Source organism: Balaenoptera acutorostrata, chromosome 19 (assembly GCF_949987535.1).
Source record: "Balaenoptera acutorostrata chromosome 19, mBalAcu1.1, whole genome shotgun sequence".
Classification (NCBI taxonomy): Eukaryota; Metazoa; Chordata; class Mammalia; order Artiodactyla; family Balaenopteridae; genus Balaenoptera; species Balaenoptera acutorostrata.
This window is the reverse complement of record NC_080082.1, coordinates 49,127,747-49,232,131: the sequence shown is the minus strand read 5'-3', so window position 1 is coordinate 49,232,131 and position 104,385 is coordinate 49,127,747. Positions and strand designations below refer to the sequence as shown.

At 43.7% G+C, this 104,385-nt stretch overlaps 2 protein-coding genes and 2 pseudogenes across 6 annotated transcripts; 1 reads left to right on the top strand and 3 right to left on the bottom strand.

Annotated features, from left to right (window-relative positions):
- Positions 1-31,172: 31,172 nt before the first annotated feature.
- On the bottom strand, positions 31,173-33,475 carry LOC103000023 (beclin-1-like; annotated as a pseudogene).
- A 5,118-nt stretch (positions 33,476-38,593) lies between these two features.
- Positions 38,594-62,996, bottom strand: WTIP (WT1 interacting protein). Of its 5 annotated transcripts, none has more exons than XM_057534664.1 (8): positions 62,065-62,993; positions 56,876-56,977; positions 44,811-44,878; positions 44,589-44,651; positions 44,292-44,438; positions 43,438-43,489; positions 42,672-42,740; positions 38,594-39,780 (listed from the first exon to the last, which is right to left on the bottom strand). In XM_057534664.1, exons 1-8 carry the CDS (start codon positions 62,738-62,740, stop codon positions 39,341-39,343), a joined length of 1,617 nt encoding a protein of 538 aa, XP_057390647.1. In that variant the 5' UTR covers positions 62,741-62,993; the 3' UTR covers positions 38,594-39,340. The 5 variants fall into 5 exon arrangements, with proteins under 5 accessions (XP_057390647.1, XP_057390648.1, XP_057390649.1 ...); XM_057534665.1 differs by having other exon boundaries at positions 39,497-39,780; positions 44,292-44,422; positions 62,065-62,990; XM_057534666.1 differs by lacking the exon at positions 43,438-43,489 and having other exon boundaries at positions 39,497-39,780; positions 62,065-62,996.
- A 1,947-nt stretch (positions 62,997-64,943) lies between these two features.
- Positions 64,944-65,286, top strand: LOC114236963 (60S ribosomal protein L30-like; annotated as a pseudogene).
- A 5,830-nt stretch (positions 65,287-71,116) lies between these two features.
- On the bottom strand, positions 71,117-102,581 carry UBA2 (ubiquitin like modifier activating enzyme 2). The gene is made up of 17 exons (XM_007165088.3): positions 102,388-102,581; positions 100,446-100,529; positions 99,478-99,548; positions 98,214-98,278; positions 96,728-96,828; positions 95,043-95,164; positions 89,530-89,597; positions 88,958-89,079; positions 85,309-85,408; positions 84,254-84,420; positions 82,417-82,510; positions 82,208-82,320; positions 79,610-79,765; positions 78,091-78,187; positions 75,221-75,326; positions 73,511-73,647; positions 71,117-71,989 (listed from the first exon to the last, which is right to left on the bottom strand). The coding sequence occupies exons 1-17, from the start codon at positions 102,523-102,525 to the stop codon at positions 71,808-71,810; spliced, it is 1,923 nt and encodes a 640-aa protein (XP_007165150.1). The 5' UTR covers positions 102,526-102,581; the 3' UTR covers positions 71,117-71,807.
- Between the last annotated feature and the right edge of the window lie 1,804 nt (positions 102,582-104,385).

The following is a 104,385-nucleotide window of genomic DNA, read 5'->3' as shown; positions in this document are numbered from 1 at the left end:
CCGGAAAAGATACCCCACATCCAAAGACAAAGGAGAATCCACAATGAGATGGTAGGAGGGGCACAATCACAATAAAATCAAAACCCATAACTGCTGGGTGGGTGACTCACAAACTGGAGAAAACAAACTGGAGAACACTTATACCACTTATACCACAGAAGTCCACCCACTGAAGTGAAGGTTCTGAGCCCCACGTCAGGCTTCCCAACCTGGGGGTCCAGCAACAGGAGGAGGAATTCCTAGAGAATCAGACTTTGAAGGCTAGCGGGATTTGATTGCAGGAATTCGACAGGACTGGGGGAAACAGAGACTCCACTCTTGGAGGGCACACACAAAGTAGTGTATGCATCGGCACCCAGGGGGAAGGGGCAGTGACCCCATAGGAGACCGAACCAGACCTTCCTGCTAGTGTTGGAGGGTGTCCTGCAGAGGCGGGGGGTGGTTGTGGCTCACCATGAGGACAAGGACACTGGCAGCAGAAGTTCTGGGAAGTACTCCTTGGTGTAAGCCCTCCCAGAGTCCACCATTAGCCCCAACAAAGAGCCCGAGTAGGCTCCAGTGTTGGGTCACCTCAGGCCAAACAACCAACAGGGAGGGAACCCAGCCCCACCCATCAGCAGACAAGCAGATTAAAGTTTTACTGAGCTCTGCCCACCAGAGCAACACCCAGCTCTACCCACCACCAGTCCCTCCCATCAGGAAACTTGCACAAGCCTCTTAGATAGCCTCATCCACTAGAGGGCAGGCAGCAGAAGCAAGAAGAACTACAATTTTGCAGTCTGTGGGGCAAAAACAACATTCACAGAAAGACAGACAAGATGAAAAGGCAGAGGGCTATGTACCAGATGAAGGAACAAGATAAAACCCCAGAAAAACAACTAAATGAAGTGGAGATAGGCAACCTTCCAGAAAAAGAATTCAGAATAATGATAGTGAAGATGATCCAGGACCTCGGAAAGAGAATGGAGGCAAAGATCGAGAAGATGCAAGAAATGTTTAACAAAGACCTACAAGAATTAAAGAACAAACAAACAGAGATGAACAATACAATAACTGAAATGAAAAATACACTAGAAGGGGGGAGATTAACCAAGATGGCGGAGTAGAAGGACGTGCTCTCACTCCCTCTTGCGAGAGCACCAGAATCACAACTGGCTGCTGGACAATCATTGACAGGAAGACCCTGGACTTCACCAAGGAGGACACCCCACGTCCAAGGACAGAGGAGAAGCCACAGTGAGACGGTAGGAGGGGCGCAATCAGAGTAAAATCAAATCCCATAACTGCTGGGTGGGTGACTCACAGACTGGCGAACACTTATACCACAGAAGTCCACCCACTGGAGTGAAGGTTCTGAGCCCCACCTCAGGCTTCCCAACCTGGGGGTCCGGCAAAGGGAGGAGGAATTCCTAGAGAATCAGACTTTGAAGTCTAGTGGGAATTGATTGCAGGACTGTGACAGGACTGGGGGAAACAGAGACCCCACTCTTGGAGGGCACACACAAAGTAATGTGTGCATCGGGACCCAGGGGAAGGAGCAGTGACCCTGGGGGAGACTGAACCAGACGTACCTGCTGGTGTTGGGGGGTCTCCTGCAGAGGCGAGTGGTGGCTCTGTTTCACCGTGGGGATAAGGACACTGGCAGCAGAGGTCCTGGGAAGTTCTCCTTGGCGTGAGCCCTCCCAGAGTCTGCCATTAACCCCACCAAAGAGCACGGGTAGGCTCCAGTGTTGGGTTGCCTCAGGCAAAACAACCAACAGGGAGGGAACCCAGCCCCACCCATCAACAGTCAAGTGGATTAAGGTTTTACTGGGCTCTGATCGCCACAGCAACAGGGAGGGAACCCAGCCCCACCCATCAACAGTCAAGTGGATTAAGGTTTTACTGAGCTCTGACCGCCACAGCAACAGTCATCTCTACCCACCACCAGAGCCTCCCATCAAGCCTCTTAGATAGCCTCAACCATCAGAGGGCAGACAACAGAAGCAAGAAAAACTACAATCCTGCAGCCTGTGGACCAAAAACCACAGTTACAGAAAGACAGAGAAGATGAAAAGGCAGAGGGCTATGTACCAGATGAAGGAACAAGAAAAAACCCCAGAAAAACAACTAAATGAAGTGGAGATAGGCAACCTTCCAGAAAAAGAATTCAGAATAATGATAGTGAAGATGATCCAGGACCTCGGAATAAGAATGGAGGCAAAGATTGAGAAGATGCAAGAAATGATTAACAAAGACCTAGAAGAATTAAAGAACAAACAAACAGAGATGACCAATACAATAACTGAAATGAAAACTACACTAGAAGGAATCAATAGCAGAATAACTGAGGCAGAAGAACGGATAAGTGACCTGGAAGACAGAATGGTGGAATTCACTGCTGCGGAACAGACTAAAGAAAAAAGAATAAAAAGAAATGAAGACAGCCTAAGAGACCTCTGGGACAACATTAAACGCAACAACATTCGCATTATAGGGGTCCCAGAAGGAGAAGAGAGAGAGAAAGGACCAGAGAAAATATTTGAAGAGATTATAATCGAAAACTTCCCTAACATGGGAAAGGAAATAGCCACCCAAGTCCAGGAAGCGCAGAGAGTCCCATACAGAATAAACCCAAGGAGAAACACGCCGAGACACATAGTAATCAAAGTGGCAAAAATTAAAGACAAAGGAAAATTATTGAAAGCAGCAAGGGAAAAACGACAGATAACATACAAGGGAACCCCCATAAGGTTAACAGCTGATTTCTCAGCAGAAACTCTGCAAGCCAGAAGGGAGTGGCATGAAATACTTAAAGTGATGAAAGGGAAGAACCTACAACCAAGATTACTCTACCCAGCAAGGATCTCATTTAGATTTGATGGAGAAATCAAAAGCTTTACAGACAAGCAAAAGCTAAGAGAATTCAGCACCACCAAACCAGCTCTACAACAAATGCTAAAGGAACTTCTCTAAGTGGGAAACACAAGAGAAGAAAAGGACCTACAAAAACAAACCCAAAACAATTAAGAAAATGGTCATAGGAACATACATATCGATAATTACCTTAAACGTGAATGGATTAAATGCCCCAACCAAAAGACATAGACTGGCTGAATGGATACAAAAACAAGACCCATATATATGCTGTCTACAAGAGACCCACTTCAGACCTAGGGACACATACAGACTGAAAGTGAGGGGATGGAAAAAGATATTCCATGCAAATGGAAATCAAAAGAAAGCTGGAGTAGCTATACTCATATCAGATAAAATAGACTTTAAAATAAAGAATGTTACAAGAGACAAGGAAGGACACTACATAATGATCCAGGGATCAATCCAAGAAGAAGATATAACAATTATAAATATATATGCACCCAACATAGGAGCACCTCAATACATAAGGCAACTGCTAACAGCTATAAAAGAGGAAATCGACAGTAACACAATAATAGTGGGGGACTTTAACACCTCACTTACACCAATGGACAGATCATCCAAAATGAAAATAAATAAGGAAACAGAAGCTTTAAATGACACAATAGACCAGATAGATTTAATTGATATATATAGGACATTCCATCCAAAAACGGCAGATTACACGTTCTTCTCAAGTGCACACGGAACATTCTCCAGGATAGATCACATCTTGGGTCACAAATCAAGCCTCAGTAAATTTAAGAAAATTGAAATCATATCAAGCATCTTTTCTGACCACAACGCTATGAGATTAGAAATGAATTACAGGGAAAAAAACGTAAAAAAGACAAACACATGGAGGCTAAACAATACGTTACTAAATAACCAAGAGATCACTGAAGAAATCAAACAGGAAATAAAAAAATACCTAGAGACAAATGACAATGAAAACACGACGACCCAAAACCTATGGGATGCAGCAAAAGCGGTTCTAAGAGGGAAGTTTATAGCTATACAAGCCTACCTAAAGAAACAAGAAAAATCTCAAGTAAACAATCTAACTTTACACCTAAAGAAACTAGAGAAAGAAGAACAAACAAAACCCAAAGTTAGCAGAAGGAAAGAAATCATAAAGATCAGAGCAGAAATAAATGAAATAGAAACAAAGAAAACAATAGCAAAGATCAATAAAACTAAAAGTTGGTTCTTTGAGAAGATAAACAAAATTGATAAGCCATTAGCCAGACTCATCAAGAAAAAGAGGGAGAGGACTCAAATCAATAAAATCAGAAATGAAAAAGGAGAAGTTACAACAGACACCGCAGAAATACAAAACATCCTAAGAGACTACTACAAGCAACTTTATGCCAATAAAATGGACAACCTGGAAGAAATGGACAAATTCTTAGAAAGGTATAACCTTCCAAGACTGAACCAGGAAGAAACAGAAAATATCAACAGACCAATCACAAGTAATGAAATTGAAACTGTGATTAAAAATCTTCCAACAAACAAAAGTCCAGGACCAGATGGCTTCACAGGTGAATTCTATCAAACATTTAGAGAAGAGCTAACACCCATCCTTCTCAAACTCTTCCAAAAAATTGCAGAGGAAGGAACTCTCCCAAACTCATTCTATGAGGCCACCATCACCCTGATACCAAAACCAGACAAAGACACTACAAAAAAAGAAAATTACAGACCAATATCACTGATGAATATAGATGCAAAAATCCTCAACAAAATACTAGCAAACAGAATCCAACAACACATTAAAAGGATCATACACCACGATCAAGTGGGATTTATCCCAGGGATGCAAGGATTCTTCAATATACGCAAATCAATCAATGTGATACACCATATTAACAAATTGAAGAATAAAAACCATATGATCATCTCAATAGATGCAGAAAAAGCTTTTGACAAAATTCAACACCCATTTATGATAAAAACTCTCCAGAAAGTGGGCATAGAGGGAACCTACCTCAACATAATAAAGGCCATATATGACAAACCCACAGCAAACATCATTCTCAATGGTGAAAAACTGAAAGCATTTCCTCTAAGATCAGGAACGAGACAAGGATGTCCACTCTCACCACTATTATTCAACATAGTTCTGGAAGTCCTAGCCACGGCAATCAGAGAAGAAAAAGAAATAAAAGGAATACAAATTGGAAAAGAAGAAGTAAAACTGTCACTGTTTGCGGATGACATGATACTATACATAGAGAATCCTAAAACTGCCACCAGAAAACTGCTAGAGCTAATTAATGAATATGGTAAAGTTGCAGGTTACAAAATTAATGCACAGAAATCTCTTGCATTCCTATACACTAATGATGAAAAATCTGAAAGAGAAATTATGGAAACACTCCCATTTACCATTGCAACAAAAAGAATAAAATACCTAGGAATAAACCTACCTAGGGAGACAAAAGACCTGTATGCAGAAAACTATAAGACACTGATGAAAGAAATTAAAGATGATACCAACAGATGGAGAGATATACCATGTTCTTGGATTGGAAGAATCAACATTGTGAAAATGAGTATACTACCCAAAGCAATCTACAGATTCAATGCAATCCCTATCAAATTACCAAGGGCATTTTTTACGGAGCTAGAACAAATCATCTTAAAATTTGTATGGAGACACAAAAGACCCCGAATAGCCAAAGCAGTCTTGAGGCAAAAAAATGGAGCTGGAGGAATCAGACTCCCTGACTTCAGACTATACTACAAAGCTACAGTAATCAAGACAATATGGTACTGGCACAAAAACAGAAACATAGATCAATGGAACAAGATAGAAAGCCCAGAGATTAACCCACGCACCTATGGTCAACTAATCTATGACAAAGGAGGCAAAGATATACAATGGAGAAAAGACAGTCTCTTCAATAAGTGGTGCTGGGAAAACTGGACAGCCACATGTAAAAGAATGAAATTAGAATACTCCCTAACACCATACACAAAAATAAACTCAAAATGGATTAGAGACCTAAATATAAGACTGGACACTATAAAACTCTTAGAGGAAAACATAGGAAGAACACTCTTTGACATAAATCACAGCAAGATCTTTTTCGATCCACCTCCTAGAGTAATGGAAATAAAAACAAAAATAAACAAGTGGGACCTAATGAAACTTCAAAGCTTTTGCACAGCAAAGGAAACCATAAACAAGACCAAAAGACAACCCTCAGAATGGGAGAAAATATTTGCAAATGAATCAACGGACAAAGGATTAATCTCCAAAATATATAAACAGCTCATTCAGCTCAATATCAAAGAAACAAACACCCCAATCCAAAAATGGGCAGAAGACCTAAATAGACATTTCTCCAAAGAAGACATACAGACGGCCACGAAGCACATGAAAAGATGCTCAACATCACTAATTATTAGAGAAATGCAAATCAAAACTACAATGAGGTATCACCTCACTCCTGTTAGAATGGGCATCATCAGAAAATCTACAAACAACAAATGCTGGAGAGGGTGTGGAGAAAAGGGAACCCTCTTGCACTGTTGGTGGGAATGTAAATTGATACAGCCACTATGGAGAACAATATGGAGGTTCCTTAAAAAACTAAAAATAGAATTACCATATGACCCAGCAATCCCACTACTGGGCACATACCCAGAGAAAACCGTAATTCAAAAAGACACGTGCACCCGAATGTTCATTGCAGCACTATTTACAATAGCCAGGTCATGGAAGCAACCTAAATGCCCATCAACAGACGAATGGATAAAGAAGTTGTGGTACATATATACGATGGAATATTATTCAGCCATAAAAAGGAACGAAATTGAGTCATTTGTTGAGAAGTGGATGGATCTAGAGACTGTCATACAGAGTGAAGTAAGTCAGAAAGAGAAAAACAAATATCGTATGTTAATGCATGTATGTGGAACGTAGAAAAACGGTACAGATGAGCCAGTTTGCAGGGCAGAAGTTGAGACACAGATGTAGAGAATGGACATATGGACACCAAGGGGGGAAAACTGCGATGAGGTGGGGATGGTGATGTGCTGAATTGGGCGATTGGGATTGACATGTATACACGGATGTGTATAAAACTGATGCCTAATAAGAACCTGCAGTATAAAAAAACAAACAAAACAACTAATACTAAACTTTCATTGGGTTATTTGTATGGAAATATGTTAATATAAATGTTTCAGACATTACATGAAATTTCTAAAAATCTTATATTTGTATTTGTATGGAAATATGTATGGAAATATGTTAATATAAATGTTTCAGACAGTACATGAAATTTCTAAAAATCTTATATTTGTATTTGTATGGAAATATGTATGGAAATATGTTAATATAAATGTTTCAGACATTACATGAAATTTCTAAAAATCTTATATTTGTATTTGTATGGAAATATGTATGGAAATATGTTAATATAAATGTTTCAGACATTACATGAAATTTCTAAAAATCTTATATTTGTATTTGTATGGAAATATGTATGGAAATATGTTAATATAAATGTTTCAGACATTACATGAAATTCCTAAAAATCTTATATTTGTATTTGTATGGAAATATGTATGGAAATATGTTAATATAAATGTTTCAGACATTACAGGAAACGTCTAAAAATCTTATATGTTCTGGTATAATGTTATAAGTAATAATCCTAGTTATTACTTTAAAATGTATATCTCAGAAATAACTAATTTTCTTGTCAACTGCATTATTATGAACTTTCATCAAATCTTTAACCATGGTCATTTTTAAGTCTTTTGTCATTTACAGACAGTTCTGGGTGTACTCTGATGATTTTGCAAATATGTTCCTATAAAAGAGTTTCATCTTCAAGAAATTCATGGAAAAGACTCTGACAAGTACAGGTTTCTGGTAACTGACTGTACTGCTGAACTGAATGAATAAGCATTTTCAGAACTCTAATGAAAAACTGATGAACTCATAAAAGTGCTAACAAAAGATCAAGATGAAAAAAAAGAAATTAATTACATGGGACTGAGTGAACTGATGAGGATGAGTATAATTTTTGTGACTTTCTGTCTGAATTAAAAAAAAAAAAAATCCCACAAGGACTCAGAGGAAAAGAATATACAAATCAATTTTCACTGCAAAGTAAAGGAGCTGTTACAGTGGAGGATTACTGGACTGAATGTCAATGTTATGACATAGTATAAGTGTGTTTCATGTTTGGTAATTGCAATCATTGTTGCTTTTGTTGTGGTCATCCATGTACAATGCTTGGTGTCAGTCTATCTATCTCTTGTAAAAATAAAATACAGTGTGTGTGTGTGGAAAAAAAAAAATACACTAGAAGGAATCAATAGCAGAAGACAGCCTAAGAGACCTCTGGGACAACATTAAATGCAACAACATTCGCATTATAGGGGTCTCAGAAGGAGAAGAGACAGGGAAAGGACCCGAGAAAATATTTGAAGAGATTATAGTCGAAAATTTCACTAACATGGGAAAGGAAATAGCCACCCAAGTCCAGGAAGCGCAGAGAGTCCGAGGCAGGATAAACCCAAGGAGAAACACACCGAGGCACACGGTTATCAAATTGACAAAAATTAAAGACAAAGAAAAATTATTGAAAGCAACGAGGAAAAAACGACAAATAACATACAAGGGAACTCCCATAAGGTTAACAGCTGATTTCTCAGCAGAAACTCTACAAGCCAGAAGGGAGTGGCATGACATATTTGAAATGATGCAAGGGAAGAACCTACAACCAAGATTACTCTACCCGGCAAGGATCTCATTCAGATTCGATGGAGAAATCAAAAGCTTTACAGACAAGCAAAAGCTAAGAGAATTCAGCATCACCAAACCAGCTCTACAACAAATGCTAAAGGAACTTCTCTAGGTGGGAAACACAACAGAAGAAAAGGACCTATGAAAACAAACCCATAAAAATTAAGAAAATGGTAATAGGAACATATATATCGATAATTATCTTAAACGTGAATGGATTAAATGCTCCAACCAAAAGACACAGGCTTGCTGAATGGATACAAAAACAAGACCCATATATATGCTGTCTACAAGAGACCCACTTCAGACCTAGGGACACATACAGACTGAAAGTGAAGGGATGGAAAAAGATATTCCATGCAAATGGAAATCAAAAGAAAGCTGGAGTAGCAATACTCGTATCAGATAAAATAGACTTTAAAATAAAGAATGTTACAAGAGACAAGGAAGGACACTACATAATGATCAAGGGATCAATCCAAGAAGAAGATATAACAATTATAAAAATATATGCGCCCAACATAGGAGCACCTCAATACATAAGGCAACTGCTAAGAGCTGTTAAAAAGAGAAAATCGACAGTAACACAATAATAGTGGGAGACTTTAACACCTCACTTACACCAATGGACAGATCATCCAAACAGAAAATTAATAAGGAAACACAAGCTTTAAATGACACAATAGACCAGATGGATTTAATTGATATTTATAGGACATTCCATCTAAAAACAAGAGATTACACTTTCTTCTCAAGTGCACATGGAACATTCTCCAGGAGAGATCACATCTTGGGTCACAAATCAAGCCTCGGTAAATTTAAGAAAATTGAAATCATATCAAGCACCTTTTCCGACCACCACACTATGAGATTAGAAATAAATTACAGGAAAAAAGTGTAAAAAATACAAATGCATGGAGGCTAAACAGTGCACTACTAAATAACCAAGAGATCACTGAAGAAATCAAAGTAGAAATTTAAAAAATACATAGAAGCAAATGACAACAAAAGCACAATGACCCAAAACCTATGGGACACAGCAAAAGCAGTTCTACGAGGGAAGTTTATAGCAATTCAATCTCACCTCAAGAAACAAGAAAAATCTCAAATAAACAATCTAACCTTACACCTAAAGCAACTAGAGAAAGAAGAACAAACAAAACCCAAAGTTAGTAGAAGGAAAGAAATCATAAAGATCAGAGCAGAAATAAATGAAATAGAAACAAAGAAAACAGTAGCAAAGATCAATAAAACTAAAAGCTGATTCTTTGAGAAGATAAACAAAATTGATAAACCATTAGCCAGACTCATCAAGAAAAAGAGGGAGAGGACTCAAATCAATAAAATTAGAAATGAAAAAGAAGTTACAACGGACACTGCAGAAATACAAAGCATCATAAGAGGCCACTACAAGCAACTCTATGCCAATAAAATGGACCATCTGGGAGAAATGGACAAATTCTTAGAAAGGTATAACCTTCCAAGACTGAACCAGGAAGAAATAGAAAATGTGAACAGACCAGTTGCAAGTAATGAAATTGAAACTGTGATTAAAGATCTTCCAACAAACAAAAGTCCAGGACCAGATGGCTTCACAGGTGAATTCTATCAAACATTTAGAGAGGAGCTAACACCCATCCTTCTCAAACTCTTCCAAAAAATTGCAGAGGAAGGAACACTCCCAAACTCATTCTATGAGGCCACCATCACCCCGATACCAAAACCAGACAAAGATACTACAAAAAAAGAAAATTACAGACCAATATCACTGATGAATATAGATGTAAAAATCCTCAACAAAATACTAGCAAACAGAATCCAACAACACATTAAAAGGATCATATACCACAATCAAGTGGGATTTATCCCAGGGATGCAAGGATTCTTCAATATACGCAAATCAATCAATGTGATACACCATATTAACAAATTGAAGAATAAAAACCATATGATCATCTCAATAGATGCAGAAAAAGCTTTTGAGAAAATTCAACACCCATTTATGATAAAAACACTCCAGAAAGTGGGCATAGAGGGAACCTACCTCAACATAATAAAGGCCATATACGACAAACCCACAGCAAACATCATTCTCAACGGGGAAAAACTGAAAGCATTTCCTCTAAGATCATGAACAAGACAAGGATGTCCACTCTCACCACTATTATTCAACATAGTTTTGGAAGTCCTAGCCACAGCAATCAGAGAAGATACAAATTGGAAAAGAAGAAGTAAAACTGTCACTGTTTGCAGATGACATGATACTATACATAGAGAATCCTAAAGTTGCCACCAGAAAACTACTAGAGCTAATCAATGAATTTGGTAAAGTAGCAGGATACAAAATTAATGCACAGAAATCTCTTGCATTCCTATACACTAATGATGAAAAATCTGAAAGAGAAATTAAGGAAACACTCCCATTTACCATTGCAACAAAAAGAATAAAATACCTAGGAATAAACCTACTGAGGGAGACAAAAGACCTGTATGCAGAAAACTATAAGACACTGATGAAAGAAATTAAAGATAATACAAACAGATGGAGAGATATACCATGTTCTTCGATTGGAAGAATCAATATTGTGAAAATAACTATACTACCCAAAGCAATCTACAGATTCAATGCAATCCCTACCAAATTACCAATGGCATTTTTTACAGAACTAGAAAAAAAAATCTTAAAATTTGTATGGAGACACAAAAGACCCCGAATAGCCAAAGCAGTCTTGAGGGAAAAGAACGGAGCTGGAGGAATCAGGCTCCTTGACTTCAGACTATACGGCAAAGCTACAGTAATCAAGACAGTATGGTACTGGCACAAAAACAGAAATATAGATCAATGGAACAGAATAGAAAGCCCAGAGTTAAACCCACGCACATATGGTCACCTAATTTATGACAAAGGAGGCAAGAACATACAATGGAGAAAAGACAGCCTCTTCAATAAGTAGTGCTGGGAAAACTGGACAGCTACATGTAAAAGAATGAAATTAGAACACTTCCTAACACCATACACAAAAATAAACTCCAAATGGATTAAAGACCTAACTGTAAGACCAGACACTATAAAACTCTTAGAGGAAAACATAGGAAAAACACTCTTTGACATAAATCACAGCAAGATCTTTTTTGATCCACCTCCTAGAGTAATGGAAATAAAAACAAAAATAAACAAATGGGACCTAATGAAACTTAAAAGCTTTTGCAAATCAAAGGAAACTACAGACAAGACAAAAAGACAACCCTCAGAATGGGAGAAAATATTTGCAAACGAATCAATGGACAAAGGCTTAATCTCCAAAATATAGAAACAGCTCATGCCGCTCAGTATTAAAAAAACAAACAGGGCTTCCCTGGTGGCGCAGTGGTTGAGAATCTGCCTGCCAATGCAGGGGACACAGGTTCGAGCCCTGGTTTGGGAGGATCCCACATGCCGCGGAGCAACTAGGCTCACGAGCCACAATTACTGAGCCTGCACGTCTGGAGCCTGTGCTCCGCAACAAGAGAGGCCGCGATAGTGAGAGGCCCACGCACGGCGATGAAGAGTGGCCCCCGCTTGCTGCAACTAGATAAAGCCCTCACACAGAAACGAAGACCCAACACAGCCATAAGTAAATAAATAAATAAATAAAATTAAAAAAAAAAATAAGGGGAAAAAATACAATTAGAAACAACTTAATAGACACATAGAATGCAGCATGTAATAGTTAATATGCCCTGTTTTCAAGCATATGTAGGATAGTATAAAAATTGACCATGTATTAAGGATATAAAGTAAGCCTCAAATTTCAAAGTATTTTAAAATCATCCAGAGCATATAATCATCCAGAGCAATGCAATGATGATAGAAATCAATAGCAAAAAATGTTGAGAAAATCCTCATATCTATGGAAATTAATGATTAGAGTGGATTGCTTTTACTGTGTAACAAATAACCCCAAAGTTCAATGGATTAAAATGTGAATCACTTATGATCACTTGTGGGCTGTAATTTGGCTGGAATTTCAGCTGATACAAGCTGGGCTTGGCTAGACCATACCCATTCAACGTATGGGTCTCACAGAACTTGGCTCCTCCTGCAGGTTGGGCTTGAGTCTGATCTACACCTGCTCATTCCAGGGCTCAAGCTAAAGAACCAGCATATACCAGGGGAAAGATAGTCTCGTAGTGATGACAGAGATGTGAGAAGAAAGAACAACTGTACAATCATATTGAAGCAATTGATTGCCTATTATCTGCTCACATCCCATTGTTCAAATCACATGACATAGCTGAGCCTAATATCAATGGAGTGAGGAGGTATACGGCTGCAATGTAGCTGCGGAGACAAAGTAAATGTTTTTAAGCAATAATTTAATCTACCACAAACTGACAAAACTGTGGGGATGGGGACATTTAAAAGGCACAAATAAGCAATATTATTCATTTAAAAGGAGACTTCACTAAAGACCCTTTAGTCATCAAAATAAGTAGATATTATGAAAACTTTATAACAATTTTTTAAATTTAGATAAAACGTGCAAATTCCAAGAAAGACATCCCAAAAACTGACATGAGAAGAAAGAGAAACCCCAAATAGTTCTTATGGGCAAAGTGCTAGCTGTCCTAGGATCTTTCCATAGAACCAGTCCTGGGAAGATGATACTGGTTTTACCTTCCTTCAGCACTGGCTCCCTAAAATATGCCTAGATAAATGAGAAATGTTGTGTCTGAGATATTATTTATTGGGAAATCTTTTATTTGGGGACTGTACCTGAACAGGGAGAGCTATGACTGGTATATAGATACTGAATGACTGTATGATTAGGATGATATAAAGGCTGTTGGAAAGCTAGGCAATGACTTCCTTGAACTAAAGTGGGCAATTGATATATATCTTACAAATGATTGTACCCCATGCAGTGAAAGCACACAGGAGCTGTCCTCCTATTTTGTTAGATGTTCTGGATCAGCATAATACTGTTGCAATATGCTCAGGTGAACCACATGCACTTTGGCTTTAACTCCCAAACAGATATCATCCTGTGCAGTGGTATGGAACTTTAGACCACTGCTGGACCCCAGAATAAAACTGAAAATACTGGGCATGTAGTATGTCCTTTTATCCTTTCATAAATGTAAGTAAATTTAGTGTCAGATGAATGCCTATTGTGTCTGTGAGTTTTATTGCCAATCAGAATCTGAGACCATTGCTGAGGATTGTGCAGTCCTCTTTTTATAAAATTGAATTAAATTTTTAAAAATTCTCACAAGAAAATCCCAGATGCAGACGGCTCTTCTGGTAAGTTCCAGCAAACACTCAATGAGGAAATAACTCCAGTATTGTACAAATGCTTCCAAAGAATAGACAAGTAGGGTATCAGTCGGTATCCCTGCAGAAAACAAATGACACTTGCACAGGATTCATGGAGAGTTTAATGAATGGCCTATTGCTGTGATATGAGCAGAGCCAAGGGAAACCAATTTAAACACAAAAACAAAAACAAAAACACTCATGGCCAGCAACAGCAAAATGCCTAAAGAAAGGCAAGGAAAAGAAGCTGCTAACTAAAATCCAGTGAGACCTGTAGTTGAAGAAAAGGACCTTTGGCCTCCAGGAGAGGAATGCAGCCACTGCCAACTGCAGCCCTGAAGGAAAGCAGCTGAAAAATAAATAACCCAATCTCACCTTCCTCTTGCCTTCCAATGTCCTGCCATATCTCCCACCTTCCAACCCACCAAAAACCAAAAGACAAAGTAACCCAGTGACACAATCCAAAAAAGGCCATATCCTGGGGTACAGAGCAGACTGGGGAAAGGGGGAAACTAGATCTCTTGGAACAAATGGAAAACATCACTAAATACCCCAATTAATGTAATGAGGCTAGTGTCATGACATCAAAATCCAACTACTCAAGGTCATAGACAAAAAAATTTTAACCAAATATTAACAAGTATATGAAATTACATATCAAAAAGATACTATATGTTGGGACTTCCCTGGTGGCACAGTGGATAAGACTTTGCACTCCCAATGCAGGGGGCCTGGGTTTGATCCCTGGTCAGGCAACTAGATCCCACATGCATGCCGCAACTAAGAGTTCACATGCCACAACTAAGAAGGCTGCCTGCCGCAACTAAGACCTGGTGCAACCAAATAAATAAATAAATAAATATTTTTTAGAAAACATTAAGACTAAAAATAAGGATACTGTATGTTGATTAACGAGGATTTATACAAGAAATGCAAGGTAAGTTTAATATTAGAAAAACCTTTGATGTAACTTATCACAACAGAACTAAGGGAAAAAAGTATATGTTTATTTCAATAAATGCAGAAAAGATGTGTTATAAAATTCATCATCTTTTCCTGAATTACAAAAACTCTTAGAGAGACTTCCTTGGCGGTCCAGTGGTTAGACTCCATGCTTCCAATGCAGGGGGCGCGGGTTCGATCCCTGGTCGGGGAACTGAGATCTCACATGCCGCGTGGTACCGCCAAAAAAATAAATAAATAAAAGAATTAAAAATTTAAAACTCTTAGAAAGTAGAAATAAAAGAATATATCCTTAATCTAATAACAAGTGTCTACCAGAAAAAATTCCCACAGTAAACTTCCTATTTAATGGTGAAATACCAAAAGCTATCCTCTTGAATCTGGATAAAGGGTAGCCAGAAATACTTTATAATATTTTTGTAACTTTCTTGTAAGCCTGAAATTATGCCAAAACAAACAATAATAATATAAGATAAAAAGCTGTCAAAAACAAAATAAAACAAAGCAAAAACCTTCCCCTTGGGTTTAGATAGAAGATAAGGATGCCTACTTTTACCATTTCTATTCAACATTGTACTAGAGATCCTACAAATGCAATAAAGCAAGAGAAGAATAATCTATGTAGATTGAAAAGGAAGAAATGAACAGGTATTAGATACAGTTATATAAGTCCAAAAGAATCTACAGATAAAATATTAGAGAGTCTTTTAAATGCCGCATGTAAGTCAGTATAGAATAATTAAAATGTTCTATATGGCAGCACAAACATCTAGAAAATTATATTTTAAAAGGAGATAACATTCACAACAGCATTAAAAATAACAGATGCCTAGGATAAATGAACTAATAAATGAATAAGAGATCTAGATATAGATATCGAGAGATAGATATAGAGAGATATAGATATATAAAACTTTATTGAGAGAAAATAATGAAGACAAATAAATGGAGACATGTACCATCTTCATAGAGAGGAATACTAAATATCTTAAATTTTTTAAAATTATCTCCAAATCGATCTACAGATTTAATGTGTGGTTAGGTCAAACTCAACAAGCTGGTTCTAAATTTACATGGAAGTGCAGAGGGCCCAAAACAGCAGACACTCTGGAACAAGGCCAAAACGGAAGAACTCTCTCTACCAGAGTCAAGAACTAAAGCTTTAGTTTGTACTTAACACTGTATGGTATTGGCATTGAGACAGACAAATACAACAGTGGAATAAAATAAAACACACGTAAGTAAATCTCTATTCCTACACGAGGCACTTTCCTTTTTTGACAAAGGTGGCACTGAAAAGCAGTGGGAAAGGGATGAAATTTTCCTATGGCTACCAGGACAATAAGGTGTCTACATGAAAAAGTAACTGGACTCCTACCTCACAACAACACACAAAATTTAATACTATATGGATTATAGACCTCAATGGGAAAGGCAAATCAAAGCCTTTAGAAAGGATACAAGAGAATATATTTATGACCTTGGGAACAGCAAGATTTTTTATACAAAACACACACACACGTACACACACATACACAAACCCTGACCTTAAAGAGTAGCAATGATAAATTCAGTTATATTAAATTTTAAACTTCCATTTATTAAAATACCATTAAGAGAGTTAAAAGGTAATTCACTGTGTTGGGGAAGATATTTTCAACAAATAATCAATGAAAGGCTCTTATCCAGAATATAGAAAGAAGTGCTACAAGTCAATTAGAGGGGGGAAAATAAAAAGAAAAGAAAATGCAATAGATAAATGGGGAAAATACTTCCACTGGCATTTCATCAAATTACCAATAAATGTACGAAGAAGTGCTCAACACATCAGTAAAAGCAAACTGAAAGCACAGTGAGATACCACTGCATACCTCCCTACCAGTGGCTAATATTAGAACGTCCTATAATACCAGCTACTGGTGCTGCAGAGCAGCAGGAATGAATATACTGCCACTAGGGATGTACACTGATGCAACCACGTTTTTGTTTTAATGTTAAAAATATTTTTTTTCTAGAAGATCACACAAAAGTTGGGAAGGGAAGGAAGGAAGTCAACTAGGCTACTACAAAATCTAGACTGCGGAGGGTCAAAGAGCTGCTTACGGAAACTGACAGCTGGAGCAAACGGCAGAGGTCAAGGTGGCACCTGGCCAGTGGACCAGCAGCCTGGGTCGGCCACCTTTATGAGCACCAGCGGGCTGCAGCAGGGACAACAAAGGTGCTGGCCCCAGTCAGCGCTCCTTTTCTGGAAGGGAGAAGCAGAAGCTCACTCTAACAGGTTCCTGGTGGTCTACGCTCCTTCATGCCTTCTCTCAATCGCTGCCACTGAATTCCTCAATGACCACACTCAGCCTGGTACCCTCATCCCGGCAGGGTTTGAGCCGGGCGTGTAAAAGCTCTGGACACCACCTCTCTTACGGAAGGCGTGCTTTGTGCGTGTTGAACGTGTATGTGTATGCGATTACCCTCTCGGCTCCCTTCAGGAGCTTAAAGCAAGAAGCTGGAACAACAAAGTGCCTATTGCGCTTCTTCTTGCAAATGCTGCAGGTGCAGTCAAAGATTGCCAAGTCTGCTGAGGCCCAAACTTCCAAACGAACTGCTCCCAGTGGCAGCCTCCTCGGGGTTTCGCCAGGGTCCACACCCATCCCGCCCCCTCCGGGGGGCCCCTGTGCTATTGTGCTCACTCCCTGGTCAGCAGGCTCCAATCTCAAGACTGAGGTCTCTGCCTGACAGCCCCTATCCGACTCCTGCCCCAGAATCCTTAGGTCAGCCCCTCAGTGTCCATACGACTCCCCGCCCCCCAGGCCACAGAAAGGCAAAGGAAGTAAGCTGTGTGAAGAATGCATTGTTTGGGGCCGGGGCTCTTCTCCACAGCCCAGCCTGGCCACAGGGGCCAACAATCCCTGGCTGAAAAATCACACAGCTCCGTAAATGGAGGGCATTCAGTCCCATGACCAGATTCACGCAGAAGCCAGTCTGGCCGGGCAGGCAGGAAGCCTGGCCGAGGGAGCCCAGAAATACCCATCAGCACTGTTGGCTCAGCTGGAAGACCATCCAGTTCCCAGAATGACCTGGGCTTAGAGGCAGGGAAGTCAATGCCACACCTCCCCCTGGACTCCAGCGCCAGCTGCCGCTCTCAGCCCCGAGGAGATCAGGGCTCTGCAGTCATCACAAGGAAGTGGGTGACTCAAGGCCATGGACGCGGGGGCATGGCTGAGGGGCCCAACACCAGTCAGTTTGCCCCATGATTTCCTCTGACCCCCGCAGCCCTTCTTCTCTGCTACAGTTGAGTGGAACCACGTGCTGCTCTGATGTGTTTCATTGTGTCATGTCCTGTTGTGTTATATCGTGTTGTGAAAATTCCCTATCCAGGTCCCTCTGGGGCCTCACCTATGAGAAGCCCCCAGCCCCTTCTTGGCCCTCAGGAAAGGCCTGTTTCCCCTATGCCTCTGTTCCCCGGCTCACCCTGCTTGGTTCTCACACTGACCCCTCGGCCCCTCACCTACCACTGATCACCCCCACTCTGAAACTAGCCCACAGTGGGAGCCATCTCCCCAAGTGTCCCCTCCCCTCCATCCCGCAGCACACACATGTCTGACAGCAAGCAAGTGCTGGGTTAACTCCTGATTCAACCCGCCCCCAGGCCTCAGGGCCACCTTCCGCTCAGACACTTGGCACAGAGAATGGTTCACACTTGCGCTTGAGTATCCTCGCTTGGTGGCCCCTTTGCTACAGCACAGGTTGCCCCTCTGGCCCTGGGTCTGCTCTGGACACCTCTCTTTGTTGTTGGGCACAGGCAGGAATAAAAACTTGCCATCCTTCCCCTACAATCTCAGCTCTGACATCAGCAATGGTGGTGCAGGAAAGGCCAAGCTTTGCTTCTTTCCCCGGCACCCGCGTTCCCCACCATACTCCTTTACCTGGAGAAAGCTGGAGGGAATTATATCATAAAAAAAAACTTACTCCGTTACCTGGCTGCAGAGAGCCACATCCCAAGAAGTGTTGGTATGCCTCTCCTAGCCCATACTCATCACCACATTCCTGGTTGTCCTCCCTCATCCTAGAGACCTTCAGGGCTGACCCACTGTGGTTCGGTCTCCTAACCTCAGTCTCCACCTGAGTTCTCATTGCCAGTCTGACCCCACCCTTTCCAGACCCCTCAAAGCCCATTTTCTGTTTCTTTGGAACTCCGATTGCCATCAGCAAACTGTCCTCTAGCCTCTTCTCAGAATGTTCCCCTCACTCACTTTTTATAACTGAACTTGCCCTATTGAGACAAGTATGTTCACGCAAAGATGTGCATAATCAAAACAAGGAATACTAATAACTATTACAGTCTTTATTTCTGCAACTGCTCATGTGATCATAGCTAATATTTATATTTCTAACTACATTTCCACTGTCCCACTCCATATGCCTTTCGTTCTCAGCAAACACCTCAGCTGGTCATGCTTTCTTCCCTAGTGGAGTGACACAGACTTTCATTCCTGAAGGGTCTGGGCCATTAGCAGTTCTGTCTGTAGTGGGGAGTTGTAATTTTCCATTAATTTTACCATATATACAAGGTATACTAATACAATAATATACTTATACAATATAAGGGAGCACCAAGAGATCTCCACAGGAGATCTCCTGTATTCCAGACATACTTCTCCTCACTCTCATTATGTAATAGGAACCTACTTTTCCCTCTGTAATCAAGACCAATCACCCCCATAAGCACAATAACTTCTTCTTTGCCTGGTCACTAGGATAGGAGACCAAAGTGGCCAAGAAGTAGAATCAACTTAGAACCAGTGCTGTGTCCGCTAGTGAAAGTATTCCTCTCTTGAGAACTAAAACTTCTTTTTTTTTAAGATTTTTTTTTTATGTGGACCATTTTTTTAAAAGTCTTTATTGAATTTGTTACAATATTGCTTCTGTTTTATGTTTTGTTTTTTTGACCCCAAGGCATGTGGGACCTTAGCTCCCCAACCGGGGATCGAACCCACAACCCCTGCAGTGGAAGGCGAAGTCTTAACCACTGGACTGCCAGGGAAGTCCCTGAGAACTAAAACTTCTAAATCCCAAAGTTGCAGGGACAGAAAGCAAAAAAAAAAAGTTGCTATTGGATCACTTGGGGTAATAGTGAGAGCAGCCAATCCTTAATTGTCAGACTCTTGAATCCAGGCTATGTGGAAAAGAAACCCACAAGAAGACCGCAAGAAGTGTTGACGTTCCTCCCCCAGTCAGTAGATTGGTTATTCATATATTGATTGCTGATTTAGAGCATACACTGCATCCTGGCAGACACTGTACCAGCCCCACAAGGTGTTACTACCGCGCTAGCATCATGTATATCTGACTCTTCAAAAGGCCATGCAATCTACTATCAAACCAACTGCTTCTGGTTGAGGGGAAACATGGTAAGACCAGTAACTTCAATAAGCATGAGACAACTGGCACACTACATTTGTTGTAAAATGAGTCCTTGGTCAGGGGCGATGCTGGCTGGAATACTATTGATGCCACGCAAAGCATTTCTTAATCTAGAGATGGTCTAAACTTTCATGAAACTGGTAGTCTCAGCAGCGGCCAGAGTAACAGGTGAGGTTGACATGATTCAAAGTGGTGCACAAGAGATGTTTGGTATCTACCCTCTTCTCTTTCCTCTTTCTCTCCCCATATCATCTCATGGATATTATTAAGTTAAAACACCGTCTTTATGGTATTAACTCTCAAGTTTGTATCTTCAGTCCATATCTATGAGTTCCAAACTCATAACTAACAGCCTATTTGAAATCTCCTATTGGATGTTCTCGGATACTTCTGATCTAGCGTGTCCAAAGTCCAAAATGTAATTCCTAATTTCCCCACAAATAACCTGCGTCCTTCTAACCATGAGGAAGTCTTTCCCATCTCAATAAATGGTACCCTAGAACCTAGATTTCCCCTCTTCCCTCATCATTCATATCAAATCCACCAGATTTCCTATAAAATCTATATCTAAAACATATCTTGTCTCTATTGTCTTCTCTCAGTGGAGTCACCATGACCTTCGTGGAGAAATCTCTCTCCGGAGGCGGACAAGGCAATGTCCATCTGGTAACTCAAGGTCAGCAGTGACCTCCCCGAGAACCACTTCAGTGCAGATGTGGGAATGAAAGCCAAGTGGTGAAGCTTGAGGACAGAGGGGGAGATGTGGAAGTGGAGACAGCGAGACTAGTCAGGTCTTAAAGGGAGTTTTGCTGCGAAGGGAAACAGGGTCAGTGCAACTGCCACCCTTCCCGGGGGGGTGTCAGGGTCCCACTCTGCTCTCAGGGTCACTGAAACTGTTCCCAGTGAGAGTTAGCCCTTGGCCCCATTGTCCCCACGTAAGATGCCCCAACACCCTCAATCACACCATCTCCCCCCAGCCGAGGCAACCCTTCTCCCCAGGGTCAGTGTGACTCTTCCACCCCAGGACCAGAGAACAGGCAAAGAAGTGGATGGTGTGAGGGCGGAGCTGAACAGAGCAGGGTCACAGAGAAGAAGCTGTGAGCCGAGGGATGAGAGTATTGTTTCTGAATTGGCAATTTCCACGCCCTGGTCCAGCCTCAGGGATAACGGTCCCTGGCTGAGACCCAGACAGCTCAGGAATAAGGCCAACACTCAGGCCCCACATCCAGGCTCAGACTGCGAATGGGACTGGGTCAAGTGAGGTAGGAAGGCGGACTGGGAGTGCGGGAAGTCTTAATCACTCTCTTGGCTCAACTCAGAGGTCACCAAGTTCATGGGATAAAAGGCAGGTAAGGCAAATGTCTCAAGCAGGGTGACGTCCCTAGCCTCCAGCCACCGCCACCCCTGCAGTGTCCTCACGGCTGAAGGTACAAACCTTCCCCGGGCCCAGGCACTGTCATAGAAAAGTGTGTTACCTGGCTGCGTCATGCAAGTGAAGCTACCTGGGTGGCAGTCAACTTCAGGCGAGCATGGCGGGGTTCGTGAGGCCATCACGGAACCAGTCGCATGGCAGGTGTGTGATGGATGCGTGAGACACGGGAGGTACAGCCCCTGCACGGCACTCGTGGACAAGCATGTGTATTGGGTGATGGAGTGACAGGTGAGTGGCTGGACACACACAGGTGAGTGTGTGACAGGTACACAAACACCATCGCTGAGCACTTCCCTCCAAGTAGCCAAAGTATGTCAGGAACACAATCCCCCCAGCTGGGCAGCCCGGAGGGGCCTAATGTCCTCAGGGAGCGCCCCCGCCAGCCCTCTGTGCCCTGCAGAGTGACCCTCCTGTCTCTAGAGGGCCCTCCAGATGTCACCGCCCTCTCAGCTTAGGGATGGCAGCACAGCAGAACTCTCAGGGCCAGAGAAGGAAGGAGGGCGCAAGGGGAAGCGCAGAGGTCCAGCTCCCTGGGCCCCCTCGCAGTCCTCCCTGGTCCCACATCTATCAGCTGCCATCATCCTTGTGTCTCTGTCTCTAGGATGAAACTCTCTAAATGAGTGCTCTGCCCTCAGATCTCCCCTCAGACCTTGGTCTGTTACCCCAGCAGTGTGTTTGCGGTGCATTTCCGCCCCACGCCCCCATACCAGGTCTCTCTCTCAGACACACACACAGCAGAGTCAGCCCGACACACCCCATCACAACCCCACAATCACATTCATATAATCACATGCACCCTATTGTACACACATGGTCTCGCACACACTTCTAGACACACACAAACACATATTCTGAGACAGATGGGCTGCTGCAATCACACGGTCACACACACTGCAAGTCTCATGTGCCCCCCCAAACACACACTCACACACTCCCAGCAGAGCATTCAACTCACACACACACAATTAAATTTTCACACACCGCACACACCAAGCCTTATGCCCGTCATACAAAACGAGACCCACACACTCTCCTAGCCAGAAGCCCTACTGCAGGCAGAACACACACACACACTAACACGTGCAGAGACACACACTCCAACCTAACGTCCCTTCATTCACTAGTGCTCCCCCAGACGCTCAGGGCATCCATCTGCAATGCCCTCCCTCCTCCCACACTTAGTGGCCTGAATTCCTGCCCCACAGGAGAGGTCGGAGGCGTGGGGAGAGGAATCCCTGAGGGTGGCCATCAGGAGCCCCTGAACCCACACGTCAGGCCCAGTGCCCCCCGTGGGTAGCTCAAGTCGTGTTCCCAGCCAGGCCCCAAAGACCGAGAGTTTAAGGAACACACCACCCACAGGCAAGAGGTGTCCGCAGGTCTTCAGCTGGACCCCGCCACCTGCAGCCCTGCGGGGAGGGGGCACACCCGGCTGCCATGCTCCCCCCTCCCCTCAGAGTCAATCTAAAACTCTCACCAACTCATGGATGACAGGAACAAGTTTCTCACCAAGGGCAAGGACACCTGCACGTAGCCTGCTGGTGGAAACAGCCCACGGAGCTGGAAGTCAGCACAGCCTCACAACTCCAGGACTGTGTGGCCAGCACCACAAAGACCCACGAGGCACAGGCCATGGTGCAGCCAGGGCTGAGGACAGCAGGGTCTGGGGCCATGCACACGCTCTCTTGTTCATTGCCCTTGACCTCCTTCGACAGCACAAACCATTTTCCCTGAAAACCTCTGTTTAACACAAACAACCACCCATCTCTCATCAAGAAATCTCAGGGCAGATGGGCAGCTGCCCAGGATGGTGACCTTGGGGTGCTGGGCCTCGGTCCTCTGATGCTTAGCCTTCCCTCTCTGGTACCCCCATATTCCTTGCTTTCCTTCCCAGAAGACCCCTGCCTTCAGCTTCCTCCCCACAGGAACACATCAGTGACGTGGGCTCTGTGACGCAGAGCTCTGACTAGAGCCACGGCCGCTGCCCAGGCTCCCTGTGCGGACTGGCAAGTGCCTGCACTGACCCTCGGGCAGCCCCAGTCCCTCTCCGGCAACTGCTCTGCCGCTGCTGCTTCCGTCCTGTCGGCTGTGCCGACTCAGAGCCGGACCCAGTGAGGCACTGCCCCCACCCCAAGACCTGTACCTCAGCAGGGCAAGGCTGTCTGACATTACATGCCATTCACCAAGCTGTGGCTTGTGTTTTTAGCTAAAGGGGGAAGTGGTGGGTACTGACCTCAGAAGGGAAGTCGGGAGGAGCCAGCCTACTGTCAAGACAGGCACGTGGCAGCCTAATCTGCTGCCCCTGACCCCCCCCACCCTCCTTCCCTGCCTCGACCTTCTCTACCCATCTTCTACATTGCCCCGACATCTGGAACGGACAGAAGCCCACAGCAGGACTTCCCTGGTGGTCCAGCGGTTAAGACTCCACACTTCCACTGCAGGGGGTAAGGGTTCGATTCCTGGTTAGAGAACTAAGAGCCCACATGCCGCATGGCATGGCCAAAAAAAAAAAAAAGCCACAGCAGTGCAACTACAGGAAGTTAGGGAGAACCAGCAAGCAAGGCACAAACCCTTGAGTCCTGTCCCTATAAGAGCAAGGGTCATGACCCAGGTCCCTGAGCCACCCAAGACCAAGGATACCCTTGCCTCTCTGTAAGTCACTATACTATTTTTGCAACAATCAACATTTCAGAAAAAGCATATTTAAATTAAATGTAATGTTTTCCCATAATTTTTATAAGTTGTCCTGAAATCATATGCATACCAGGACTCTACCTTCACACATTTATGCAGTTCTTTTCAAATACAGGTAAATGCCAAACACAATGCGTAAAACATTCTTGAATTTGGAATAGATTTCTTCTTATCTTATTTGCTTATCAAAGTGCAATTCCTGGGTTCATCATGAAATCAACAGCCAAAACCAGACTGACAGTGAAGACGGAACTGGACCTGTCTCCATGGCCTTTCCACGAAAGCCAGGAGAAAAGAAAACACACCATCACCCCACAATTGTTTATCGTCAGTCTGAAGTTCTGACCAATGAAGCAGTGCCAGAGAAAGAAATGAAGCACAGGGACTTCCCTGGTGGTCCAGTGGTTAGGGTTCCACGCTTCCACTGCAGGGGGCACGGGTTTGACCCCTGATGAGGGAACTAAGATCCTGCGTGCCACGCAGTACGGCCAAAAAAATAAAGAAAAAAATAAATGAAGCACGGTAAGATCCTAATCCATAAAGCATTACTGATACCAAATAGCTTTCATAAATGGAAAACATGAACTGCATTCTAGAAGGGATTACTCAGTATTAAAAGGGTATCAACTATGCCCAAAGTAATCTAAAATTGGAAAGCATTTCAAATCAAAATTCTAACACATATTTTTTCTCTTCTGTAATGTGATGAACTGATTCTGAAAGTTCTTCAAGAGTAAAGGTTTAAGAACATTCAAACTCGAAACTAGAAAACTTGAAAATGGCCGTTAATAGGAAAATCACAAAAAATAAAGGCATATGACCATCACGTAGAAAAGATGTTCAGTCTCACAAACAATCAAAAAATGCACACACAATAAAACATTTTCAACAAAATAGAACAGCTTTTTTTTAACTGGCAATACCCAGGGATAAGTGAGGACGTCAGAAAAAAAAGGTATTTTCATATTGTTGAAGGGAATGACAGTAGGCACAAATGATCTGGTGGGTAAGGTGGCAGTGTGCATCAGAATCATTACAAATCTGAAAACCCTTCATACTACCATTTCCACCTTTAGGACTTTATCCTAGGTATGCAATTAAGACCAGAAATAAAACTTGGCTACTATATTATTTATCACTACTGATTTACAAAACAATGTCTTAAATGTCCAGTAGGAAAGCAGACAATGTTTTACAAGAAGTAAACTATTTAAATTGTCCTAATGGGCTAACATATATACACATTGCTTTGCAAAAAGACAATTTTAAAGTGAGACTTCTATTTAATTGTTTTAAAAAGAATGCCAAGGTCCTTACTTGGAAAAAGTTGGGGAACCACTGCCAGAGTGTTGATTTTGTAGAAGCATCTCTCTAGATAATACCCCACTGTAGACTTGGAGTACAAGGGTATGTCCTGGGGCAGTAAATACACCCTGTTCAAAAAAAAAAAAAAATACACCCTGTTCCATCCAGACCTCCAGGACCCCCAGGAACTGCTAGTCCTGGAAGGCATGGGGCAGAGGCAGACATCACTTACTGCTTCCCAGGCTGAGTTTCTTGTCTCCACTGTGCCAGGCAACAACTTCTCAGAGTCAGCCATCCTGGATGCATCTGCGGGGTCCTGGCCACACCAAGCCAACGGGAAGGCAGCCCAAAATGGGAACATGTCCATGCAAGGAAACCCATGGCAGCATGTCAACACACCACTAAAAGTAAAATCATATAGACTTCCAGTTACAGATGATGGGCTGAACCCCTTCACTCGTGTTCTCTCCCACCAGTGAACAAACCGGAGGATAAAGAAATGTGAAAATTGGGACTTCCGTAATGGTGCAGTGGTTAAGAATCCCCTGCCAATGCAGGAGACATGGGTTCGAGCCCTGGTCTGGGAAGATTCCCACATGCCACGGAGCAACTGAGCCCATGAGCCACAACTACTGAGCCTGAGCTCTAGAGCCCGTGAGCCACAACTACTGAGCCCACGTGCCTAGAGCCCGTGCTCCGCAACAAGAGAGGCCACCGCAATGAGAAGCCCGTGCACCACAACGAAGAGTAGCCCCCGCTCGCCACAACTAGAGAAAGCCCGCGCGCAGCAACGAAGACCCAACACAGTCAAAAATTAATTAATTAATTAATTAATTATTTTTTAAAAAGAAATGTGAAAATTGATCACCTCACAATACCAAAGACAGTGGGAAGGGGTTCGTTACAGGATTTGAGATTTCAACAAAACAGCGAAGAACAGGGGGAGGAGGATATTGAAGGGAGAGCATAGCAGGACCCAGAAAAGATAAAGTGCTCCAAAGGTGGGTAAGGACAGGGCCATGGCTGGGTTTGCCCCCACAGATGGCCAAGGGGGCTGGGGTGCTGTAAATGGGGAGTAAGTCCCCCTTGTGGGGTCTTTAAGGGTCATTCCAACATGGCTGCGAAAATGACGCTCAAAGAGGCATACGAAATTAAAGGGTTTATTATACTCTTAGGTCCCAGAGAAAGAGGCACGGCACACCTCACAGGGGGCCATGTGGGAGGAGCACCAAGGGAACAGGCTCCACCAAACACGGCTGAGGACCCGTGGGCAAGCGCCATAACGGGGGGGTAGGGAAGAGTACACAAGCAAAAGGTTTGAGCAGATTTCACTGGTGCATTTGAAGGTCACTAGGTTACAGTCATGGAACGGCAAGAAGGGGAACTTGTGGAGTGGACCAGCCTTATCATACTTTATCTGTTTGTGACGATGTTGAGGCATCAGGAAAATATGAAATTTTAAAATATTATAACACCATAAACCCTGTTATGCCTCAGCATCAACCATATTAATTGGATGGATTAAAGTTGTCACCTGGGTTGTAGAGATATTAGAGGTGAGTGGGACACCTTGACTTAACCACCAAAGGAAGGAAGGAAGGGTAGCCCCCGCTCTCCACAACTAGAGAAAGCCCGCGTGCAGCAACGAAGACTCAATGCAGCCAAAGATAAATAAATAAATTTATAAAAATTAAAAATAAAATTATAAAAATTTTTTAAAAAAGAGTTAACACTAATCCTTCTCAAGTTCTTCCCAAGAACTGTAGAGGAGGGAACACTTCCAAAATCATTTTACAAGGCCAGCATTACTTAAGCCAGATCAGGACACTACAGGAAAACTACAAGCCAATATCACTGACAAATATAGATGCAAAATTCTCAATAAAATATAAACAAATGAGATTCAACAGCACATTAAGTGAATCATATGCCATGATCAAGTGGTATTTATCCCTGGGATGCAAGGATGGTTCAATATATGCAAATAAATAAATGTGATTCCCCATATTAATAAAATGAAAGATTAAAAATCGTATCATCTCAACAGATGCAGAAAAAGCATTTGATGAAATTCAACATCCTTTCATGATAAAAACTCTCAACAAATTAAGTACAGAGAAAAGGTACCTCACCAAAATGAAAGCCATATGTGACAAGCCCACAGCTAACATCAACTCAATGGTGAAAAAAATGAAAGCTTTTCCACTAAGATCAGGAACAAGACAAGGTGCTCACTCTTACCACTTCTATTCAACACAGTACTGGAAGTTAATAAAAGACATCCAAATTAAAAAGGAAGATGTAAAATTGATGATATGATCTTATATATAGAAAATTCTAAAGACTCCACCAAAAAACTAATCAATTCAGTAAAGTTGCAGGGTACAAGATCAACACACAGAAATCAGTTGCATTTCTAAATACTAACAATGAGCTACCTGAAAAGGATAGCACACAATCCCATTTATAATAGCAACAAAAACAAAATAATTAGGAATAAAATCTAACCAATGAGGTGAAATACCTGCACACTGAAAACTATGACATCGATGAAATAAATTGAAGAAGATACAAATAAATGGATACAAATATTCTGTGTTCATGGATCAGAAGGATTAATATTGTTAAAATGTCCATACTACCCAAAGCTACCTATAAATTCAATCCCAATCCCTATCAATATTCCAATGGCATTTTTCACAAAAATAGAAAAAGCAATCCTAAAATTCATATGAAGCCACAAAAGACCCTGAAGAGCCAAAGCAATCTTGAGAAAGAAGAACAAAGTTGGAGGCATCACAGTTCCTGATTTCAAACTATACTACAAAGCTGTGGCCATCAAAAAACTATGGTACTGGCATTGGGACTTCCCTGGCGGTCCAGTGGTTAAGATTTTGCCTTCCAGTGCAGAGGGTGCAGGTTCAATCCCTGGTCAGGGAGCTAAGATTCCACATACCTTGGGGCCAAAAAACCAAAACATAAAGCAGAAGCAATATTGTAACAAATTCTCATTGAATTTTAAAATGATCCACATCAAAAAAAAAATCTTAAAAAAAAAAAAACAACAACTATGGTACTGGCATAGAAGCAGACACATAGACCAATGGAACAGAATCAAGAGCCCAGAAATAAACTTATGCATATAAGAGCAACTAATATTTGGCAAAGAAGTCAAGAATACTCAATGGGGAAAGGATAGTTACTTCAATAATAGATGGTTTTGGAAAAACTGCATATTTATGTGCAAAAGAATGAAACTAGACGCCTATCTTACACTGCTCACAAAAATTAACTCAGAATGGGTTAAAGACTTAAATGTAAGACCTGAAATCGTAAAACTTCTAGAAGAAAACATAGATATTACAGAACACTTGATTTGTAGCAAAGAAGAGAGAAGAGGTTAAGTAAAAATGCTGTAGGGGCTTCCCTGGTGGCGCAGTGGTTGAGAATCCGCCTGCCAATGCAGGGGACACGGGTTCGAGCCCTGGTCCGGGAGGATCCCACATGCCGCGGAGCAGCTAAGCCCGTGAGCCACAACTACTGAGCCTGCGCGTCTGGAGCCTGTGCGCCGCAACAAGAGAGGCCGCGATAGTGAGAGGCCCGCGCACCGCGATGAAGAGTGGCCCCCACTTGCCGCAGCTAGAGAAAGCCCTCGCACAGAAACGAAGACCCAACACAGCCATAAATAAAAATTAATTAATTAATTAATTTAAAAAAAAAATGCTGTAGTCCTGAATTTGAAGGATCAGTATAAACTCCTTAAAAATATGTGATATAGGGGAAAAAAGAAAAAAGAAAAATATGTGGTATAGGTGAATGTATATATAATATGGATTAGATGTAATATAGTAGAGGTAAAGTAGAAGAAAATAAGTAAAAATTCTGTAATCTTGAATTTGAATTGGATGTAAATTATTACAACCACTTTGAAAAATGATTTTACAATATCTAGAAAAGTGAAACATCATATATACCCTTTGATTCATTGGTATATATCCTAGAGAAACTCTTGAATATGTGAACCAAGATAAGAACGTATAAGAACATGCATAGATATGCTCTCTAAAAGCTATAAAATAGAAACAACTCCAAATAGCTATCAACGGTACGATGGCTAAATCACTTATGGTGTCTTTATCAATGGACCCAGTAATCAAAATGAATGACTATACCAACACATAAACATGGATGAATCGCTAAAATGTAAGGGTGAGCAGAGGAAGTAAACACAGAAGAAAACATTTAGGATAATTCAATCAATATAAAACCCCAAAGCACTCAATAGCAAACAACAAATTGTTTAAGCATACATGAATAGGTGGTAAAACAATAGAGAAGTAAAGGAGTGATTGACACATGATTCAGCATGAGAGCTCCACCTGAGAGGGTAACCAAGGGAGACGTGTTCAGAGCAGGGCACGTGGAGGGTGCTGGATATGTTCTACTTCTCCAGCTAGGAAGTATCAATAGATCCACCGGCATGTGTTCTTCTTTCCTTCACACTGAACCTGTGTTTTCTAGCCTCACTGGCCATAATATATTTCTCAATACAAAATTTTAAAAAGGAGGGCAAGAGAGGAAGAGGAAAGGGCTCTGGGTCTAGGGAGCATCTTTAGGGTGGGAACAGCTTGAAAATGCTTTCGAGTCACTCTCCCTGTGCGCATGGCAAGGAGGAGGCCAGGGCTGCTGCAGGCCAATGAGTTTCTGTTGGAGAAGGAGAAAGAGGAACCGAGCCCACACTTCCTCTTGATGAAGGATGAGGGAGGGTCGTGGCCCAGCCCTGAGCAGAGCGGGAAGGGAGGCGACCGGGACCAGGCAAAGAAGGTTCAGAGCAGCACCAAGGGGTGAGATGAGGCTCCCGAAGCAGACAAAGGAGGGGAAGAGACGCAGAACGGCCACGTGACCCAGGGTGGGACTTGCAGAGAGGGCTGGTCAGAGGGCCCTGGTCCTGAACGTCCACCTCCAACGTGGACGTGGCCCTGGGGCAATGCGCAGAGGGTCTGCAGTTGGCTCAGTGGCCCCTTCTCAGGAGGGAGCTGACCTGAGTCAGGGATGCTGCTGTGACCTCAAAACCGGACTAGCTGGGGCCACAGAAGCAGAAGCCTGGCGGTCCTCACACACCACGTCTGGTCTCTGAGTCACATGTCCCCCTAGCCTTACAGTGGCAGGTCTCACAGACATAGGATGTACGTGCAGAGTCATACACACCATTGCTGAAGTGACACAGACACTGTCCCACACAGGGACTCGTGTACAAACTGCAGAAATGCCTTACTCTATACTGACTCATCTTAGTGATAACAGTAACTCACTTTTGTTTTTCAGACTACAGCAAATCTTTTATTACACATAACAGTATGTATCCAAACAGTACCCAACACCATTTCATATCTCTAACACAGGGCACAGTGGGCATTCAGTGCTAGAACCGAGAGAGGCGTGTTAAATTTCAAGCTTCTGACCACATCATATGGTGGCCAGGCAAAGCTTATATGTCATTTTCTCAGGTTATCCAACATGTGGCTCATACATTTCATCATCTCGATGGAGACAAAAATTTCCATTTCATATTTTGAGTGCAGGAAGTTGAGAGAGATAAAATCCAGTGAAAACATATTGGTTTCAATTCAACTGAGGTTTAAAAAAAAAGCACACTTAATCATTTTGAAGGGAAAGAGGAAAGGAAGGCATGGGGTTAAGACTCAAAACTATGAAAAGGGCTGGTCCCTATACAGGGGCTGCTGTAGCTCTGGAAACTATCTATCAAAGGATATTTTAAAATAAAGTGGCTTCTCTGCATTTTGTCTTTTTTGGTATTGTAAACATGTGCTGTTTGCTATCACCTGAATCTAATTTAAAACATTTTTTTTTTTGCAAACAAAACAAAAAATTTAAGTCTTTCAGGCAAGTATCTTCCTAAGGAAAAAAAGGAGTTCATTATTATAAAACTGTGAAGATACCCAAGCACGGCCCCACCTAAGATTCAACAGCATGAACTTGAGAGCTTTTGTCCGCTGTTCCTCAGAGCTGAACTGGGTTTCAGTAGAATAGGAGCCACCGCTGCCTCCTGTGTCTTCCTTCTTGCCTTTCTCCACATCCACCCTGTAAGGAAGACATAAATGGATGTCTCATCTTTTTCAGCCCCTTCTTTGAACGGCTGTACGCAGCCCAGGAAAGCCCCACTGCATAGTCAAACCTGCTGTTCCAGAAAAAACGGAGCACCCAGACCAGTACGACAGCAGTTCCTTAGATACGTCTGAGACTCCAGACTCCACAGGGAATACGCCGAAACCTCTAAAGCTTCAAACCCACCCTCCTGGCCAGGGCACGGGTACCCATACCGTCCAGCCCCCAGCAGCATTCACCTTGTTCCACTCCCCAGGAATATAACGCATCTGGTTTTCTACATCCTTCCAGCTGCTGTTGTTTAAATTCACTGTATTCCCTCTGATACTGAGCTGCCTCTGGATCCAGTCTCAGCCTCAGCCTGGGCATCCTTAAGATCTTCTGTCACTGTCTCACGGTTCTTTTCTTCCAGCTCCTGGTCAGCCTCTCCTCCCCCAGTGCCAGCTCCTTTAGTCCCTCTGCAGCTGCTCACTGCCACCCTCCTTCGTTCGCTCTGAGATCTCCAAACATCGTTTGCGGCTCTGACACTCATCTTCAGTGACGCTGAGCTGAGTATCCAGCTGGCCTGAAAGAGAGTCTGTGCCTCCCGCACCCAGCGGTGAGCCGCGCCTGTCTGGCCCGACAGGATGTCAGAAAGGCCTCCAGGGACTTTCACGCTCCAGCTAATGTTCTCCCCAGGGCTGCGTCAGATGCCTCCCGATCAGAGGGAAGCTGTTGGCACTTTCTGCAGACATCATCCAGGCTGGGGGGGTGAATGTGTGAGAGACACCGTCCTGATGGGGTTGGATAAGGCTCCTTTCCTGAGTTAGCCCCTTCCTCCTGCATCTCTCCTGGTTTCACCTGGGCTGGGGGTAGTAATGGAGCTGTGGGCTCCTGGATGGTGACACGGTCCAGTGTCGGGGGCTAGCTGCAGTACTGGCACACGAAGCTGACCTGCATGATGCCGCTGGGCATCTCCAACCCCTCCATCCCTCGGCACCTGGAGCCGCCGGCCTGGTCCAGTCTACAGCCGGGCACTGTGGCTTCCCGTCGGCCCCGGAGCAAGGCCTCCTGAACTGCCGTCACCTCGTCTTCAGCTACTTCCTGGTCTGCAGCTAACAGTAACTCATTTTTACTGAGCATTTATTATGCACCTGTGAGTGTTCTAAGCGCTTTAGAGTATTGACCCCTTCACTCAACCACTTAACCAACATTCACCAGCGCCGGAGGAGCCGGACGCTGGGCTCCTAGTGGACACAGCTGTGACCACTGCACTCACAGACACCCCCGTCCCCATGCGGACCAGGGTCTGGTGGGGAAGACAACCCTGGAAATGCCCACGTGGAGTGTACAGGCTCTTTCGGACATGGGCAGGGAGCCTCAGACAGGCCTCGGCGTCCTGAAAGAACCCACCCTGGCCCCAGCCCCTCCAGCTGCTGCACCTCCGCCCGATACACTTCAAAGAGCTGGCTGCTCCTGAGGCCTCTTCTTCCTTCCCTCCCCTCCTCTCTATGAGCTCCGATCTATCCTTCCCCCACTGCTGCTCTGAAACAGCTTTGTTCAAGGTCCGAACCCCCCGCGGCAGTCCCTGTCCTCTCTCAGCCCTTTTCCCCCACGGCTTCTCGGATGCCACCTTAATCCAGCCCCTCCCCCTGCCCGCCCGCCTCACAGGTGCCCCTGCTCCATCCCCCTCGCTGAGGGATACATGCGGGAACACCCCAGGGCTCAGGCCTGGGCCTCTTCTCTTTCCCGATCTCATCCTCCTTCCACATGATCTCATCCATGACCTCAAATACCTCTATAAACACATGGCTCCAAAATGTGCATGTCCTGCCCTGGCTTCTCCCCTGAGCTCCAAACTCATACGCTCCACACAGCAGGCATCTCCAAAGGGCAAAGCAGAATTTTCTATTTATGCACCCACGTGAACCTGCCCTACCCTCCAGGAAAATGGAAAACATCCACCCAGGTGCTCAGGCCCAAAACCAATGAGGTATTCTTTTTTTCCAATCAGACCAAGTATAACAAAGTCTTTAAATATAGATACATATTTTTTTAAAGAAGAGAGGGTGGGAGGGAGAGTCAGTCCATATCAGAGCTAAATGCAGTCTTCCCCACTGGCCCCTCGCCGTGAGACACCCCCAGGCTGGGCTCCTGTGACCTTCCCTTAGACTCTGTGACCCCCTCACCCACACGCGCGGCTCCTGACCCCACACAACACACGGTGAGCAGCCTCTCTGCCTCCCGGGCTGCAGGGTACAGGGCTGCTCAGTTTGACCTCCTCCATCATGGACACAGCCCTCTGCCTCTCTGAAGACACACCTCTCTGGCAGTGGGACTCCCTCCACCCCCATGAGAACTTGTTCCCACGCTGGAGGGAGCCCCTCTCCCCAGAGTCAGTGATTCCCCCATCCCCAGGGTCACAGCTGGCCCAGGTGTCGTGGGAGACCGGAGCGGGGTGTGTGAAAGGAGAGAGCTGAACCAAGCTGAGCTGGGCAACGGGAAGGGCTGGTTCGGGACAGGCTGAGACTCAAAAGGCCCCATCTGGCTGGGAGGACAGCAGCTCCTGGCTGAGACCCACACAGCTCAGGAACGTGGCCACACCAGGCCACGGACCAGGCAGAGGGCCCAGCTGAAGAGGCCTGGACATCCTCACTAGCACTGCTGCTCAGGTGGAAGAGGGAGTTCCCAAAGCAATCTGGGGTTGAAGGAGGCTGAGTAAACATCGGGCGGTGAAATGCCTCTCCCTGAGCTTGAGCTCCACCCTCAGTGTCTGCAAGACCAACCGTGGACAGGGCACTGATGGCCAAGGCAGAGAAGGGAGTAAGCCAGCTGGGTCACACAGGTGCCTGTGACTGGTGTGTGGCAGGTAACTTCAGAGAGGTAAGGTGGATTCTGTGGGACAGTCATGTAACCAGTGGCAGGTGTATGTGACACAGGCAGGCACACCTGCACAGCACAGGTGGAGGAGGGTGTGCACTGGTATGGGATGATGGGAGTGACAGGTGAGCAGTTAGGGACAGACAGGTGAATATGTGACAGGCACACCAATACCACTGCTGAGCGCTTCCCACCCAAGTGCCAGATGTTCCAGGGCCATAGTCCCCTCAGCCCAGGGACACTTGAGGGCCCTGATGTCCTTGGAGAGCCTCCCAGGTCCTCTCTGCCCTCCAGGGTGACCCTCCCTGCAGGACAGTAAAGGGCCCACCTGTGACACAAATGCCTGGACTTAGGGAGGGCAGCCCAGCAGGGTCCTCAGGGCCAGAGCAGGAAGATGGGAGCGGTGAGGCACCCTCCACTCCAGCTGTGTTCCCCCGGTTCTCCAGGCTCCTAGACACTTCCTGGACTCTCTGTCTCCAGGAACCAGGGGCCTGGTGAGTGCTTGTAGCCTCAGACTAGTCTGCTACCCCAGGAGACAGTGCCACACAGAATTCCTCCCGGGATGACTGAAGAAGAGCCTCCCTGTCTCCATCCCAGGTCATGGGGCCCCTTCCATCTCAGACCCCCCAACCCAGGCCTGCTCCCAGTGGTCACTGAGTCCCCAGAGCATGTGCACACACACCCCTCTCCCAGCCAGGTACCCACCACACCCACTCCGGGTGCATGCAGATCCCATGCCCACACACCATGCAGGGGCAGGTCCTCCAGAACTGCTGGGTGGAAGGTCACCAGCAACCTGGGCGCTGCCCCCACACCCAGACCTGTCCTCAGATCCCAACCCAAGGCCCTCCTGGATCCCCTGCAGGCTGAGCCTACTCATAGCCCTTTGCCCTCCTCCCAGGGGGCATCTGCTAACTACAAGACCAGCCTCAGGGATGGGAGTGAAGCTGGGAGATGGTGGTGAGCACAGCCCCACACATCACCGCACTCAACCGCTGATGGCTCCCAGGATTGGCCCACCTTGCTCTCCAGGCACCTGTGGTGTGGATTCCTATGCCCAGCCCCTCCCATAAATCACGGCCCCAACTGCCCATCCCCTTCTAGCCCCTCCAGAGCAAGCTCACAGAGGCACTCAAGGGTATCTTCAGTTCAGCAAGCTCCCATCTGTGTGTCCTGGCCAAAGAGGGGTAGGAAGCACGGACCAGGAGGGGTCGGTACTGACCAGGAGGGGTCAGTACCAACTCCTCCTACCCTATGACTATGCAGGCACCCCGTGTTCAAGACCCACCTCCAAGAGCCCACCATCCCAGCCTAACATCATACACGTGCACACACACCACAGCCTTTGTCACTTACAAGAGGTGAACCTTTCCTGTTTGTGGACCAGGCCATCCAAATATTTCCAAATCACCTGGCCCTGGGGGCCCCCTGACTTGTAGGAAAAGGACCCTAGGTTCTGTTGGCCTCACTCAGTTAATCTTTCTCTCTCTCCCTCTTGTTCATTCCATCTCTCAATTTCTTTCTCAATCTTTCTCTCCACCATTCTCTCAGCCTCCCTCTCAATCTCTCTTACAATGTCTCTCTCACCATCTCTCCCTCTCCCAGTCTCTCCTGATCAATCCCCCACCATCTCTGTCAAACATTCATTCTCTTTCACACACAATGTCTTTCTCAAAATCTCTCGTTAACCCTCACAATATCTAGCTCTCTCAAAGTCTCTCGCAATCTCATGCCCCTTCTCATCTCCCTCCCAATCTCCATCTCTCCTCTCCCTCCCTTTCTCCCTTTTTCTCACCCATCTCAAACAACCTCCCTATCTCTCCCTCTCTCTCCCTCTCTCTCATACACACACACACGAGCACGCACGGCAGGGAACCCAATACTCAAGGGTATCCACAAAGGCACACCTGTGTGTGTACTACCTGGGGCACACACTCGATGTGCAGCACATATAGTATTTGTGTAAACCCATTCTTGGGCCTTTATCCTACCTGTGGCTCCTTCATTGGGCAACTGAGGCTGTACTTGGACTTGCAAACCAGTGAGGGAGAGGGGTCCTAAGTTGAGACTCTAAAGGCCAGGGCAGGGTCTGCCTCAGGTTACAGTACCAACCATAGGCCAGGCACTGTGGAGACAAGAGTGAACAACCCAGACAGACCCTGGCCTGGAGTGCCCACCCTCTAGTGAGGAGATGGACATGAAGAGAACTCTTCTTCTCTCAGTACATGGAAGTACAGCAGTTAACAAAAGCACAGTTAGAGGTGTCACCAGGTGTCAACATCAGGGGAGACATCCTAGGGGCAGGTGGGTTTGGCACCCAGCAGTGGAGGCTCATGGGTAATCTACCTGGCTTGAGGTCTGGCTCTCACTCTCTCTCTCTCAGTCTCAACAACCATCACGTCAGCATAATTCCTGACAATGGACTGGAAGATGCTGCTTTTGGAAAAGAGCTTAGAGATCGGGGCCCCAAATTCTGGGTGTTCGGTGAAGTGTAATAACTAGGAGCCTGGCTTATTCGTGTAGCTGAGATCGGAAAGATCTGATCAGGAATTAAAGCATCGGGCAGGGGGTGGGTCCAGGCAGAGCGAACTGCATGTGCAAAGGCTCTAGGGTTAGACGGATGGTGGCGGTCACCAGCCCTGGGAGAAGGCAATAGAGGGTCATGGAGCCAAAGAGAAAGGGCAAAGTGTGGCCAGAGATAAAGCCACTGCCCCCCAGGGTCATGCATTCCCTTGGCTCTGACTTTTGATAAAGTTGGGCACATGAATTCAAAGGAGGCTCCATGCTGTGATGACTCAGTCCAGCTGGATGGGGGAGCATGGTAACCAGGATGGAGCAGGTGTGGAGAGTGACGGTGGTCCCCATGGCAGGAAGATCAGGGACCACCTCCACAGCAGACACAAAGAAAGAGAAAAAAGTAGAGCTGAATTTGCAACAAGGAGAAACCAAGGCCAAAGCAGGCTTCGACATTGGAAGCAATCAGAAGAAAGCTTTGCAATGTAATTGGCTAGAAAGCAAAGCAGCCCAGCTCAAGAGGAAGAGAAAGCCAGAAAGAACCTCCCATTCCTGGAACTTACTGTCTCCTGCCCCACTGGGATCACCTCCTCCAAGAAGCCACCTTGATCCTGTTAGGTCCCTTCCTCAGGAGCCACACGCTTCCCCTATCTCAGGGCAACCTCTGCGTTAACATATTTGGTCAACGATCACCAAACTCACCATGTACTTCCTTCCTCAGCCCATTAGAGGGTCCCCCGGCTCCAGGCCTTAGCCCAGCTGGAACCCGCCGGCTGCCACTTCCCCTCCTACGCAGCCCAATGAGCAGTCCTGACTACGTTCTGGTTCCTACGGCCTGGCTCCCCCAGATGAAGGATCTTACATTTAACAGTGGGGGGAACGGAGGGCAAGAGCAGTAGTCGAGGTGGTTCAGTTCTCACAGGAACAAGTGGACTTAAAATATTCCGTAAAAACCACCGTGATGGTTATTGTGATTAGGAGGTCTCTCACCGCAGGGGCCACCCACAAGTGCAAATCCAACATAAGCCATCAGTGAGAAGCTTTGCAATGCTGATGTGTCTTCCAGAGGAAAAGAAAAAAAATCTACATTTCCACATACCACATTTCATTAGGTAACTGCTCTCAAGACACTGACATAAACAAAACCCCACGCTAGCCTAAAGTCCGAAAAGCAAACACATATTTTGAGATTTTAGAGGAATTTATACAAAAATAGTTAAACTACAATGTTTTACCACTTGAACACTAGCTATATGATATACAAATTGCACATTTGTGAGTTTCTTTTAACTTTCCTAAGAAATAATCACCGTGGGCCAAGTTTTTAGAAGAAAACTATATTCTTTTAAAGAAAATGAAAATATTCTCAAAGGAAAAACTTAATTTAAGTCAAATCATATGCTTTTGTTGTGGAGCCTGATACACAGTGCTTTCCTGTAACGGGCAGGGCGCCCCCTCGCGGTCTCTCTCGACCGAGACCTGTGGCTGGAATTCTGCACGAGGTGTTCTTTTCCCGAGGCCGAGGACGGGAGGGTTTGGGAACGAGGAGCCAGGGATGGGAAGACCGGGGCGGGATGAAGGCTGAAAACGCCCATCGGAATCCCGGTGGCCAAAACCCGCAGTGACCACAATGGCCAAAGGGAGGGCTCCTTCGCAGGCCCCACTCCCTAAGGGTGTCATTCCTCACCCCGTTCTGCGACCCCTCCCAAACAACGAACCCTTCCCACCCACCAGCGGGCCAGGCGCTTATGAGACAAACACGCGTGCCCTCCGCCAACCTCCGCCTCCCCGGAGCGTTCTTGAAGGGGGTCCCAGACCCCTTCTATACAGGGAAACTGGCTCCCGCCCCGAGGCCAGTCGGAGGACGGCGGCCGTGTACCCCGCGCCCCTGCACGTGGTAACGGCCACCTTCAGCCCCGTGACCCAGAGCCGGTCTGGGAGCCTGCCCCCGGGGCTACGGGGCACAGGGGGTCCCGAAACAGAAGGCGGGTGAGGGGGTGGGGGCGGGAGGCGGCCAGGGCCCGAAAGAAAGGAAGCCGTTTGAGGAGGCACAGACGGTGAATAAATATTAGTAGCTTCGCCGCGGGGCCGGCCCCTCGGACAGCAGCTCGGTGGCTGGTGGGAGTAGGGGTGGGGTGGGAGCCGGCGGCCGCGCCCACCCTGACACAGAGCTCCGACACTGACCTGGGTCACTCATCGCCGGCGCGCGCGCAAAAATACACTCGCGCAAAAAACACGTGCGTGCGCAGGATAACACGCGCTCCTGAGCGAAAAATCGCGCGCGTGTGCACGCACACAAACACACGCGCGTGCGCGCCCGCGCGCGCACACAGACACGCCCCCAGGGTCGGGCTACCCGCCCCCAGCTCAGAGCTCGGTGACGTGCACAGCAGGTGAGGGAAGTGGGCCTGGCCGGAGGCGCCGCAGGTGGCAGCGGCGGCAGAGCAGGTGGCCCTCCAGGGGGTAGCAGCGGCGTCCATCCTCCCCGCTCAGCTGCAGCCCGCAGTCCTAGGGAAGAACACAGTCCCGGCGCCAGAGTAAGCAAGGGAGGGGTGCATCAGAGATCTGTAGGACCCTGCCCACCTTCCGGAGGACTTTGGCCTTTACTCTTTGGGGGAAGGGGGTCAGGAGCCCAGTGTTGGACACCCCGAATTGGAGAGCGTCTTACACATCCAAAGGAGCCAGCCAGGAGGGAGGTAGTCGGCCACTAGGCTGGAGTCTGGGAGAGAGGGCTGGGCAGTAAATGGGGGCATCAGCATAAAAATGTTACAGTTTTTAACAACAAAACAACAGGAGTTTCTCCCAGGGAGTGCAGATAACTAGAAAAGAGAAGAGAACAAACAGCTGAGCTGTGGAAGCTCCAACTTTAAGAGAGGAAAGAAGAGGAGCAGAGCCAAGATTTTAGGGGAAGATAAAAGATGAAAACCAAAAACAGCCTGCCCTAAGGGCACAGTGCAGAGGGCGTCTAGGAGGGAGAGTCTAGGAAAGTTGCTGCGAGCTTAGGACAGTGACAACTGAGAATCATCTCCTGGATCCCCACATGGGGGTCACTGGTGACCCTGGGAAGGGGGGGAAGGTCAAATGGCTGACCTCAGTGGCCTTAAGAGATAATGGAACGGAAGACCTGAAGACATCAAGTAAACAAGGAGTTTTGCTTTATGTCCCTTATCTTACCATTTTTACCACTTCAGGATATTTTATAGGCTAATTTTCTCTGTTTAACAAGTTATGTGATTCGTGTTTGACCTCTAACAGGCAGGAAATGTGAAGGGCAGCCAAGGAGGATGGTGTGCTGCAAGCGACAGCGGGGCACCAGGCAAGACCTACTGGACAACTTTTTCCTTCCTTTCGCCCCCCCACCCCAAGAAGGCCCCTTTGGTCACACTCTCACTGCACCCAGGGCTGAACTCCAACCTGGAAGCTTTGACACTTGTTACCCAAAGGCCCTGAGACCAACATCTGCCCCGCCCCACACAGGTGATGGAGCTGGGCTGTTGTGATGGAGCTTCATGTCCCAAGCAACTCAGGTCCCAGGTGTCCTCCATGTCCTGTCTGGCCACAGCCCCCTGTTCCCATCCAAAGGTCTCCCCTGGGGACAGCAGCACCATGTCTCACAGCCCCGAGGCGCTGGTTGTAATCTGCCTGCAGCTTGACCTGCTCCTGAACTCTCAGCATCAGCCTTTCCTTAAGGACTGAGCTTAGCGATCCCAAGGGGACACTGCAGTCCCCAGGACGGCAGAGCAAGATGCCCTCCTACGGCTGCTGGAGGAACTGGGGCCCCTCTGCAGGCCATGCCTGCTCCTGATCCCCCTTCCCTGGTCCTCCAGCAGGATTCCTATTCCCTTTGGGCCACTTGCCCCCATCAAGGCAACCTGGTTCCAGATGGGCCCTAGATTCCTACTGAAGGTTTCTCACTGACACGCCTGCTCTTCCCTGGGGTCTCTGAAACCCAACACTTGGTTTTTCTCCTACCTCTCGGTCGGTCACTCATTCTAGGCCTCCTGTGTGGCTGCTCTGCCTGAATGCATCCCCGGAATGTTGGAGCTCGCTGGTCTATCCTGAGCCGCCGCTCCTTCCTCTACAGCTCTTCCTGGAAGACCTCATTTACTCCCCTGGCTTCAGTGGCCACGTACATGCCCATGATGGGACTCCTGCTTCCGGCCATGACAGTAACAAGGACTGGATTTCCCGCCCTACCTTTAACGATGGCAAACTGGGCAAAATATATGAACGATGATTCTCAGACTCTGAACAACAGGCAACGCAGGCCAGTGATCTCTGAGAGAAGGGAAACTAATAAGGAGAGCCCTACAATTGCCCAGGTTACTACCTGGAGAGATTTTTCCAGGCTGCCCATTGGTCTCCCTGAATTGAGAATTTGGGGAGGCAAAGCAACTAGAAACCACAGGGCAGAGTATCAGAGAGGCAAGAGCTATGTATGCCAATGACTCCCAAACTCCTACACCTGTACCAGAGTCTTTATACTCCAGCACATCCGGCTGCCGCCTGGATAGTTCCGTTCAGGTGTCTCCAGCTACCAAAAGTGAGATCATCTAATGCCTTCCTCCTCTCACCCTCACTCTCTCCTGGGGTTGTAATGGACACCTTCCACCCTCTCAACTCCCACATCCAATCACTGACCAAATCCAGTCCCTTGTACCATCTAACCAACACTAAACTCAGTCTACTTGCTGGAACCCAGGGCCACAACCTTGACTCTAGCTGCCTCCTCAGGGAACCCCAGCCCCTACTCCCTCTTCCTCCATTCATTCTCTGCTTGAGTGCCCTTTCTAAAATCTCAGTGACATCGCGTCATCCTTTTTCAATCCTTCTCCATTGCCCTCAGGATAAGTCCGTGCTCCTCAGCTCAAGTGGCCTTTAGTCCCCAGCTCCTGCCAACTTCTCCAGTGAAACAAAACAGCACACTCACTTTCACACCTTAGCACATTCTGCTTCCATTGCCTGAAAATGCCCTTCTCCCTGCTCCTTGGCTAACTCTTATTCATCTTTCAAATCTTAGCTTGGGTGTCACCTCCCCCAGAAAGCCTTCCTTGATTTTCCAAGGCCTGCTATGTGCTCTGAAAACTCCCCTTGATAGCAATGATGACCCTGTATAAATACTGCCTGAGTACTTGTCTCTCTGCAGGATAGAGACTGTCTTTATTCTCTGTACATCAACAACACCCCAACACTGTACATCCTCGGGAAATATTTGACTGAGTGAGAAACGGGCTGAGGGGAACCATATCCTGGAGGGGAGGGAGAGAGCTCACTGGGGGGGGACAGGCAGAATGGGGCAGAACCATAGAGGAGGGGAGCCCCCAGAGTACCTGGGGAGAAGGAGGCCCGTGTGAGAGAGGGACTGCCCTGGCCGCTGGCCTTGCGGGGCCCAGGCTCACCTCGCAGTGATAGCACTCGACGTGGTAGTCTCTGTCCATGGACACCACACGGACGGTCGTCTCGCAGCCCTGAAGGAAGAGACAGGGCTTGAGGCGAACTGGGTGGTGGGCACCTAACTACACGACGCGCTCCTGTCATGGGGGCCGTGCCTTCACACCCGTGTGAGCTCTGATGTGGGTGCTCCCACGGGGCCAGAACAGGCATCAGTGGGTGCACACGAATGGAGTGTGCCGTAGGCCTCCTCCCACGGCTGCAGCCGAGAGCACGCACGCTTGCTGATGGGAGCCGTCACGTGGGTGTCAGTGTGTGCGTACATGCTCTTTTCAGTTCTTTGGAGTCAGGAAAGACCACTGCCAGGCCTGCTTCCCCAGGGCCAGCATGTGTGGAAGACCTGGTGCTGGAGAGAGGTGCACCACCCAAGGATGTCTCCCGCACAAACCGCATCCTTCTCTCGTCTGCTCCCCCACCGTCTCAGCTGCGAGCTCACAGAGCCCGGGGCCAGTCCTGACATCGACGGGCAACAGAGCTGAGGGGGCAGTGGGGCAGCCGAGCAGCAGGGGCCACCATTTCCCTCTAGCTCATGCGGGGACACCTGCACCGTTCGTGCACTGGGCACAACACACGTCCCTCGGCCCAGAGGGACAGGGGGCAGGGGCGCCTGCTCATCCCTCCCACTGGGGCCCGAGACCTGGGGCCAACCCAGGCAGGACCAGCAGGGCTGGGCGGGGCCAGGCACCTGACCATCTCCAGGTGAGTGGTTCCTACCTGTGCAGGGAGGATAGGACGGGCACAGGAGGCACATTTTGGTGCAAAAACCCTGGAGGAATAAAGGAAACCAGAAGTGACCAGCTGAGTGACCAGAGGCCAAGGGCATGAGGACAGGTCCACCCATAGTAGCCCCATGACGTGGCCCGAGCATCAGGCCCCCCCTCGCCTTGTGCGGATATGCTGGGGTAAGAGCATCCTATGCCATGCCTTCTTGGCACTGGCCTTTCACGTGGTGCCCCAATTCACCTCCACCCCATCACCTCCTCCAGGATGGCTTCTTCTGGTTCTGCCCCGGCCTCTCCCTCATGCTTCCTGTCAGTCACTGCCCCCTCATGTCCAGGCTTGGGCCTCCCCTAGCTGAGACCCCTGCAAAGCCTGGCTCCACACTGAGTACCAGGAACCGATGCCCAGCACCAACCCCATGCAAGGCAGCAGCCCAGGACCAGAGGTCCGAGGGCTGAGCCTGGAGGCACAGAAAGGGAGAGCGGATCACCTGGTCACATGGGTACCGGACAGGCAGAAGGAGACTCTGCAGAGACCCCAAGCCCCCCATTCCAGGCAGAAGAGTCCTGGCCTGGCCACTAGAGCAGCGGGACAGAAGCTAGATGGGGCAGCCCAGAGTCCCCACCACTAGGACGAGGGGGTGCAGGCAAAGGCAGGGGGAGGAGAGGACTGAGACAGAAGGCTCCAGGCAGAGATCTGTGCCTCGCCCCAACCACTGAGCACACAGCGGAGGCCAGAAGTGAGCAGGCCAAGAATGGAGGGCACAGACAGGCAGGCCAGAAAAATACTCCTGGGGAGAGGCAGGGGAACCACGGGAGTCACACAGCTCCATAGCGCCGGCTACTCACGTGTGATAATCTCGGACACAGTAGATGTTGTTCTCCACGTCCACAGTGAAGGGCACCCCGTCCAGGCACTCGTTGCACACCGAGCACCGGAAGCAGCCCGGGTGGTAGGACTTCCCAAGGGCCTGCAGGATCTGGGGGCGGGAGGCACTGAAGGGTCAGTGTAGGTGGAAGGCTCAGCACAGCCCCCAGAAGACACTCTGGCTCTGAGCCCCTGGCAGGTCTCCAACAGGTGAAAGGGTGGGGTCCTTGACTCTGCGCATGTCAGAGGGGCTCCAGGAGCCTGGGGGAGGTTCTCACCATCTCCATGATGAGGTGTCCACACACGCTACACTTGTCAGCCGTTTGCTGGAACCCGGAGTACTGGGAGGGGACACAGGATCCAGGATGTTATGTGACAAAGGGGCACTCGCTGCCCAGCCAGCATCTGCTTCCTGGCCTCAGGTCACCCCATGAATCAGAAGGAGGGTCCCCGCCCCTGCTCCCACCCATAGCACCAGCCAGGGCACAGCTTTGACTCACCAGGAAGTCCTCCTGGCAGTACACTTTCTCACCCACATTGTAGAACGCCTTCCCGCGAAGTCGTCTCCCTGCAAGGGTGAGGGTTGAGAAGGGGGTCCCTGGACTGCTGGAACCAGGGACGACGCTCCTGCTGCCATTTCTCAGCACCCTCCTCCAACAGACGAGAAGCCGATTGCAGACAAATTTTTAAATTTCCCTCTAATGTTATGTTATTATCATTACGCTAATTAAAATTTTTTAAAAATTAAACAGAATATGTTGTTGACAAAACTGTGGTAAGAGGTTGTCAAAGCAAACGTATGAAGACCTGTTTCTCAAATGTAAACTGAAGTTCTGATAATTAAAAAAAAAACATTTGCTTTAAGTTCAGCGGAATTCAGAACGGACTCCGCAGAATGAATTCTTTTTTTTTTTACTTTTTCTTTATTTTATTTTTGGCTGCGTTGGGTCTTCGTTGCTGCGCGTGGGCTTTCTCTAGTGGTGGCGAGCGGGGGCTACTCTTCGTTGTGGTGCACGGGCCTCTCTCATTGCGGTGGCTTTTCTTGTTGTGGACCACAGGCTCTAGGAGCATGGGCCTCAGTAGTCGTGGCTCAGGGGCTTAGCTGCTCCGTGGCATGTGGGATCTTCCCGGACCAGGGCTCGAACTCGTGTCCCCTGCATTAGCAGGCAGGTTCTTAACCACTGCGCCACCAGGGAAGCCCAAGAATGAATTTCTTAATCTAGAAACGTTAGAAGCACAACTCTCACCAGGAGAAGGAGCCCAATATAAAAAAAGGTATCCTTTATTCCAAGGATGCCAGGATAGTTCAACATTGGCAAATCAGTCACTGTGATACATCACATTAACAAAATGAAGGATAAAAATCCTATGATCATCTCAAAAGACATAGAAAAAGCATTTAATGAAATTCAACATACTTTCATAATAAAAACTCTCAACAAAGCGGGTATAGAGGGAACGTACCTCAACATAATAAAGGCCATATATGACAAACCCACAGCTGATATCATAAACAATGGTGAAAAGCTAAAAGCTTTTCCTCTAGGATCAGGAACAAGACAAGGATGTCCACTCTCACCACTTTTATTCAACATAGTATTGGAAGTCCTAGCCAGAGCAATTAAGCAAGAAAAGGAAATAAAAGGCATCCAAATTGGAAAGGAAGAAGTAAAACTGTCACTATTTGCAGATGACATATTATATAGAGAAAACCCTAAAGACTCTATCAAAAACTGTTAGAACAAATGAATTCAGTAAAGTTGCAGAATACAAAATCAATACACAAATATCTGCTGTGTTTCTTTAACTAAAAATGAACTATCAGAAAGAGAAAATAAGAAAACAGTCCATTTACAAGTGCATCAAAAAGAATAAAATACCTTGGAATAAATTTAACCAAGGAGGTGAAAGATCTGTATATTGAAAACTACAAGACATTAACGAAAGAAACTGAAGAAGACACAAATAAATGCAAAGATATTCTATGCTTATGGACTGCAAGAATCAGTACTGTTAGAATGTCCACACTAACCAAAGCAATCTATAGATTCAACACAATCCCTATCAAAATTCCAATGGTTGCAGTGTTGGTGGGAATGTAAATTGATACAGCCACTATGGAGAACAGTATGGAGGTTCCTTAAAAAACTAAAAACAGGGGACTTCCCTGGAGGTGCAGTGGTTAAGAATCCGCCTGCCAATGCAAGGGACACAGGTTCGAGCCCTGATCTGGGAAGATCCCATATGCTGCAGAGCACCTAAGCCCGTGCGCCACAACTACTGAAGCCCGTGCACCTAGAGCCCACGAGCCACAACTACTGAAGCCCATGTGCCTAGAGCCCGTGCTCCACAACAAGAGAAGCCACCGCAATGAGAAGCCCTCGCACCACAACGAAGAGTTGCCCCCGCTCACTGCAACTAGAGAGAGCCCGCAGGCAGCAACAAGACCCGATGTGGCCAAAAATAAATAAATAAATAAATTTATTAAAAAAAAAAAAAAAAACTAAACTAAAAACAGAACTACCATACGACCCAGCAATCCCACTACTGGGCATATACCCTGAGAAAACCATAACTCAAAATAAGTCATGTATCACAAGGTTCATTGCAGCACTATTTACAATAGCCAGGACATGGAAGCAACCTAAGTGTCCATCGGCAGATGAATGGATAAAGAAGATGTGGCACATATATACGATGGAATATTAGCCATAAAAAGAAATGAAATTGAGTTTTTTGCAGTGAGATGGATGCACCTAGAGTCTGTCATACAGAGTGAAGTAAGTCAGAAAGAGAAAAACAAATACCATATGCTAACAACTATATATGGAATCTAAAAAAAAAAAAAAGTTCTCATGAACCTAGGGGCAGGACAGGAATAAAGACACAGACGTAGAGAATGGACTTGAGGACACAGGGAGGAGGAAGGGTAAGCTGGGACGAACTGAGAGAGGACCACTGACATATATACACTACCAAATGTAAAACATAGCTAGTGGGAAGCAGCCGCATAGCACAGGGAGATCAGCTCAGTGCTTTGTGACCCCACCTAGAGGGGTGGGATAAGGAGGGTGGGAGGGAGACCCAAGAGGGAGGGGATATGGGGATATACATATGCATATAGCTGATTCACTTTGTTATACAGCAGAAACTAACACAACATTGTAAAGCAATTAAACTCCAATAAAGATGTTAAAAAAAAAATTCCAATGGTATTTTTAGAACAAATAATCCTAAAACTTACATGGAACCACAAAAGACCCTAAATAACCAAAGCAATCTTGAGAAAGAAGAAAAGAACTGGAGGCATCATGCTTCGTGATTTCAAACTGTATTACAAAGCTACAGTAATTAAAAAGTATGCTGTTGGCATAAAAACAGACACATTCATCAATGGATCAGAATAGCAAGCCCAGAAATAAACCCACACATATATGGTCGATTAATTAACAACAAAGGACCTCACATCTGTTAGAATGGCTATTATCAATAAGACAAGACGTACAAGTGTTGATTAGGATTTAGAGAAAAGGGAACCCTCGTTCACTGTTGGTGGGAATGTAAATTGGTACAACCTCTGTGGAAAACAGTATGGAGGTCCCTCAAAAAATTAAAAATAGAACTAGCATATGACCCAGCAATTCCCTTTCTGGGTATTTATCTAAAGAAAACAAAAACACTAATTCACAAAGATATCTGCACCTCTATGTTCATTGCATCATTATTTACAGTAACGAAGAGATGGAAGCAATCTAAGTGTCCACTGATGGATGAATGGATAAAAAAGTTACACACACACACACACACACACACACACACACCCCAGAATATTATTCAGCCATAAAAAGAATGAAAATTAAATCTTGGCATTTGCAACAACATTGATGGACCTTGAAGGCACTATGCTAAGTGAAATAAGTCAGACAAAGAAACACAAATGCCATATGATCTCTCTTATATGTGGAATCTTTTAAAAACAAAAAAACAAAAAAACAAGCTCATAGATACAGAGAAGAGTTTGGTGGTTACAAGACACAGGGGGTTGGGGATGGGAGGAATGAGCGATGTGGGGTTTTTTTTAGTTTAAACAAATTGAACAAAAACTTTAAAAGAAAAAGGCATCCTTGTCAAAACCACAGCCCTAGCAGACCTATGAGAGGCATTTCCATTAGAGTCAGGAGATGACAACACCTAACCAGGAGCAAGAGGGAACCTCCCCCACCTGATGAAAGCCCCACAGCTCACATCAGACATAATAGTGAAATATTAAATGCTTTTCCTCTTAGGATTCAACAGTATACTAGACGTGCTAGGCAGTGCAATAAGACAGGTGAGAAAGGAAAAACTATAAACACAAATGACATGATTGTGTTATACAGAAAATCATAAGGAGTCTATGAAAAAACTGCTAGAACTAATAAGTAGGTTTAGCAAAGCTGTAGAATAGGCGGTCAATATATGAAAACCAAAAATATTTTTATATTCTAGCAACAAGTGATTGGAAAATAAACTTACAATTTTTATTATTTTTAATACATTTTACTAGCACCTTCAGTATTTCTTTTTTTTTTTAATATCTATTTATTTATTTGGTTGTGCCAGGTCTTAGTTGCAGGAGGCAGGCTCCTTTAGTTGCAGCTCGCAGGCTGCTTAGTTGCGGCTCACCAGTTCCTTACTTGCAGCATGCGGGCTCCTCAGTTGTGGCATGTGAACTCTTAGTTGCAGCATGCACGTGGGATCTAGTTCCCTGGGCAGGGATCAAACGGGCCCCCTGCATTGGGAGTGCGGAGTCTTAACCACCGCGCCACCAGGGAAGTCTCCTAAACTTACAAGTTTTAAAGTGCATTTTTAACAGCATCTCAAAAAACCCATAAAATACTAAGGGATAAATTTAATGAAAGATGTGTCTGACTTTACCCAGCAAAGCCAAACTTTGCTGAGAGAAATTTTAAAAGAGCTACATAAATAGAGAGATATACCACTGCTGGAAGACAGTTCTCCATTGGATCCCTTCCATTTCTGCACATCTTTCAAACGGCTTGCAGCTTTCATTCTGGATCTTTCCAAGGACATCTGTGGAGCAAACTGCTTAGAAGACAGAGATAGCATCTCCCTCTGAAGCAGAAGGCAGGTTGGTTTGCTGTTCAGTAAAAATAAAGATAATGTGCTTCTCTGGGATAAGAGTCAGACAGCTTTGCTGGCAGCCCATTATAAAATCCTGGGGTTCCCTGAGCTCAGGGTTCCTCAGCCATGACACAGAGACCCACCGCGTGTGCAGCACGCACCTGGCATCCACGTCACCACTGTGGGACCAAGGAGGGCACACAGAGCCGATGTGAACATGAAGCTCACGCTGCCTGCAGTGCTGTATCTGTCCCAGGAAGGTCACGTCTCCAGCCAGCACCCGTGAAACACTGGCAGGCTAACTAGTCAGCTTGCACGTAGGGAAAAATCTTGGACGCTGCACAGTTCCGACAACCATCTTCATGGCTTCAAACGTTCTCATATCAATTCTCCCCAAATTGATCTACACATTCAATGCCGCCCAATCAAGTTCTCAGCACTCTATTTTTTTTGTGGAAACTGATGCGCCAATTTTTCAATTTATATAGAAATACGAAGAACCCAGAATAGCCAAAATAATCTTGGAAAAGATCAACAAAACTAGAAAACTGACACTACCTATTTTAAGACTTACAGAAATCAAGACAATGTAATATTGTGGTAAGGAGAGACAAAAAGATCAGTGGAACAGAATGGAGGGCAAAAATAGACCCATAAATATTTCAACAAACATACAAGTGGGAAAGCAAAGTCTTTGCAGCACATGGTGCTGGAACAACTATATATTCATATGGAAAACAGAATAAGACTCAATTCCTTACCTCATACCATACATAAAAATTAACACGAAATGGTTATCAACCTAAACATGAGAAACCTAAAGCTTCTAGAAAAAGACAAAGGAGACTATCTTCACGACTTAACAGGGGACAAAAAATTTTAAGTCACAAAAATAATAACCGTAAAACAAAAAAAAAAAATGGAAGAAAATATTCACAGAACATCTGAAAAGAACTTTTACCATATATATTCCTATAACTAAATAATAAAAGACAACTCCCAATTTAAAAACTGGGCAAAAGAGGGACTCCCCAGGCGGTCCAGTGGTTGAGACTCCACACTTCCAGTGCAGGGCCTGCAGGTTCAATCCCTGGTCAGGGAACTAAGATCCCACATGCTGCACGGCAAGGCCAAAAATTTTTTTAAATAAAAATAAAATAAAAAGGGAGTAAGAATTAAATTAAAAATTATTTTTAAAAAAACTGGGCAAAAGACTTGAACAGACTTCACAAAAGAAGATATAAATGGCCAAGAAACAGAAGAAAAGATGCTCAAACCTCATTAGTTGTCAGGGAAATGCAAATTAAAACCACAGTGAGATACCACTTCAAACCCATTAGAATGGCTAAAATTAAAAAGACTAAAATACTAATTGTTGGCAAATATGTAGCATAACCCAACTCTCTTACATTTCTAGTGGGAGTATAAAATGATACAGCCCCTTTGGAAAATAGTTTGGCAGTCTCTTATGAAGTTAAACGTACACTTAGCCTATGACCCAGAAATTCCATTCCTTGGAATTTACCCAAGAGAAATGAAAACATTTGTCCACAAATGACCTGTACAAGAATGTTCATAGCACAACCTAGTATCTATCAACAGTTAAATGGATAAACAAATTGTGGTATATTCATACAATAAAAATGCTACCCAGCAATAAAAAGGAGTGAGCTACTGATACATGTAACAACATAGATCAAAAAAAAAAAAGGCGGGGCTTCCCTGGTGGCACAGTGGTTGAGAATCTGCCTGCAAATGCACGGGACACGGGTTCAAGCCCTGGTCCGGGAAGATCCCACATGCTGCAGAGCAACTAAGCCCGTGCGCCACAACTACTAAGCCTGCACTCTACAGCCCGTGAGCCACAACTACTGAGCCCACGTGCTGCAACTACTGAAGCCGCGTGCCTAGAGCCCCTGCTCCGCAACAAGAGAAGCCACCGTAATGAGAAGCCCACGCACTGCAACGAAGAGTAGCCCCTGCTCGCTGCAACTACAGAAAGCCCACGCGCAGCAACGAAGACCCAACAATGAAGACCCAACACAGCCAAAATTAATTAATTAAATTTTTTTTTTAAAAGAGAAAGAAAATAGTACATACTATTATGGTTGCATTTATATGAAGTTCTAGAACAGACAAAACTAATCTATGATGGTAGAAATCAGAACACTGGTTGAGTGGATGTGATGGGAGAACATATGGGGATTAACTGAAGAAAAGGGAAGATGCAGGTTTCTCGGGTGTTTAAAATTTTCTGTAACCTTGTTAGGGGTGTGAGTAACATAAATGTACACATTTATCCAGAATCTTTGAACTATATACTTAGGATCTGTTTGCTGCACTATATGTAAATTGTACTAAATTAAAAACAAACACAAAGGTAAACCGAATATATCTTGTGCCAGAGTAAAGAAGTGCTCAAACAACAATGGGGACATGTCAAAAGGGCACAGGAGTCAACTGGAAGGGACTTCCTCTGGCCAAACTTGAGACAATATGAGCATCAAAAAGAATAATGATGGTACTGCAATACATTACATGAATACAAGTCCATAAGTAATAAGAATACTCATAAAAGAAAAAATGTATTTGCCCCTGTTAGAGTTTTTTCCTTAATAAAAAGTTTTCAGGGACTTCCCTGGTGATCCAGTGGTTAAGACTCCACACTTCCACCGCAGGGGGCACGGGTTCGATCCCTGGCTGGGGAACTAAGATCCCACATGCCACACAGAGCGGCCAAATAAATAAATAAAATAAAATAAAGTTTTCAAACATCCCCTAGGGAAATGCACCTTCAACATACACCTCAATGAATTCCCACAGACTTCCACAATCAGAAATTACAAAACACATGAGGAAACAAGGTATCAATACCAAGAGTGAGGAGAAACAATAAACAATAGAAGTAGGACTTCAAAAGTCATCAGCTATTGGGATAATTAGATACAGAATACAGAACAGGTATGTTTAATATGCTTAAAAAATAAAAACAGATGTCCAAAACATAAAACTACAAAGATTTCTTGGACACGACATTAAAAGCAATGCTGTACCCCAGAGGAATGTGAGGAGACAAGTGAAAGACCCAAAAAGAAGAAAAAGCAAAAGCCCCGGGAGGCTCCTCGGGAGAATGGAGTGGAAGAGCCATGTGTCTCCTCCAAACCCAAAAGAAAGAAATCTTTTTCCAAGGAGGAGCTGGTTAGTAGTGATCTTGAAGAGACAGCTAGCAGTGGAAGTCTTCCCAAGAGGAAGAAATCCTTCCCTAAAGAGGAACAAGTTGGTGACCCTGAAGAGTCAGGAAACAAGAGGGTCCCCAAGAAAAAGAGGAAATTCTCTTCCAAGGAGGAGCCACTCAGCAGTGGACCTGAAGAGGCTGCTGCCAGCAAGAGCAGTAGCTCCAAGAAAAAGAAAAAGTTCCGAAAGCTATCCCAGGAAAATTACGATGGACATTTCCCTAGTAGGGCATAACTTGCAGAGATATTTCCCAACCCATCCCCTATAGCCCAATAAAAATAAAAATTAAAAAAAAAAAAGCAATGCTGTAAACAAACAAACAAAAATGATCCTTGGCAGTTATGTTTGTGGCAGTATACGGTTTGTTTTCCCATATGCTTCACAGTGTCTTTTAACGAATAGAGGTTTTTAATTCAAATGTAGCCAAATTTGTCAATCCCCTCTTTTAAGTTTGGCAGTTTTTGTGTGAAAAAAATTTTTTTCTTAACCAGAAGATTGGTAAAGATACGTTTCTATATTTATTTCTAAAATTGTCAAGTTTTTCTTTACCCATTGAGGTCTTTGATACACCTGGATTTAATTTCATTATTTTATATGGATAACCACTTTTCCCAGAACCATCTGCAATGCTGTCTCTATCACCCATCAAGTTTTCACACAGACATGGGTCTGTTTCTAAACTCTCCACTCTGTTCCGTTGGTCTATTTGTCTATCCTTGCCCCAGTACCACATGAAATTAATTAATGTAACTATACAATATATATTGACACCTGGTAGTGGAAGTTTGCCCAACCTACTCTTCTTCAAGATCATCTTGTTTATTCTTAGCCTTTTGCTCTTCCATTTAAATTTTAGAATTAGCTTGTCAAATTCACGAAAACCTGCTTAACTGGAATAACAATGCATTATAGATCAATTTGGAAAAACTGACATCTCAACACTATTTTATATACCCATGTTCAACAGTATATGCATATTGACATGATTATGCTATATTTATTTTTCTTGTCTTACTGCAATGACTAAGACCTCCAGTATAATTCTGAATAGAAGACATGGTTGCAGGCGTCATTGTCCTTTCCTCTTTTAAAGGTCCATTTTTCTTATATTTCACCACTGAGTATGATGTTTGCATAGATTTTTAGTAACCAACTTTTATCAGGTTGAGAAAGTTCCTTTTTATTTCCAGTTTGCTAAAATCTGAATGTCAGATTTTATTGACTGCTTGTTCTACTCCTATTGAGATGATTATATGTTTTTCTTCTTTAGTTTGTTAATGAGGTGAGTTATATTAACGAATTTTCTATTGTGACTCCACTAGTATTCTTCAGATAAGCTCAACTTGGTCATAATATATTATCTTGATTCACACGCTGCTGAATTCAGTACCAGTGGAAAGAAGAAGGGAATAAATAAAGAATACAAGAAAAATTCCCAGAACCGAAGGGCAAGTCTCCAGTCTAATGGGGCTCTTTGTGTACGCAGCATAACCAATGGCACAAAGCCTACACCAAACATAAAGTATCCTAAGCCAAGTAGCTGCAATGCACAATTTCAGGAGCACCATTCCTGTTGTATCTATGTAAGTGGCACCCCCTGCAACTGTGCAGTTCACAGCCCTTTCCAGAGGCTATTACAGGATTTGCTCAATGATAGCCCTCTTCCTGAGATCTCCCAAAAGGAAAAAAACAGATCACACACACAAAAATGAGAATCAGAATGGCATCAGAATTGAGCAGCAACCATGGCTTCTGGAAGATAAATCTATGACTTCAAAATGCTTAGTGAAAATTATTTCCAATTTGAAAATCTATTCCCAGTCAAACTACAAATTGTGAGGGTTGAATAAAGGCATTTTAGACACAACAGAATTCAGAAAATTTACCTCCCACATTGCCCTGCTTAGACAACTACAGCAAAACACTGGACAGTTTTGGTTGTTTCACAGCTTCGATTCCTCCCTACTTCTCCAAGTTGTGTTCAGTAACCAACCTTACCTCAGACAGCCTGGTGTGTTTAAGGGAAACCTGAATCCACTCCCCTATCCATGGATGGGCTTGATTAGTATAAAGCTAATTCTTCTTCCCTTATAATGGTTCAGAGACTCAGGCAAGTAAGTTAATCAAATCATAGCGCTCCCCCCAGCCACAGGGCTTGGTTCAGGAATGGATGTGTGAGATGATCTGGCCAATGATATACAGGAAGATGTTTGCTAGATGTTTTCTGGAAAAGAAGTTTCCCCACCCCAAAAACATGACCAGAAGAAATGGCCCCTCTTCCTCCAGACCAGTGGTGTCCCAATGGAAGTCTCAAGCTGCCTCAGACATTTCACTACCATAAGAGAAGTTGCCCTAAGGATAAAGCCAAACCCAAGGGAAACACAGCCAAGCTATTCATAGGGCCTAAGCCACTAGATCAATCCCAGCCTGAAGCCAGCCCTATCTCTGGGCTCCCAGTTCAATGAGTCAAGAAATATTCTTAGGGCTTCCCTGGTGGCGCAGTGGTTGAGAGTCTGCCTGCTAGTGCAGGGGACACGGGTTCGAGCCCTGGTCTGGGAAGATCCCACATGCCGCGGAGCGGCTGGGCCCGTGAGCCACAACTGCTGAGCCTGCGCGTCTGGAGCCTGTGCCCCGCAACGGGAGGGGCCGCGATAGTGAGAGGCCCGCGCACCGCGATGAAGAGCGGTCCCTGCACCGCGATGAAGAGTGGCCCCCACTTGCCGTAACTAGAGAAAGCCGTCGCAGGAACTGGGGACCCAACACAGCCAAAAATAAAGAAATAAATAAATAAAGTAGCTATAAAATTAAAAAAAAAAAAAAAAAGAAATATTCTTAGAGTTTAAGCCTCCTCAGCAGCTTTTCTGTAATCTGCAGCTGAAAGCTTCTAGGAGACAGTGGATTCAATCCAACCAATATACATGGGAAGGCACAGAATGAACACTCCACAGGGGTCCAGAGAGCAACTGGCTCAGACTAAGGAGAGGCCAGGGGCTCCAAGGGGGAACTCAAAAGAATGCCTACTAAAATGGGGCAACTGGAGTGGGGAGAGGAAACTGAAGGATATGATAAGTCAAGACAATGCAAGGAGAAAAAAAGGTTAAAAAAGAAAATTCCAGGAAAAGTAAATGACTATAGAAAAAAGGAGATATAACCCCAGTATAATTCTTGGTTCTGCAGTGAATAATATTTACATAGTCATATATTATAGTAATATAAACCTGGTTTATTGACTTAATCACAACTTATGATGGCTACACTGAGAAGACGGAAGGAGAGAGGGGAGAACAGTCAGCCTAAGAACCTATTCCTCATCTACCACAGCAAACATAAGTAAATCATTTCTAAAACTGATAATCAAGAAACAGCAGTGTATGCTGTTAGAACATGGAGGTGCCTACTAGATGAAGTTGCTAAAAAATACTAAGTGGCTGCCCCCGGGGAACAAGACCGGGGTAGAAAGGTAAGTGGTTTTTTGCTATTGCAAAAATAGCTTTGCAGGACTATCTGACTTAACACTGTGTACATATCACGCTTTTTTTTCTTTTAACATCTTTATTGGAGTATAATTACTTTACACTGGTGTGTTAGTTTCTGCTTTATAACAAAGTCATATTACACTTTTATAAAATACAATGTTTTGTATTAAAATGTTTTGTGTATATAAATAAAAGAAGTCTTCTCAGGGCAAAGCATGAAAGAACAGTAAGAAGATCAAGAGTGCAGACTTATTAGGTCGGTTGGACTATAGTTACTTTTTTCTTTTTATAACTTTGTCTAGGTTAAATTATAACATTTATATTTTATACAGTGTGTAAAATTAGGACAAAAAATATATTGTAGGGAAAAAAATATTAGCCCCATATCCAGGCAGGCAGAAGGCACATCTCTGGCTCCACGAGCCCCACCCAGGCAACCGAGAGACATCAGTACCCTGCCCAGGACAGAGGTCCCAAAGCCAAGGGCTAGAAGGGCAGCCTTTCCCTGTGGCCAGCAAAAGGCTCCTCCCAGGCCTCACGCCTCCCTCCCCAGGGCCCAGCAGATCTCCCCAGGAGCCTGGGCCTCTCAAGCAGACTAGGCCAGAAGAAAAGGGGCCACAACTCAGCCTCCTCCACACTCCAGCCTGGGCCAGAGCTGGGTGGTCCTTGTGCCTGGGACTTAGGTGCAAGGGGATCCACAGTGCAAGAGGGACAGGGGAGAGGTTACCTACCACAGGAGTTGCAGGTGAAGCAATCGGTGTGATACAGGCTCCCCATTGCCTGGCACGCCTGCCTCGCTCCATAGATGCCAAGCCCACACTTGATGCAAATACCTATGGAAGAAGAGGCAGGAGAGAGCAGCGATTAGCACCAGGACTGTGGACTTGAATGGATGTGCATCTGACTCCCAGCCCTAATGCTGCCCAGCCACGTGATCTTGGGCAAGGAAATTCCATAGGCCTCCATTGCTCCATTACTAATGGCTAACATGGGGACAGGAAGGGTACCACTACTTATAGGGTTTGCTGCTGTTGTTGGAGGACTCAAGGAGTTTAGCAGAGCACCTGGCAAGTCAGAGCTAACTGACACTGTCCACACCATCAAAATTACAATGACATGTTTATACCTGGAAAGTTGCTCTAAGCCCCTTCACCTTGATCTGCTCGTGGACAGAGGGAAAATCCTTTCTGCTGTCTATGAACCAAAAAGAATGAAGACCACAAAGGCACAACCAGGGCAGAGTCCCTGACCCTCCCAGCCACACCTCCCTCATCTGTACAGTAAGGTCAATTTATTCTCTTGCTCAGTCAACACATGGACACTGACACCCCACATAGTTTAGGTGCCAGAGATTTTGCAATGCACCAAACAAATCCCCCCCCGCAAGGAGCCTGTATTCCAGTGGAGAGAGATGGATAACAGGTAAATCACATCTCAGGTAGAAACAAGTGCTATGGAGGAAAAGAAGGCTGATTAAGAATATGTCTGAGTGTGTGATTTTCAAAGAGGATGGTCAGAGAAGGCCCCAGTGACAAGGTGATATCTGAGAAAAGGTCTAAAGAAAATAAGACAGGGAAGTTGCTCTGCAGGGAATAACTGGGTGGACTTGGGGACCACCTCAGGGTGGGGTGCCTGGCAGGCAGGGGAGGGGTGGTAAGGAGAGGGGTGACCAGCAATGCCAGGGCAAAGGCCAGCACTAGCCTTAGGGAACTCTCTAGCCAGCCCTCCTGGAGACCCTGGAGACTGCAGGTGGCCAGCCCAGACATCAGAGGACCTCTCACAGACTCACCAAAGGTCTCCCATGCCACAAAGGGCATGGAGACGGGCCCCACCTGCCCCCTGGACCGTAAAGTCTTCTGGTTGCTTCAGGACATGCTGCCCTCACCCTCTCCTTCCTGCTTTCCACCAGATCTCTCTCCTTAACATTTACCATGGCTGAGCGTCTCCCACCTTAAAAAAAACCTCCCTCCCCGATCAGCCACCCCATTTTCCCCCTGCCCTCAGTCAAGAAAGCAAGCTTAGTCCACATCCTGTCATCTCCTAACGGTGCAGATTTATGGACTTTCTCTTCTGATCTTGCTAAAGGGGGCCCTCTCCTCCTCTCGGGTCTCCAGAATATGACCCGCACCTGGCTTTCTAGTACTTCTCTCTTCCCAGTTCTATTGGGTATTCCCTTGCTCAGTCCCGGGTCTCCCGTGCCTCAGTCTCCCCAGGGGAAGGAGAGACAGTTCAGATGCCCTCAAACCAGGCAGGAATGTAAACGTGGCTGGTGGGCACCCAGGTGAATGGAGAAGAGAGCCATGGCCGCCGGAGGTCACAGACACGCCTCAGCTCCACTGACGGCTACCAGGGAGGAATGCAGGGTCAGCACTTCTAAAGATTCTGATTTTTCAAGAAAAGCTAGAAATCTAGATTTGTGCATGAAATCTTTCCATACTGAAATTGTTAACTTAAATGTTTTGAGAATTTGAAAGCCAAACACACCACAGCTACAGGTCTCCACATGTGGCTTTACCCCGTCTCCCGGGGCAGTGCCATCTACTCCCAAATGCTCACCCCTGTCGAGGCTCCTGGCACTCTGCCCAGCCCGGATCCCTCTCCTGAGCCTCTAATCCACCTCCCGGATGGCCCCAGACCACCTCAGGTCCAGAAGAGAGCTCTGGGCTCCTGCTCAGAAAACGGCACTTTCGCATAGCCAGGTTTCAGGAAGCATCCAGGTCTACCCTGTCTTTCTCACCTCCAACTCTGAATCGGGTTCCTCTGTTCCCTACTCTGGACTTCATTCCCTCCCCTCACTCCCACTGGCCTGATTCAACGTCATCAATTCTCATCCCACTTGCTGTTTCAACAGCCTCCTCACAGCACCCCACCTTGGCCCCCAATAATCCATCCCCAAAATCGCAGCCAGACTTATCTTTCTGAAGTGAAAATGACCCACCCTCACACCTCCACTCTTGTCCATCAACTTTGAAAATGTGACCTTGTCATTTGACTAAGTTACCAGAAAACACGATGCAAGGAGCAAAAGTCGGCTGCTTATTGGAAGTCGAACAGAAGGATGGGTCAGAGGGGAAGTTATGAACTTGTATTATTTGTTTTTCGGTTCTGTTTGATTTTTTGCTAAATATGAGCTTGCACCGCTTCAATGAAAATACACTGAAGAAGGACAACCAGGACCATGAGGTACCTCCAAAATCCAGGGAGTAGACTGTTTCGGAGGAGAGTTGACTCCACCTTTGGGATGCAGTAAGATCCAGACCAACAAGACCTGGCAAATGCCCTCTGGTGTTTGGGGCTGAGGCTGGGGCATCGCCAGGGTGCTGAGCAAGAACTGGGTCAGTCCAGTGGGAGGAGACAGAGATGGCTGAGGGGAGATCGAAAGCGGATAAGCAAAGACATGTCAACCAGACACTAGGATGAGAAGACGGGATGAAAGGGCGGATGAGACCTTGGGGCCATATAGGTTTGGGTTTGTTGTTTTTTCTTATCTTTCTTGTTGTTGCTTAATGAAAGACCCTTATACATATTTATAACCAAAAGAAAAGGGCCAGTGGAAAGAGGAAAGCTGAAGATGGAAGAGGTAGAGGTTGGAGATGGAAGGATCTTCATCCTCAGACCTGGACATGGACTTGAGAGCCTTCAGGGAAGGGACAGGAAGCCAAGACTGCAACTGCTGACCCCATTATCCTCAGCAAAGTAGAAAGCATGGGCAGGGCCGAGGAGAGAGGCAGGCTGTTGAGGCACTGAAAGAGGGAACTGACCAAGGCTAAGAGTGATGGGTGGTGCCCAGAAAAGCACCAAGGTTAAAGACCATCACTCTGCGGCCTAATATAGCAACAGAAAAGGGGGCTGCAGCACTGACTTGGAGCCAGGGTTCTGCAGGGCAGACAGCAATTAGAGGAATCAGAGGTAGTGGTGAGACACAGGCGGCAACCAGAACTGAAGACAGCTGAAGCGAGGCAAATCCAGGGTGTGGCCTTAGGGGTGGGTGGCTGAAGAGAAGGCAGAGAGGTCACCAAAGTTAATGAGGTTCTGGAGGCCTGAGGCTGTTGGCTGGCTCATGGCAGCAGAACTTGGTCAGGAGAGATGTCCATGAAAGACAGAGAGCAGCCAGGAGGTGAGCGGGTGCCAGCGCCAAGAAGGGATGGACAGAGAGGAAAAAACACTCCAAGGGTGAGGTTTATCAGAGATCTCTTGAGCTCATGCTACCTGCAGACTTCCTTTTGTAAAATGTTGTATTATTCAGGTTGATCTGTATGTAACTGCCACTTTCATAGCTCCAAAAAGTGGAATATCGGCAGTAAGATATCAGCAGTTCAAGCAAATAGCTGCTCGTATTTTTTAAAAATCAGGAAAATGTTACCTAGATCTGGCTTCTCTTAAAAAAGAAACCAAAGATCTATCATCACTCACCTCCCACTCCCACGTGGCTTCAACGGGAGCAGCAGGTCCCATTAGAAAGGATGACCCATCAGCCCCTTCACTTCTCCCACTACCTGCCCCGGTCTTCACGCAAAGATTCAGGAGTAGCTACGGAGGCCCAGAGAACACACCACTGCCCAGGCCCTGCAGCGAGTGGGGACAGGAAAAGGGGCGGTCCCCCCGGAAGAGAGCGCTGGAATCTCATTCTCTTCAGAGGCAGCCCAGCTTCTGCTCGTGGTACCTGCCTGGCATGAGAGGCAAAGGCTTCCTACTCCCTCCCTGCTCCCAGGCGGTCTGACAGCAGCCACAGGACCTACCAGACCACAAAGTCTCACCGTGATGCTCCTAGATGAGCAGGTCCCCTCCCAAAGGCAGGACAACCCTTTGGCCTACACACTCCCTTGACCACCTGACCCCTCCTGGGCTGCAACCCCAGGGAGTATAACGGAACTGTACACATCCTTACTTGTCTCCTTTTGCCCACATTCTTCCCTCGGCCTGCAATGCCCCCATTGCCTGTCCCATACAACCTCCTTCCCTCTCAAGATCCAGTTCAGGGCAGTCCTGAGCTGCTAGCTGGAATGAACCATGAAATACAAACTCCAGGACAGCCTCAGTCCCAGACATGATAACCACCACCCCCTCCAAAGCCAGGTGCCTGCTTATCAGTAAGGGAGGGAGGGAAGCCCCTCTCCAGGCCTCCTCTCAGAACCTCAAGCCTCAAGCTGTCCAAAGGACTTGGGATCCAAGGGCCAAGGTCAGACTGGGAAAGGGAGGCTGTCAGAGACTGGTGGTCTTTGCAAATGATGTGAAGCAGGATTCCCTTCGGAAACATCCCATATACACAGCACAGCCGAGAGCGAGGACAGCCCAGTAGGACCAGCTTAGTCTCCCCCCCTCCCCCCCAGCGTGGGCTTCTCCTCCCTCAAAGACTCTACTTCCAGCCACTACCATTATCAAAGCCTCAGGTCAGGCGGGCTCCGGTGGTATCCAGGCCATGCCACCTCCCTGCCCCTGTTCACAGCCCGTACTGCTGGGGGAAGGGAAACACACAGCTTCGGCTGACCAGCTGATCACAAAGCATCGAGTACGATGAGCTGAGGTAAGTGCCAAGGGTTAAGAAAAAATTATTCAAAAATAGCTTTTTCTGCCTATTAACGTGACTTTTTCTCTAAGTTAGGGGCAACGCATCCACTGACTTTGCCAGAACTCCCGGCCCGGAGACCCAGAGGCTAAACCACTGTCCTAAACAAGCCCCAGACCTGGAGGTTCACACACACACTCCGTCTGCGGGAACAAACGTCGCCAGCTCCCCAGCCCCAAGGGAGGGAGACACGCTTTTTGCAGCCCGGTCCCTCGTCCGAAGCCCAGCCCCGGGCCCACCCAGCGCTCTCCTCGGCCGAACCGGCCGCCTACCCGGAGGTCGTCCCCGACCCCCGACGAGGACAGCGGAGGCCCGGGGCCCGGGCGCGCGGGCCGCGCGGCCGCGCTCGCTCACCGAAGTAGTCCCGCGCCGTGCGCGCCTCCAGCGCCCGCTCCAGCTCTCGGGTCAGCGCCTCCAGCCGCCGCTCCGCCGAGCTCGGGGCGCCCTCCCGGCCCGGGGGCAGCTGGAGCGAAGGCAGAGCGAAAGGGGCCGGCCCGGCGGGCTCCGGGGAGCGAGCCGGCGCGGAGCAGGCGCCGGGCAGGAGCAGGTCGGGGTAGGCGCCGGCCGAGCCGCGGGAGCCGAGGCTGGACACGCTGGAGCGCGCGCTGCCCACCGACGGCGGCCCGGGGCCCGGGCGCGGATCCGAGCGGCCCGAGCGCGGGCTGCCGTGGCGCTGGTCGTAGCCCAGGCTGATTCCGCTGGAGCGGGCGCTGCCGCTGCCGCCGCCGCCTCCGTCGGAGCCCGCCAGGCTGGCCCGCGGGCTGCCCGCCGGCTGCGCGCTGAGCTCGGGGGCCGCCGCGCGCCGCGGGCCTCGCTCCCCGCGGCTCAGTCCGTCCACCCCGGCCTCGGGGCCGCCGCCGCCGCTGCCCTGCCCTCTGCGGCCCAACGCCTGCGCCGCCTCGTCTCCCGGCCCGGGCCGCGGCCCCCGCCGACCCCGGCCCGGGGAGTCGCAGCCCGGCTCCAGCTCCCGCAGGGCCAGCCCGGCCAGGAGCAGAGCCGCCTCGTCCGCGGCCGCCCGGGAGCGCTGCATGGCCCGGCCCGCCGGCCCCGGCGCGTCACCTCCGCCTCCGCTTCCCGCCGCCGCTCCGGCCGCGCCGCCGCATCGTCCGCCCGAAGCCCGGAGCCCGCCCCGGGACCCCTGGGCGCGGGGCGGGGCCGGCGCCGGGCCGGGGTCGCTCTGCGGGCCACGCGCGGTCCGGGGGCCGCGGCGCTCCGCTCGGTGGCGCGCGCGGCGGAGGAATGTGCGCTCGGAGGCGCCGGGCCGCGTCCCCTCCTCCCTGCGGCTGTGCGGGGGGCGGAGGGACTCCTTTGTGGGGGCAGGAATGCGAGGAAGGAGACGGCGCTGCGGCCTCTGGAATGTGGGGGGAGTGGCGGCGGCGGAGCCGCGGTGTCCGCGCTTCGCCGCGAGCTCGGAGGGGCGCGGAGCCTGGGCTGGGCCGCCGGGGCGTGCGGCTTGGAGCTGGCGCTCGAGTGGCGGAGCGGCCAGCTGTGGCGCCGCGGGGCGGGGGTGGGGGCGGCCCGGGCTCCGTTGTGCGCCCCGACCGTCGGGCCTCTGGAAAGATCCCGTATCCCCGCGGGCTGAGCTGGAGGCGGCTCCCCCAGTCCCGGCCAGCGAAATATGAGCAGTTGACAAACGTTTCCCACATCCTCCCCCATCTTACTTCCCAACGCCGCCACGGTTTCAGGCGCTGGGCCGAACAAGTTCGGCCTTGGTCAGAAGCGCTGCACCCATACGCCCCAGGACACTGGAGACCACTGCGCGTCTCCACCAGATGCGACCCCAGCATCTAGCGTGACCCCGAGATCCTAGCGTGTCCCAGGGCCATGTGGCTGCGCACTGGTTTCGGGTGCCCCCACCTGCCTGGTGGGGAAGGCGCCTTGTACTAGGAGCTGGGGCTGGATGGAGAATGGTCCCCAAGGCTGGTCGCGGTTCACAAGCGCCCAAGGCCAGGCGAGGCCGGAAACAGGCCTCGGGCTAAGCCAGTGGGCGGGGAAGCCTCAGTTGTGACCCACAGGCAGTCACCAAGAGATGTGAGGACTCCTCCTTTTTCCAGCACCTGCCCACAGGGGCTTGGGTGAGGCGCCAGTCCTGGGACGCGATAGGGCCTTGGGGCCACATGGTGGGGGAGGGGAACGAGAGGTGACTAGGGCTTTGTCCCCCAAAATACAAGCTACAAAGTCCTTGTCATACATTTCAAACAGCTTGTAGGAAAGAAAAGCAAACCATTATCTGTCAGGACCTGTGGATCCAGGAAAACAACCTTGAGTGGAAGAGTTCTCTTATTTCCAGGCACCTCCCTCCTCAGAGGATTCCAGGAAGGCACCCACAGTGTCTCAGGGAACAGGAAGCCTGGATGGGGAATGGTCCCGGTGCAGACTGACCATGGCTCTGGCCTCAACATTGCTGAGGAGCTCACTGTGGCACATTCTCAGCTGTCAGGGGAGCAGTGTCCGACCCAACTACTCCTCCCTCCTTCCACCTCTCAGAGCTGGAAGAATTCCAACCCCTACAACACAGGCTGGGGGTGGGGAGGCACAGGTAGGGGCAAGTGGTTTGGAGGGAGCAAATATCCAGAGGAGCCATCTGGTGAAAAATGATCTTCCACTCTGAGAAAGGAAAATAAATTAAATCAACAGTAAGGTATTACATTTCACTGATCACATTATCTACCATTTGTAAATGGAAATATTGGCAAGACTGTGGTGTATATTTGTGTATATTTTACTGGTAATGAGTGTAAGTTGGTACATCCTGTCAGGAAGAGCAGTTTGGTGTTATTAACATCCTCACAAACAAACAAAAACACTCTGGAAAGCAGTAATGTTCCAAGTATCTATTCTAGGCAAGTAATCCCAATGCAGACAACAGTGTACCCACAAAAGTGTTTATCACATTACTTATGTAATCTAATCAGTCCTACCTAGGATCTCCAGCCTTCTGAAAAGGAGCTCAGAGTGGGCTCTCTGCCCTCAAAGGTACTTCTTAAATAACCGTTCCATCCTTTCCTGACCACTTGAGCTTTCAAGATTTAAATAATATACTGGAGTCCAGGGTCAGCTAAAGGACATTACTTACTCTAATAGTAGATAGATAGATAGATAGATAGATAGATAGGATAACAACCACCCACAAACAGGAAGAGAAACAACCTAAAATATGTTTGCTTTCTCTCTCTCTGGCAATCTTGGCAGCTGTTCTTGGCTGGGGGTCATCCCACATCTAAGACAGGAAGATGGTGGCAGCAAAGATGAAAAAGTTGCCGGAGTCCATCAACTCTAGGCTCCTAGTCACTATGAAAAGTGGAAAGTACAGCTGAGGTACAAGCCAACTCCGAAAATGATCAGACAAGGCAGAGCAAAACCAGTCATCCTCCACTGAAATGGAAAACTGGTGTCCATCACTACAGTGGCAATATTATTGAATTGGGCAAAACGGATAGAAAATACTAGAGAGTTCACACACTGGCTATCACTGATCTAGGTGATTCTGATATAGTTAGAAGCATGCCAAAACAGACTGGTGAAAAGCATGCAAAATTATTCTTTAATAAAATTGGCCAGAACTCGTTTAAATAAACAAAATATTCGCTGTTCGGGACTTCCCTGGTGGTGCAGTGGTTAAGAATCCGCCTGCCAATGCAGGGGACATGGGTTCGAGCCCTAGTCCAGGAAGATCCCACATGCCGCGGAGCAACTAAGCCCGTGCACCACAACTACTGAGCCTGCGCTCTAGAGCCCGCACACCACAACTACTGAAGTCCGCGCGCCTAGAGCCCGTGCACTGCAACAAGAGAAGCCACGACAATGAGAAGCCCACGCACCGCAACGAAGAGTAGCCCCCACTTGCCACACTAGAGAAAGCCCGCGCAGAAAAGACCCAATACAGCAAAAAATAAATAAATTAATTAATTAATAAAATTTAAAATATTCGCTGTTCAACATTAGAATAAAGTACTTCCACAAAGTGGGAAATTCATTAAGCAATTATTTATAAATACCTTTAAAATATTTAATAATGTGGGGAATCCTACCATCATACCATTAAGTGGATACAAAGTAGGATTCAAAATCACATGCTCTTATCTATACATTACCTGAATGTGTCCCAGACCCCATCTTCTTTTGTATCCTCAATAAAGGGTGGGTTTGATCTCAGTTCGCTGGCTCTTTCTACCTGAGAAGCACGATGGGGTGCTCTCTGGCGTTTTTCTTCCTGAGTCCAGGAGTGTGCGTAAAACCTGAACAACCAGCACTCTGGGGGAGATTTGTACAAATCAGGAGCCCTGATTTGTACAAATGGTCAATTCTAAACTACCAACATGGTGTCACTGAACAGAGCTGGGAAGAAATGGGTATAATCAGCTCTCGAAAGCTAGTATGAGCTGGCTCCAATGACCACTGCCTGGGTCCCCCTGTCGGAGAAAGAAGTTTCACAACAGAACTGCTGGGCCTCTAGTTCTATCATTCTCTCAACCAGAATCTTCTTTGTCTAGACAAACGGACAACACTCAGGAGGCTAGAACAGGACATGTTCAATCTAGCCTCACACCAAACCCTGAACCACCATCTTTTCCTTCTAAGGCCCCAGATGCTGATCCTACCCAGACTATGTCTACACTAATGGTGATTTTTTTTTTTCTTTTTAAGAGAGCCCGTTGTCTCACCTTGTAATGAGACCCCCTTATCTGTCTGTAGTGTCCATATTTTCTGGACCCCAATTATGGACAAAATTCAGTGGTTTTCTCACAGTCTTGGGACACACTCAGATGTCAATCAAATATGGACTGAGTAACTTGGGTTATGAGCGAAGGGGGATGGCATGCAGTCAAACACCGTATGGAAGAATCGCTGGGATCCGCATTTCTTTCCCTCCCCTCAGCTTGCAGCAGTCTTTACCTTTATAAGATAATTTTTCCTGGGGAGAGCAGAAGTAATCTTTCACCTAAAGCACGCTCGTACCTCTCCCAGCTCAGCACCTAGGGGCCAGTCCTCCCATTAACACACAGCACCAGACCCAAGGTGCATGTTCTGCCTAATCCACTGGGAGTTGTGCCCAAAGGGATTTTTTTCATACCCTTTTCTGAGGCCCAGCTCTTTCTACCAGATTGAGTCCACCAACTTCCCCTGGTCCTATTTCATCCCTTAGGCCTCTCTGGGGGCACAGAAGTTTCGGAGCGTTGACACTAAAGCCATGGATGGTTGGTTTCCCCAATCTAAGAATTAGGGTTAGGATCTGACAATTACAGCTTGCTTCCTCCATCAGGGAGCAAGTGGCCATCTTGGAAGGACCTTAACTTTCCTGCCCTGAAACCTTATCCTGCACTAAGGAATGGGAATTTATGCACAAACTTTACATGGCAAAGACCCCAGCCAGTCTACATCTCCATGGGGAGGAGCTATTTGGGGATACTCAGATTCCTACAGCCTTTGGAATCACATTTTTGAGCATGAGGTTGGTGTTCATGACTTTCAGTGCTGCTGGAAGCTGCCACTGGGACCAACTGGGAAGCTTGGCAACACACAGGCTGCAGGTCCTCAGATTCTCATTGCTACCTATTGCTGCCTTAAGATGAGAAGTTAGGTTTTTGTGCACACCAGCCCTTAGTTTCTTACTGCTTTCAAAGATTTCTACCAGGCTGGCAAATTTGGCAAGGTTTTCCAAGAGCAGCATAGTGCAGAGTAGGGATGCAATATGTTTACAGAATGAGTGAATGATGGTGTGTACAACGCCTACATTCTAAGATTGATCTTCTGAGAAAGTAAATTTCAGATTTATAAAGTAAATCCTGAGGACCTTCTTGGAGCACTATACATTTTAGTAAAATTTTTGCTCAGCCTTTCCCTATGTAGTAAGTCATCATTTGCTGCAAGATTTAAAATTCTTGGGGACTTCCCTGGTGGCGCAGTGGTTAAGAATCTACCTGCCAATGCACGGGACACAGGTTCGATCCCTGGTCCGGGAAGATCCCACATGCCACGGAGCAACTAAGCCTGTGCTCCCCAACTACTGAGGCTGTGCTCTAGAGCCTTCGAGCCACAACCACTGAGCCCACATGCCACAACTACTGAAGCCCGCGCGCCTAGAGCCCGTGCTCCGCAACAAGAGAAGCCACCGCAATGAGAAGCCCACACACTGCAACAAAGAGTAGCCCCCACCCGCCGCAACGAGAGAAAGCCTGCGCGCAGCAACAAAGACCCAACGCAGCCAAAAATAATAAATAAATAAATTTATTAAAAAATAAAATTCTTAAAACTGTTACAGGGAATTCCCTGGCGGTCCAGTGGTTAGGACTCTGTGCTTTCACTGCCGGGGCCAGGTTCCATCCCTGTTCGGGGAACAAAGATCCCTCATGCTGCTTGGCCAAAAAAAATTAAAAAATAAAATAAATATATAAGATATATATAGATATATATATATGCGAGCACAAAGCAGCATCAGAGCCCTATAGTTCAACGTAGTTTTTCATTTAGTGAGAGCAGTTCCAAAAAAGTTCCCTGTGTGCAGAATGCAAATAGTGTATTCCCAGTATGAAAGTGTCTATAAAAATACTTCACTAAATATATCTTGCAAAACAATCAAATGGATCCTGGTCCTCAGGAACACTACTTTAAGATGCAAAGAAATGAGAGATCTTCACCATACCTACAAGCCACAATGACTAGAAACATGTGCCAACATTTTTTCTTCCCTAATTTCTTTGGGTTTGTAATAGTTTTTGCTTTCTGTACTACAAGAGGCTTAAGTTTGCCCATGGTCCTTGGCCATAGGGCAAGTCCCCTTCAGACATATGTGCCATCGATGGGCAATTTTCAGGAACAGGAACATGGACTATGAATCAAACGTTTTCTGGCCGCTTCTAAGTGGACCTTTAATCTCCTGGGAACAATCTGGTCCTCCTCTTAGTTCTCTGGAGGCTCCAATGAAAGAGACTTCCTCCTAAGTCTCAACCTAGCAATCCGGACGAGCAAAGCTGATTTCATCAATGCCAACCCAGGAATCGCTGTAACACTTTCTCATTCCAACTGATATTTTTAATAATCTTTATTACCTTTCTGATTTCAATCATAGGATATACTCAATACAAAACTTGAAAAAGAGACATAGGCACTAAAGAAAAATACAGAATATATATCTCCACTTTTACTATGAAAGTTTTCAGAGAAAAGTTAGATGGCACAGTGAACAATGTATACAGGCTCCATCTATATTCAATGTTAGTTTTGTTTTTTCTTCCGGTATTATTTGCTAAGCCATTTACAAGTTGTAGGTATTTTGAGCTTCATCTCTAATGTCACAAGAATAAGGACAATGGCCTATATTAAGAACATTACCATAGCTAAGAAAATAATTCCATTATCACCTAATTTATTCCACTTTCAAATTTCCAACTGTCACAAGACTTTAGTCATTTATTTTGCACTTGAGTTCTAGAATATCACACATTCTATACTTGTCCAATTATTTCCTCTTAATGTTTAATTTGTTCCTGTACCCCTTCTACTTCCTGTCAGTTGGAAGTCTAGACACTATATTCAAGTTACTTTTTTTGGGGGGGGGGCCTAGGTGTCATTGTGTTCTTTGAATCAACATCTCATCAGTAAGCACATACCAGGTTGTCCCATTACTGATGCTAGGTTTGATCACTTGATTACACTGATGACAGATCAGTCCATCGTCAAGACTGAGCTTTTCCCTTTCGCAAGTTTTTTATACAGCAACATTTGAGCACTCTGCAAAGGTTCTGTTCCTCAGGAGCCTTTTACTAAAGGTTTTGATATCCACTGATGATCTTTGCCTGATCAGTTATTCCGTTAATGGTTCAGGCTCTATATTAAAACACTGAATCCTTTCATGGTACATGCCAAGTACGTGGAATGATCTTTGGGACAATGGACTCTCTAGGTAAACTTGAGTCGCCAGACTGCTCCCAATGAGGCTGGAAGGTGGTTTGTCAGACTGTATTTCAGGCTGGAGCTGCCAGGGATACACCCTTGTCGAGCCTTGCTTCCAGCCCGCCCACTAAGAAGTCCCATGTGGGAAAACCATGAATACAAGGCCAGATCTAAAGTATCTCCACTCTCCAGGGACATGGGAGCAGCTTGAATCTTAGTGTAGTTGAACAAGACACTGTAGTCAGAACTGCTTTGCTGGTAAACCCAGATTTTATAAAAACAAGTAGAAAACGGACAGTAACCGCTGGAAAAGTAGTCACAGAGTTGTTGCAAAGATGAACACCACTGCTCTGCCAAGATAGAAACACACCTCTACAGATCAAACGGGCATTTAATGCCACATACATTCAAATGGGAAAGAAAAAACGAAAGAACATACACGTAATGCCAGAAATACATTGTTGACAATTGTGTCTAAAAAGGCAGGGTGAAGGGTGAGGTTTTAAGGAATGGAGAGACTTTCAGTTTTTCTCCAGAAAGTACAAATTTTCTGGAGACCTCTTCGGAATGCAAAATTTCAAAATGGGAGATGATCATCAGGGACCAACCAGTTAGCCAAAACTTGCTTCTGAGAGGTGGTATTCCAGAATATCTCATTTTTATCTGTTAATACAGCTCTGTAATTTTGAAATTTATTTTTCTGGAGGAAAATGAAACCTCCAAAAAAATCTAGAGGCCAAGTGAACCTCACAGGGTCATAGAGGTGTGGGTGGGAATCTAGCCTGCTTGCAGTTGTCGTTTCTGAAGAATGGAAGTCGGTTCATCCTGGAGGCGTCAAGCAGCATGCTCCTGCGGGCTGAGTCTTGTTCGCTACGATTTTTCTGAAGGTTCTGATTACATGATGAACTTACAAATGACACAGACGAGGAGTAAGCTGGATGGCAGAGTAAGAATTACACAAAGTTGGACAATACAGTGAATTATCAACTTGAAATTTGGCTGACTGTGGCCAAAAACACCAAAGGCAGAGGTACAGAATTGGGCAAAAAGCTTCATGGGTTTCTGTTACCCAAAAACCCCAGGCACATCTGTGTGACAGCGGCCTAAAGGCCAAGGCCTTCGGAGGTCCGAGACAGATGTGAGCGCTGCCCCTTCAGCACTGGTGTGGCCACGTCTGCTGGCCAGAGTTGGGCCCCAAACGGTACAACGCAAGAAGGGATTTGGATGAGCTGCGGACAACCCAGAGTGGAGGAAAGGCTTTCCCCGTGGAGTCTCAAATTGAGGGCTCCAAGTGACTGGGGCCGAGCAAAGATCACTTAAATGTTCTCAACAGAAGGCCAACTGTTTACAATCCAAATGCCATTAAAAGCTTTCTTTCAGAACGTACTCACCTATGGTAAACAGCAGAGGTCTTATAACCTCCACGTCCGTTTCTGAGTTAATTTTCTAAAAGCAAAGAATATAGCATGCCTGCAGCAAATACAACATATAAACCCAGCAGAAACGTGAAGTGTGCAGGCATGTATAACAAGTATGCAGATGCCATTTATTTGGTCCATAAGTACAGTATAGTCGTATTTGAGTTTTACAAAACATCAAATATAAATAACCTGAAACTGGAACAATACACAAAATTGGCTTCTTACACAGACATACCAGGCAGTACAAGCTGAAAACTTGAGTAAATTAACAACTGTTTTACATTAATATACATAGTGCCAGTTAACATTTAAAAACAAGTTTCAATGCATAGCACTTGATACTTCTTTGAATCTGTTTCAGTCAATTAAGAGTATGAAAATGGTTAGATCTAGGCTAAAAATAATTCTTCTTCTAACCAAAAATAAAGGCATAATATTTATAACCAGGTATCAACTTTACTAAACCACAATATTGTAAAACTGTTAAATGATACCTAAGGGTATTTACATTAAAAAGGCAACATGCATTGTGTTGTTCCATCTCATGACTGGTTATGCACACACTTTGTTCAAAGGGTTTTAAAACTATATTCCTACTTTCAATACAGCATACTGCAATGTTTCTAATAGTTCTAGCAAAATGAATGCTTTCAAAGGGAGCAGAGTCATCTTCAAGTCACTGGTGCCAATTTTTTCCCTTTGGAACAAAGGACATAACAAATAACCTGGTTCTGCCCAGAAGGCCTACTGCAGTAAGAGGGTTCTGTTCAGAGGCATTTCCGTTCAATCTAATGCTATAACATCATCAAGCTCCTCTGTCTGCTCTATGCGTGACTTTTTCGCACTGACATTCTCTTTCTCATCTAATTTCCTCTTGCGACTTCTTTCTTCTTCACTGATGTCAGCATTATTTGAGGGACCTTCTTCATCCGAATCAACTATGAGCACATCATCTTGCTCTTGTGCTTATTTCAGAAAAAAAGGGAAAAAATGGTTAAAAGTGGGGGGTTACTAGCAGTTCACTAAAATTTTACGTATGTGAAAAACTAACTCTTCAAATATCCACCAAACTTTAGAATGGCTACCCTTAGGACCTTGGCTTTATACATTACATATTTCCATAGTGTTTTAATGTTTTCTGTTACAAGCACCTCTTTCTTTCTTAATCAAAACAAAAATTTTAACAAGCATTATATAATTCAAAGGAATTGTTACAGTTCCTTGTTTCGACTTCTCCAACAGAAAAGAGGAGGGTGAATATCCTAATATTCGCAGCAGTGGTAGTAACAAACAACAACAACATATACATAGCACTTACAACGTGCCAGGAACTGTTCTGAGCACTTTACATATACAACTCATTTAATCATCACAACCACCGTATAAAGAAGATAACATTATTATCCATTTTCCAGAAAAGGAAACTGAGGCACAGAGACTTGCCCACAGTCACACGGTAGCAGAGGATGAGGTCAGGATTCAAACCCGCAGAGTGGAGCTCTACAGTGTATGCTCTTAACCTTACACTGCGGTTGGTTTTGTGTCACCCATCCCCCACCACTCCACTAAATCAAAGGCAGAACACCTACCTTACTCATTGCTAGAGCCTCCAAAACCTACCCACAGCAGTGCATCAATAAATGCACATTTTGAATTATGAGTTTTGAAAAACTACCAGTCCTTTCCTTAAAGGAGGATGATGAACCTTTCTATTTTCAGAGGGGGGAAAAGGTCATGAACCCATGGCCCACACACTCTAGACTACCTCAAAGTCCATCTTTACAACTCTCAGAGAACATGAGAACCAAGGAACCACCATATTCCAAAAAGAACACCAAAGACACAGGGTCAAAGAAATGAAAACAAACAAGTGAAAAATTAGTAACTTTTAGTTTCCTGACACTACAGAATGAAGAGGTAGGTAGGTAGTGTGTGTGTGTGTGTGTGAGTGTGAGAGAGAGAGAGTTGGGGTGGGGTGGGGCAGGTAGTAAACGTTTACATTCGAGCACAGTAAAGCACCAACACTGAAAACCCAGGGAAAGAGAGCTTCTGGTGCACTTTACCAAAGTCACACTGGTTCTGAGAAAACTATGAAATGCTAAAATGCTATACTTACCTAGCATCTGTTCACTCAAAATAGTTAGATGCACTAATTTACTGCCCCTACGAACAGGCATACAAAATCCAAAACTACTACTACTAAGAATGAACCATCTTTATACACTAGTAAACTGACATTTCCAGTTGTAAAAACAAACGAACAAAAAAATAAAGTGTCTATTTTCCATAAAAATTTTACCCAGTCTTAAATATCTTCATGGTTCATACATTCAAAGCTTCATTAAAACAATGCCAAACCAACACACACCTCTAGTAGTCCTGCGGAGTTCTACTTTATGGTCAACATTCATAAAATAATCAGTTTGTTCTAAATAGTTGTGCTTGGTGGGTAAATTAACAACCTGCTGGCCGGGGCCATGACTCACCTGTGGATGTGGAAGGCTGAGCTCCATCGTCACTGCCATTGGTTATGCTTTTGGCAGCATCTTCAGCTTGCTTGGGCCCCACTTTTTCTGGGGCATCACCAACAACTTCAAATTCAACATCCTTTCCTAGGTCTTCACTGTAAGAGAACCATGTACTATAACACTGGACCACTGCTATACTACTTACAAAAGCAAAGGCACACCAGACAGAAACTGTTCTCAAAGCTCAAAAAGTGTATACTACGTACACACCAAATATTTGGATTCTGATTTTCAAAGAGTTTAAAAAAAGACTATATAACAGATTTTTATGATAATTCAAAACTCTAATTCAAATGGTCAATAGCATCGCACTTTCAATTCAGGGAAAGGGTTTTTAAAAAAAATGTTAAGTAACTTTTATTGCTAAAGCAGAAAACGAGTTGAAAACTGTGAGGTCTGATGTAATTCTTAGGCATTATTTCTTCAGCTACTAGGTGAAAAGATTCTATACACTCTACTCCGATCTTGACCAGAGTAATTTAGTGTTTGGGGGTTGAGTTACATGGATTCTCGGTTTCCTCCCCATCTTTACAGGCAGCACCCTGCTTTTGTAATGAGTTCCCAAAAACATGTATAAAAGTTTAATGCATGAAAGTCAAACAAAAGACTTACATGTTATAAGGGGGGTTCTGTTCCCAGAGAGCTAAAAAATATGATAAAAAAAACCCTAATTATGCCTCCTTTTTTAGACACCATGTGATATATTTCCATTTTATTGTACATGTCCTTTCACAACTGAACACAAGCACACCACTAACATCCAACTGGTGTCTAATCGAGGCCAGATATCACTCCCTAGCGATATCTATCTTTCACTCAATTGTCTCATTTTATACTAATAACCCACATTCAGTTTTTCCTGTCATTTTATGCTTTTTATAAACTAAGTATATATATAATGTAATACTCTCCAAACAACTACACAAGTTCTAAATGTTTGGATATATAGATAGCAACACTGGCAAAAAACATGTGAATGCAGGTGGCAGCCTTTGCATTTTGTTAGATGCTACCTAAAGTAATGAGTCAGGGTGCAGTTTAAGGGTATCAACGAGCATGTTATCTCATTCAGCAGATAAACACACCAAAGTGGAGGACCATCTGTATTTAAATTGTGTTACATATGTGCAAATATCCTGTAATGCAAGCACTTTGGATGCTTTTTTATAAAGTGGGCAGGATATAAAATCAAATAAAAAGAAAAAAATACATGACTCAGGAATCTATATAGGATAAATTTTAACGCTCTCGTTACTGTTCCAGATCACAATGAAATACTTGTTTTATGGGAGAGCTATTTCTTTCTTCCAAATGAATCTTTAAAACTAATTAAATTTTTTTATTCTAGTTCAATTATCAAAATGAACGCACCCCTGATTATAACTATTCAAACACCCGGATTTCTACCCTCTCTAGGTCTTTCTGATCAGCCACCACTGATGAGTTAGTTAACCCTTAAACATTTCTTGCTTATCCCTTTTCTTTCTGGATTCTCAGATTTTTCTGTAGGTCAAACCTCAGGGAACTTAGTGGCCAACTTGAGCATATACATGGTGCAGCTTCAAATGAACAGTACGGTTTAAAGGTAAGAAAACATTTTCTCTCCATTTTATCTTAAGTTTGTATATTCAAATAACTTCTTACACTTAAAATATTAATACTTCCTACCTATGAAGGATGTTGATCAATAAAGTGTAGTCCTGAAGGAAGTCGTCTGCTTGAAGTCGGCTCCCATTTCTAATTCCAAATTCTGATAACTTCTTGTGATTATTAGCTAGAAAATGTGAAAGAAATTTAGATGCTTTAGTTATATGTCCGTGGAGCAGTCACCTTAATTTTTAAAAGGTAAACCCCCTGCTATAAGCTGAACTCTATCTCCCCAAAATTCGTACACTGAAGTTCTAACACCAGTGCCTCAGAATGTGGCTATACTTGGAGACAGTGCTTTTTAGAGAGGTGATCGAGTTAAAATGAGGCTGTTGGAGTGGACCCTAATCCAATCTAATTGGTATCCTTAGAAGCCAAGGAGGGAGGCCTCAGGAGAAACCAAACCCGTCGACTCCCCCAACCCTCCCAACACTTTGATCTTAAGAGTTCAAGCCTCCAGAACTAGGAGAAAATAAATGTGTTATTTAAGTCACTTGTCTGTGTATTTTGATATGGCAGCCCTAGTAAACTAGTCCACTAAAGTATTACTCACTTAGGTACTCAGCCCTGAAAACTTAACTACCAAAATTACTTCAAGGGAACCAAACTGTGAGAAGTTCTGAGAACCTTCTCTCCTTGAAACCAAATTAATCTGGAATCCTACAGGAGTCAATGACAACTTTTAGAATTGTTCAAAACATACTCTATTTCTAAAGAGGTTATCCACAGAAATGCCAACAAACTACTTTTAGCAAATTTTACAATTCACAAGTATGAGGAAACTGTTTATTTCAATGAATTTTTCAACATAAATTTTCAACTTTTCTCAATGGACAGCAGGGTCTCCAAAAACTAATCACTCCAACCTAGTTCTCTCTTCCACATGTCATTTCTGCTTCATCTGAATATCCTCAGCATGTAGCACACCATGCTTAGCATCTACTAGCACTCAATAAGCCTTTGCTACATGGATTATAAATACTCCAATGAAGAACCATCTCTCCAACCAAACTTTTGGTGTCACCACCTCCTCCTACCTATTCTAGGGCCATCCTGCCTTAACTATCCTTTCTCTCCTGCATGTTCAAATGCTCCTCTCTCCTGACCTGTAAAAGCACTCAAGTTTCATTTACAAAACTGCTTCCTCATTTAGCTGTCAATTTACACTCTCCCCTCACAACACTCAGTCAGCTTTACTGAGTATCTGCTCTGTGTCTACAGACTGTGTATAACCTGTTGACCTATAGCCACCGTGCCTGGCACATACTAAGTAAACTGTATTTTAAATTCTACTTACGTTTGAATTTACATAATCTAACAATCTTTTACGTTTTTAGTTTTTATTTCTTATTTTACCTTTTTAGTCTCCCTGGAATGTCTCTGGAAAACAATAGTTCCTATCCAGACTTCCATCCCCAAGCCCTTTCACACTCACTAGAACTCCTCAGCCCAACATGTCAAAAAGGGAACCAGTCACTGAGCATTCTATTCTGGTGAATTAGCATCACCTCTGAAGCCAGAGTCTTGGCAACAGTTCTGTCCAAGCCTAACAATGCTACTCTTCTTCACCTGTGCTCTAAATTCTGCCTCTGCAAATCTCAAATTTGCCATTTGCTTCTGCCTTAGTAAAAATCCCTCACTTCCCTCCATTTTTTTCTGACTCCCTGCCTCTTCTCTTACATCCTTATCTCACCCCCCTGCAGATTATACTACAAGGTAACTGCATTACTTCCCTGCTTAAACCCTGGTGGGAGCAGGATATTGGGAGAGGAGGAAGACAAACAGACATTACACATATGACACGGCGAATCCTCCAGCTGCACAGTCACTGCCAACCCCACAGCACCCCACCTTCCAGTGAAACAAAATAACTGGCCATTCCTAAAGCTCTTATATTGCTTCATAAGTTTATGCCTTTGTAGATGCTGTTCATTCTGCCCAAATGCAGACTCTCCCCTCTCAGCTCTTCTTCAAGAACTGGCCCATGAGTCCTCTTTCTCCTGTGACACCCCACCCCACCGACCCTCCCTTTACAAAGCTTCAATTCAAACTTTGTTCACTTTCTCTCTATAGTATTTCTTAGACGGCACTAAATCTACTTGCTGATAATCCCTCCTCTCCTTCTAGGCTGTAAGTACTTCAAGCCAGGGACAATTATCTTATTCATCTTTGAATTACGAATATCTATGACTATGTCTGCAACACAGATGGACTCCAAACATATTTGAATAAATGCTCTCTCACCCTCAGTAGCACAAGTATTTTGTGGAAAAGGACCACATTTAAGCCACTGAAATTCTTGACCAGTTTCCATTTTGAAGGTTCTAGCCTTTAAAAGAGACAGATGGCTAGAATGGGGCTTAAATATTCAACTAGACTCTTAAAACAGACTATGACCCAGCCAAAACGCAACCTCCATTTACTCATGACCTAATATCCCCAAATTTCTTAACAAGGAGCTACAGCCAAAAAGAATCCTGACACTCCCCATCAGGACAGATGAGGTGTGGGAACTTCTAAGTCCAATCAGATTGACCAGTGTGGTCTGAAAGAGGCATAACCACAACACAATTCTCACTTAGAAAGCTTAAACAGAATCTAATGCATTACACCTTATATAACAAATACATTAACAAAAGGGATGAACTGCTTGAACTTCCGAAAAGGAAAGCCAAGAAAACCAAAACTGATTTCAGCACTGATTTCAGCAATAGTCTCTGCTCTATATCACGAGCAGGCTATCAAGGCTTCCCCACTCTTGGACAAACATCACCCCTGTCAGCTGAGGTACTGAGTACCATATATAGTGAATGGATAAACTAACGTGCACTCCTTCACGCAGGCAGTCTGCGTCCAAATGAGGGGGAGTGAACACAGGCAATGTATAATACCTTCTGTCTCTCCTTCTTCTGAAGATATTAGGATTGTTCCTTTTCCATCTTCAATTTGGACATCTGGTGCTACCATAGCAAATTTTTCTTTCACTATCTATAAGAAAAAAAAGATTCAAAATATTAACATACGGAATTAAAGACCATAAAAAGCCTAGACTTTTTTTTTCATAAAGGCTCTTAACTTTCCCCTTCCATTGGAAATGAGCCAAGTTGCTCTTTAAGGTACCTTAGGGCAAGCAGGAAAGCAATGGGAATTTACCCAATTATCTCATGCCCATGTTCCATCCCCATGTTTGACCACTGATAAAGATCAGGTAAAACTTCCTCCAGATGGAGACTGAGAACTCCTTGGCTGGCTCTTGGTATTTTGTCCTTCCCAGCAGATTAGGTACTAATCTAGACACTTGACATATTTTATCTTAGTCTCTAATCCAAACCCGTACTGACAGATGTTTTATAGATGAAAAATTTCTCATCAATCTGATTCTCAGATAAAGTCTTCCCCTTCCCAAGTTCCATCTCTAAATTCCAAGACGGATCAGGAGTGATAATATTGTTAAATCCTACCTGATCCTATAAAACAAACAAATAAACAAAAAAACCAAACAATGGAGGAACTCTCTAAAGGTCCAACTACCCTACCAATAGTGGAATTACCTTTAGCTCAAGAATGAGTAGATACCAACTATAATCGTTTCTTTCCTAAGAAAGAAGATGGGGCAACCACCCTCTCTGCTGGCCAGTATATCAAGTCCTGCTGCTTCCCCATCCAAAACATAAGCTCAAGTCAACCCGCCCTGTGTAACCATTTCTGGGAGAAAGGCCACTCATTCTCAAGCAGCCATTAGGGCCACGAAGGTCTACTCCCCCATGTCAGGAGGTATATAAATATGTAACACTATGATGGACATAATCAGAGGAACTATCTGAAATGATCCCCAAAGTGGGAAGTGGAACCCATTCAGGCCATTTTTTAAATCTTTCCTAATTTAAAAAAAACTAGGAGGAACTGAAGGACCAAGCTTTAGAACCAGACCATAACCTAACCCCCCATTTCTCACTCCAGAGCTCTACAGGTGAATCCAAGCGTGCAAACGATGCATCTTCTCAGGGACTAACTTAACATACCAGAATCAGCACCGTCACTAGGTCACGCTAGGATACCTCCTATCTGCCAAAAAAATACAGAATTTACACACTGCCTGAGAAACAAAGAACTTGCTTACTAAGATACTGTGCCACCAATGTACCACCTGTGCTCCATATTCTAGCCAAAAACACCTATTCCCTTCTGGGATGTGAAGCACATATTCTGGAACCACAGACAGGAAAGACAATAGGACCCAGATTGTAAAGCAACCCAGGATATCAGAGCAACACACCTCAGTAGTTAGGGTAATTGTCTGGCTTTTAGTTTGTTATCACAGTAACACTGTAAAAGGCAAAAGGGGACTTGTTTTTTCTTATAAAAAGAAAAATGAACAACCTGTGGAAAAGAACTAGGCCCTGCACTTACCTTATCTTGTAAGGTGAGAACAGTCACTTTATGGACGTTCAGCCGCACAGTCACCTCTGGCTTGCTGGCACATACATAACAATTAGGGTTGGGAGGATCCAGTGCACAAGGCACAAGGAGCTTCTTTCTTGGGTTTGGTTGTTTATTCAAAAAAATCTTTGGAAAAAAAAAAACACAAGCAAAAATCAGAAATTTGAGTCATAATTTATATACCATACAGTGTTCACTTAAATACTCCCTTCCAGAAGGAAAATCAAGACCTTTTTTTTTAAAAAAAAAAAAAGTTTGAGTATGTACTTATTTATTTGTTTGTTTATTTATTTATGGCTGTGTTGGGTCTTCATTGCTGCGTGCGGGCTTCCTCTAGTTGTGGCGAGCGGGGGCTACTCTTCATTGCGGTGCACAGGCTTCTCATTGTGGTGGCTTCTCTTGTTGCGGAGCATGGGCTCTAGGCATGCGGGCTTCAGTAGTTGTGGAACACGGGCTCAGCAGCTGTGGCTCGCGAGTTCTAGAGCGTAGGCTCAGTAGTTGTGGCGCACGGGCTTAGCTGCTCTGTGGCATGTGGCATCTTCCCGGTCCAGGGCTTCAACCCGCGTTCCCTGCATTGGCAGGCAGATTCTTAACCCATGCGCCACCAGGGAAGTCCCAAAACCTTCTTAAGAGACTGATTTTTCCAACCTTCTTTTTAAATTAGCTACCTTGTAAATAAGGCTGAGCTTACTGAAAAGAAATCTCCTTGTACTGAAGACTCTATAGACTATTCTGCAAACTAATTTAGCATAAATAAGGGCCTAACCATACTTGTCTCTGGTATCATCATTAAATCAGTTTTGGGGTTCCTTCTTAGTGGTTATTCTTATCAACTTTAAGCCAACTTCTAACAAGACCAATACACTAATTTCTCTAATTAATGATAATGCTTTCGCAGATACATGGAACAAATGAGCTGCCCTTTTTTCAAATTTTCAGATGACTATGATATTAACATTGACATAATTACAGGAAAAATAATGTATGTCTGGCACTATTACCATTTCCCTAATACCCAAACAAAAAAATAATATGAACCAAGGGAAATTAAAAAAAAAAAAAAAAAACTGCACCGAAGTTACGAATGTCAGAACACTGGAAGCTGATACACAAATTCTCATCGTGGAATTACCATGTAGTATGGTATCTGCTAAGATGAATTAACTCTAAAGAAGAACCCCATCAATTCCCCGAAGCTTAAAGAAGTAAATCCCTTGACAGGCATTAAGTGCTAGGAACAGCCCTACTGTAGCCTCTCTCCACAATAAATACTAGGCATATACATTTGTACTGTCAGGGCTGGAAACAGGGTACAATGAGAGAACAGACTTACTTGATCCTGATCTTCACTGGGAAGGTAGAAATCAACAGTAATAAAAACAATTGCTAACACTACTAATACTCAGGCTAACACTATTATTAACCTATCCTGGCATTCATTTATAAATGCGAACAAATGAAGCCCGGACATATGGGTAATCATTAGCCCAAGAGAAGAATAGAGATAAGAAAGCAAAGAAATGGAAAGGATGTTACACAACAAAGTAGACACTTGTTCAGGCTGCTATAAAAAGGTAGAAATCAAAAAATATATAGTTCTTATAAATTAAAAACATTGACAACCAAAATAAAAATTTAAATAGAAAACTGAACCTAGATGGCAGACTGACCATATGAGTCTACATTCCCTCACCCTGAAATTTCATGGAAACAATAAAAGGTATTTTAAGAGTGCATTAATAATGTGGCACTGGGTGGCTTCCTTGGTGGCGCAGTGGTTAAGAATCTGCCTGCCAATGCAGGGGACACGGGTTCAAGCCCTGATCCTAAAGCCCGTGCTCCGCAACAAGAGAGAAACCACCGCAATGAGAGGCCCGCGCACTGCAATGAGGAGTGACCCCCCGCTCGCCGCAACTAGAGAAAGCCCGTGCACACAGCAACGAAGACCCAACGCAGCCATAAATAAATGAATAAATACAATTTTAAAAACTAAATAAATAAAATTAAAATAAACACAAAATCCTCTCTGAAGAAACACACCTTCAATAGGTCCTTAAAGAATTATCACAGATATAGTTTTAACAAATACTAATTGTTTTTTTTTAAAAATCATGTATCACATAAGCAAAAGCAAACAAAACACTATGAGAGATCTAGCAGATGACTGTAAACTCATCCATAAAGATTTCAGACATTAACATGATCAAATATAAGTTTAAAATAAAAAAGACTGACAAAAAATGACTGAAGAACAGGGGACTACAAAATAACCAAATGGAATTTTAAACCAGAGAACTCTTAGAATTGAAAAACAATTGAGAAAAGTTAATATAAGGACCCACACAAGGAGTTCTTCCAAGAAATCAGTAAAACTAGAAATGTTAGAAGCAAACTAGCTTCTGCAAATGTGACAAAAAATAAGAGAAGCAAATGTGTTTTCCTTTTTGTTATAATTTCCAGGAAGCTTACTTAAACATGCAACTCGCAAGGTAACTTGAATAATTATTTTCCATTGCTTTAAACCAATTTTATTGTTTTAATTTAAAAATTGCAAATAGAAACACTCACTGTTCTACACTGGTCTATTTTTCCTGATAAAATCTTCAATCCTTCCAATACTATCAACCCAGCAATCACTGCATTAGTAGTAGCGATAGCAGGAATAATGTTCCCTGCCATTGCTGGAAAAAAAAAAAAAAAAAAAAAAAAAAGTTTAGCTGTTAAAAAAAAAAACCTTAGAATTTTAGATGATACAATTGAAGTACAAAAAAACTTACATTTGATATCAAATCTGCTCTTCATATTCATACTGAAAATATGCATCCTGAGGTTTGCAGCAGAGGTGACGAAATCCATTGCAGATGGGTCATCCTGCCAATAATTTAAACAATTTAACAAGTCTCCCCACAAATTTACTAATTTGGCTAGTATTTCTTTCAGAACAGCAGTTTCACACATTTATAACAAGTCAACTAGAACAAGAGATGGCCTCTCTGGATGAGAAGGGGGCAGGGGCTCATCATCAGCTCCTGTGATCCAGGAATGCGGTCTTACCAAGAGCCAGCAGGTTCTAGGAATTCACTCCTGCTTAAACAAATGCACTGGAGACTAAGAGTATAGACCAGAATACCAATTGCATTTATTGATGGTGGCAATCCTTCCCTGGGTCCATCAGTCAACAATAAGGTTGTGTGACAAGTACAGAACCCAGGGAACACAGGCTGTTTTGAGAAAGCTATTTCATTGAAGCCTCAGAAACAGCTGAACTACTCCTTTTGGCTTTCCTTCTCCAAACTCCCTTCACGTACACCACAGTACTATATTGTTTCTTTTCAGATGTGGCAGGACAATAATTTTCCCTTTACAATTTCCGTTCTTCCTGAGACTATATCCTAGTCTCTCTAATTAGATTTCAGCAAGGTTTCCTGCTTTGAACTGAGAAGAAACTATCCTAGCCCATAATTCAGAAACACCAAAGTATAAAAGAAAAAGCATTGATAGGATGTGGGTTCTTTACATACTTATTTGGCTGGCTATGTAACCACAGGCAAATAAACCTCCCTGACCCAATATTCATTAATCTGTTAAATAGGAAAAATTATATAAACATCTTGTAAGGTTGTGGTGAAGATTAAATATTATTTAAGAGTACCCAACACAGGGTCCATCAGGTACTTCCCCAGGCAATTGGCTTATCACACCCATTAGTTACAGAGTTTACTCACAGAGGCTAACAATTCACAGTTCCAAGTTTTGTTATGTAGCCCCTGTGTATAGATGAAAACCTCCCAAACCACTAGTGTAACAGTAACAATGAAAAAAAATTTTTTAACAGTTACTCCTTATAGCACACAAACCCTAGAGACTAATGTTTACAAGACTCCCCCAAATCTAAATTTACCAGCTTTATTTCAGATGTCTGATTCAACCCGTCTCAAAATTTGCACATAAAGTTACCTTAGTTTTCTTAAACTGATCAAACTTTTCTCCTTATTTTAAAACTCACAGCAAATCTTTACCAATATATGAACATATAAACTTTATCAGATAAATCATTTACAACCATAGAAAATATTGACTAATTAAAAATAAGTAAACTCACCAAATCTCAAAACGTAACATTTAACTGCAAAACACTATTAAATATTGTTTTAACTTGTAAGAAAAATTACATCTCATTTTTGAATTGAGAAGTCTCTCAGACCTTTAAGAGTTAAAGGGCAATTTTATTACTTTCAAGGCCAAATTAGGCCTATGAGCTGTTGTCCCCAAAAGGATATTATGACTTCTATTAACAAATCTCTATTACGTAAGAAGTTCTCTTAAGCCTATTTGCTTAAGTCAGATAAACATTTTACTCCAGTAAAGTCACATTTATAAACCATGAACACATGAGAATCTAAAATGAGGTTTTATGATATTGCTTAAATTCACATATAGAAAATTCATAGTTCAATGTAGTAATTAGAGATGAAAACATCCAAACAAAAATCAACATGTCCTCAAAATCTGGTAGAATAAACAATATCCCCAAATTACTAAGTTCTGGTACAGCTCAAGAACTAAAATATACATTTGATATACAAGTAATTGCCACACATTTTCAAAACAAACCTTGTCCCATATAAGCTCAGCTCCATCTCCCTTTTCTGCTAAATGAACTCTCAAAGTTTCAATGCTCTTTGAAAAAAGACGTGCATAGCTCTTTACATCTAGAACTTGCTGGTCTCTCAGACCTAACTGGGGTTCATTTTGTTGATCTGATGCATTGGTTTCTTCTCCTAAAGAAAAAAATATTAGAAATTTCACTATTAACATCATTCCTCTACTCTGTTTAACAATTCAATACCTGACGATAAGAAAATCAAATAATATGAAACAAATTCCATTAAAGTAATTATCACTATGATACACTTATGTGTACAAGAAAATCGCCAACATTAATATGGGAAAGGTGCAAGACTGTCTCAGAACTTCATAGATTACTGGAGGATTCAAGAATATAATGTAGATAAGATAATAAGCATTATGCCCAGAACATAGTTAGCACTCAATAAGTGGAAGCTATTAGAGCAATACTTGAATTGGGCCATAAAGTGAAGTATCTGTTACTGTAGATAACTGCAGAAAACTGCTCCAAACTGACATCCTAAGTCTCCTGGTACCTTTTAAGTTCCACTATGCTGAACACTGCTGTGCAAAACAAGCTGAGACACAATGTGTTGAAGGAGAGTGGGTAAGGAAGTAGTCACTACTACAATAGTTTTTCTTGCATATGTTCCTAAGTTAAAGGAACAACACTTTATGTCAGGGAAAATATGAAACAACTAAATGTTAACTGATAAGGGACTAGTTAAATAATACTGACTGAAAAGAGCAAGTCAGAGTATATAAATAGTATGATTCCATTTACGGAAAGTGCATATACAACTGCCTGCGTCTACGTGCACGGAGTTATCACCAAGACATTCCTTAAAACATTAATAGTAACTATTTCCCTAGGTGATGAGATTTCCAGTGATTTTCCTTCTTCATACTTTGTTGAACTGTCTGAATTTCTTACCATGGGTGTATACCACTGTATAACAAGAAATGACAGGGCTATTTAAAGATTTTAGGTTAGAGAATTTCCAATTTAGGTATCCCAAAGACAAAAATGTATCCTTTACCTTGACTTTGCACTTCAGCCCAATCCAATGGAACCGGAGGTTTCCTTTTCCGCCACAGTTTGTCCATTGTCAACAGATACCTGATATCATCTTTAAAAAGCTAAGATAGAAAGAAGGAAAGAAGGAAAGGAAGAAAGGTAAATTCCATGAACCCTACAGTCCCTATGCTGATAAAGTAAAACAAAATTTCTCTGCTGATTTATTTTAAACATTACACTATAAAATCTGATTTAAAGAACACATGTTACATACCAGTAGATGAACAATTCTCAAAGGGGCAGGGGGAGCTTAAACCTTTGTGTAAAAGGAAATTTTACACAAAACCCCTGTATGTGAAACAGTTAAAATCAGAGATGCTGATGAAAGCAGAGTAAGGGAACTCTGAACTGTGCTGACTGACGCTGTCCTTCCAAGTCACCTCCCCTAAATTAGCTCCTCAGATCAGTCGGAAGCACAATCATACCATTCAAGCGGACTAAGTGAATACACACCAACTCCACAAGAATTGAGGCTAAAGGTACCAGTTAGCAATATCTCCAAGTTTGTGGGTACATACCAATAAAGCACACACATTTAAAAAGGGCTCAAAAACAGAATTTAACCATCTGCAACATCTCTGAAATGTGCTCCCGCCCCCACAAATAACCTCAAACACACAAAACAATTCCTATTTCGAAAATAAAAACATAAACATTACCACATGTAGACTGAGACCATCACATGAATCACACTTCCTATGTGGCAGAATTTCAGATGATTTTAATAGTTTTACCTTTTCCTTAGCTATATTTTCTATTGTTGACTGATTTATTCCACAGGTTTGTTGTATGTACCAGGTATGAATTTAGATGTGGCTAAGTTAAAAGAACTATTTCTATCAAAATATACTCAATTCAATAAATATTTATTAAGCATCCTTAATCTTTGAAAACCAGCCAAATATACAACTAATTAGAGTACAATTCAGTGTGAAAACCACACAGCTCTGAGTACTGTAAGTTTTTTTAAAAATTTATTTATTTATTCATTTATTTTTGGCTGTGTTGGGTCTTCATTGCTGTGCGTGGGCTTTCTCTAGTTGCGGTGAGTGGGAGCTATTCTTTGTTGTGGTGTGCAGGGTTCTCACTGCGGTGGCTTCTCTTGTTGCGGAGCACAGGCTCTAGGCGCTCGGGCTTCAGTAGTTGTGGCACATGAGCTCAGTAGTTGTGGCTCACGGGCTCCAGAGTGCAGGCTCAGTAGTTGTGGCGCATGGGCTTAGTTGCTCCACAGCATGTGGGACCTTTCCGGACCAGGGCTCGAACCCGTGTCCCCTGCATTGGCAGGGAGATTCTTAACCACTGCGCCACCCAGGAAGTCCCTATCTTCACACTCCTGTCTCTTTCTATAAACCTATGAATCTCAACCAAATCCCTAGTCTAAACTGCTCTACTTACCTAGAACCATCTGTCATCTCTCTAATATCCCAGAGGAATCTCAAAATTAATTCTATCACCTTCCCCTCTTCCCCAACCCCCACGCACACATCTGTTTCTCACCCTACCTATCTCAGAGAACGGCACCTCTGTTCACCTGCTGCCCAGCAGGAAACCAGGTAGTATTATTCTTCATTCCTCACTTTATACATACAAAGTCCTGTTGAGTCTAACTTTTCCTCCACACTCCACTGGGAATGCAGATGGTTGTACTTCAGATTACTCTGGCATTGCACAACTCCAGAAGGCACTGTCCCATATTGGTTACAAGAGGAACACCAGGTCCTACAATAGTGCACTGCATACTTTCTATACCTTATAGACTACCCATTAATGGATTCCCACTGTCTTGGTATAACATCCTTATCGTGCCAGATCTAACCTCAGCTTACCTTTCCAGACCTCCTTCCACTCTCCCCTTTAATGGGAATTATTTCAGTTCTTCAACCTGAAACTTTCTTTCTATATGCTGCACACTCATCCCCACCCTTATTCTTTAAAGTCTTGAGTTGAAATGTCAAGACTTTGAAGAAGTCTTGACAGCCTCTGGACAGCCTCTTCTGAACCCTCATACTAGGTCTAATAATAATGTTTAATAATAAGTGGGGTTAAGTTTACTTATTATTAGAGGGTTCCAATGCATCAGAACTGAATGTCATAACACCCTGAACTTGAAATTCCTTGTTCAATGTTTGACTTCCCTTCTAGATGCTGAGCTCCCTCCCTAAAAAGAGCTGGGACCCTATTTTCTGTCTTTCACCACTAAATCCTCTGTACTTAAAGTGGCCCCTGGCACACAGCAGATGCTTAAAGTTACCTGTTGAACAACGGATTGGAGATGTACTTCAGATTATTCTGGCATTCAACTGTTGCTCAGGTTGGAATGGAAATAGGTATATGGATACTAGTTTGGAAAACACTGTCGATAACCATATCAGAGTTAAGTGCATTTGATTCTAAGTATAATCAAAATAAAAACCACTTTCTAAGGTAAAGGCTGTAATGAGGAAATAAATGCAGTAGGTTTAAGAAAGTCAACCTGTGACATGTATTGTCACTGAGGAAAGATGAAATAGAAGCTGGAGGGAGCAGTAGGCCATTTGCTTAGGACAACAGGACGTGTGCATGCCAGAAAGCAGACAGGAGGAGCCAGGAGACTCAAGATGCAGGGCAGAGAGAAAATACTATTTGAAGAAAAAGGTACAAGATGGAAAAATACCAGGTGGAAGCGTTAGCCTTTACTCAAAGGGATTTCTCTCAAACAGAAAAGAGCTAATAAGAACCTACTGTATAGCACAGGGAACTCAGTACTCTGTAATGACCTATATGGAAAAAGAATCTTGAAATATATGTAATAACTGACTCACTTTGCTGCACACCTGAAACTAACACAACATTGTAAATCAACTATCTTCCAATTAAAAAAAATTTTTTTTAATAAAAAAAATAAAATAAAAAAGAAGCAGGGAAAAGAGAAAGAGTTTGCGGTGAAGTGGGACCTTCTCTTAACAGGTAAATTATGTCCAATGGCGTCAAACCTGTTAATATATCCTTAAGGTCATCTGCCTAATAAGGTCATATTAGGCAGTTTAAGACAAGTTGAGAAAGCTTCAAGTGCCTATTATGATAAACTTGCTAGGCAATGAAGGTAGGAGAAATAAAAAGACTTTTAAAACGCAGATCTGAGGGCCTAGCTGAGCCATAATTAGGTAGACCTAATTAAAGCAATCTTACAGATTTCTCTAAAAATACTGAGCAAACAATATACAAAATGAAGAGGAATTCACCCAAGAACACAGGCTTAGGGATTCAAGAGCAATTTAGAACACGTCAACCAAACTTTCAATAGAAGATTTGAGCGGCAAAGGGATATAAGACGAGAAACAGCAGGAACCAAAAGTCAGTTATACAAAGAAAATCAAGAAGTTCAGTGAAAGTGAGGGATGGAAAGACAACCAAGAGTGAATAAGCAAGCCTCTGTATTTTACCTTCTACAAAGATGCTATACTGATTTAGTATTGATGTTAAAATTTCAAACCTGTTTATCCCACCTGCATCAATGAATTCACTAAGACAGCAGTAGGCATAAAAAGAAGTGTAATTCAATCATGCACTAGTTTAAAACAAACAGAGTAACAAAAATCTATCCACAATTATAAAAAAAAAGAAAACCTAACCTTGGTAAAAAGTTTAACTGGATCATATCCAGTTGATTTAGCCCATTCCTTGGTGGAAATACGTTTAATGTCACCATCTTCATTAGATGCTCTGGCTCTGGCTTCAGCTTCCATTGGTTCCCCTACAAAACAAACACCATTTTATTTTCAACTGTAATTAGTGTAGAACTAAGCTCTCATCTACCTTTAGGGGAAAAAAGAGTCACCCATGGAGGGCACCCGCATCTGACGCATTCTGAGTTCAAGGAGACAGAATTATAACATGCTCGTCACCATCTTTTTCTACCTCAGTGTCTGAAGGCCATATGTAGAGCAGGTCCAAGTACAGACCTATAATCAGATCTGGGAACAACTCCTGCCTCTATTTACTAGATTTGTGAAACTTCCCTGCACCATGTTTCCTCACAAGAAAAATGGCAGTACCCATTTTTAAAAACACACCTTAAACACATAATATATTATCTAGCACATAACAGCAATTATTTCCCCCCGCCTTAAGCTATCAATATTAAATTAGCAAAATAAAGATAGTGCTCACCAATAAGAAAATATATCCCAACTAGTTTACTCACAGGAAGCTTCAGGGTCAGCTCTGTCAGGAGACACTTCTTGATCAGCATCTTCTTCCCCAAACAACTGGCTATAATTTAAGAGTAGTAAATATTTATGTACAACAAAATACTCTGAACAAAAGTTAACTTTTCCTACTTTCCTCAAACAACTAATTTAGTTATCTCAAATCTTTAGTAGGGCTGAAAAATAAACAATTGACAAATTATGCTCCATAAACTTAAAAGTATTAAAACAATGTTTAAAACAGCTTGCAGGGACTTCCCTGGTGGCACAGTGGTTAAGAATCCGCCTGCCAATGCAGGGGACATGGGTTTGAGCCTTGGTCTGGGAAGATCCCACATGCTGCAGAGCAACTAAGCTCGTGCGTCCACACTACTGAGCCTGTGCTCTAGAGCCCACGAGCCACAACTACTGAGCCCGTGTGCCACAACTACTGAAGCCCACGTGCCTAGAGCCCATGCTCTGTCAGAAGAGAAGCTACTGCAATGAGAAGCCCACGCACCACAACAGAGTAGCCCCGCTTGCCACAACTAGAGAAAGCCTGCATGCAGCAACGAAGACCCAACGCATCCAAAACTAACTAAAAAACAAAAAACAAAAAACAGCTTGCAGCTTGCATCCTCATTTCAACCACAACACAGGCAAAGCTAAATTTTAGTAGACCTAGATTCATTTCTGCCAGCTAGGCTCTGCAAATTCCTATGTTAAAATCTTTGATCAAGAGACAGGAAAAAAAAAAAAAAAAGAGACAGGTGAGCGGCTTTTACATTCCAACATGGATAATATTCCACTGCCAGAATAATAATTGTGAAGTATACCTGCAGCTAGCTGTTAAACAAATACTGACACACCTATTATGTGCGAGGCACTGGTCTAGGTGCTGGGAACTCAGTAGTGAATAAGACAGTTTTCTTTTATAATAACATAAAAGTATTAAGCTGAAATTCTCTTTCGTTAAGCAAGTTATCCTAAGAATTGTTTAATAACTTTCTAACCATTCCTCAAGCACATAACTTAAGCTGTCTAAAAAGCTTTTTTTTTTGGCTGTAACACGCGGAACTTCCCCGACCAGGGATCGAACCTGTGCCCCCTGCATCGGAAGTACGGAGTCTTAACCACTGGACCACCAGGAAAGTCCGATAATAAAGCTATCTTAAAGAAATCCTTTGTACAGTAAAAATCTCAAACATCCTGATACACTTTACAAGAAAATGGCCATTTGTTTCCCACATTGGTTGTGCCCCAAAATACAGCCCCACAATGGCACGTAAGAGTTCCTATCGACTTACTTCCTCTCCGGACTTAATGTTCTGCCAAACTAGCAAGTGTAAAATAGTATGTTACTGTGGCTTTATTCGTGATTTTGCAAGTCAATCATAAAGTTAAACACTATCTTCATTTGCTTATTGCCTATCTGGGTTTCCCTTTAAGTGAAAAAATGTATGTTAGCATTATTTTGTCAGGTTGTCTTTTTCTTATTGATTCCAGGAATATACTCCAGATCACAGTTTTAGTTGCTTATATGTTACAGCTATTTCATCCCATATAACAGCTTATTATTTATACATCATTTAATGTCTCTTGACAAGACACTAAATGAATTTGAATGTATCAATCCTTTATTTTATAATTAGCACTTTTGTATCTTGAGAAATTGTTCCTTAACCCCAAAGATAAAGATTTTCTCCTATATTAGAAAATTTTAAAGTTTTGTCTTTCATATCTGAATAATTAATCCACTTGGACTTAATTTCTATATATTGTTAATTTACACATATCCTTTGAAGTAGAGAATGCAATTTTTTCCCACATTGGTAGTGAACTGCCTTCCCTTTTATTTAGTCCCTTCTTTCATCTGGGATCTACTGTGCAACCTCAGTTACAGTCTGTTTTTCTATCCCTGCACCAGCAACTCACTAAACTATTTTTACCTTATATTAAATCTTGAAATCTGTTAGAGCAAGTCACCTCAACTTACTCTTCTCCAAGAATGTTTTGGTTCCACTTAGGCTTTATTCTTCCATATAAATTTTAGAATCAGCTGAACAAGTTCTAATAAAATCCCCAATGAGATTTTAATTAGAATTGCATTGAACCATATCAATATTTTATATACACAAATTAGTATAAATATATTTTTTGCTCTGTCAGCTAACAGGGCCTAAAAGAAATGGCACCCCAGAACTATGCCTAAGCACTTGCATCTTGGTTCCTAGTATCATTCTTCAATTAAAGGAACCAGGGCTCCTTGAAGAAATGTCTAATTCTAGGGCTGAAGCAGGAAACATGCAAGATGAGCGTGGAGCATTTTGTAGTACCAGAAAGTAAGGAATTGCTCCAAAAAAACCCCACACATTGATGGCAGTATATCAAAGAGCACAAAGCCAACTGAAGAGCTCCCAGTGGCCAAAGCTGGAACAATTTGAGCAACACAATAAAACAGTATTAGATTATACAGTATTAGATTATAACCGAAACTATATTCAATATCAATGAGTCCACACTGATATCAATAAATGGGACAATATAGAAAGGGGAGGGAGTAACTTTACAGTGGAGAAAACAGACAAACACTACCTTAAAGTAATCAAGGCCTACATTAATAGTCATAAATCATGTTGATAACATGTACCCTTCATATGATATGATGAAAATGGCACTTTACCTCTGTGGTCTTTCTCCCAAAAATCCATAACCACAGTATTATCAAGAGAAAAACATCAGACAAATTCCGACAGTGGGGCATCCTAAAAAATACCTGACCAGGGACTTCCCTGGTAGTGCAGTGGTTAAGAATCCGCCTGCCAATGCAAGGGGACACAGGTTCAATCCCTGGTCCGGGAAGATCCCACGTGCTGTGGAGCAACTAAGCCCGTGCGCCACAACTACTGAGCCTGTGCCCTAGAGCCCGCGCACCGCAACTACTGAGCCTGCGTGCCTACAGCCCGTGCTCCACAACAAGAAGCCACAGCAATGAGAAGCCTGTGCACCACAACAAAGAGTAGCACCCACTCGCCGCAACTAGAGAAAGCCCACACGCAGCAACGAAGACCCAATGCAGCCAAAAAAAAAAACCTGACCAGTACTCTTCAAAACTAACAAGGTCATCAAAAACAAGGAAAGCCTTAAGAAACTGTCACAGCCCCCTTAAGGTGGGCCTAAAGACAAAACTAACTATAATGGGGTATCCTGGAACAGAAAAAACACATTGGGCAAAAACCAAGGAGATTTAAATAAACTATGGACTTTAGTTAATAAATAATGTATCAATATTGGCTCATTGTTATGTATGTATCATACTAAGATGTTAATAACAGAGGAAACTGGGTGTGGGAACTCTGTGCTATCCTCTCAATTGTTCTGTAAATCTGAAGCTGTTCTAAAAAGTCTATTAAAAAAGAAAAAAAATTGTTTGCCAAGTAAATAAAGCTTGCAAGTGTATTTCTTGTGAAATTTTGTTGTTACACCATTATATGTTTACTTTTCTGAGTGATTATACCTTAATCAAAAAATAAGGAAAACTAATGTTTGCTGTAGATTTCTAGAAAATATTTTTTATGAGGTTGATAGTTCTCTTCCTAGTTTACTAAGAATTTTTGTCATGAAAAGGTGTTTGCTAAATTTTACCAAATGCTTTTTCGACACCTATGAAGATTATAGTTCCTCATTAAATTCTTAATGAAGTAAATGCCATTTATAGATTTTTCTAGTGTTAAACTATGTTTGCATTCCTGGAATAAATACAGCTTGGTTATGGTATACTTTTTGTTTTATACCATTCTAGATTTGTATGCTAATGTTTTGCATAGGATTTTTTCATCTACATTTATGAATGAGAATGTCTCACAATTTTCCTCTTATAACGGCCTTAACTGTTTTGTTTTGTTTTTTATATAATGTATGTAGGACTTCCCTGGCGGCACAGTGGTTAAGAACCCTCCTGCCAATGCAGGGGACACGGGTTCGAGTCCTGGTCCAGAAAGATCCCACATGCCACAGATCCAGGAAGCCTGTGCACAACTACTGAGCCTGCGCTCTAGAGCCCACGAGCCGCAACTACTGAGCCTGCGCTCTAGAGCCCACGAGCCACAACTACCGAGCCTGCAAGCCACAACCACTAAAGCCCGCATGCCTAGAGCCCGTGTTCCGCAACAAGAGAAGCCACTGCAATGAGAAGACCGCACACCACAACAAGGAGCAGCCCCCGCCCACCGCAACTAGAGAAAGCCTGCGCACAGCAACGAAGACCCAATGCAGCCAAAAGTAAATAAATAAGTATATAAATAACAAAATGCCCTCTCTTAAAAAAAAAAGTTTATTTATTTATTCATGCATGCATGCATGCAGTGCCTGGTCTTAGTTGCGGCATGCGGACTCTTAGTTGCAGCATGCATGCGGGATCTAGTTCCCTGACCCAGGATCGAACCTGGGCCCCCTGCATTAGGAGCACGGAGTCTTACCCACTGGACCACCAGAGAAGTCCCCAGCCTTAACTGGTTTTGCTATCAAAGATATGATAGCCCCAAAACATGAAGTATTCCATTTAAAAAAAAAAATTTCTGAGACTTTATATAAGATTAGAATGATATATTCCTTGCAAATTTAGTGGAAATCACCTATAAATTCACATAGGTTTGGTGCATCAGTCAGAGGAATTTAACCCACTGATTAAATTTCCCTAGGGAGCCTTCTATTTCTTTTTGAGTCATTTTCTAAGTTTTTAAAATGAATTTATCCAATCATTAAGTTTTTTAAATGTACTGACATAGGGACTTCCCTGGTGGTCTAGTGCTTAAGCATCCACCTTCCAATGCAGGGGATGCGGGTTCCACCCTTGGTCAGGGAACTAAGCCCGCACGCAGCCTGAGTATGCGGGCCACAACTAGAGAGCCTGCATGCCACAGCAGAGGATCCTGCGTGCCGCAACAAAGATCCAACGCAGCTGGGGGTGGGGGTGGGGGGGATATGTACTGGCATAATCTTTTACCATCCCATTTTTTTCCCCTTATTATTCTAATCTGTGTTGAGATTATATTCCCCACTTAGTTATCTATCCCCCTCTCCTTTTTATGATCAAACTTGCCAATTTATTTTTTGCTCTTACCTCAATTATATCGTTCCTTCTAATTTTTTTGACTTTATGTTGTTCTTTTTCTAACATAAGTTGGATCCTTTGCTCATTAATGTTCACCTCTCTTCATGTGTGTAAGCCTGTATCTTTTCTTCCAACTACCACATTCAATGTATCCTACAAGTTCCACATGTAGTATTTTCAGTATTTTTACAAAGTATTTTCAACTTCCATTATTTCTTTTTTAACCAATGAGTTACTTCTAAGTATGTTTTAGTATTTCCAAATACATAGATTTGTATTCATTTAGTTACATGCCTGTCTCCAGTCAGACTAAGCTTCATCATCATAAGTACAATTTCTCCAAGGTATTCAAATAAAAATGACCCCACTGTCCATGATCAGTACTAAAAATATGCCCAGAAACATATATACTCTTACTTGAACAAATATTTTGCCCAAACGATGCAATGAATAGGTTCTGAAGGTGTGTTACGAATTGTACAGCCAGGAAAAGTTCTCTGGGTTGGTTTGGGATGACATTCGTAACACTCAGTCACACCCTGCAAAGTCAGGATATGAGAAAAACATTTATCCCATCATGGTGGTTTCTCAATATTGTAATATAATCATAAACATTTCATTCCTTCATCTATATTCCAACTGTCAAGAAAATTTTAAAATATTAGTAACTCCAAAATTCTTACTTTACAGATAAGGAACTACAACGTAAAAGTTAATTGAATCTACCATAATCACAGCTAAGACTAAGCCAGGACTTCTCTGATTCCTGGCCCGGTGAGGAGAAACTACAAGTTTACCATGATCACACTAAACAGACAGGGAAAACTACTAGAAAGACAAATAACAACTTTCCAACCAATTATCTCTCAAATTTGTGAAACTCAGTTATTTAAATATTATTTATAGATTTACCTTATAAGCTCCTGAAGATTAAGTGAATTTAAAGCATTAATTTCCAGAGCTATCCAGATACATGGAAAAATCCTAAGTATTGCCAAACCAAATACCCTTCATTTCGTTGCTAAAGGGTTATGTTTAAAGTTATAGTGTAAGGAATCCTTGAAAGAAGTCCATGGCACCTGAGATAATTTTCTAAAACTTAGAATGAGTATTCTTTATCTTGGCAATTCTCAATCTCAGTCTTAACACATACTAGTGTCTCAGGATCATGGTAATGAACAATGTCTTTCTAATAATGGTTAAAGACCCCAAACCTGCAAATAATATTTTAATATAAATTGCAGCAGATCCAGTGTTTTCTCCATAATGCCATTTCTGGTGTCCTTCCAATATGCTTTCTTGGGGACAGCCATATGGCAAGCAGTCACCCCTCATAAACTGATATTTATAAGTCTTTGTAGAATGATATAAATTAAGCTTTCGAAGAGTAATATTAAACAGTAAAAACAACTGAAGCACGGCCACAATCTTCAGTATGGAAAAACTGCCAAAGAGCAGACAAAAATACCAAATTTCAAGTAGAGTGTAATTCCTTTTAGTTTCAAAACCTGCTAAATGATTCTTCGAATGTATCTATGTTTAATTTCTTAAAAGAATTCAAAGAAAAAAGATTTGAGCAGCAAATGAATAACAATGCTGAGACTGTATAAAACTGGGTTGTGAACACACATGTATTTGTTCTTATTCTCTAGTTTTATCTAAATATTTGAAATATCAATACTTTACAAATACTCCAAAGTTTTTTTTCAAAGTACTCTTCAGATCTATAAATCCAGACTTTAGACAAGTAACTTTTTAGAAGGCTGGTTTACCATATATCAACTACAACATGACATGTAGTCTCATGGCTACTAAGAATTTAAAAAGGCAAGTTTATTATGCTTGCCAGCCTAAGGATTTTAATATATAAGCTACATGAAACAAAGTAGCACAGAGCTAAAAGATCTTTGCCTGTACTCTTTTTGGTACCTTTATAGCATCTAAGTTTTATAGGAGCACAAAATAATCCTTACATCCTGGATGCTGACAAGCCCATGTCATATATATCCAAAGTTTACTTCTTCCCTCCTTAAGTTCCCAAATAAATATGTGGGAAGCAAAAAACAAACCAAACCAAACCAAACCAAAAAAAAGTACTTTACCTTTTTGATAGTGGTTACTTGTCCAAGATAACCAGCAGTTCCACTCTCAATAAGAGGGACATCAGCTGCTAGACACATTCTATTAACATGGTTTCGGGCAGCTGGAAGAAAAATACTAGTTAACAGGAGTTTACAAAAAAAAAGAAAAAAAGAAAAAAGAAATTATGTAGTTACCTTTAATTAGGATGAAATTTACCCAAACCATTTTTTATTGTTTTTATTTCATGTACAACTTTCTTATAGCTATGACCAGAGTAATACAACTGTTATAGACATTTAAGAGACATTCAACAGCAAAATTTCAAAGATAAGAAATTTATATCACAAATTTACTGTAGGAGAAGCACCCCTATATATTACTTTTTAATACCAAAGTGCCATCTTCCTCTTCTATTGCTGTACCTACTTCTATTAAATATGGCTAAAACATTGTTTCAATGTTTTCCAACCCCTTAACTTGCTCTTATTCCAATAAAATTATCAGGTAATACATGGAAGTAAATGGAGAATGTGGAGTATCAACTTTGGAACTATTTATCTTTTTTTTTTTGCTGCACAGCATGCAGGGTATTAGTTCCCTGACCAAGGATCAAACCCACGCCACCTCAGTAGAAGCTCTCAGAGTCTCAACCACTGGACCACCAGGGAAGTCCCAACGTGGAACTATTAAGGCAGTTTAAGGTGAGGGGAAAAAAGATAAGTCTGGTTAAAAGAGTTATCCTCTTTCTCACGCTACTTTGTATGTTTTCTCTTTTGATATTTCTGGCCCCAAATTGTTACAAACTCATTTGACAGATGTACTTTTACATGTGGAAGTAGTTACAGAAAGAGTATTAAGTATTTTCACCCCACATTCCAGACACAAAGATTTGTTAACAATAACTGGCTATATGATACTTGATTATATGAAATATCACCAACTTGTGTAAAGTTTAAATGGTCCAAAATGTGTACACGTAATAGGATCCAATCTGATATATTACAGCACCAGATATACCCAAAATAATTCAAGAGCCATGACTTCTATGCTACCTTTGACATCCTATTGCCTTACTCTCAAAACAGTGGTTTTCAGCCATAATTGCCCTTTAGATCATCTGGGGAACTGTGAAAAAATATGATCTTTAGGTCCCATTTAGAGTTTGACTCAATTGGTTTTGGGTGAAATTTGGGCACTGATATTTCTTAGATCTCCACATACACGAAGGAAGTCACACTGTGCTTAAGTGCTGGGATAATCTGAAACAAATATACATGCACGCAACCTATGCATCATCCTCTTTAATGATTTTAACTTCCCCTATATTCACACTAGTTCTAGTTAAAATTACAATCAATTGGCAAGCTTTAAACCTGATCTTACTTCCCTTTAGGTCTTTTAAGTTCTAACTCATAAGGAAATATTTTAATTAACACTAATTGTGTAAACAACCTTGTTATGGAGGAAGGGAAATACTTAGAATTAAAAGTATTAAAATAATCTCACCTCTGTTATCTAAAGCATTCATAACCAATATAAATTGTCGAAAAAATTCCACATTATAGTCAGGGCTACAAAGTAAAACAACAACAAAAAAAAAAGGTCACCAAAACAACCGGCCTTACACATGAGCTTCACAGTATAATACAGGGTCCTAAAAAGCACATTAAAGTAATAAAAGTACAAAAATAACTGATATTAGGGGTCTCTACAATATAGATAGGTTTGATTTTTCCCCAAACACGAGAAACAAATTTAAACCACACATCCGTTTTGGCCAGCTACCTCGGGCACAGAGCAGAATCTCAAACTGGCATGACTTCGAGAGTCCCACCAGGCCTTCTTGGGGCAGCAAGTGCCTGGGAACATACAAAGAATACATTCCCAGGATCTGCCTGGCCTGTAGCTTCACCTCACATGGTCAGGATCAGGCAGGGTTCAGGCCCCTAGGGTCCCTGCTTTTAGCAGCACTGGGAAAGCAACACAGGGTAAGGAGGTTGTAGGGCTACAGGCAAGCTTGTAGAGCAAACATCCAGAGAATGAAAAGGAAGCTGGAAACACAAATTCCCTGAGAAAGCCTAAGACTTTCTCTAATCCAGGCCTCAAACAAGAACTCATTATTTTTAAAACCACTTACTTGTGGACAACAACGATAGATAAAGGACATTTAGACGCAGGGTTCCTTTGCCCCAACGCCTCCACAATTATATTTTTACTCTATCTTTACTGAGATCAGAGTATATTTATGTACCACAAAAACTACTGCCCCATCACAATTCCCAGTGTTATATTACAGAAGTCACAGTCCTAATAAACAAATTATTTTGAGAGGGAACCTTTTAAACTGAAAAAGGCCACAGCTGAAATCGATCAGAATGAGAGCAATATATTTAGAAAAGTCTGAATCATCATGTATATTGATTTCTTATAGTTTAGAATATCTCTTTATTTAAAACAATATAAGGTCCTTTTAGGTTTCCAAGTAACTTATTTATTGAAAGTATTAAAGTAAATGACCTCTTTTCTAAATCATTCAAATTATATATATATATACATATATATATACACACATATATATATATGAACTGTTAAAAGAATGTCACTTACGTGGACACAACCTACTACATTTTAATAATTCTAGAAAAATCATTTTTAAATAAGCAGAATGACTGAGTTCATATATTCAGCTAATAAAAGTATCTTATACTTTAAAGGTTTAATTAAAAATTCACAGCAAACACAATTTTGCAACATAATAATTAGAGCATACTTCATGATGCTGTCATGGTAGGCTATGATATTAGCTTTCGGGTAAAACTGCAGTACACTTTCTTTGGCAACCTGGAAAAACAAACAACACTAAATTACTAATTTACTAAATTACTACAACATTTCTATCTGAATATGAAATCTATCTATGGCAGACAATAGTTATTTCACCTGTTTATATACACTTGTACATGAATGGCAAGCTTCAGCAAAAATATCAAATGCAGTAACCAAGTGTCATTCAACAAATATTTACTAAGCATCTTCCATATATCAGAAACTGTATACGGCACTTGGTGAGCAAAAGTGACATTAATCAAATAACCATCCAGATAAATTTAACTACAAACTATGATAAATGATACATAGAAAAAGTAGAGGCTGTAATGAGTGGAAGATATGATTTAGTCTAAGAGATTTAGGAAAGCACCCCTAGAGAAAATTTGAAAAATGAAAAGGAGAAAAGAGTGAAAGTTTGCCCAAAAAGCTGGGAGAAAAGCAAAGAGAAAGATGTTTTAAAACCTTGAATCAAGATGGGACATTCAAGGAACTAAAGAAAGATCAGGATGGCTAGAACCTCAGGGGAGGCTGTCTTCTTCTAAAGGGAACAATGGCATAAGCTGTAGCTTCTCTTGCCCACAAAAACAGGAGCAGCCAAGCTCCAGGGAATGTAGGAACACAAGGCTCATTCTAAGTAAACGATCAGAAATTTAAGAAGGGGACACCATTTACAGGATTGGGTAGAGCACTTTTATTTCCTCTGTAGATAAGAAAGGATGGCACAGTCTTCTGTCCTTTTCTAGAGATCTTCTTATTCTTCATAATTCCTCAGCTAAAAAGAGATGGCTTCCCCCATATTCTCCCTCCTACTAGAGAGTCCAAATTAACCTAATACCATAAATGGAAGATCCACCAAAGGGCAGAAATATAAATGAATAAATAGAAATGATATGAGAAATACAAAGTTACCTGGGCCTTTGATCTTCCAACATGTTTCTTTTGAAACAAAAACTGCCTGTTGAGGTTGCTGACATCAATAGTATCCAGATCAATCTACAAATGCATAAACCCCAGATAAATCACAAATTTCCTGGTATGTTTGAGCAATACGTATCACTATCCTCAGCATCCATAACCCAGAACTTTTGATATTTGCTACGTTAGTGGAGAAAATGCTTTTTGACCAATATACTAAAGTTGTTAAATTGATAAAAATAATTTAATGCGTATTAAAACAAGATTTAATTTCAGAGACACCTTTCTCAAAAATATTTTAGAAAGGATGCTTTTTTTGTTCATTTGCTTAATCATACTGGCAAACATGTTAGGAAATTCCTTAGACGACAAAATGATGCTGAAAATGCATTATATTTCCATCATTTCTCTATCAATCTGATTAGTCTTTCAAATCCAACATAATAGATTTAACTGTGCCCTGTTCTTTTTCTTAAATAATACTTGGCAAATAGACTTATTGAATTTTTGCTGCTTTCTTTAATTCAACAGTCTTTGCCCACACACAATTTCATTTACAATCATTACTTGAGGGCTGTGGAGGGAAACTTCTACACAAGGTTAGAAGTCTCACGTTTTAAGTCTTATCTAACTGCTGCTTCAAAATAAATATAAGAGAAGAAATAATTATAACTAAAACCATTTTCACTCCATTTCAATAAATTTACATGAAGAGTAATCAAATGTTCTAACTGAAACACCCTAATGGTTTTGGTGAAAATCACCAAAACATATAATCACCTAACATTTTTTATCTGTGCTTTCTAAATTTACTACAAAAATTAAACCAAATAAAAAAGGATCAGCATTTATTTTTCAGGGGCCCCAATTCACTGTCTTGTCTATTACAAAATGATCCTTTCGAAGAAGTATCAGTAGGTATTAGCTATGCCACATTCATATTTGGGATACAGAACTGAATGGAAAGACTAACCCTATAAAAACCAATGGAAAATGCGTAAATGCTTTTCCCCCCAGTCACTCATTTATTAGTTCAGTCGGCCACCTCTACTTTTTTTTTTTTTAATTCCATGTTTCCACTACACCTTAAGATACTATAAACTCACATCCAAATTGCAGGTTACAACTCCAATCTCTAAAAAGTTTACATTAACAGAAATGACTTGACTCAGAATTACAGTAGCTTCCCGTCACTGTACAGCAATGCAAAAGTTAAAATCCTAACCAATACCTTTAACGAAATAATCTACGGTGATAACAATGACAGTCACGCAGATTGTACCCAGAAGAGAGGGGCGCGAGCCACAAAGGAGTTCTAGCTAAGTTACTAAACCCCACCGTACCTCACTTTTCCTCTTATCTGTTAAAAATAAAATGGGATGAAGACAGGGTTTACAACCCTATGATGGTAGCGAAGATTAAGTGCGTTAAGGCGAGTAAACCGCGCAGGACAGCGCCGGGCTCGGGACAAGCGCTCAGTAGGTCCTGGTTGCTACCACTGCCATCCTCTGCTCTGCATATTATCTGAGTTAAGGGGGACTTCGAATTGAACACTCACAACATCCCCAAGGGACTCGAGACAATCCTCTCCTGCCTCCGGTTAAAGCTGGGGAACTGCTCTGAAGCGAAGACACGAGGACTCTTCCACACCCCAGAGCCGCCACAAATTGGCGCTGCCTGGGAGGCGGGGGACGGCTCTTCGCGGGACGCCCGGAAGACCCGGGCCCTTGGCCTCCTCAGCGTGCGGAGCGGGCCCGGCGTGCAGCGGCGCCCACCCCGTAGCCGCCGAAGAGCTCCCTCTAGGCGGGCAGCGACGACCCCAGGGCCTCTTGGTCCGCCCCCGCACCCACAGCTCAGGTCCGGACCTCCGGGCCCCGATCCCCCGGCCCCGGCTCCACGGCCCGCCATTCAGCCCGCGCGCACGCCTGGCCCTCACCAGGTCGATGTGGGAGAAGCCGGTGAGCACGAGGTTTTTGAGGAGCTCGCAGCCGATGCCGCCCGCGCCCACCACCAGGACCCGGCCCCCGGCCACGGCCTCGGCCAGTTCCCGCGGCAGCCCCCGCGACAGTGCCATGGCGGGACAACCACGAGCCTCGGCGCAGGCGGAGGCGGGAGAACTGAGCCGCGGCCGGAAGTGAGTGGGGGAGGGGCGGTCTAGCTTCCGTTCCTGCGCACTGCGGCCGCCTGTCGGCGCTGAGTGGGCGGGGCCTGGGGACCTGGCCAGTCCGCGAGCGGCCCGGGCTGGGCTGGGCTGTGAGCGGAAGACTCTTCACACCTCCGGCTGTACTCGAGCCTGGTAGTGCTTCGCACCGAGGCGCGTAGTTCTGCTATCCGGCTTAAGATTTATTAGATTTTTGATGTGTAGTTTTAAAAAATACTTTGCAGCATATATGTAACCAAGCAAAGGCCTCTTATGCCCCAAGTGAAGAAAGCCAAACTCTGACAAGGGGAGTTTGCAGCAAAGTAAGGACTTACTGCAGGGTGCCAAGCAAGGGAGTGGGAAGCAGGCCTCAGATCCACTTCAACTTGGTCTCTGAGTTAGGGTTTTTTTTTTAAGGGTGAGGAATGGACTATTTCCTGCCACATCAGTAAACAAAGGATGTCATAGTCATCAGCAATTGCAGCCCTCCATCCGTGAGCTGGTGAGCCCCAAGGAAACTCAGGAAGGAAAGAATACCTGCCATCTAGCAGCCATTAGACTGCAGCCACTCCCTACCGTGAGCCCTGAGGGAACTGAGGATGTGAAAACACAGGGTACTGGCCCCAGATAGCTGAGGTGCATATCAAAGGACTGATTTCAGTGAGCCCAGACTCTTGCATCTTCCCATACATAGAAAAGCGCTAAATTCCTTAATTTGGGGTATCTGGTTTTCTTAATTTAGAATAATCCTTTTATGTTCCAACTACCTGCCCTTTGTTGCAAAACTTCTATATAACCTGGCTCCCCCCTCCGCCCCCCCAGAGCAGTTTTCTCAGGGTTACTTGAGATGCTACCTCCCGGGCTTGAAGTCCTAAAAATTCCCGCCAAATAAAACGTAACTCTCAACTTTTAGGTTGTGAATAATTTTTTAAGTCCACAAGGGGAAGAACAAAGAGGCTGGGATTAGTCATCATCTTGTGACATTTCTTAATTGTAGTTTTGGGAGTTAGGATGTCTCTGGTTTACAGTTTTCTGGCCACGTGGTCCATGGTTCAGGAGTCTGTTAGCTCATCTTCCTCTGGAGAAACAACATGAGTTTATATCTTAATGATGACATGTACAATAGCAAGGTTAGTACATTAACGATGTTATCAACAACAGCAATTTTAGCCATCTGACTCTGGGTGATTAGTGTTCAGTTAGCACAGGATTGAGATCAGAGGGGATAAGAAAGGGAATAAAGTTTTGGAGAGAGAGATTTATCATAAACTCAGTAAAGGAACTCGATTTCCAGGGGACTCAGTTTCAGTTACAAAGTACGTCCTGGGAAAATATTGATGGTGGAAACACTCATAATATTGAATGAAAAAGATACAAGGACTTCCCTGGTGGTCCAGTGGTTAAGAATCCGCCTTCCAATGCAGAGGACGCAGGTTCGATCCCTGATCAGGGAACTAAGATCCCACATGCCACAGGGAAACTAAGCCAGCACCTGCAACTACTGAGCACACGCACTCTGGAGCCCACGAGCCACAATGAAGAGCCCGGCAGGCAAAAAAAAAGAAAAAGATACAAGACCATACATATGATTAAATTTTGTTAAAAAAAAACTTTTTTTAAACTGGAAGAAAATAACCATGGTTAATATTTTTGTGTATCTGTGTGTGATGAAATTTTGGACAATTTTTATTTCTCCTCTAAACTTTACTGTATTTCCCAGATGCTCATACTCCTCAAAGAAAATGTGAATTTTAAAATCAGAAAAAATTATTAGAAGAAAAAAGGAAAAGATGG

Bases quoted from the DNA above. Each gene is read 5' to 3' on its own strand.
- WTIP (XM_057534664.1), bottom strand. From the start codon at position 62,740: ATGCAGCGCTCCCGGGCGGCCGCGGACGAGGCGGCTCTGCTCCTGGCC. The intron at 44,652-44,810 runs GTGAGTCAAAGC...GTCCCCTCCCAG, and splicing joins ACTGCCAGGAGGACTTCCTG to TACTCCGGGTTCCAGCAAAC. The intron at 42,741-43,437 runs GTAGGAACCACT...CTCTTCCTTCAG, and splicing joins GTCCTATCCTCCCTGCACAG to GGCTGCGAGACGACCGTCCG.
- UBA2 (XM_007165088.3), bottom strand. From the start codon at position 102,525: ATGGCACTGTCGCGGGGGCTGCCGCGGGAACTGGCCGAGGCCGTGGCC. The intron at 95,165-96,727 runs GTAAAGTACTTT...CTGACTTTGCAG, and splicing joins AAGTAACCACTATCAAAAAG to GGTGTGACTGAGTGTTACGA. The intron at 78,188-79,609 runs GTAAGTGCAGGG...TTTTTCTTATAG, and splicing joins TTCTCACCTTACAAGATAAG to ATAGTGAAAGAAAAATTTGC.